Raw genomic sequence first — 144,179 nt, 5'->3', positions numbered from 1 at the left:
GTGTGAAAGGGTCCTTGGGAGAGTGGCCTTATAGACTCAAAAGGTCATGCAAAATGTTTTGACACTCGGCTTCAAGTCCACCAATGGTTAGCAGAGGTTGCCCATGTGAGAAAGGGTCTATGGACCCAAAAATCCCATCAAGAATAATTGACCACTAGTTTTAAGTCTTTCCATCAAGCTCTTTGTAAAATAGATCGTGCCGAGTGAATACGTGGACTCCCCTCCAATAATAGTCACCCAAGCTAACCACCACATCAACTCCACATAGAACTCTGTTAAACTATCTGCATTAGAAACTTGAGAGCTTCATAGAATGCTCAGTGCATCCAATTGAAGATTTGATGGAAAGGCCAAGTCAAGGAATTTATGTGGACATAGACGAGTGCAGGTTTAGAGTGAGGTTTGTGTTAGGTTTCCAAGCCCGTGAGAACAAGTCCCAAGGCATGCATATAAGACTCAGTTACCTTTTCTAGTTTTGCATGGCAAGTCTGCCTTATATGTAAAAGGCTTTAACCAATTAGAATAGCGTGTGATTTTTGCTATTGAGTATCGAGTCTCTCTCTCTCTCTCTCTCTTCTCTCACTCTCGTTTCTCTGCACACCTCCCTTCTCCTTGCCATGGCACCTCTCAGGCGACATCCCCCATAGCTTTGTAGCCCAACATATGGTATCAGAGCCCAGGCCGTAGGTGTGGCGAGCTGGCATCTCAAGATGCTCGCAATTTGACAGGCATTCATTGCAGTGGACATGCAAGGCGTAGACATAGCATTTCCAAACGTGGTCTCTACCACAACCCTAGGCTCTCCAAGTTAGCATTCTAAAACGCAATCAAGCAAACGTAGGCGGCGCTCCAGGCAGCATATCAAAATGCCGTTGAGATCCCCAGGTAGTGTTGTTGAACCCAGATGAATATCAAAACGCTTATGGCACAAAGGGTTGGCGACACAACAGAAGAAAGCATCTCAAAATGTTGCCTATATACAAGGCTTGTTGGCAACGTTGTATGAGCATTTTGAAACGCCTGCTGCTACACAGTTTTGGATGCATATCAAAACACCCATCAAAGAAAAAAAACGTTGCCATCTCATCTTGAGATGCTCAAAGTCCTTCCTTGACTTGGAAAAGTATATTAAAATGCACGCAAGAAAAGAGGCACTAAGACTACCAGGTTCAAAGGCGATCTCAAAATCTGTCGATAGCTTCATCAAGTCAAAGCGAGATGGTGGATATTTTGTCCAAGCTCATCAAGGCTTATAGCATGATGGAAAGAAATTCAACCCAATCAAAAATTTGCTACAACCCGGTAAATCAACACAAATTCAAAGAGTTTTTTGTTTATTGTCCAATGTCATAGATTTGTTATTTTTTATCTATTGTCACCACAATCATATACTTTCTGTCAAAAGCCTTATCTTCTCACATGATATGTCAAATACTGCCATGATAGACCAATTGTACGGGCTATAGACACTGCCACACATAAGTGGTAAGAACTCCCAAATTATCAGTTTTTGTTCTCAAATCCTATTTTGTTCCGGCTTCTCATGCGGTTCCTGTACACCTTAAACCCAAGGTTTGGCAGTGAACCAAAAACTCCTTTTTGGTAGCTAAATTTTTGGCCTACACCCTATCTGTTCAAGGGGGGTTTACTGACCTAGCACCAGGTTATGGATACACCAGAGATCCTTGGTTGTGAGAGAACCTAAAACTAACGGTTGACGAGTACACCAAAAACTCGAGGTATCATGCGAGTGGCCTGTCTAGTTCGGGCTTGAGGGGGGATGGTTAGGTTTCCAATCCCGTGAGAACAAGTCCCAAGGCATGAAGATAAGACTCGGTTACCTTTTTTAGTTTTGCATGGCAAGTCTGCCTTATATGTAAAAGGCTTTAATCAATTAGAATACCGTGTGATTTTTGCTACTGAGTATCGAGTCTCTCTCTCTCTCTCTCTCTTCTTTCGCTCTCGTTTCTCTGCACACCTCCCTTCTCCTTGCCATGGCACCTCTTAGGCAACATCCCCCATAGCTTTGCAGCCCAACAATTTGCGAGTGAGCTGTGGAGCGAGCTTTTAAGTTTTCTAGTTTCACGTGGTTGGCTCATCCCTAGAAAAGCTCATTCAAAAAACTCGCTTCCAACCAAAAAAGCTCACTCAAAAAGATTACTCCCAATCAAAAAAGTTCACTCAAAAAATATTGCTTGCAATGCTTCTTGGAAAGATCACTCCCAAGTACGATATGTCGTGAAGGAAAGTACGTCCTCCCTTGATCTCATCCTCATGTCTTCATCTCCCTGAAGTGCATCTTTTGATATTCCTCTATTTGACATGTCAAGAGGAAGATTTTCTGTTTGTATGAGTATGTCTCTATTGACTTAGACCTTTATTTATGCGTGTAGAGAGAGAGAGAGAGAGAGAGAGAGAGAGAGAGAGAGAACTAAACTAACTAAACTACCACGGCTCTCATGGCATAGATGAGACTACCAATAGCTAAAGAATATGGAACCTTGGCTATTTATTCTTTCTTAGCATTAGACTTGGGAGTATCATTCTTGCTAAGTTTTTCATATGCTCTTGTGAATATAGTTTCTTGAGACAACTCCAGTATTCAACATTATCTATCCCTCTTGATACGCATACTAAGAAAGTGATTTGCATCTCCCAAATCCTTCTTAGCAAATCGCATGCTAAGTCCCTTCTTCAAGATGGCAATCCTCTCTTTGGACTTTCTAGCAATGAATATATCAAGATGATAAGTGAATCATTGTTTGATTTGGGTATACAAGTAATGATTTTCCTAGTTGCTTTCATACCCTTGGGTCTGCATGTACTTGTCAAACTTGGTATGTACCAACCCTTTGAGCCTTCTTTTAGGCCACACAATGCCTTATGCAATTTACACACCAATTTTGTCATTGTAGGCATCTCAGGTTTGACTTCAAAGCCCTGTGGTTCTTTTATGTAGACATCCTCATTAAGATCCCCATCCCAGGGGATTCACTTAATAATTATGTGACTATCACGTGAGTGCAGTTGAAGGGATTTTTAAATTTTATTTTTCTCACATTTTCACATATAGAAGGGTACCATAAAATGGAATTGGAAAAAAAAATTACAGATTGAATAGGAAAGGGTGTATTTTATTTGTTAAAAATTCACAGATAAGGAGTTTTACAAATAGTCCTTGAATGTCCGTGAGCGATATACACAATTTATACATAGTGACCCTCTCGAGATCATTGTAAAGGAAAGCCATCTTCACGTGCATCTGGACAAGTTCCATGTCCTCAGTGGCCAACTAGTCCAAGCACAAGACAAAATGTGGTCATCTTAATTAGTGGAGAAACAATCTCATCAAAATAACACCTAACATTTTGAAATAGAGAGAGAGAGAGAGAGAGAGAGAGAGAGAGAGAAAACCTCACATATTCTTGCATCCGTGGATTTCACCCTCTCTCACAAGGAGGATTGTATTAGTAAAAATCTCTCTCTCTCTCTCTCTCTCTCTCTCTCTCTCTCTCTCTCTCTCTATCTATCTATCTATCTATCTATCTATATATATATATATATATGTGTGTGTGTGTGTGTGTGTGTGTGTGTGGTGTGTATATATATATATATATATATATATATATATATGTATATATATATATAAGTATGTAAACAAGGATTAAAAAATCTGTGAAACTTGTTTGTATCGTAGTTGGAATGTGAGAAGCTCTCAAAATTATTTTGTCATCCCAAGAAAAAAACAATTACACTCTCGGGGAGTTCACCCGTTCAGTACAACCTATATAACGTGCATTCGTGGGGTATTAAAGAAACCCCTCTTTTAACATGTCTAAATGAATAAAATGACCCCTTATTTTAGGATTTTTTTCTAAAATCAAATATAAAACCCCTTTATTTTAATGTATCTCTGTTAAATTGCCTAAATTTTTTGCATTTTAAAACCCCTCTTGCTCTTTCGATTGTCCTGCCCTAAGAGCTATGCGTATATTATCTAATCAATAATTGTGCAACTTCAAATAATTTTGCTCAATCTGTAATATTTGTGCTTAGCTAAAAGAATGCATTGCAAAGTGATTTCCGTAATCAATGGAATTGGGTGTAGTACCCACAAAACCCTCCATGCTGTGACTTGTGACATGGCTCCCAAAGCTAGTCATTTAGTATTTTTTTTCTGCAATTCTCACTAAGAATCTCATACTCAGAGGATGGGAGCATTGGTTTTTCATCAAGCTCATCCAAAGGACTTGATGAAATATTGATAACATGCTTTTTTTCTCGTTGTGAAACATGCCAGGTGTCATCTGACTTGAGGATCCTTCATTTTGAATGATCAAGAGTTTCTTTGCAAAAGTCGGATCTAACACGAAGTGGAAATCCTTGCCTATCATGACACCTTCCCTCACACGAATTTGAATATCACCCTCTGGAGTAGGAACAAGTGCAAACACCTCATAGTTGCTTGACCCTCCATGATATTTTGGGTTGATAAAAGCATATCTCTATGGACAATCAATAGCAATAGGTTGTGATGCCATATAGCCCAAAAATAAAATCACTTTCTTAGAAGAATCCATGAGTTATGACTTGATGATAAACTAATTTGGTTCAATAAATGCTATATTTATAGATGAATAAGTTTCCTATTCCCATACTACACAAGGCCTAGCAACCACCTAAATATGGTTTCAACACACCTCATATGCTATGTATCCTATTCCATATTTACAAATGAAAGGCTTGGACCAAGATTACTCAATTGAAGGACATGATTATAACAACATGGAAAAACTCCTGCCATAGAGAGAGAGAGAGAGAGAGAGAGAGAGAGAGAGATTTTCCAGGATAAAATTTGTAATCTTGGTATATTTTGGCTTAGTGAAATTGGGGGAAAGTAATTTGACCCAAGTGTATTCCACCAGAGAGAAAAATCAATACAATAGATAGAGAGAGAGAGAGAGAGAGAGAGAGAGAGAGAGAGAGAGAGAGAGAGAGAGAATGTGTATGTTAGAATCTTCAAATTGTGGTTTCAAAGTACTGACTTAGTAATAGAGCCGAAGCTGGAGTGTATTATACTTGAATATATACTAGAAGAATCATCAAACCTAGGCTTGGAAGGCAATTCGTATAAATCACGTAGGCACAATAATAACGTTAGTCGCTAATAATGTCAGCAAGTTCTAAGTTCTATGACTAATAATGATAAGGGGGGAATAGGTGATTCGAGCAAGCATCAAAGGTTTTATTTAGGGGAAACCCTTTGCATCCAAAGGCACCCTAGATTATTGCAATTGAACAACAACAATCTCTCAGCATGTTGGGGTACTAGGCACCATAGAAGCATTAGAAATTGCAAGATAGACAAATTATTCAAAATTTTATTAATATACAATCCAAATTAAATCGTGTCTGGGTATGGTATCTAATCAACATGATTACAATTGAAACATGTGTCTCCTTTTGTAGAGGAAGAAGTCAGAGGCCTTAATTTGCTAGGTATGCCCACGTTGCCTAGCACCCCACATTGCAAAGGCAATGCTCTAACAGGCTGCCTAGACCCATCTTGCCTTGAGATTCCAATCTTACTTTGGTGGGAGTTATGACTTGGAGCATGGTGGTTCCAAAATTATTAGCAAGGATTTGTATACCTTTTCCAAAATTTATATGGGAAAGGAGAGAGAGGGAGGTGGGAAGGGGCTTAATTAAGTTCTTAAAGTGAACTTAGTGTGGGTTAACTTCTGAAGTTCCTAAAGTGGTGTTGAGCATGAAGGGTAAGTAGGTTTTCAAAAAGAAAGACCTATGTAGTGGAAGGCATAAACATAAAGAAATCTTCCTTTGAAGTATTGTGATGTAGACAAAAGACTGGACCAAACTCTGCTTGCTTTCCACTAGTGAGGCATCCCATTATATTGATAACCACAAGGACAACAACAACCTATCATTATCTTGGCATCTACTTGAGGGTTCACACCAAAGCCGTCCAGCCACACACCACACCTCCCCCCTAAGGGAAAAAAAGATGGACATCTTTTTAAAATTTTGGGCTAGGAATGGATTCGGCATGAAGGGATCAACTCCAACGCTTCATCTGGGGGAGTGATCATGCAACGACTTAGGGGCTACGGGGCTAAGCTTGGGGGACTAGACTCATCATCATCCCGATCATCATCAAGGCATGGAACTCATACATCTCGCTTATGCAAACATTAGGTCTCTATCCCAATGTAAGGGACAAGACGAGGAACAACCGGGGGCAAACAAAGAGATAAAATTTTTGCGAGATACATCCATCTCCATAAGGGTATTGGTATGATCCAATAAGACAAAGACTAAGAAAAAAAAAGTACATAAAAGGAGACCTAAAATCTTAAACTGAATCATGGAGCTTGATTTCCACTTTCAAAAATGAAAAGACTAGGCACCTCAACACCAAAGATGAAGCAACTCCTATCTTTTCCTATCTTGGAAAGCTTCATATTGTTTGATATGCTGTGTGACTGTCAGTTTATTCCCATTTTTGGATAAATGTAGTTTCTTGGAGCCTACCGCGGTGAGCTATTTCCTGGAGCCTATTGCGACGATGTGTTCTTTGGATCTATCCTTCAAGAACATGGCCATGCTGATGTTTTCTTTGTAGGCATGCAAAGAAATATTCGGAGAATTAGGGGCAGGATTATAAGGGCGCAAGTAGCTGGGACTAGTTGAGTAAGAATTGAGGGGGGTTGCAAGCGACTTGGATTGATGACGTACAAAACCACTAACTTGCGCAAGCTAGGATAGATGATGAATAACACGAGGCCTACAAGGGAGATGAGAGTAGTTTTTTGAATCTTGTTGAAGCTGGACGTTGCAATATAGAAGTAGCAAAGGACAGTTAAAATGACCGCGAGGAACAAAAGGTCCCACCCATGTTGTGGCTCTTGTGTGGAAGCAACCCCGACAGATTGATTGTATCCACCAATGTGATGTATACGGAAGACTCGGCTTGCTCTCCACCAGTGATGTAGCCCATTATATTGATAATCGGAAGGAGTACAACAACCTATCATTACCTTGTCATCTACTTGAGGGTTCACACCAAGGCCGTCCGGCTACACATCCCACTATGAACAAATAGAAAAAGTTGAAATAAAAAATGTTATCAACTGCATGGTTATCACCTCACCACGCGTGGCACCGCCAAGGCCCACGACTTCCTCTGACCCTTCATCCATCAGTTGACTGCAGGACCTCACCACGCCCACTCCCGTCAAAGCATCGCCGCCATCTCCACCAATGTTGGCAACCTCGAGGATTACCGCCAGGTCGAGTTAGCTGTTGCAACTGCTGAAGAAAAGCAGGACCTTAGTCAGGTGGATAGCACCTTGCAACTTATAACTCATGAGAGCTAGGAAGCAGGCGCTGAAGGAGAGCAGGAGCTAATTACATGGACAGCTCCCTGCAATAGGATGATGGCCGCCAGGAAGCAGCTAAAGAGGAGTGGGGCCACTTAATGTGGACATCTCCTTGCAGGACCTAGAGCAACAATAGGATCAGCCTGCAAGACCTATTAGCCCCTCCCGATGTGTGCCAGAAACCCTTGTATCCTGGGGCGCTAGGCGTCCTGATCTTTGATCCGGCGCTAGGCTATTAAAAAAAACAAACGAACCTCCATCCTAAGGCGCTAGGCGCCCTGAGCATCTTGAGGTGCTAAGCGCGCGCCATGTTGGCCTGGTCGATGTCCACAGTTTGATTGTCTGTGTGCATTCTGAAGGGCTAACCGCTCTGTAGGGGATATGTTTGTCCTTTGTTTGGCATTGCATCACCCTTTCCGATTACTTGCGATGAAGTAAGTTGAAGCAACTTTGACTGACCGTGTGCATTTTGAGGTGCTAAGCGCCCTGCAAGTAGTGTTCGGGAAAGGTGTGCCTCAACTTAGCCTTGAGCCGACTGAAAATGAAGATTAGCTGGTTAGGAGCTGGTTACAAGCAATCGTGAAGGGAAGAAAACTGATAGAATATACCAAAAAATAGTTCAAAACTCCTATAAATATGGAAATTTCTACTACCTTTTCCAATTGGCATCTTCACAAGGAGGAAACCCCACCACTTAAGAGAAAAAAAGACTTTCTCAAACAGGGCCTATAGGCGATATCTTTGACATTGTATCTTTGGCCTAACAACTTTCTTGAACTTTAATGATTGGATCTAGGGCGCCTAGCGACCCATAATCACCTCACAATTCGGGATCCATAATCCATACTCCAAGGGCCTTGTGCCCTAGATAGAGAGGTTTTGAATGGTCAAAAATACATTGGAAGTATATTCAACTACAACTGAGAGAGTATGTTGAACTACGTCTCAGAGTGAGCATTCAAGAACCGCCCCATAGTGTAGTGGAAATGTGACCAACGTGATCTTCCTTGCATCTTGGGATGCTAGACGCGAGTGACCTAGAGCCTTCAAAAAAACAGTATGTACAAGTCTCCTTGCATCCTGGGCGCTAGGCGCCCTAGAGTCTCCAAAAAACAATGTACCTACAAAATCATTCTAAAGCTCCCCTTGTATCTTGGGGCGCTAGGCGCTTCAGATACAAGGGGAGAAGCTATGCAAGGTTCTATAAGTCCTAATGGAAATGATGAAGCATTCCACATCAAAGTTGTTGAGTGATAGGGACATCGCTCTTGTTTTCAACTCTTGCTTTCGGGCGATACAACAATCGACCACAAAAGGAGAGATTCTCCATAGGACAAACCGACATAGTATGCATGAGATTGTGAGGGTTCTTTTTGTGCATTTGTCTCATATTTGCCTGAGTCCCACAAAGACTTTTTCATGTATGACTCTGCATTGAGTCAGCATCTAGATGTATGACGCCCTCTTCTGTTTCATGTAATCAACATGCATGATCTAGCTTTTGTCCATTCCTGTAGTCAAGTATTTCATGGTTTTTGCTAGATGACACATGAGAGAGATTTCCATTTCATTGATGTGCAGGTAGATTTTGGTGCAGAACCACGTGGGGAAGGATCTAATCATTCCAATGGTTTGTCCATTCATGGCATAGTTGTTCCTCTAGATTCATTGACAGGTAAGCCAACTGATTCTTTAGCATGTGAGGCATAATGGAGAGGATGGTGGAAGTGAACCTCCATCATATATAAGCCTTATGGGATTGCTGGATTTCTTGAGATTTTTCTCTCCTTGTGTTCTCTTCTAGATTGTGGTGTAGTTGCAGGTGTAGAGACCTTTGTGCCATTGATGAACATGTACCTTTGTTTGCGTTGGCCTTAATCAATTTCGCAGTGATTTTGGGAGGGCCATCTCTTGGTCTTCATGATGAGCTACTAGCCATTTTCCACGATGATCTCTTTCGATCTCTCATGCATTTGGCATTATGCATCAAAAATCCTCTCATCTTGTCCATAATATGTATTGTTGTCCTTAACTTATTCCATCACCAGTGCCATCATTTGAAGCTACAATTAGAGTCCTTTTTTTCCTCTGTCAAGTTAGCATAGGGAAAACATGATGGTACCTGTCAACAACAAGAAGTATCCATGGAGTCTTAGTGAGCTTCTATAGGCAATCCACTTTTATGTCTAAATTGTATGTGAACTTTGATTGTAACATTCTTTGTAGCAACTTATATGAGGAGCTAGGAATACTCTCTAAGAGTGCTTTCCCTGTCAATTGTTTTGGTAAGTGTTGGGATGTTCGACTTTCATGGTATGAGCTTCGACATCGCAATGCACATTTTTTTGGAGACCTTTTGCTTACCTAGAGAGGCACAAAAGATTCAAAGAGGCTTTTGCAACAAGGTATCATGAACAATGTCCTCAAGTTCTAGCAGACAAGGATGCAGCTTTTGTATTGGAATATTTAGTCATCTTGCTCAGTACTAACCAACACAACTCTCAGGTGAAGAGGAAGATGAGTGAAGAAGACTTTATAAGGAACAATCGAAGTATCGATGGTGGCGGATCTTGGCAAGTGGTGTTGGATCCTATCTACCCATGTCATGAGCAGCACACACCATTGATCTAGCTCCGTTTGGATTGTCATAGCTCCAAAGAGTCAGCGCCGATGAAAAATGTAGCCGATTTCAAAGAAAATGTGCATTCCTCTCATTGTTGGTGATGAGCGACGAGTGGTTCCCTTGGATAAAGAAGAACATAAATTGTATGTTTCTTGAGTGTTGAGTAGGTATGTTTAGTGTCAAGTTGGTCGGATGCCTAGAACCCTCAAATGTTGGTCAAAGAGGGACACTTGCAGTGCGTTTGAGAGGGAGTCGAGTAAGGTTGTGTAGGCCTATAAGGAAGACAATCTTGGCAAGTGGAGTTGGATCCCATCTACTCATGCCATGAGCAGCACACACCATTGATCTATGTCTGTTTGGATCTCTATAGATCCATGAGTGAGCGGCAACGGAAAAATGCGGCGTATTTCAGAGAAAATGTGCATTCTTCTCATTGGTGAGCCACGAGTGGTTCCCTTGGAAAAGGAAGCACATGAATTGCATACTTCCAAAGTGTTAAGTAGGCATGTTTAGTGCCAAGTTGGTCAGACGTCTAGAACCCTCAGATGCTGGTCAAAGAGGGACACTTGTAGTGCATTTCAGAGGGAGTAAAGTGAGGTTGCGTCGGCCTTTAAGGAAATCCGATCTTGGCAAGTGGTTTTGGATCCCATCTACCCATGCCATGAGCAGCACACACTCTTGATCTGACTCTGTTAGGATCGTCGTAGCTGCAAGAGTCAGCGACGACAGAAAAAGGCAGCGGAATTCAGAGAAAATGTGCATTCCTCTCATTCATGAGCGACGAGGGGTTCCCTTAGCAAAAAAAGAACATGAATTTCATGTTTCTAGAGTGCTGAGTAGGCATGCTTAGTGTCAAGTTGGTCGAACGCCCAGAACCCTCAGATGTTGGTCAAAGAGGGACACTTGCAGTGCGTTTTGGAGGGAGTAGAGTGAGGTTGTGTCGCCCTATAAGGGTCGATCCTAGAAAGTGGTGTTGGATACCGTCTACCAATATCATGAGCAACAACACCATTGATTTGGCTGAGTTTGGATCACTGTAGCTCCAAGAGTCGACGATGTTTAAAAAAAACGCTACAGATTTTAGAGAAAATGTGCATTCCTCCCATTGGCGAGCGACAAGTGGTTTCCTTGGCGAACATGACTTGCATGTTTCCAGAGTTTTCAGTAGGCATGAGCATCATACACTATTGATCTCACTTCGTTTGGATCGACGTAGCTCCAAGTGTTGGCAACAATGAAAAAACGCAGCAAATTTCGGAGAAAATGTGTATTCCTCTCACCATAGAGCGACGAGTGGTTCTCTTGGAAAATGAAGCACATGAATTGCATGTTTTCAGGGTGTTGATTATGCATGTTTGGTGCCAAGGTGGTCGGTCGCCTAGAGCACTCAGATGTTGGGCAAAGATGAAAAGATACATTGCATCTTAGAGGGAGTAGAGTGAGGTTGAGCCAACCTATAAGGAAAGGCAATCTTAGCAAGTGGTTTTGGATCCTATCTACCCATGGCGTGGGTAACACGCACCACTGATCTGGCGCCGTGTGGATTCTCATAGCTCCAAGAGTCGGCGGTAATAGAAAAACGCTGCAGATTTCAGAGACAATGGACATTCCTCTCATTGGCGAGCGATGAGTGGTTCCCTTGGTGAACGGAGCACATGAAGTGTACATGTTTCCAAAGTGTTTATTAGGCATGTTTGGTGTCAAGGACACCTAAAACACTGAGATGTTGGACAAAGAGGAAAAGATGCAGTGTGTTTTAGAGGGAGTAGAGTGAGGTTCCGTGGGCCTATAAGGAAAGTCGATCTTGGCAAGTGGGTTGGATCATGTCTGCCCATGCCATGAGTAGCACACACCGTTGATCTAGATTCATTTGGATTTCCATAGCTCTAAGAGACGGCGGCAACGGAAAACACAACGGGTTTTAGGAAAATGGACATTGTTCTCATTGGCAAGCAATGAGTGATTCCATTGGTAAACATGGCACATAGTTTGCATGTTTCTAGAGTGTTGAGGGGCATGTTCAGTGTCAAGGTGATGGGATTCGTGGAACCCTAAAATGTTGGGAAAAGAGGGAAAAAATGCAATGCGTTTCAGAGGGAGTAGAGTGATGTTGCGTCTACCCATAAGGAAAGTAATCTTGAAAAGTGGTGTTTGATCCTGTCTACCCATGGCATGATTAGTACACACCATTGATCTGGTTCCAAGAGTCGACGGTGACGAGTCTGATTGGCGAGCGACGAGTGGTTTCCTTGGAGAATGAAGCACAAGACTTGCATGTTTCTAGAGTTTTGAGTAGGCATGAGCAGCATCCACCATTGATCTAGCTTTGTTTGGATTGCCGTAGCTCCAGGAGTCGAGGACAACAAAACAACGCAGTGAATTTCAAAGAAAATTCACATTCCTCTTGCCATAGAGCGATGAGTGGTTCCCTTGGCAAATGAAGCACATGAATTGCATGTTAAGCATGTTTCGTGCTTAGGTGGTCGGACACCTAGAACCCTCTGATGTTGGGAAAAGAGGGAAAGATACAGTGCATCTTAAAGGGAGTAGAGTGAGGTTGAGTCAACCTATAAGGAAAGGTGATCTTAGCAACTGGTGTTGGATCTTGTCTACCCATGGCGTGAGCAACACACACCGTTGATTTGACTCCGTTTGGATTGTCGTAGCTCCAAGAGTCAGCGAATAGAAAAACGCAATGGATTTTAGAGAAAATGGGCATTCCACTAATTGGCAAGCAACAACTGGTTCCCTTTGCAAATGAAGCACATGGATTGCATGTTTCCAAAGTGTTGATTAGGCATGTTTGGTGTCAAGGACGCCTAGAACCCTCAAATGTTGGGCAAAGAGGAAAAGATGTAGTGCGTTTTAGAGGGAGTAGAGTGAGGTTACGTTAGCCTATAAGAAAAGCTGATCTTGGCAAGTGGGTTGGATCCTATCCAACCATGCGCCATGAGTAGCACACACCATTGATCTTGCTCTGTTTGGATGGCCATAGCTCCAAGAGATGGCGGCAATAAAAAACACAGTGGAAAAATTGACATTACTCTCATTGAAAAGCAATGAGCTATTCCATTGGCAAACAAGACACATGAATTGCATGTTTCTAGAGTGTTGAGGAGGCATGTTCAGTGTCAAGGTGATCGGATGCGTGGAACCCTAAGATGTTAAGAAAAGAGGAAAAAATGCAGCGCGTTTCAAAGGGAGTAGAGTGATGTTGCATCGGCTCATAACGAAAGGTGATCTTGAAAAGTGGTGTTTGATCCCGTCTACCCATGGAATGAGCAGCACACATCATTGATCTGGCTCCAAGAGTCGACGGTGACGAGTCTCAATGGCGAGCGACGAGTGGTTTCCTTGAAGAATGAAGCACATGACTTGCATGTTTCTAGAGTTTTGAGTAGGCATGAACAACATCCACCATTGATCTGGCTTTGTTTGGATCGCCGTAGCTTCAAGGGTCGAGGACAGCAAAACAACGCAGCGAATTTTAGAGAAAATGTGCATTCCTCTCACCGTAGAGCAACAAGTGGTTCCCTTGGCAAATGAAGCACATGAATTGCATGTGTCCAGAGTGTTATTAAGCATGTTTGGTGCTTAGGTGGTTCGACACCTAGAACCCTCTGATGTTGGGAAAAGAAGGAAAGATACAGTGCATCTCAGAGGGAGTAGAGTGAGGTTGAGTCAGCCTATAAGGAAAGGTGATCTTAGCAAGTGGTGTTGGGTCTTGTCTACCCATGGCGTGAGCAACACACACCATTGATTTGGCTCCGTTTGGATTGCCGTAGCTCCAAGAGTCGCCGACAATAGGAAAATGCAACAGAAAATGGGCATTCCTTTGATTGGCAAGCAACAACCAGTTCCCTTGGCGAACGAAGCACATGTATTGCATGTTTCCAAAGTGTTGATTAGGCATGTTTGGTGTCAAGGACGCCTAGAACCCTCAGATGTTGGGCAAAGAGGAAAAGATGCAGTGCGTTTTAGAGGGAGTAGAGTGAGGTTGCATCGGCCTATAAGAAAAGCCGATCTTGGCGAATGGGTTGGATTCTGTCCACCCATGCGCCATGAGTAGCACACACCATTGATCTGGCTCTGTTTGGATGGCCATAGCTCCAAGAGACGGCGGCAATAAAGAACACATTGGCAAAATTGAATTGCTCTCATTGGCGAGCAATGAGCGATTCCATTTGCAAGCAAGGCACATGAATTGCATGTTTCTAGAGTGTTGAGGAGGCATGTTCAGTGTCAAGGTGATCAGATGCCTAGAACCCTAAGATGCTGGCCAAAGAGGGAAAAATGTAGTGCATTTTAGAGGGATTAGAGTGAGGTTGCATCGGCCTATAAGGAGAGGGATTAGAGTGAGGTTGCATCGGCCTATAAGGAGAGCCGATCTTGACAAGTGGTGTGTGATCCCATCTACCATGGTGTGAGCAGCACACACCATTGATCTAGCTCCGTTTGGATCTTTGTAGCTTAAAGAGTCAACCACAACAGGAAAACGTAGCGGACTTCAGAGAAAATGGGCTTGGCGAGCAATGATTGGCTCCCTTGGTGATCGTGCATTGCATCCTCTCTCTCTCTCTCTCTCTCTCTCTCTCTCTCTCTCTCTCTCTCTCTCTCTCTCTCTCTCTCTCTCTCTCTCTCTCTCTCTCTCTCAACAAGCTTTCTTAGCGATCTCTTTTGGTGAATACATAGAAAAAAGCTCGCTCCGTGGACAAAAAACTCACTCAAAAATCTCGTTAAGGGAGCTATTTTTGTGAATCCATAGAAAGAAGCTCGCTCCATGGACAAAAAGCACACTCAAGAAGCTTGCTCCGTACCCTTCCCCCACATAGACAATGCAATAAAATGCAAAGTGCAAGGCTCAATTCTTTGACATGTTCATTGTGGGAAGTTGAAGCAAACTTAAAGCTTAGAGAGAGAAGTTATCACTTCTTATGCATAAAACCTATGTGCAATGCAAAGGGACGCTTGAATAGCAATCAAGCTAAGCAAGGAGATATGCTTAGCTAACCTAGCAAGGGGGTTAATACAACTACACACTCACAAAATACAAGGCCTAGTGGAGCTAGGATATATTAGACCTTATCAGGCTCTAAAATCACATGATAAGTAAGGGGATTATGGAGGGTAAAATTAGGCTTGCATTCATGATAATAGGGAGAGCATCATGTGCAAACAAGCAAAGAAAAATCAGAAGACTTGATACATAATGGGGATGATCACAAATTGGGTGTATGTATGGCTATATGTATCATGAGAAGTCAATGCAAGCAAGTCTAGTGGGCAAATATAATGTATCTTGTCAAGTGTGCTAAGAGGAGAGCTGCATGGTGTGAGCTTAGGTACAAAACCTAGCAGTACATATGTCTTTGTATTATAGGGAATATTTTAAGAAAAATTGTATCAAGGATAATGGTTGGGATTCTGAATTAGCTTTGTAGCATCCATGATCACAAATAAATACCTCATCAACGTGCAAGCTAGAATCTGCCAAATATATGTGCACTATTGGCTTTTTCTCATATGGGGGCCTACAAACTATGCAACATACATGATGGTGGGCAAAGCTGACGGGTGAGCATTGCAGGTATACTAACACCCCCACCCTTAATGAACACCCAAAGATGCTTTACGTTGGTTGTGTGCTAACTCTAAATTGATGAAAGTGTCTATGTAGTTGGTCTTTTTCAAGAGCTTTGGTGAAGATATCTCACAATCATCTTCAACAGGACAATACTTTAGCTCCACAATCTCATCCTTAATAAGCTCTCAAACATGATAATATTAAGCCTCAATATGCTTTGTGTGTGCCTGGAAGAGAGGGCTCTATCCTCATGTAACTCTAGTTGTCACATTGAAGTGTTGTTGCTGAATCAATAGGAACACCTAAGTCCATGAGAAATCTCCCGATCCAAATTGCTTCACAAGCTGCAAAACAACCAGTTTTATACTCCACTTCTATATTTGAAAAAAGAGAAATGATTGACTGCTTCTTGCTAATCCAGAAAAACACTCCAGAACCAAGTGAGAAACAATATCAAGAAACTGACATTTTAGAATCACAATCTCCTATCCAATCAAAGTCACAATACCCACTTAGGTATTTGTGCAAATGCCATAGAAAATTACATGGCCCAAAGTACCTTTAATATACTTTAGAACACACATGCCCCACCTTTCAATAAGATTCCCTAGCTTGATTGGAAAACCTGCTCAAAACACTAACTGCAAAACAAGTGTGTGGTCTATTATTACACAAGAGAATCAAACTTATCACAACCTTCCTATACTTCTTGATGTCAACTAAGGGAGAAGAATCCTCCATGGAGAGTTTCATATTCACCTCCATTGGAGTGCTCACAGGTTTACAATTTATCATTCCAAATTCTTTTAGAATTTTTGTTGCATACTTTTGTTGAGAGATGAATATGCCCTTTGTGAATTACCAAACCTCAATCCCCAAGAAATAATGTAAAATCCCCAAGTCTATCATTTCCAATGTGGAGCTCAAAATCTTTCTAGTTTATTGAATGCGCTCTACATGATCAGTTCAAAATTAAATCATTTACATACAAGATAGCCATGACTTGATTTCCATTCTCTCTTAGTATATACTGTACATACAAATTTGCATAAGAAGCACTCCTTTTAAAGCCAAGATTTTTGAAAAACCTATCTATCCCGACATACCATGCACTTGATAACTACTTTAGGCCATATAAATCCTTTTAACCTACAAGCCTTTGTTTTAAAATGGGATGACTCAAACCATGATGATTGCTTGACATAAACCTCCTCCTTGAGAAGTCCATTTGAAAGAGTTGATACTACATCCATTTGAAAAACAACCCAGAAAAAGATAGCAATAATAATAAATAAGGTAGATAGTGGTCATTCAAGCTACGGGAGCAAAGGTTTCACTCACATGAGACCCTTCAATTTGTGAAAAAACTTGTGTTACTAACCTTGCTTTGTAGTTTTCCAATGAGCCACCTTGTGTTTGACTTTGTCAACCCATTTGGTGTCGACGACCTTCTTCTTTGGTGACCAATCTTTCCATGTGTTGTTCTTCATACTCTGATTGCATTGCTTCTGTTCACTTTGGATTAATCATGGCCTCTTCGACGGAGGTTGGGTACTTTACATAGCCCATAATTTTAGTCATTTGAACAATGTTAAGGATGTGTTCAGAGGCACTTTTTGCTCCTCTATTCTCTTTGATATTTGCAAATCATCCTCTTCTTCATGAGGACAGTAAACATGAGGGCTTTGATCATTTAAAGAAATGTTGAGCCCACTTTGCTACCGGCTTCTCCGCCTGTGTGCAACTATCCTAGATCTTTGCATCTCTTTTAGCACAAAATACTTAGGTGACCAAATCTCTCATTTCATAACTAAGTTATACCTTTTTCTATAGTTATCGTAAGTTTAGAAAGCTCATCAAGATTGGTGCTCTTTACTCCATTTCCCAATGTATTGCCGTGAGAATCCAAGAATTTGACTCCAGTTTTCTTGAAACAAATTTCAAGGCCACGATTAGTGATTGTAGCAATCGAGAGAAAATTATTCTTGATTTTTGGCTTGTATAACACATCGGAGAGTTGCTTAGTTTCACCTTTAGCTGCTACAAAGAAATTGTTTCAGACCCTTTTGCTAGAAATTTTGCATTATTCCCAACAATTACACTAATGGGTATTTGTAGAGTCTTTCAAGAACTATACCAATCTTTCTTATTAGTTATGGGTTGAAACGATCCACTATCCAGAATCAAACAATTACACTAATGGGTTTCTATAGAGGCTTCCAAAAACTATATCAATCTTTATTACTAGTCATGTGTTGGGATGGTAGTATTTGTTGGAATATCTATTGATCAAGACATCTCCTAAAATAATGAGTAAATTTAGGCAAAGATCAATTGACATCGAGGCTCATAATTTTCTCCTTATTGAAGATGAGTTGTATAGGTCAGATAAAGACCAAAAACTTGGCTTATGTGCTCGTGAAAATGAATACATTCCTATATTAGAGCAAGCACATGCAAGAGATTAGTGGGAGGATATTTTCCAGCTGGCATATAAGAGCGATGCTCAATATTCATTGTAGCCATGAATTGCTTAACCAAGTGGTTTAAAGCAAAAACCACTAGGAAGAATGATGCAAGGACACATGGCTTAATTCTTGTATAACTATGTTTACAAGATATGGTATACTTATCAAGATAGTGAGTGATAGGGATACACACTTCTTGAATGAATTGATCAAACACCTAGACATATAGTGTTACCATATACATGTGGTAGTGATGTGTGTGAACACACTTAGGACCGTCAAGGCATTTTTTGCCTCTTTAGGAGGTTTTCCTCCCTGTGCATTGTATATACGCCCATCATTCTAGGGCTATCATGGGTATATTTGCTTAAGCAAAAGTCCAAAGTATTTATGTGCTTCAAACAATTTCTAGCTATGGATGAAAATGTCTCAAAATGTACTATGGGAACCCTCCGTTCCGATCGAGGGGGGGGGGGGGGGGGGGGGGGGTATATGTCTCATGAATCTAATGCATTTCTGGCTAGTCGTGGGATAAAACACCAATGTACAGTGCCTTATACGCCTCAACAAAATGGTGTTGCTAAGAGGAAAAATAGGTCACTTACGGAAATGGCATGATGTATGGTCAAAAGTCAAGCTTTGCCGCATTCATTCGGCTTGAGGCCATCGTGTGTGCCACTTATGTACTAAACAAGTGTCTGATAAAAGCTTTGCAGCCTATTACTCCATATGAAACATGGAATGACAGAAAGCCTTCTATTGAGCGCATGCGTGTTTTTGACTGTTTGGCATATGCTTTGGTGCTTAACGTAGAAAATTGGATGATAAGGATGTCAAATATATTTTTGTTGGTTATAGTGCTAAAAGCAAAGGTTACAGGTTGTATCATCTGCAAACAAAGCGTATTTTTGTTTCACGGGGTATAATGTTTGTGGAAGATTTTGTTCATCCCTTGCTATTATGTACTAGAGACAATAATGTAAGCTCAGAGGACATTTATGACACTTTGTTGAGTGGTAGAAATTCAAATGTAAATTCCAATGAGGCGAATGTATAGCCTATGGGGGTTTCTGAAAATGTTATAGATTAGCCTATTATTGAAGCAGATGTACATGATGTACTTGATGAGGAAAGGGCTGCAAATGAGCAGGCTAAGGTATGCCAAAATGGATGGTGTATATATTACGTGATAGTAAATTGGATGCACCTTTGTCTAGTCACACTCGTTTAGGCTCTTGCCATGCATCTTATGCATCGGATTGTTATGCTTTGGCTGTGTCTAGCTTACATGATGTTGAGGAACCTCTGTCTTTTGATGAAGCACATAATTCAAAAAATTGGATGGCTGCCATGCAATTAGAGTATGATACATTTATAAAAATGACACATGGACTTTATGTGGTTTTCCTCCTGGAAAAAAAGGCGGTACAAAGTGGGTTTACAAGTTGAAACGCAAGCCGGATGGTGAGATTGATCGCTATAAGGCTCAACTTGTTGCAAAGGGTTATGCACAACAAAAAGGCATAGATTATGAAGAGAATTTTCCTCCCACTTGTTGTTTGACTACTGTGCGTTTTATATGTGCATTGGCAACTAATTTTGGTTGGGATGTACATAAATTAGACATTGTTACTGCTTTCTTGAATGATGACATATTTGAGGAAGTTTATGTAACGCAGCCTCGCGGTTTTGTCTTTAAAGGACAAGAGGATAAGATGTGCAAATGTAACAAAGCTTTGTATGGGTTGAAACAATCTCCTCGTGCTTGGTATGAGAAGGCTGACACTCATTTGGTCAAACAAGGCTTTCAAAACAGTCCAACAGAAAACACATTGTATGTCAAGCATGAGGGTGATGTACTTTCTCGTTGTGGTTTTTTATGTTGACGATTTGCTAATCACTAGACCAAATGAGATACATATTGCTGAATGTAAGGCTGATTTGAATGCTACTTTCAAGATGAAAGATTTGGGGTTGTTACATCATTACTTGGGTATACAATTTAAGCAGTGTGATGGTGGTATTGCCTTGTGGCAAAAAAGTTACATAGAGACATTGCTATGTAAGTTTGGACTTGAGGATTGCAAACCTATTGCCACTCCCATGGAAACATGTTTGAAATTGAGTCTTCATGATGCTGGTGATCCTGCAGATGTCACTCTTTACCAAAATGCTATTGGATGCCTCATTTATGTATGCAACACGAGGCCGGGTATTCAGTTTGCAGTCTCACAGGTCAGCAGATTTATGCATAGCCCAGGGTCTAAGCATTGGCAGGCTGTCAAGAGGATTTTCCACTACTCTCAATGAGTGGCACTTTACATCTTGGCTTGTTTTATCCCAAGGGGGGATCATTGCCACCAGACTTACATGCTTTTTTGGACTCAGATTGGCCTAGTTGTTTTGACACATGAGTGTCTATAAGTGGTTTTTTTTTCATGCTTGGCAGTTCATGTATATCATGGTTGAGCAAGAAGCAACCTATTATGGCCATTTCTAGTTGTGAGGCTGAGTACAGGGTAGTCTTCAGAGCTATGGTTGATTGTGTATGGCTCAGACTCCTTATGGATGAATTGGGTGTTGAACAGGACATTGCCAACACTATCTACATTGGCAGTCATAGTGCGTTGGTAGTTGCAAAGAACCCAGTTTTTCATGCTCGCATAAAGCACATTGAGGTGCATTACCACTATGTCAAGGAGAGGCTCTCAGCAGGAGAGATCAGCTTGTCTTATGTGCCAACACAGGACAACCTTGCATATCTTTTCACAAAGGCATTGTCTCGTGAGAAGCTCAAATCTTTTCGCAAACCTTTGGGCTTACTCCCCTTTGTGGACTGATCATGTTCGTAGGGCATGGCACTTCCCTTTACTCATGTGCTAGCTCTGGTTCACCGCATCACTCCAGGGGGGATTTGTTACCATATACATGTGGTAGTGATGTGTGTGAGAACACTTAGGACCACGGTGGCATTTTATCCCTCTTTAGGAGGGTTTTCCCCCCGTGCATTGTAAATACGTCCATCATTCTAGGGCTATCTATCTTTCCATTGCACATTAAGTAATACACTCTTTGTTGTGTGCCTTGATCTTCTCCAAGCTGTGTGTTTCGTGCAACCCTAATTCCAACATATAAAATTGATTATAAAACTAATTTGACATATAGAATTGATTATAGAACTACTTTGAACACTACTCCATTCAATTTAGTTTACATGCTAAATGTCACATGTCATTAAATCTAATATCTAACTTTACCAAATGATTTTCTCATATTAAACTGATCATTTTTTATGGAAAGATAAAAGAGGAACAAGAGTTAGGATATAGATATGTGCTTCTAGATCTATCTTAGCACGTGACCAAAATGAGATATGGTTGCATCTCAATAGGGATCCAAAAGGAGATGGTCTACCAAAGAGAAATGTGCAATAAGTGCTTCTAAACTTATCTCAGTAGGGGACCAAGAGGAGAGATGGCTACATCGCAAGAGGGGTCCAAAAGGAGATAGTCTATCAAAGATCAACATGCATCTAACGGATCTTAAAAGACCTTAGGGATAGCTTCATTAAAGATCTCCATAGGTTAGTGTTAAAAGTCCTTAGACCTAGGACCTTTAGGTACTTTAGACCTTAGGCAAGCTAGGCATGTGCTTAAGGTGCTTGTCGTACTTAATGACTAAGGTGCTTGAGGTGCTTGTCGGTGAGATTTTTTGAGATTTTCAAGGGAAGCTCTACTCGATTTTTTCCAAATTCTTGTCATACTTTTTACGCATCTGTATCTTACTCTCTGATGCTATAGTGGTCGATTTACTCCCACTTTGTTAGTGATTGAGTTTGACTCTCACTTTGATAGGTTTTTTTGTCACTTTTGGACATGGATTTGTGTTCTTGCTCTATGCTCATTTGGTTACATCTTATAGGTAGTCATAGGCTTTTGCACCATTGTCCGATCATGTAGGGTAGACACATATGTGCTATTTATTGGTATGACATCTATCATGTGTGATAATTCAAAGTCTAGAGTGACGATTTGTGAGAGATGGTATTCTCGTAGCTGCCAATATATGAAATGTTGCATTGTGGTCACACAAGGAACATTAGGCACTTCTATTTCAAAGGTATGAGGAAGCAACAGAGATACAAGTGTGATGCATGTGAGGTTTTGACACAGGCTAAAGAGGTGGATTCATATGCTAGTGATGGTAATGTGATGTTGACCTCTAGCATCCCTCTTACTTACATGTCTAGTGCAAGTGACACTTCTTCCCAATGGTTACTAGATGATTGTGAAATCTTCCATCATATCACACCATGTTGTGACTAGTTTAGCACTTTCTCTAGTGGGAGGCTTGGCTATTGCACTTGGTTGATGGATCAACATATGACATCAAGGGAGTAGGAGATATATGTTTTTCATTACCCAATGGTGCATCATATGCACTACAACATGTGTGATATGATCCTCAATGGAGACAAATTTTGGTTTCAATGAGACAACAAATTATGGGTGTCACATACTGCTTAGAGAGAAATCATTAAAAATGAATTACAGATCACTAGTGATTGCAAGGGGAGCCCTGAAGTGACTCAGTATATGCTATGCGCATATCTGAGGTATGAGACGACATAGTCTCAATATTGTTGTTGGCATGCGATGAGCAAGAGAAGAAACGCACTTCCTTGGTGAGTGGGCTCCACCATGCTCAATGAGATAGAGATTTAGCAATGCAGGGCATGTCAATAGACTCTATAGAGACAGAGATGGAGTGGCAGTGCTTTAGTGGACACGAGAGGTGTCATTGAAGTCTATGCAGATAGAGGTACATAAGATTTTCTCCCTAGAGACAAAGACACACATGGATGACATGTAGTTCTTTGATATATTGCTCATGCTAGAGGCCGGTGATTTGCTCCCTAGAGACAAAGACAAAGATGGATGAATGACACTAGCATGATGCATTATGGAGCTATGTAGACCATATAGAGATGTCTGTAGGATTTGCATGCAGACTCTAGCATGGGATACACACGCTCACCTATCACTAGAGACAATATGATTGTATGTAGATCAAGTGAGGGGACCAATGGGCATAGGTTAAGAGAGTCTCTCCCCTATTTTCTTATACATGCTAGTATAGTTTAGCTAGTAGGATCCACTTATCAACACATTTGCCCTTAAGTGGGAGGTTAAAGATGGATGTGTGTTTGCCTCGAACTGTGCATTGGTGTCCAATTTCCCACTGGCTGCACTAACTTACCTTATTCCTTTATATACAAAGAATAAGGAGATAGAGACTTCTACTCTTTTCTCCACCCACATACAGTCTTCTTGCTCTTTTGCCCACACATGCTCACCACACACACATGTATTTACACATGGCTCTTTACAATTTTGTAGACATAGCCAAACACTCCCAAATATCTCCTAAAATGTAGCTCTATGATCTGACCATGGAGCCAGAAGAGTAACTTCATTTTCTTGTGAATTGAATGACGAGTATTTGCACCCAACTGGCATACGTAAAGTGTCCAGTGGTTAATGAATACCAAGTAGCTGTTTTGCTTAAAGCCGTACTTGATGTAGACTATGATCAAATTATCGCCATAATAAAAGATAAGGATCATGTATCCAACATTGAGGACATCATCAATTCACTCCACGATCACAAGAAGAAGATGAAAGACACAAGGACCTGAGGAGGAGCTTTTGTTGATGCATCATCAAGGAACCCAACAATTAAGAGATGCAAGCACTGCAACCGCAACAACCATTCATGTTACAAAATTAATCCTTGTGTGCATTGTGTTAAAAATAACCATGGCTCTAATTGTTGTTTGTACAAAGATAAAACCATAGATAAATACAAAGGAAAAGTCAACATAGATGAAGAATCAAGTGATGAAGAGAATGAAGCAGTATACTTCATAGATGTACTCCGAAACACACACTCTACTTTGTTTGCTCCTACACCCTTGTTGCCTACTACTCTCAAGGGGATAAGTCTTTGGCCTACACCCTACTGTCACATTTCTCTAGGGAAGGTAGTTATATTGGTCTAGACCCTACTGTCACAACTCTCTAGGGGAGGCAGTCATTTTGTATACCCCACTGGAAGAATTTTGACCTCCTTTGGTGTTCTCAGACACAAAAAGTGAAGGATTGTCAGGTTTTGTGCCTAAGCTCACACCATGGAGCTCTCCTCTTAGCACATGACAAGATACATGGTATTTTCCCACTAGACTTGCCTACCACCTATAGTAGATGCTTGCATTGACTTTTTATCACACACACACACACACACACACACACACACACACACACACACACACATCATTTTCATCGGTGGCATATTGTTTTGAGAATGGATATTGCTGATATTTAACAATGCATGGATGGTAGGTATAAGCTAAAAAGGTTTTAAGTAGGATATGGATAACAACTGATAAGTTCATGTAATACGTATTCAAGGCTAATGAATCCGTTGCCTTGTTTATATGGATGCAGGTGAGGACTCTATCTTTACTTAGGATCTTTTTGGATTAACTATTGTTCATCATTGTTGAATCTGGCCTCTTTCACTTCATAATATGTTGTTCTTGACTATCTTATATACTAAACACTAAAATGATACCTCATTTTCACTATGATGTTAAAAAATGAATCAAAAACTGAGTTATTTTTGTGCTAATCATTGTCCTTTGTTTAAAGCCAACTGTCTTTTGAACTGTTATGTTCTTTTGTGTATAAGTAAAAGTCTAAAAACAACAACACACATGCCCTAAAAACAAGGTTCTCCTAGAAAGCTGAGAAACCAGGACATTGGCGTTGGAGAGTTTTGTCTATAGGCTTTGATGGACCCATTGTCTATAATTCCTTGTTAGGTGGACATGTGTTAGGTGGTCTTTTCCTATTTATAGATCAGATTTCTGCTCACAACTATGGCAGTCTTTGACTTTGCTGGTTTTAGGTTGCTAGTGAATCCAAACTTACTTACCCTTGTGTATTTATTTTGCTTCTTATGTTTGTAGGAGCATTTTACCTATAAACAAGCTACTCTTGGATGGACGGTTTATTTGAGGACTATCCATAGAAACTGGTTAAAGCACGGAAAACTTCTATGACTGACTATGCACGGAAAGCCTTAAAACTCTGGTCGGAGTATAATCCTCTTTGTTAGTGTTGTCACTTATAGCTCCAATGAGACTCATGGATTTTTTGATATGATACAGCTCTTTGGCTTCAGACTTGATTATTCTATTTCGATCTCATCAACTTGATGAAGGCAGTAGGCCCATACTCAATGGACCTACTGCTTACTCATTGAGTATGGTGCGTGGGTCAGGGCGGACGCGTGCGCGCATGCGCGCACACACACATGTCACTTTCATATGTGGCTTATTGTTCTGAGAATGAATACTTGCTGATATTTAACACTGCATGGATGGTAGGTACAAGTTAAAAAGGTTTTAAGTAGGACATGGAGAACAACTAATAGATTTGTTGACACCCATATTACGTATTCAAGGCTAACGAATCTGTTGTCTTGTTTATATGTAGGTGATGACTCTATCTTTACTTACGATCTTTTTGGCTTAGTTCATGTCCATCACTATCAAATCTGGCCTCTTTCACTTCAAAATGAGTTGTTCTTGACTATCTTATATACAAAACACTAGAATGATACCTCATTCTCACTGTGATGTACAAAAAGAATGAAAGATTGAGTTGTTTTTGTGCTATCATTGTCCTTTGTCTAAAGCCAGCTATCTTTTGAACCATTATGTTCTGTTGTGTATAAGTCTCAAAACAGCAACACATACATACGCACACACACACACACACCCACACCCACCTACTCACCCATGGTGGAGTATGGACAACCAAAATGCTCTTTGGGTTGATCCCCTCTCATTCGACCATCCATGATGTCACATGTAGTCTCCTCTACATGGGCCTATATAATGGCTCACTATGTACTAGCTTGTTGGTTTAATAATCAATTCACTTTGTGTTCATCTCCATTGTGTATTGAGTCTGCTAATTGTGCTTAGCTTGGTTGCACATGATGCTCTCCCTATCAAGTCACTTCTCCAAAGCTCACATCTCACGCATAATATCACTTTAATATGAAGTATATTCCTAATTGGAAATAGGAAATCAAGCTTCCTAATCCAAATAAGCTCACAATTCGGCCTAGAAAGTGAGCTACTAGAACGAATAATATATTTTAGTAAGGAGAGTAGAGAGACAATGATGCAAAGTAGATAAGTGAAAAATCAGAATTTAAATTAGAACTATTACAAAGTGATGGTATCATCCAACTCATAGAGCTTCAATGTCAATTTAAACAATTAGAGCTAGTAGACAACAAAAATACAAAAGGCTGGTTATCCTTTGATATATGATGCCATGATTGATGGAGATGGCCATATTACCCTATATTCCCCCCCCCCCCCCCAAAAAAATAAAATAAAATAAAATTGAAACAATAAGATGAGAGTTCACTATGGCCTATACAAGGTTAAGACCATGAAAAACATTTAACAATAAAAGTTTCTTAGTGAAAGAAAACAAAAAAGTGACGCTAACTTTTTAAAACATTTTTTATACCAATTAAATATTATATATTTTTAAAAAATATAATAATAAACTATTTAGATCATAATATATTTTGAAAACATCAAAAAAATTTTAGAAAAATCTTTTGAAAGCATTGTAACAAATTGAAGAAAAGAAAAGGTGGAAGAAAACAAGAAAGATTATGTGTGACCCATATATTCAATGGTACACAAATGTCAACAACTTTCGGAAAGACCTAGGAAAAATATTAAAAAAACAAGGATTTGCCATATGACATAAGTTATAGACAAGTTTTATCCAATGGTCCACAGTTGCACCAAAAAATCAACCCTTCTCTATGGACTCCTTAAGTAGTCCAAGAAGAAAGAAAAGTGGCTCATGAGGGAGGAATATGCTCCAACTTTGGGACCAAAGTCTTAGAATAACGTAGAAAATCACAGAGCTTAAAGGCAAAGCTTTGTGGGGCTCATGATTGGTGGTGAAGAGTCTCCACATGGGGCCGTTGGGCATACTGGTTGCAAGACCAAGACCTTAGGTAGACCAGGCAGGTGTGAACTTTGGAACTTTATAATAGACTCTAGAGTTTGAAGTTTGACAAAGAAAGCATTTTAGAGGTCAGGGGAGTGCAAGTTGTTATCACCCTCCTTTTTCCCAATGCACGTCGTCTCATGCAGACTCACAGCATGCTACGTCTCGGCCTTTTGGGCTTTCCCGTAGCCCCACAATCCTTAGAGAGAGTGTAGCCGGCCTCGTACCTGACTCAGCCGCAGGAGCAGCATAAATATTGAGAGAGAGAGAGAGAGAGAGAGAGAGCTTCAGCCTCTTCCACACCGGCCTGCTCCTCCTGTCTCTAGCCTATCTGCTTCACACACACACACAGAGAGAGAGAGAGAGAGAGAGAGAGAGAGAGATGAAACGCAGGCCCTTCTTCCTATTGGCCTGCATATTTCTGACGTGGAGCTTCCTGTGTGGTTGCCTGGCTGTAGCTCCGCCCACGCGCCTCCTGGTAGACTCTGACGTGGACTATGACGATGTTTTCGCCATCCTCTATCTGCTCAAGCAGGACCCCTCGCTATTCAGCCTGCAGGTGTTACACATTTCTCCTCCACACTCCTCTCCTTGCTTCAACTGTGGGGAATCGCAGTTCTTTAGCCACTTACGTTAATACTCTGTGTGTGTGTGTGTGTGTGTGTGTGAGAGAGAGAGAGAGAGAGAGAGAGAGAGAGAGAGAGAGAGAGGCTTGGTGTCAGTTTTTTGCGGACATGGCAATAATAATATAGAACCAATCCCCACTTCAATGGCTGTAAGGAATGTAGGGGACGCTTCAAGCACAATGGTCCCATCACAAGTACCTGGAGGCTGGAACAGGAGTCCCTTGGTAGGCAGCCTAGTATTCTATTCTCCACGCGGCAATTTGGTTTGGTATTTGGATCATGGGCATGGCAACAAGTTGTAGCGTCAGAATGCAAATCCATAACAAACCATTTACCACATGGAGGTTTTATGTAAACCACTTGGTCTCACATGAGACAAACCCTACAAACCACACAAGTTAGAGGCAAAACAGCAAATGCCAAAATGAGCCAGCCCAGATCAAAGATCTGAGGATACCAAGCTCCATGAGCTTCCAAAAGGTTTTGTCGCTCCGTGAACGCTTACAAGTATGACCTCAACAAGAGAAAGTGAGCCAAGTTGTTGCTTGTGATGTGGAGGCCTGCCTTGATACCAATTGTTCAGAATATAGTTGCATGAATGCATGCAAAGATGGAAGATGAAGGAGAAGCTCAAGAGCACAGAACATGGAATTTGTGTTGTCGAGTGTGCCAATACAAAGATAAGGCTTGCCCTAGAACGATGGGGGATATACATAAGCCAGGAGGAAAAACTTCCTACTGAGGAAAGAAAGTGCCCTAGCAGTCCTAAGTGTGTTTGCATGGAATTTCTACCTCAATATAGGAATAGTAAATGCTCCACAAAGTTGATAGAACACAAGCTTCAAGAGAGCTATTAAAATGGCTTCCAATAGTGAATTACGCCAATTAATGTTTAAAAAAAATTAAAAAAATTACAAAAGTTGTAACATCTTTTGATATACGTTGTGTTACAACTATACCTGCCAAAGCAGGTTTCATGGCCTTCTATGTCCAGAAATGTAGAATTGTATCAAGTTTCAGTCTAGTCGGTAAGACGTGCCGAGTCAACATTTGTCCGTAGAGTCTACCATGTGTCACAAAAGGGAGTGCACATGAACAATCAACGAGGTGAAAATAAATAGACTTTCAACCAAAAGAGACGAGAGAGAAGATCGACACAAGAATGGGGACCAGAAGATGGGTTGGTCCTCCCTCCCTCCCTCCCTCCCTCCCTCCCCCCCCCCCCCCCCTAAAGATTCTAGGGAGAATTTTTTTTTACAAGCACAAGAACCAGAGTAACCCCTCCGTTCACCACCAATTGGTTGCCGTCTCGTTGAGATACATCCCAACATGGCGCAACTTGGAGTTTTCAATGAAGTTTCCATTGGCAAAAGCAACTTCAAATTGTCTAATGAAAGGCAGTGCCTTGGAGATGTCTCTGTGTCTTTTGTAACTGTCAAGATTTGAAAATCCGCATCTTACGATGATGCTTGCGGTTATCCTTCTTGAACTTGGCTTCTCTTTAGTATTATGTAGGGAAATAGTAGGAGTTTTCTTCTTTTGAAGAAGGCTTAGATACGGTATGAGTCTTGAGAAGTAGTAGTAGTAGTATAATTAGGAGAGTATGATGGAGAAGAGATAGAGACATCATTGCTTTCGTTTAGCAGAGAGAGTTCTTTTTCCTGGCCCTTGCTCTTGGAAGGCCATTTGTTCCGATCTAGAGATCCCTCGTGTGCTTCAGTGTCTCTTTTCACGTTTTTCTCTTGCAGATTGTTTCCATCGGCAGGATTTTTCGGACACCCATCGGCATCTGTTCCTTGCGGCTTCTTGATGCCTTCCAAAACCTTTTGGGCAGCAGGCAGTGTGAGAAGCTGCTGCAATTTTGCGAGTTGAACTCGTACTTGCTGAAGTTCATCTTCAATGGTTCTTTCGTGGCTCGTCATGGTTCTTCCCGTTCCTTCTCGGAATCGTCCTCCTTTGCTTGAAAAGAGAGGAATCCGAGCTTTGATACCAACTGCCACAAACAGGAGCGCGCATAAATAATAAACAAGCTGAAAATAGATAGATTGCCAACCAAAAGAGACAAGGGAGAAGATCGACACAGTATTGGGACCAGAAAATGGACTGGTCCCCTCACCCCTTTAAAGAGAATCTTTATTAGGGAGAATCTTTTTGTACAAGCACAAGAACTGGAGTAACCCCTCCGTTCTAAATCTCAGTCTCGATGATCAATTTCTTTCCGTGCGGGAAATTCAAAGAGATGAGCTCTTAATTCCGTTTTTGTCTGTACTTGGAGCGTGAAGCTCCACAAATTATTCCTGATTCTGTTTCCGGAATCCGTGAGCGTAGGCTGAGCACTCCTTGCTCCTTCTCCATGACAGAGTACGTGTAAAAGCGCAAACACGAAACAACTCATAGAGCGTATTCACAATCGGTACCCGTTGCTTCAAGTGCAGAAAAGCAACCATCACATGCTGGCTTCACATGATCACTTGCAGATTCGCGACGGCAGAGTCTTCAAGAGCTAGGTAGCAAAACTGAAAGATAGAGGAAGAGAGCTAGCTGATTTTATAGGCATTGGGGACCGGCGGCAGGAAGTCCGCAATAATAGCTGCAGTGGGAGCGCCAGAGGAGAGAGAAGGCTAGCGGCAGTTTTGACTACGCAAGGGAGAGAGAGATTGCTTGTTTATTTTCAGCCTAGGAGTTAGTGTTGCCTTCTTCTTAAAAGAAGCCTTGCTTTATTTTAATCATTGGGCTGCTGTCACGTGACACATCCAAACTTATGTGTCTGTGGACAAGCTACAGCATGACCAGGGTTCAGTTCAGTCAAGTCAGTCTAGAATAGGAAGTGATCTGGCATTTTGTGAGTCTGTTTGCAGACCGTGCATGACCAGACATTTAGATTAGATGCATATCCTCCGGTTGCACACAGCATGACCATCAACGTTACCATCAAAATCCATTAGAATCTATCAAGGGAATTTTCTAGTGCATAAAACCTATTTTTCCTATTTTTGACATTTTTCACTTATTTATTAAGTGACTTTTGTTGGGCACTAGGTAGGGCAATTTTGCGAAGATAATATATAAGCAAACCAGAGTTAGCACTTTCTGGTAGAAGAGGCAGCAGGAGCATTCCTCAACAGACCAATTCTCAAGCAAGACCAACATTGGAAGCCTGGCGTTTTTCTCAAGCACTTAAGCGTTTCCAATTTAGCAAAGAACTCCATCGCCACCAGCCACCCAGTACCACTTGCAGATTCACGGCGACAGTAGACAGCAGATCAGCCCTAGCGTTAGGAGATTCCCTCACAACAGCAGATCAGCCCTAGCGTTAGCAGTTTCATCAGCAAGGACAGATTTCAGCCCCTAGCGTTTTTGGTTTGCAGATCAACCACAACGATTTTGCAGACCTTCATGACAAGGATATCAAGAACACCAACATTTTCAGTTTTCAGCAGTCAGTACCCGCAAAAGAAGTCCCGAATCTCGCAGATCTCACCTTCCTGTAGCAGATCCTCACTGCACGGTCAGATCCGCAAAGTTTGCAGTTTCAGCTAGAAAACACAGATTTCAGCATCTGCGTTGTCATAAAATCTAATATCTAACCAATCCAAATGATTTTCTCATATTAAATTGATCACTTAATGTTGGAGAATGAACGGGAACAAGTGTTAAGATATAGATATGTGCTTATAGATCTATCTCAACACGGGGCCAATGTTAAAGGGGCCCAAATGAGAGATGGTCTATCAAAGAGCAAGGCTAACCAATTGAGCATAAGATCTTAGGGTTAGCTTCATTGAAGACCTCCAATAATGTGTGTAAAAGTCCTTTGACCTTAGGTAAGCTAGGTCTGAGCTTGAGGTGGGAACTCGGCCCAAGCTCGTGCTTGAGGTGCTTGATTAAGGTGCTTGAGGTACTCAACCTGCTGCATGATTAAGGTGCTTGAGGTGCTTTGACATGCTTGCCTGAGATGCTTGTGGGAACACCCCTAGTCCAAGTGCTTAGTCATGCTTGATGACTAAGGTGCTCGAGCACCAAAGGTCAAAAAGATCTCTACAAAGAGGGGGGCGAGCCCTTTTCTTAGGGGCTAGAGAGAGAACACACACTCTCAAGGAAATCCCAAGCTTAAAGAGGCAACAGGGCCACATGTCAAGCCCCTACCCATGTTACCTCCATGAGGTGCTTGAACTCTATTGGCTAGGATTAAAAGGGGTCCAATGATAATTTACAACAATTATCTAATTGTTTTTGCATTTATCAAGTCCTCTCTCTCAAAGGGGAAAGGGGGACACTTGTCCCAAGACTACACCTATTGCTAGAAATGGCTCAAGCTTGTGATTGGCTAGGCTTGGCATGAGCCAATGAGCTTCAATGATGAGCTAGAAGAGGGGGTCGACCTAGCAAGGAGGGGGGTTGCTTAGGGGGTATACTCACCCACACACACTCACAAACACTCATTGTGTGCTATGCAAAGTGCAAGAGCTCCCTCTCCTTCTCCAAGCAAGTAGAGGTTGAGAGCCTACACCAACACTCTTGGATATGGAGTGCAAATCCAACCAAGAGCCATGCTTCAATGCTTAAGCTTGCCATCTCCTTCTTCTTCATTACTATGCTATTATGTATGCTAGCAACAAGAGTTATGATAAGTGAGGAATTATTTCTTTCTTCTACGAAATGTTTCTTCTTCCTCTTCCCTACCCTCATTCCCTGCTAGCTCTCTCCACCTTCGAAGGTGTTTGAGGTCTTGGGACTGAGGCTTGGGATAGTTAAAGCTTTCTTCAAGTTTATGTTATGTTTGTGATGCATGAAGCCTTCCATCTTCATTGCATCACCTAGGTCACAAGGAACACAAAGATTGTATTGTAACAAGTCTCTCTTAATGGGAGAAATCATAATACAAATGCCTATTGGAGGGGGGACCGGCTCCACATAAATCCGGTCCTCAACTGTTGTCATGTTCTCTAAATTCTCTCTCTTGCAAAAGTATTGTTCATGCCAAGGTAACTAATTGCTATGATTATGTTGCTATCTTCAATTATGTTCACCTGCTATGCTCACAAAGTCATTTCTCAAAAGTACTCTCATTAATTTCCGCTACTCTCAAATTAAGTAGGCCAATTCCATTACATGCGTTTTCAGCGCGTCGTCGTCGTACCGTCGTCATCGACATCGTCACCGACATGGAGTTAGAATTCAGTAGATAAAGATTTGCAGATTTCAGCCATAAGCATTTTTAGATTTCAGCCCGTCTCGTCGTCGTCCTCATCTTCGTCGACATCGTCGACAAGTCCAAGCATTGTAGAGATGTGTGCAATCATAAGTAGACCGCTCTCACCATAGAGAGTGGGGCCTTCGGAGGAGGGTTTGACAACATTCTGGCGTCGTATTCTCTTCTCTCTCTATCTCTTAGTCTCATGCACCTTCATTCACAGTGTTCATCACTTTGTTTGTGTCCATTGCACTCTCTCACTAAAGGAACGGAAGGCTCTCCCTTCCGTAAGTTAAAGGAACCCTTGAGCACAGTTCGAAGCACTCATCTTGAGCAAAGTTCCACATTCACTTTCGGTGCACCTTACATTGGTATCAGAGCTTTGGTAGTGCTCTGTATCACTCAAGGAAAGAACCACAAGAATTTTTTTTTGCTTGTTGCGGTCGTACGTAACCCAAGTCCTCTTGGGCGTGTCGATTCCTAATCGTGTTTTTGAAGAGTGACAGGAAACCCAAGAAAGAAGGGCTTGTCCAGCCTCCCCTTGTTTTTCTTTTCACTCATTGAGAGCGGACCATGCACTTAGCGGCCGGCCAATCGACGTGAGGCGGGAAAAAGCAACCTTGGTGTGAGCGCAAGGCCGCCAAGCGGTGCGCCCGCGGAAAAGAGCAGAACTCAGGTGAAGAGATCCTTCTCTAACACAGATTGCAAAAGAAGAACCTCAAGACCCTCAAGAACTCAAGAACCTTAAGAACCCAAGACCACAAGAACCCACAAGGACCCTCGACTTCAGTGGATGGTCATCACTCGAAGCGGAATGGATACTTCGCTTGGAGGTGATGAGCATGAGAGAGGCGAAGAAGAATTTTCCCCACCAGGAGCTTTTTTGCTTTTTCTGACCCTCCCCGTTCCCCATCTACACCAAGGATTGCACTAACTCCTATGGAGGCTTTTGACAAGATGATGATGGACAGGAAGGAAGAACGCGAAGCACGAAAAGCAGAAAGAAGGGACGACTTTGAGCGTGAGTGCGAGCAAGCACGCTTGGAGGCCGCAAAAAGAAAAGCAGAAATAAAACGTGAACACGAAGAAAGAATGGCAGCCATAGAGCATGAGTACAACGAAAGGAAAGCCGCCTTGTTCCGATTCTTTTCTGAAGTGCAGGCACAGATGCAAGAGATTCGACTCTCTCAGTCTCTACTTCTCCAAAGCAAGACACACATGATTTGCATGATGATTTGAATGATAACGACAAGCATGAAGAATGGCATGACAATGACAAGCATGATGATTTGGATGACAATGACAAGCATGATGACAAGCATGATGACAAGCAAGATGATTTACATGATCAAGATGTGATTTCTCACGAGCATGATGATTTGTATGACCACGATGTGAATGTTCACAAGAATGATGGGTTAGTTGATACTGTTTCTAGTGAAGCTAATCTCATTGCAGATTTGATCAATCACGAAGAACCGATCTTGGTTCTCGAGTCAAGGTCCAAAGAACCCGCTCAGGAAGAACCGATCTTGGCTCTCGCGCCTAGGTCCAAAGAACCCTCACAGGAAGTTGTAACAGACTTGGACACTCCAAGTCAAGAATCAACCGCGACAGCACCAAATAACCACTTCAAAACAATTCACAGATCACAATAGATTTGCATTGGCCCGGCGGAGTTCCGTGCCTAGAGATATTGGCCCCAAAGACTGGCGCCCCTTTCGGTATTTCTTTTTGTATTAATCAATCATCAAAGTACAAGAGAGCGGTTAGGGTTTCACCCTCAAACTCTGCGTCCAGATGCTCTGAGAAGTGAGGCCCTCACCACTAATTTAAAGGTTACAAGGGATGCCCAAAAGCAGAGCCCCAAAAGCTTGAAAGCAAAAGCAGATTCTCTCTCTCTCTCTCAATGAGAGTCAGTAAAAAGCAAGTTCTCTTTTTCTCTTTCTTTCTCCCAAATCAAAGCGAAAAGCTGAGATTTGCGTTTTTTTTTCTTTTTTTTAATATTCCGTCTCCGCGATTTCCGGAAATTAGGGTTTCTGGCAGAAATTAGGGTTTCTGCTGTCCGCCACGTCATCACTTTGTGACATACCCCCCTCTTGAAAACATTGTAATCGACCACGATTACGCCTGCAAAACCGACAAAAGCCATAAATCGTCTTAGCAGACACTGACTGTTAGTACCTACGTACTAGGAACACACATCTAGCACATGTACAAAATCGACAGTCACATCACACGACATCACAGGACATCACCAGACATCACAGGACATCACACGACATTCAACATTCATTCGGATCTTAGACCATGATTTATTGGCAACGTAGCTAGCAATCACATCTAGGTCCAATCGGGACCTCAACGATGTCCATTTGTCTAACCCCTATTGCAACCATGTCTATTCGAGATCAATCAGACCAAAATGCTGCAGTCATTTCGGCTATCAGTTCCTGCACTCACAAGAAGTCAAGAACAAATCAATATCATAATCAGGAATTCCATTTCATAAAGTCATCCAGCAGAATATTGTCAGCTCTCAGTATCCCTGAAGCTCAAAGAGACATCAGTGACTTTAGTATCAAAATCGAGGCATCTGTTGACAAAGGAGTGGAGTAACTCCCATCTTGTGCATCCCACTGCACCAGATCTCCGGCCAAGTTGAATTCTGGGTTCCGTTTGGAGTAGACTATGCTAAACCAAAGCATCGAGGTAAAGTTTCACAATCCGAGGAGTATGTGCTAGGTCCTCCTCCTCCTCCTCCATCCACTTCGCATCAGATGCAGGAAAGTTCTTGAACTAAACCAAGAACCGCCTTCGGACTTTACCTTTCTTCGTATCATTATGTACCAAAATCTGTTCAGGAACAAGGATCTCCTCGTTTTCTTCCACTGCGGGTTGCTCATCAGGCTCCCCATCATCAGGCACATCACCCTTAACAGGGTTCAAGAGACTCACATGCAATGCATTATGAATCCTCGAAGTATCTGGCAGTTCCAATCGGAAGGAGACATCATTTATCTTGTCAGTGATCTGGAAAGGTCCGTAGTATCACATACTAAGCTTTGGAAAAAGCCTCTCCTTTCCCTTTTTCTTTCGCAGGCGTGCCTTCTCAAAAGTAAGAGCACCCAATCATCCTCCTTCAATTTCAAGTCGCGACGATGGCGATCCGCTGCCTTTTTCTGTCGTTCTTGAGACTCCTGTAAAGTCTCGCGAACCTTGGCAAAAGCCGTATCCAAATCTCGCGAATATTCATCCGCTTCCAATATCTAATCTTTCGTGCTCAGGAAGGATGGAACCTTCGCAGCACTTTCAACAATCTCACATGGCGTCTTCCCCGTCGAAGAGTGTATCGTGTTATTGTAGGCAAATTCCACCAAAGGTAAGTTCTTTTCCCATTGAGTCTTCTGATCCGAGATACAAGACTTCAATAAATCTAAAATCACTGAATTGGCAATCTCACATTGCCCGTCAGTCTGCAAGTGGAACGATGACGAGAACTGCAACTACGTGCCAATGTTCTCCCAAATTGCCTTCCAAAACAAACTCATAAATCTGGGGTCTCTGTCGGAGACAATCGTCTTAGACGTGCCATGTAATCGAGAAATCATCGTGATCTTTCTGTGTTCTCGGGAGATCACAAATGAAATCCATTGCAATACTTTCCCAGGGGTGGGTGGGTACGGGTAAAGGCTGTAACAATCCCTGTGCCTTATGCCTGTCAAACTTGACCTTCTGGCATACCAAGCAACTGCGCACAAACTCTTCCACATCCTTTTTGAGTCTCGGCCCAAAGAAGTATCTCTCTACCCCCTTCATGGTGGTAGCAATGCCGCGGTGACCCGTAAAAGGTGGACAGTGGCATTCAGTCATAACCTTATCCCTCAACGGCTGTGTAACGCACAACACACTCTTTTTCATCAAGTAGCCTTCCCGAAGGGAGTATCCCGCTACTGTCTCCCCATCCCGTATCCGTGTGAAAATATCTGCAAAATCTGTATCTGTGGCATACTGATCGACCATATCCTTAGAGCTCCTATGATGTATCGCGGAAATAGCCAGAACCAACGGTTTTCGAGACAAAGCATCTGCCACCACATTCTTCTGTGCGTGCACATGGACAATCTGGAAGTGGAACTATGACAAGATGTTCGTCCACCGCATCTGCTTTTCCGAAAGCTGCTTCTGTGACAAGAAGTAGCGCAAAATCTGATGGTCTGTAAAGACAGTAAAATCCGCTCCGAGTAGGTAATGCCGCCACTGAGTAAGAGCATGGATAACCGCCAAAAGATCTTTCTCATAAATCTGTGCTGTCATCTCCGGCCTAGAGAACAAACGGCTCTCATAAGCTATGACATGGCCTTGTTGCAGCAAGACCGCACCTAGACTACAACCACAAGCATCACAATATACTTCAAATGACTTTTGCAAGTCGAGCAAAGTCAAAATAGGTCCCGTAGTCAATTTCTCTTTCAATGTCCGAAAGGCAGTCACCTCTGTGGGTCCCCACGAAAAAGGTACTCCTTTCTGTGTCAAGGTATGCAAAGGGGAAGCAACCTCTGCAAACTTTCGTATGAACCGCCTGTAGTACGAACACAGTCCCAAGAAGCTTCTAGCTTCATGGACATTCCTCAAATCGGGCCAATCACGGATAGTCTCTATCTTGGCCGGGTCCATTTGCACTCCTGCTGCTGACACAATGTGTCCCAAAAAGTGTATCTCTGGTAGGAAAAATTCACTTTTCTTTGCATTAATCACTAGCGTGTGATCTCGTAATGCTTGAAAGACTTGAAGCAGATGATCTCTGTGTTCTGCCTCATTCTTCGAGAAAACAATGATGTCGTCAAAGAAAGTGCCAACAAATAGCCTGTACTCTCGAAAAATCCTGTCCATCATCCGGTTAAATGTCGCAAGAGCATTGGTTAAGCCAAAAGGCATCACCAAAAACTCAAATAACCCAAAAGTCGTCCGAAAAGCTGTCTTGTAGACATCTCCTGGCGCTATCCTGATCTGATGATATCCACTCTTCAAGTCAATCCTGCTAAAACACGAGGATCCCTGTAACTTGTCGAGTATATCATCGATCCTAGGAATCGGAAATCTGTTCTTGATGGTGATTTCGTTGAGAGTGCTATAATCGATGCACATTCTCCAAGATCCGTCTTTCTTCAAAAACCAACAACTCTGGAGAGCAATACGGTGAAGTACTAGGCTGGACAAGAACCTTTTCCAAGAGGTCTTTCACGGGGTTCATAATCTTTTCATTCTGTACTCGGCTCACACGAAAAGGTGGCCGACTCGGTGGCGTGCTTCCAGATATCAGATCAATGGTATGATCTTCAGGCCCTCTCAAAAGCAATCGGCATGAGCGTGGAGAAAAAATCTTGGCGTTCTTTTCTTCAAGTCAAAACATATTCAACCTTTATCCATCGTTCAGTTCTCCCAAAAGAATGAGTAAGAAAACTGAAGTTCATCAAGTACAATCTCTAAGCCCTTCATTTATCAAAGTCGCTTTCTTGGCCCGGTAGTCAACCACGGCGTAGTTCTTGTGGTACCAAGGGATCCCGAGTAGAACGTCACTCGCGTGCCCTGAACCACCCTGTCATTGCAAACAAAGTTTGCCAATGCTCAGTGTAATGGCAACATCCCATCCGGGTGCCAGTCGAACTACCTCCGCCTGTAGCGTCAGTCTGTCGGGCGTAGTTCCAAATCGAGCTGCCAATTCCAAGTGAAAAGAAGTTGGCCTTGGCTCCTTCAAAAGAGCTTCCTGATCCTTCACTTTGCCCCGAAAGCGGCAAAGTTTGTATTTTCATTCATTAGATTCGGTGCAGGTCCCACGCCATGTGGTACTAGTTCTGCTTTTCTATCTGCCTTTTCTGCCACATTCCTCAGCTGCTCTCGAACTCTCAGACCTGTCGTCGTCTTTATCATTCTGTTCTTTCTGTGCCTTATCAGAGCACTTCGCGGAGATATGTCCATGTTCCCCGCATCCAAAGAACTTCCCCTCTCTGATGAAGCGAGCTCTCTCCTCAGGAGTAAGCTTGGGTCGTGCATCCTTTTTTTTTCTCTGGGTTGCTCTTTTTCATTCTACTTTCATTCCCAGAAGTCTGTTCGGCTCGTTGTGTCATGGCCTCATCTGTGGGGTAGGTCAGACTGCCAGAGTGAATGGCAAAGCCCCGCTTCGCATGACTCATCAACTCCTGAATAGAAGCTGACTTCTATTCCAAGCAGTGATATCGGATCTCTGTAGGTAGACCCAAGGTAAACCGCTCAATCTGTTCTCTGAATGAGATCTTCTTGAATGAAGAGGCGGGTAGAAGAGTTCCAGAATCTTTCACAATAAGCATTGATTGTATCTTTCTTGGTCATCCGAAGATGGTTCCAAGCAGCTCGTACATCTCGTTCATATTCTTGAGTCAACCAAGAAGAAATAAAAAGCCTCTTAAATTTCAGCCATTTAACTGGCGCAGTCTTGTTTAAAAGAAGCGTGGACCACCAAGTACGAGCATTCCCCTTAAAGTAAGAGGCAGTTCTCCGAATCTTGGAGTGCTCTGAATAGCGTCCTCCCGCGAAAGCGATGTCAAACTGCTGTATAAAAGACAAAGCCTTCGAAGCATCTAAGTATCCTGAAAAAGTATCAAACTTGATCGAGTGGCCACCTTCCTTAAACTCTCGGACTTTCTTGCTTTCATCTTCGAGAAAGTCATACTGGTTGGCTTTGTAAAAATTCTTCTTGTTCGCATAAAACTTTCCGTCATCGGAATCTGAGCTGTCTGTAGACGAGTCCTCAATAGGACTGTCAGTCTCTGGGCGAGATGTAGCCTTCTTTGCCTTTTTCTTGCCCTTTCCGAAGCTTTGTTTCTTGCTTCGCTTTTTGCTTTTTTTGTCTTCTTCGCTCGAGTCTGAAGAGCTAGAAAAATTGTCAGAAGAAGAAGAAGAACTGGGTAGGCCTTCAAACTTGACGCGCTTCTTCAGTTTCTTTGCCTTGTCGAATGTCGACCGACGACCCAAATATCCCGGGAAGTCAGTGCCTTTCTTATGCTTTTTGCCGTGCTTTTTGTCCTTCTTTTGCACGTCGAAAAGCTGAGCAATCCGTGCATCAACCACGTTCTCTAGTTCCTTCTCCGTATATTTCTTGGAGGCAGGAGATTTCTTGAGAGCGGGTTTCGGTAGTGGTGTTGTGGTTCTCTGCCACTCTGTCTGTACCTCTTCCAAAGAGGTCTGGTTCATATATTTTGCCATCTTCGGGTCCTTGGCAAAATTGAGCACCATCTTTGTTGCATCGCCGATCAACTGGCGACGCTCTATCTCTCGCCGCTCCGCCTAAGTAGGCCAAGGCGGGCCATACTCTCTGCCTGAATCTTCGTTGTGATCCCAGCCCGCATCTCCAGATGCAGAGGGAGTCGACTGATCATTGCCTGAAGCCATAGGTGCCGCGGAAAAAAAATTATCGGGGATCGGATTTCCCGTAGAAGAGAAATCGGCCGTGCTCTGATACCACTGTAACAGACTTGGACACTCCAAGTCAAGAATCAACCGCGACAGCACCAAATCACCACTTCAAAACAATTCACAGATCACAATAGATTTGCACTGGCCCGGCGGAGTTCCGTGCCTAGAGATATTGGCCCCAAAGACTGGCGCCCCTTTCGGTATTTCTTTTTGTATTAATCAATCATCAAAGTACAAGAGAGCGGTTAGGGTTTCACTCTCAGACTCTGCGTCCAGATGCTCTGAGAAGTGAGGCCCTCACCACTAATTTAAAGGTTACAAGGGATGCCCAAAAGCAGAGCCCCAAAAGCTTGAAAGCAAAAGCAGATTCTCTCTCTCTCTCAATGAGAGTCAGTAAAAAGCAAGTTCTCTTTTTCTCTTTCTTTCTCCCAAATCAAAGCGAAAAGCTGAGATTTGCGTCTTTTTTTTTTTTTTTAATATTCCGCCTCCGCGATTTCCGGAAATTAAGGTTTCTGGCATAAATTAGGGTTTGCAGGAATTTTAGGGTTTCTGGCAGAAATTACGGTTTCTGCTGTCCGCCACGTCATCACTTTGTGACAGAAGTACTATGTGTTCGCATGATTAGTTAGTACGCATTGTACGAGAGTTTCATTCGTGATCGTTTCCTGTATTTTAGTCGGCGTTTTTATGTGATCCCCTTTCCTAGTCATGACATATTGTACGTTGAGCACGTTTCGCTCATGAATGAGCACGGATGTATGCAGATTGTTCATGACAAGCTGAAAAGTATGCATTCAAGGAAGTCACATTCCATGTCTCTTCCTTGGCATGACATGTTTGTAGAAAGAGCACAAGAAAGTATGAGCACCAAGCATGGGCATTTTCATTGTGAATTTCCACAGTTGATTGCTTTAGATCAGAAGAGAACGATTCGATCTCATTATTTGCGTGTGTGTGGTGAACGGTTTGGCACTCCGTCTCTTTGTTCATCTACATTGCATGCACAGTCTTTGAGAAAGACAAGATTTTTTCCAAGTCACTTTACATGGAATAGGTATGTTCATGTTTTTGTGTTGGGAGTGGTTTCAAGAATTTTCAACCATGGAGATTCTTGAAGAAGAATGAAGCATGACTCTAGACGAAGTTGAAGCATGAAGGAGCCACAGAAGACTTTGTGTCGCTTTTGGCGCGGCCCCAAGAAGCAAGCGTTGCAGACCTTTATGAAGTTCAAGTACCGCACGACCCATACATCAGAGTGGGCCGGCGAAGAGTCCCTTTTAGGATTCCGGATGCTATTGGTAATCTCCCTCGACGCCATATAGTCCGGTACCAGTACCTCATTTTGAAAAGGAGGGGATGTCACGTGACACATCCAACCCTATGTGTCCGTGGACAAGCTACAACATGACCAATGTTCAGTTCAGTCAAGTCAGTCTAGAATAGAAAGTGATCTGGCATTTTGTGAGTCTGTTCGCAAATCGTGCATGAATAGACACTTAGATTAGATGCATATCCTCTGGTTGCACATAGCATGATCATCAGCATTACCATCAAAATCCATCAAGGAAATTTTCGAGTGCATAAAACCTATTTTTGACATTTTTCATTTATTTATTAAGTGACTTTTGTTGGGAACTAGGTAGGGCAATTTTGCTAAGATAATATATAAGAAAACCAGAGTTAGCACTTTCTGGCAGAAGAGGCAGCAGGAGCATTGCTCAACAGGCCAAATGTCAAGCAAGACCAACATTGGAAGCCTGGCATTTTCCTCAAGCACTTCAGCGTTTCCAATTTAGCAAAGAACTCCATCGCCACCAGCCACCCAGTATCACTTGCAGATTCACGACAGTAGACATCAGATCAGCCCTAGTGTTAGCAGATTCCCTCACAACAGCAGATCAGCCCTAGCGTTAGCAGTTTCATCAGCAAGGATAGATTTCAGCCCCTAGTGTTTTTGGTTTGCAGATCAACCACAGTGATTTTGCAAACCTTCGCGACAAGGACATCAAGAACACCAGCATTTTCAGTTTTCAGCAGTCAGTACCCGTAGAAGAAGTCCCGAACCTCGCAGATCTCACCTTCCCGCTGCAGATCCTCACCGCACGGTCAGATCCTGCGAAGTTTGCAGTTTCAGCCAGAAAACGCAGATTTCAGCATCTGCGTTTTCAGCGCGTCGTCATCGTACCGTTGTCATCGACATCGTCACCCACATAGAGTCAGAATTCAGCAGATAAAGATTTGCAGATTTCAGCCATTAGCATTTTCAGCTTTCAGCCCGTCTCGTCGTCATCCTCATCGTCGTTGACATCGTCGGCAAGTCCAAGCATTGTAGAGATTTGTGCAATCATAAGTAGACCGCTCTCACCATAGAGAGTGGGGCCTTCGGAGGAGGGTTTGACAACATTCTGGTGTTGTATTCTCTTCTCTCTCTATCTCTCAGTCTCATGCACCTTCATTCACAGTGTTCATCACTTTGTTTGTGTCCATTGCACTCTCTCACTAAAGGAACGGAAGGCTCTCCCTTCCGTAAGTAAAAGGAACCCTTGAGCACAGTTCGGAGCACTCATCTTGAGCAAAGTTCAACATTCACTTCAGCTGCACCTTACAGCTGCGGGGCCGGTCAATTTTGTGAACTTGTTAAAAAACTCAATAAAACTCAGTGAGCTGAAAACTAATGCCACACAACACTTCCCAGGCGCCCGTGATTGTAATTCTCAACCACAGATGCAATGCAAACATAGATTCCTCGTGGGAAAGCATCTGCTTTTCTTGAAAAATACTCCGCTTTTCAGAAGAAGCTTTTCAGAACCCATCTTTACTCTAGTGTCTATGTCTTTTTATGCGTATTCCTTTTTCGAGTTCAGATTTCCTGCCAGACCACTGGAATATTCTCTTATCAATGCTCCCATCACCCATCACGCGACGCATCGGGAATGCACAGATGCAATGCAAACATAGATTCCTCGTGGGAATGGAAAATACAAAAAAATATTCTGCTTTTTAGAAGAAGCTTTTCAGAACCCATCTTTATTCTTGTGCCTACGTCTTTTTATGCATATTCCTTTTTCCAGTTCAGATTTCCTGTGAGACCAATGGAATATTCTCTGATCGATGCTCCCATCACCCATCACGCGACGCATCGAGAATATCAACTTCCCGGTCTCTTCCATTGAACTAACGGTACAACTCCTTCGCAATCCACCCATCATATGATACAACAGAGTTGTTTGTTCCTGATGGCTTTATCAATTCTTGTAGATCTACAGTTCCTAACCTTTACAGTTCAAGTGTACACATTTAATTATCCTAATTTCAATAAATAGAAGTTACTTTAAAAAAAAAAAAAATCCATTTAGCAACACCATGTTTACTGTATAGTTATTGGAAATAGGGAAGGATGTTGCAAGTTAATTGTAAACGAGTTGGTACAAAGTAGAGATGCACTAGAATCAGATTCACTTAGCCATCACGTCTAGATCTTGCTGATTCCTAACAGATGTCTAGATGCACTAAGTTTATCAGATCACCATCAGCAGACAAATTGCTATAGACATTTCATCTTTCTTTACACTACTCTATCAATACACATGAAAGAGCACATGTAATAAGTCAATCGAGGAAATTCCCAACTCAATCTACATACTTTCATAAAGTCGTTCCGCAAAATACTAACAGACTATCAGTATCCCTAAAATCTCAAGGAGAAATTAGTGACTTTATTCAATCTATGTAACTTGTGACAAGGAAGTGGAGTGGCTCCCCTCTTGTGCAACACACACTGCACCAGATTCAATCCATTGAGTCGATGTGCACTTAAGGAATAGTGTCACAAAGTGATGATGTGGCATGGCAGAACCCAGCTGAAAAGTCTAAACCCTTCTGGAAAGAAGAAGAAGTTGTACCAACTTACAGGTTCGTATCGTGTGGCCCAAGGCTTAAAAACCCTTCCAACTTGTAGAACTTGGCTGAGGGGCCTAAAACCCTTAAAAATAAAGCACAAGACCCAAACTGCGTATAGATGATGAGATGACAGACTGTACGAATTGGCCCGCAATTTGTTGCGGAATTACAAAAGCCATGCTGACGTGGCAGTGTGTATGAACGGCCCTATGGGCGCTTGTTTTTGGAGCGAGAAGCTTTTAGAAGCTTAGATTAGCCTAGGAGCACTGAGAGGAGGAGGACCTTCGGACATTGTTGTCACGTGCACATGGCTCTGTGTGCCATGTGGACATACTTCATCGACTTCCAGAGCCAGTTTTCCTCTTCTTCCTAGATAGAGATGTCTAGAATCTTGGGAGGATTAGTACCGGCAATTTTGTGAGCCTGTTTGCAGGACCTCCATGTCCGACAAGTCCATTAGGTTAGGTTTTCCAATTTGGAACCCTTTTGCATAAATGGTTTGTATACGCGTTTTGATAGATGTTACTATACTATGGTGGGCATCTGGCATGACAAGCATGTAGTTCTAGGTTAGAGGAATCTGACGTGCCAAACCGTGCGTCGATTGGATTCCCGGTTGGGCGGATGTGCGACAGTTGCACCCAGATTTGGACCCCCTCTGGTCTTATTTTTAATGAATCATTTTGATGATTTATTTGTTGGAATTGGTGGACGGTTTTCCCGAACCAGACAATAACCAATATTTAAGCAAACCTGAGCCTGGCTTTTGGAGACAAGTGAAGAGCACAAGTGGAGAACAAAGGGCAGCGTTTTCTGGACTTCCCATCAGCTAGCGTTTTCAGCAGCCACTTCAGTCAGCCAGCGTTTTCCAGTTTTCAGCCCTGGCGTTTTTTGGACAGTAGCAAGACAGCCATCGTTTATCGCTCCTGGCCCAAGCGCTGCAGCAGTAGCAGATCAGCCCTGCATTTTTCAGTCAGATCAGCCCTACGTTTTCAGTTTTCAGCCCATCCCTTGCCGGGTGTGCGAGAGATCCGCAGCGGTTCTCATTGACGGATGCGGTCTGGTACTTAAGTGGCAAATCGAGCCCTCCCCTCGGCAATTCCCTCACCGAAATTGAGTGCTCCATCGCTGTCCATCATTGACCTTGTTAAGTATGGAGCTTGATTTACCCTTGTAATTTTCTGTGGTAAAAGCGCACATTTGTAAGGCCCCCATTATGAGGAGAAGCCATCGTGCGTGAAGGAAAATCACTCACCGGAAACCAAAATTTTCAGGGACAAGAATCAGGAATATTCCTTTTCGCTGGAATATTATGGCCGGACGGCGGCTGAAAAGTGGTCGAAAAACAACCGGTCGGTTGGGGCCGGTGGTCGGTAGTCAATGGCCGGTGGTCGGTGGTCGGAAGTCAATGGCCGGTGGCCGGTGGCCGAATTCAATGGCCGGTGGCCGAATTCAAAAGCGGACTTGTCTTCTCAAGGGCGGTCACACATGGGCGGATTGGAAGGTCCGATTTGGACTTATTCACACAAGGGCGGCTACACATGGCTGCCTCTCATAAGAGAGGGCAGCCCTTTTGGCCTGTAAAAGGAGGCCATTTTTACACACATTTCATAGTGTGAAGTTGATGCAACAAGGTGAGTGTGAGGTGGTGAGAGTGAAGCAAGGCGGGAGCTCTATTAAGGGTTTAATCCCTTTGTAAACTACTTCTTCTTTTGAAGTGCTAAAGCCATTGAGTGGCTGCTTTCCCGTGGACGTAGCCCACATTGGGTGAACCACGTATATCGTGTGTACTCTCTCTCTCTCTCTCTACTCCATAATCTCTTGTGTGTAAAATCTATCTCTCTCCATTAAGTTATCTACTCAATTATGTATTTAGCTACGTCTTATTTCCTAACAACTGGTATGAGAGCAAGGTTTGCTCGTAGCTACATTATCTCAAGGAAAGGATTCCTTGAATTGAGTGGGAGTTATGGCGGAGGAAGGAAAGCTCAAGATTGAGAAGTTCAACGGCAAAAACTACCAACATTGGAAGATGAAGATTGAAGACTCTCTCTACCAGAAGGACCTCTATTTGCCACTAGGCGGTCTTGCAAAGAAGCCCGCAACAATGGCAGATGAAGCATGGATTGTCCTTGATCGAAAGGCACTGGGAACAATCCGGTTAAGTTTGGCGTCAACGGTGGCCTTCAATGTTTCGGAGATGAAGACCACGGAGAACTTGATGAAGTCACTTGACGACTTTTACGAGAAACCATCGGCATCCAATAAGGTATTTCTTATGAAGCGCTTGTTCAATCTAAAGATGACAGAGAATGGTTCAGTTGCAGAACACTTAAATGACTTTAACACAAACATAAGTCAACTTCGATCGGTGAAAATCAATTTCGATGACAAAGTGCAAGCTCTCCTTATACTATCATCTCTATCGGATAGTTGGGACAGCCTTGTGATGGCTGTAAGTAATTCTATTTCTGGCACAAATACTCTTAAGTTTGATGATGTTGTGGGTGTTCTCCTAAGCGAGGAAATACGAAGGAGAAGCACAGGAGAATCATCAAGTGCTGCATTGTCAGTGGAAACAAGAGGAAGGCCTAAGGAGAGGTTCAAAAACCAAAAAGGTCGTGATCGCTCAAGGCGGAGCAAGTCACGCACAAAGTCAGTTCTTGAATGTTGGAATTGCGGCAAGAAGGGCCACGTCAAGAAGGATTGTTGGTCCAAGAAGAAGAATGAGACTGAGTCTCAAGACAAGAAGCCAACATCGGAGGCCAATGTGGCAGGTAAAGTAGAGCAAGATGCTCTAATTCTCTCATTAGACAATGTGTCTAATTCCTGGATAGTAGATTCCGGGGCTTCATTCCATGCGACACCATACAAGCAACATTTCCAAGATTACACCCAAGGTAATTTTGGGTATGTATACTTGGGAGATGATGAAGCTTGTGAGATTGTCGGCAAAGGTACAGTTTCTGTCAAAACTGCTAACGGAAATGAATGGAAGCTTAAAGATGTTAGGCATGTTCCTTCTCTTCGCAAAAATTTGATCTCTACAGGGCAATTGGACGATGAAGGTCACAACATTGCATTCGGAAACAAACGGTGGAAGATCTCAAAGGGATCTTTGGTGGTTGCCAAGGGAGAAAAGGTCGGTACACTTTACTTGTGTACTGTTAGCACGCAACCTTCAGCTTGTGCAACAACTACAGAAGTTGACAGTGCAGTGTGGCACTACCGACTTGGGCATATGAGTGCCAAAGGAATGCAAATCTTTCAAACAAAGAAGCTTCTACTAGGTTTGAAAGAAGTGGACTTAGAGTTCTGTGAAGATTGTGTTTATGGTAAACAAAAGAGGGTAAAATTTCAAAAATCAGGAAATGAAAGAAAAAATAAAAAACTTGAGTTGGTTTATTCTGATGTTTGGGGTCCTGCAAGTACACCATCACTTGGTGGCTCATTATACTATGTAACATTCATAGACGATGCGACTAGAAAAACATGGGTTTATGTCATGAAGAATAAATCCGATGTATTTTCCATATTTCAAAGGTGGAAAGTCTTTGTGGAGAATGAAACAGGTACCAAGGTTAAATGCCTCAGATCCGACAATGGAGGTGAATATTGTAGCCAAGCTTTTGAAAGCTTTTGTGCTAGCAATGGCATTCGGAGGCAAAGGACAACCCCAAGGACACCTCAACAAAATGGGATTTCAGAAAAAATTAACGGGACAATCATGGAGCGAGCACGAAGCATGCGGCTACATGCATGCCTATTGCTTGAGCTTTGGGCAGAAGCTGTAAGTACGTCTGTGTACTTAATCAACCGGTCACCCTCAACAGCATTGGATGGGGGAGTTCCAGAAGAGGCATGGACAGGTAAACCGGTGAATTATGCATTTCTCAAAGTGTTTGGGTGTGAGGCTTTCATGCACATAGATAGAAGCCTAAGATCAAAGCTAGATGCAAAGTCCAAAAAGTGTTTCTTTATTGGCTATGGAGAAGGTGACTTTGGGTATCGCCTATGGAATCCTGAAGATGGTAAAATCTTAAGGAGTAGGGATGTAATTTTTAACGAACAAAATATGTACAAGATTACTTGGAAAGAAAACAAACAAAAGAAACAGGTGATGAGTACATGGAGCTTGAGGACGATGAAGACTCAAGGACTGCAAACGGTGACAATGTGCAACAACGTCAACCAAATGAGGAGCCTCAACCTATTCCCCGAAGATCTACAAGAGCAAGTAGATCTCCAGAAAGGTTTGTTCCTTCCTTTAACCATCTCTTGATCTCAGATTCTGGAGAGCCGGAATCATACGAAGAAGCTATGCAACATGAATCCAAAGAAGAATGGACGAAGAGCATGCAAGTGGAGATGGACTCACTACATCGCAACCAAACATGGGAGTTGGTTGAGTTGCTTAAAGGTAAGCGGGCACTTCAAAACAAATGGGTGTACAAGCTGAAGGAAGAAGAAGGTGGGAAGAAAAGGTACAAGTCTAGGCTTGTGGTAAAAGGGTTTTCTCAAAAGAAAGGTATTGACTTCAATGAAATATTTTCTCCTGTTGTAAAAATGAACTCAATTAGGCTTGTCTTAAGCCTTGTGGCTACTCATGATTTAAATCTTGAGCAAATGGATGTAAATACGGCATTCCCTCACGGTGACTTAGAGGAGGAAATCTACATGCTTCAACCAAAGGGGTATGAAGTAAAAGGTAAGGAGAAAATGGTTTGCAGATTAAAGAAAAGCTTGTATGGTTTAAAGCAAGCATCAAGACAATGGTACTTGAAGTTTGATCGATGGATGTTGGATCATGGATTCACAAGATGCAACTCGGATCACTGCGTCTACACAAAGAATTTGGGAGATGGGAAGTTCATCATCCTAATGTTGTATGTTGATGACATGCTGATTGCAAGTGCTAACATGCAGGACATCAAAGACCTAAAAGAGGAGCTGTCTAAATCTTTTTTAATGAAAGATTTAGGTGTTGCAAAGAGGATACTTGGTATGAAAATATCAAGGGACAGGACGAAGAAGACAATAAAGTTATCTCAAGAAGATTACATCAAGAAGGTACTAGAAAGGTTTGCTATGCAAAATGCAAAACTAGTTTCTACACCTTTGGTTGGTCATTTTAAACTAACGAAGGATATGTGTCCAAAGACACAAGAGGAGATAGCCTATATGTCTAAAGTTCCATATGCTGCAGCGGTAGGTTCTCTAATGTATGCTATAGTATTCCTTTTCGCCGGAATATTATGGCCGGACGGCGGCCGAAAAGTGGTCGAAAAACAACCGATCGGTTGGGGCCGGTGGCCGGTAGTCAATGGCCGGTGGTCGGTGGTCGGAAGTCAATGGCCGGTGGCCGGTGGCCGAATTCAAAAGCGGACTTGTCTTTTCAAGGGCGGTCACACATGGGCGGATTGGAAGGTCCGATTTGGACTTATTCGCACAAGGGCGGCTACACATGGCTGCCTCTCATAAGAGAGGGCAGCCCTTTTGGCCTATAAAAGGAGGCCATTTCTACACACATTTCATAGTGTGAAGTTGATGCAACAAGGTGAGTGTGAGGTGGTGAGAGTGAAGCAAGGCGGGAGCTCTATTAAGGGTTTAATCCCTTTGTAAACTACTTCTTCTTTTGAAGTGCTAAAGCCATTGAGTGGCTGCTTTCCCGTGGACGTAGCCCACATTGGGTGAACCACGTATATCGTGTGTACTCTCTCTCTCTCTCTCTCTCTCTCTCTCTCTCTCTCTACTCTATAATCTCGTGTGTGAAATCTATCTCTCTCCATTAAGTTATCTACTCAATTATCTATTTAGCTATGTCTTATTTCCTAACAGACCTCGTCGAGATCTGCATTTTCAGCCCATCATACTGCTCACATCGGGAGTGCAAATCAGCCCGTGGTGGTCATCTGCAATTCCCACATCAAGAAGGATCCAAGGTGCATCAAATCAGCCCCGGAGGTGCCTCATCTTGAGGAGTTACCGCACCGACATTCCCTAATCGAGTCGGTAGAGTCTGCATTGAGATATTGCATTGTGTATACATTCCATTTACGCAATCTAAAGCAAATACCACGTCGGCAACGGTGTGGGGGGGCTTGGAGAGGGTTGGTTGGGACCCCATTGTGTGTCGCTCTTCTTCTCTCTTTTTCTCTCTCCCTCTACACATCTCTGCTGCATTCTCTCAACCCCTCTCTTCACGGGAAAGTAAAAGGAATATTCAGTCAAGTACAAGGCATTCACCTACGCAAGGAAAGAAGGAAAGGATTTGTGGAAGTGTAAAACTAGATCTTCACCATATTCAATTCCGCTGCACCTGACATTGGTATCAAAGCTTTGAAGATTTTGCACTAATCCGCTAATCCCCAAAAAGTTTTCTTTTCTCTCTTGTGTTTTTGGTTGTGTTGGCAGCCCTTCGGTGTATACTCCTCCCACTCTTGGAACAACAGGCCTGCCATTGCGCGTAGTCGTGCGCCTTGAGCGTCGAAAAATAGTAGCCAATTGTATACCGGGTGTTGCATGCGGGGTGCGTCGACGAGGGAGTAGATAGTCTCCGGAAGATTAGTCTGCAACCTTCCTTGAACCAAGAGGAGAAGCCCTTGCATGGTCAAGACTCGTAGCGGTATGGAGACCTCCACCAATGAAGAAGGCGAGCAAGTTCCCCCAATGGATCCTCCCATGAGCCCTCCCCTTACTTCTCCCTCTTTGCCATTAAATCCCATGGATGCTATGATGCGCATGATGATGCGGCAAGACGAAGCTCGACGACAAGAGCGTATGGAAGCGGAGGAGGCACGTCGATTAGAGCGTGCGGAAGCGGCGGAGTGAGAGGAGCGTCGATTAGTGGCCGAAGCCGAGGCTCGTAGGCTGGAAAGGGATTCCATGTGTGATCTCATCATCACCTTGGCGGTGCAATCCGATCCACCATCTTCGGAGCCCGATTATGACAAGCTTGCCAAGATCATCGCGGAGGGGACCAAGGCTACATGATCAACCAATGACCCAATTCCCGAGAAGATCACGTTTAGTAAGTATGACGATAAGATGGATGCTATTGTCATTTACTCTTGGTTGCATCAATTTACATCCTATTTTGCGGTTGTTAAAAAGTCCGATAATAACAAGGCTCTCTTGGCTTCCATGCATCTCACGGGTGATGCCATCACTTGGAAGGATGAATCGATGGAGAAGCAAGAGGCGGCCCATACGACTGCTCATGCTGTGCCCTACCTCGTTCCCCCTCTCGAGCTTAGTTGGAGGAGTTCGCGGAGGATCTCAAGACTCGCTTCCTCCCTCCACAGTACTTGAAGTGATTGAAGGAGGATATTCGAGCTTTGTTTCAACAAGGTAAACCGGTGATGTCGTATGCTAACCGTGTGTCACAGCTAGGTGGACAATTGCGGAAATCGGATGATGAGAGGTTAAGAGGCTTTTCTCTTTGGATTGAACCACTTGATCAAGTTTGATGTGAAGGCCGGTGATCCAAAGACATTGCAAGAAGCGATACACTTGGCTCAACTCCAAGAGATGAAGCACAACAAAGGTAAGCTTAAGATGGCCTCGGGTAATGGTAATTCTCTCTCATGACTCGTCTAAGGAAAAGGACAAGAATTCTAATGGAAATGGCAACAATAAAAAGAACTCTCCAAATTCTTCTCAATCTACTTCTACCTCTCAATCTCAATCTAAGGGCGATAAATTTAAGGATAAGGGTAAGGGAAAATCTGATAAGCCTCAACTCACACCTAATGAAAATATTGCCCAAGGAGTTTTAGGTGGTTCATTAAGTAGAGAGGAAAAAGCATTGTATGCAAAAGAACGTAGGTGCTTCCATTGTTCGGTTTAGAGCAAGAAGAGCAGAAGGGGACTTTCGAAGAGGATGAACTCTTAAAATGTTATGGACATGCTAATGGCCAAAGGGTCATTGTGTTGTTTGATTCTAAAAGTTCTCACGATGTAATAAGTGAATCTCTTGTGAAACGTGCACGTCTTTAGACAGATCCGATCCCCACCATCTCGGTGCAAGGATTTTCTGAAGGCATGGACGCTTCTCTCTCACGAAGTTAATGATGTCAATTTGATTGTTCAATAGACTCAATTTACTCGTCAATTTGTAGTCTCTAAACTTCCAGGATGTGATATCATTTTGGACATTTATTGGTTTCGCATGTTTAAGCCCATTGTTGATTGGGAGAAGTACACACTTTTCATCAATCACAATGTGTCGCAGCCAGTCCTCATTCGAGGCGAGAGCGGCATTACCTCTCTCCCTCTCATTTCTCATGTCCAAGCTAAAAGAGAGCTATGTCGAGGAGCCCAAGTGGCGGTCATCTATGTCAACCCTACATCCTGGAACTTGGGTATTCCTGACAGGTATGGTGAGTTATTTGAAAAGGTTGAGAATTTGTTTCTCGAGGATGATCTCCCTCCTACACTCCCTCCCGAGCGACCCGAAGATCATGTCATCGACCTAGTGGACGGAGCACAACCTGTAAATAAGTTCCATATCGTATGAACAAGGCTAATGAAGAGGAGCTAGAGCGCCAACTAGGTGAATTGTTGGATAGGGGTTTAATACGTCCCACTGTAAGTCGTTTTGCTGCTCCTATTCTTTTTGTTCGTAAGAAAGATGGCTCATCGCGGTTATGTGTGGATTACAAGACCCTCAACAAGATGACGGTCAAGAACAAATTTCCTATGCCTCGCAATCGAGTACATTTTGGAGCGTCTCAATGGGGCGGTGGTGTTTTTGAAAATTGATTAGAAGAGTGGCTATTACCAGGTAAGAGTCGCAAAGCGAGACATCTACAAGACCGCTTTTTGGACCGAACGCGGACACTACGAGTTCATTGTTATGCCGTTTGGTCTAACGGCGCACTGGGTACGTGTAATCGCATGATGATGCGTATCTTCATTGATTTGGTCACGGTAAGTTCGTGTTTATCTTTTTGGATGACATTCTCATTTTCTCTCCTTCTTGGGAGCAACATGCTATTGATGTGGAGAAAGTTTTCGCCCCGCTTGGATGCTAACTGTCTTTATTTGCACCAAAGAAGTCGGAATTTTCTGACTACTGTGTGCTATTTGGGCTACATTATCTCTCTTGAGGGTATTCGACTTGATCCTGCGTAAGTAAGTGAGGTAAGAGAGTGGCCTATGCTTGAGACAACATATGATGTTTGCTCATTTTTGGGTTTGTGTCAAGCATACAATTCTCACATTAGGCACTTTGCACATATTGCAGCACCATTATCCGACTTGTTAAAGGGTGTCAAGACACGTCGTCAGTGCGTCGTCATGACGGATGCTGCTAAGAGTGCTTTTGAAGCGCTCAAAGTAGCGGGATGAGCCTTTTGAGGTGTGGATTGACGCTAGTAACATTGCCCTTGGCGTAGTGTTACAACAAAACAACCTCTTGCAAACTCAATAGTGCTGAGAAGAATTACTCTGTTCATGATAAGGAACTTCTCTCTGTCATTCATGCATTAAAGCATTGGAAGCATTTCATTTATAGGCGTGAGTTTGTTGTCCGCACAGATCACTAGGCACTTAAGTGGCTTCAATCTATGCCTAGTGTACATTGGAGTGATAGGCAAGCACGATGGTCTCAGTTTTTTGGTGGTATGATTGAGTATGTTCTTGGAAAAGCTAACCCTGTTGCAGATGCACTTAGTAGGAAAGGTCAAGTTCTCTCTGTCTCTCTCGTCTCATTCTTTTCTTTCTATTCAAGGTGTTAGCTTTGATGATCTAAAAGACAATTACACGGGTTCTGAGTTTGAAAAGCATCAAGCATTGAATGCACAAGGTTTGTGCAATTATCTCATTCGTGATGGGTGGCTTTTCTTTAGGAACCGCTTGTGTGTGCTGTCTTCTCACCGAGCACCCATTTTGCATGATGCACATGATGCTTTGACGGGTGGGCATAGGGGTATTAATGCTACATTAAAAAAGGTTGAACATTTTTTCTAGTGGCCAAAGATGCCTAATGATGTGCATGATTATGTTACTAAGTGTGCTGTGTGTCAAAAGGTTCAAGTCTCTCATGGTAAGCAAGCAACAAGGGCTACTCATGCCGTTGCCTATCCCTGGCGGACCATTTGAGGACATAAGTATGGATTCTGTAACTAATTTGCCTCCTTCCATATCTGCACGGAACACGCAATGTCTAACCGTTGTTGATCGGTTTAACAAATTTTACATGTTAATCCCTTGTAAGGCTAATGTTACTGCACAAGATGTTGCACGATTGTTCATCAAGCATTGGTATCCATTGTGTGGTCTACCCAAGTCTATCGTGTTGGATTGTGATACTAAGTTCACATCCCATTTTTGGCGTGCTTTGTTTGAAAATTTTGGCACTAAGTCATTCACAGTCTGTGAAACCGGCCCGTGGGGCGGTAGGCATTGGCTTTCACCTGAAATTCTTTACTTTAGGCATTGGCTTTCACACAGAGCACTTTGCAAAGGGAACCTGCAACGGGAATTAACACTTAAGTACACACACGGCTCGGAAGCTAGAATGCCTTGAGCAGAAGCCGACAACCTATAGGCCCCAAAATTGGCGTCCCTTTCGGTATTTCTTTATTCTTTAGGAGGGTAAATTACAAAGAAGAGTCCTAGGAATCCTTTATTTGTATCAAGCTAGATACCACTTGTTTTGGCCAAATTTCGGTAGCATAACAACCCCAAAACTTGCGCGAAACCAATTCCCTTGCTAGAACTCTCTTCCAATGGCAAAAACCCTCTGAATCCTGCCCAAAAACAGTAAATTCAGCACGCTCTATTTACTGGTTTTTGCCCTGTTTTCAGCCCCAAACAGTCCTCTGCTAGTGGGGCACTATTCCCAATGGTTCTGGCGTCCGTATGGCTGAAAAACAGTCAATTTACAGCGCATACACAGCGTTGAAAACGCACCTATACGGTGAGGTTATAACCCTCACCGGTGCTTGCTTTGGAGTAGCAGTTAGCTACCCCTGTTCCTGCTCAAGGAGGCTCTTGCCTCAGTGCAAAAGCATGAACCCACACAGCTGTACATCAATCAAATGAAGAGCCCTCTTGTGGGGCATCACATAACTGCACGTAGGGGAGGGAGAGAGCAGTGTGTAGCGTGCAGGGCATCACTCCTAGCACCACACTGTACATGGGAGGGAAAGAAAGCACTCCATCGCTCTTAACCTATGACAAAAACCCAAATGAAGCCTCTCCCAGCTTAAAAATCAGCGCCCTTTTTTCTGCATGAGGCAAGTTCATGAAAAATTGCCACTTGGCACATTTACAAGCTTTTGCCCGTTTCGGGGTTGCTGCTTAAAAATCTCCCGACTGGTTGCCCAGTTGACTTTGCGGCAGAGTGCAGAGTTGTAAAGTGTTCCCCTGGTCATACCGGAGGTAATGATGCGAACACATTTCACGGCCCAAAATAGCAGTTCCATAAATTTTAGGAAATGATTCCGTTGGGCTCCCAGTGGTCATCTGACCATCTATCCTCATTGGGACCGCATCCAAAAGTGAAATGTGGCCCAACTGTCGGATATTTTCTATTGGTAGTCCCACCTTGACTTTATGCCTTTATTGAGTTCACTTCCTAGTATCCACCAACTTGCTAAGTGCGACGGGGGGACCTATATAATCTTGCTCTGAGGCTAGACATCCTCTTACTATACGATTTCCAGTGCCGACCACTTCCCGTCTGCGGGTGAAACTACCGTTCACATTGGCCATACAATGTCCTACCGTTTGCTACTTCAAAAAGAGGGTCTCAAAAATAAAACAAAACCCATTGGAAAGAAACCAACAACTAAAGTTAGCAGTTGCCATGTCCTTGTGACATAGTTAACAGTTGCCACGTTCCCATGACATACCCCTCTCTGAAATCGCAAACGTCCTCGATTTCATACCATAAATACACGCCACTGATGATCTTGTGCTATTAACACTCTTTTATCATCGCATGTATCCGCAGTAAAGGTCGTAACACATAGATACAAATGACTTAATGAGACCTTCATACTTTTGTCATTTCCATCTATTACACTGAATTCATATGTACATTTCATGTACTAGCTCCATCATTACCCCTCCTTTGCACACGTTGGGTTGGGGCATAAGTAGGTTGTAACCTAAAGGCTTCAAGGTAAAGCTGCAATACATTTGGTGACTCTGACAGTTAATGCTCTTCCATCCACTTTGCATCCATAGACTGGTAGTTCTTGAACTTCACCAAGTAGCGTCTTGCAACTTGTCCTTTAACTTTTTTGTCCTTGTGTGCCAAAACTTGCTCAGGTACGAGGATCTCATCAAGTTCTTCAACTTCTGGTTGATCCTCATCTGGCATATCTTTTGGCACATCACCCACGAAGGGTCTTAGAAGACTCATGTGAAACGCATTATGAATCTTCCATGCATCAGGCAATTTCAGCCTGTAAGCCACATCGCTGATCTTGTCAAGCACTTGAAAAGGCCCATAGTAATGTATACTGAGCTTAGGAAACAGCCATTCCTTGCCCTTCATCTTCTTTAACCTTGCCTTTTCGAATTTTAACAGAATCCAATCACCAGGTGATAACAGCAATTCACGATGGTGACGATCAACAGCCTTTTTCTGTTTTGCCCGAGTCTTCTCCAAGGCAACTTTAATTTTCTTGTACATTTCATCCATGTTCTCAACATATCGATCTGCCTCAAAGATCTTGTCCTTTGTATGCAAAATAGGAGGAACCTTTTTGCCGCCTTCAACAATCTCAAATGGTGCTTTGCTAGTAGACGAATGCATCGTATTATTGTACGCATATTCAAGCATAGGCAAATACTGTTCCCACTTGTCCTTATTATCTGACACATACCATTTCAGCAGATCTAAGACAGTAGAATTAGCCTCTTCTCACTATCCATCAGTTTGTGGATGAAATGAAGACGAGAACTTGAGTGTAATGCCCATGTTCTCAAACAATCCTCTCCAGAACAAACTCGTCATGCGAGGATCACGATCACTGATAATTGATTGTGGCATACCATGGTACTTAAACACATTGTACATGAGCAAGCGTGCCATCTGATCAGATTTTATCTTCTTCCTGACAGGGATAAAATGGGCCTGCTTACTGAACCTGCAGATAATGGTCCATATACCATCATTCCCTGTTGGCGTTCTTGGAAGATCAAAGATAAAGTCCATAGCAATGCTTTCCCATGGCTTATCCGGAATTGGAAGTGGTTGTAACAACCCTGGTGCCTTTTGCCTGTCAAACTTGACCTTTTGGCAAACTATGCATGATCGCGCAAAGGCATCCACATCTCTCCTCAAGGTAGGCCAATAGAAGAATGTCTCTACCGCTTTAACTGTCGCATCAATGCCACGATGCCTTGCATACGGTGGGACATGACTCTCTTCCATGACCTTATGTCGCAGTGGCCTAGTGACACAAAGTCTACCATGCATCATCATAAAACCATCTCTGAGGAGGTAGTGCTCGTGATGTTGCCCCTCTTGTAATTGTTCAAAGATCCTTGCAAAATCTTCATCAGCAGTATATTGTTCCTTCATGTCATCTAGCTCATGATGATAAGGAATTGACACAGCTTAAATTTGTGGCTTTCTTGATAACGCATTAGCCACAACATTCTTCTTACCTTCCACATGCATAATCCGAAAGTGGAACATGGAAAGAATGTTTGCTCATCGCATATGCTTTTCGGATAACTTTGACTATGTCAAGAAGTATCGCAAGGTCTGATGGTCTGTTTGGACAATAAAATCAGCACCTAAGAGGTAGTGCTTCTAGCTAGAAAGCGCATGGATCACGGCCAAGAGCTCTTTCTCATAGACTTGCATAGTCCTCTCTGGCCCTTGCAAAATTCGGCTTTCATAAGCTACTACCCGTCCATCTTGCATTAGCACTACTCCGATGCTACTGCCACACGTGTCACATTGGACCACAAATGACTTCCTGAGATCTGGCAAAACAATTACTGGATCTGAAGTCAACTTTTCCTTTAAGAGACTAAAAGCTGAAATCTCTTTTTGGGTCCATCTGAAAGTGACCTCTTTCTTTTGCAATGTGTGAAGAAGCGATGCTATCTCTGCAAAATTTCTGATAAACCTTCTACAGTAGGAACACAATCCCAAGAAGCTTCTGACATCGTGCACAGTCTTCAAGTCTGTGGCCATGTCTTGATAGCTTCGACCTTTGCGGGATCCATGCTAACACCATCCTTTGAGACTATGTGGCCAAGAAAGTGGATCTCTTCGAGGAAGAATTCACTTTTCTTAGGATTGACAAGTAACCTGCGCAGCTCTTCGAACACAATGGTCAAGTGACGCCTATGCTCCTCTTCATTCTTTGAATAAACTATCATGTCATCGAAGAACGTCCCAACAAACTCTTGATGCGAGCGGAAAATCTGGTCCATCATTCTGTTGAACGTGGTAGGAGCATTTGTTAGCCCACGGCATCACTAGAAACTCATAAAGACCAAATGTCGTTCTAAACCCAGTCTTGTGCACATCCTCTGGCCTTATACGAATTGATGGTACCCACTCTTAAGGTCTATCCTGCTGAAAATTGCAGCACCCTCTAAACGATCGAGAATATCATCAATTCTAGGAATAGGAAACCTATTCTTGATGGTATTCTTATTCAACACACGGTAATCAATACACATGCGCCGTGAGCCATCCTTCTTCTGCACTAGGAGCAGTGGGAAGCAAAAGGGTGAAGAACTAGGCTGAATCAGCCCCTTCTCTAATAACTCCTGAACCTGGCCCATAATCTCTTTCTGCTGCGCCGCGCTAACCCTGTAGGGAGGTCTATTTGGTGGACTACACCTTGGCACCAAATCTATCCGATGGTCCTCATGTCTCTCTGGCGGCAATTGCGACGGTAATGAATCAGAAAAACACTCAACTTTTGCAAAAATGCTGACCTTTCTTTATCTACCACAGATAAATTTGACTGATCACTATCTGAGACATCACGTGCAAAAATCAAGTACACAGAAAGGTGATTCTTTATCACAGAAGTGATAGCAGAAGCAGATACAATAGGGACTGACTCTCCTTTAAGCTTTACATCCAAGATGTGAGTTTTGCCCCTATGCTGTACATTGATCTTTTTGTTGTAGGCATCCAAGATTCCATGCACTCGGAACATCCACGGGATCCCCAACAAGGCGTCACATCCTTCCAACGGCATGATGTAGAACTCTTCTGTGTCCACATACGACTGAATATGCAGATGCAGCTTTCCAATGATGGGAGTAACACACTCTGAGTGGCCAGGACATGCCAACCCTGCCTTTGTTGTGTACCCCATCTTTTCAGCTTTGATGCCCAACTTCATAGCTAACTCTGGTGAGATAAAGTTGGCTTTGGCACCTGGATCAAAGAAGATGAGTGCCGTCTGATCCCTAACTTTACCCCATGCCCTGCATAACTCATTGGCATGTGTATTGGGCCTGTCACCCACCATGTCTGGCACCAAACCTGCCGTGGGTTTAGGCTTCTTGCCTTTCTGGTCTTCTTTATCATCTGAGTCAGTTGGTCTTTTCCTTTGTGAACAATGGTACCAAAGTGACGAGGCTGCTCGCATATAAAGCATTTATTTTCAGCCATTAGGACCTTCTTTTCCTCGAGCGACTTGTGCACAAAAGGCTTCCTTTTCTGTTTCTTTGCCTGCGCTCCAGAAGTCACAGCTGAATCCTTGTTTTTGGTGGCCTTTTCTGACCCCTGTGACGCATGAGGAGCCGTTTTCACAAGGGTTTCTTCGCTGAATTTTTCTTTTGTTGCCCTCCTTTGTCGTTGCTCGGAAACCCACTGTCCTCTCCTTTCAACAAGGCAAGACCAGTGTTCGCAACTTCCATAAGCTGATTGAGGGTAGCCACTCTGTTCTGTGTACAGTAATCGCGAAGCCCTTTAGGCAGCCCACAACAGTACTTGTCTATCTGCTTTGTCAATGGCACAAATCTGTAGGAGGTCACTGAGAGTAATGCTTTACAAAACCTCCTATTGTACTCCAACAAGCTCTTGCACGAAGCTGAAGTAAGCTGGTGCCAATCTGTCATGACATCGGCTTCAAATTCATTTGATAGCCAAGCAGATGCAAACATTTGCTTGAAGTAAACCCAAGTGGCGGGTGCCTTTCCTTGCATTAACAATGTCGTCCACCAAGTAAGCGCATTGTTCTTTAAGAAAGTGGCAGCTTTCCTGACCTTCGAGGCCTCTGTAAAATTCCCTCTTGCATAAGCTGTATCAAACTGTTGGAGGAAAGTGAGAGCCTTTGTCTTATCCTCGAAACCACTGAAGGTACTGAACTTTATAGCTGCACCACCTTCTTTGTAAGCTTTTGGCTTCTCCAGTGCCCCCAAGTTATCATAAGGAGCGGTCTGCAACATGGGCAACGTAGTAGGCATGATCGGCACATCTTGGACATTCACATTTTGCGTCAGAGGTGCGATATCTGGTTGCTGTCCATAAAAACCAGCCATGCCAAAATGACCCTGTGGCACCCCAAACTGGCCGTGGTTGCTTTGAAAACCCTGCTGCATGCCGATACTACCATACATGGGGTTTGGCATGATGCCTTGCATACCCCCAAACACTGTTCCTGGCATGTACGGGTGATTGCTAGGCGCATAACCAGCCATACTTTGGAACATTGATACACCCCCGAAATACCCAAGATGTACCGTGGGTGGTGGAAAAACTGGGTGCATAGCTTGGTATCCAGTTCCCTGTCCATTCAAGACAGCATGCTGACTTTGAAAGGTGGCGGGCTGAACTGGCATAACCTGTGGAATAGGCGCTCTAGCCACCTCTTCAAGCACAGGAGGAACGTGTTTTGGAGCCCTTGACTCCGCAACATGCGAGTGTTCCCTTTCCTGCTTAGTCGCATTAAGTACTTGGGCTTGAGCCTCAACAAGCTCCGTACGCGGCGTAGGTTGCGTATTTTGCTGTTGCACTGGTGGCGCTTGCAAGAACTCCATAAACTTTGGGTTCCGCACCAGCTGCGAATAGACATTCACCGCGGCAACTAACCGAGTCCTGAATGCATCATCCTCAAGTTGCCCAGTCATAAAGCCCTGTACTACTGGAGGGACATTCACATTGACAGGAGGTACAGACTGACGTGGCCGTGAGCTCTCGCCAATCTGGAAAACCATAGGGATCTCCGACCTGTCCTTCGAAGAGGAACCCTCTTCCATAATGCCCTTCCCTTTGCCGGCCATAGTGTAAGCCCGCGTTCCTGCACCCTGTGTCTTTACCCAAAACAACCGAGGCTCACTTTTTGAGGAAAAAGTGATTGATGTCCCGGCAACGGAACCATGAAACTGGCCTGTGGGGCGGTAGGCGTTGCCGAAATTCTTTACTTTAGACACACACAGAGCACTTTGCAAAGGGAATCTGCGACGGGAATTAACACTTAAGTACACACACTGCTCGGAAGCTAAAATGCCCCGAGCAAATGCCGACAACCTATAGGCCCCAAAATTGGCGCCCCTTTCGGTATGTCTTTATTCTTTAGGAGGGTAAATTACAAAGAAGAGTCGTGGGAATCCTTTATCTGTATCAAGCTAGATACCACTTCTTCTGGCCAAATTTCGGCACCATAACAATCCCAAATCTTGCGTGAAACCAATTCCCTTGTTGGAACTCTCTTCCACTGGCATAAACCCTCTGAATCCTGTCCAAAAACCCAAAAACAGTAAATTCAGCACGTTGTATTTACTGGTTTTTGCCCTGTTTTCAGCCCCAAACAGTCCCCTAACTGTCCTTTGCCAGCGGGGCACTATTCCCAATGGTTCTGGCTTCCATATGGCTGAAAAACAATCAATTTACAGTGCATACAGAGCGCTGAAAACGCATCTGTACCGTGAGGTTAAAACCCTCACCGGTGCCTGCTTTGGAGTAGTAGCTACCCCTGTTCCTGCTCAAGGAGGCTCTTGCCTCAGCACAAAAGCATGAATCCACACAGCTGTACATCAATCAAATGAAGAGCCCTCTTGTGGGGCATCACATAACTGCACGTAGGGGAGGGAGAGAGCAGTGTGTAGCGTGCAGAGCATCACTCCTAGCACCACATTGGACGTGGGAGGGAAAGAAAGCACTCCATAGCTCTTAACCTGTGACAAAAACCCAAATGAAGCCTCTCCCAGCTTAAAAATCAGCGCCCTTTTTTCTGCAAGAGGCAAGTTCATGAAAAATTGCCACTTGGCGCACTTACAAGCTTTTGCCCGTTTCGGGGTTGCCGCTTAAAAATCTCCCGACTGTTTGCCCAGTTGACTTCGCGGCAGAGGTGTAAAGTGTTCCCCTAGTCATACCGAAGGTAATGACGCGAACACATTTCATGGCCCAAAATAGCAGTTCCCTAAATTATAGGAAATGATTCCGTTGGGCTCCCAGTGGTCATCTGACCATCTATCCTCATTGGGACCGCATCCAAAAGAGCAATGTGGCCCAACTGTCGGATATTTTCTGTTGGTAGTCCCACCTTGACTTTATGACTTTATTGAGTTCACTTCCTAGTATCCACCAACTTGCTAAGTGCGACGGGGGGACCTATATAATCTTGCTCTGAGCCTAGATATCCTCTTACTATACGAATTCCAGTGCCGACCATTTCCCGTTTGCGGGTGAAACTACCGTTCACATTGGCCATACAATGTCTGACCGTTTGCTACTTCAAAAAGAGGGGTCTCAAAAATAAAACAAAACCCATTGGAAAGAAACCAACAACTAAAGTTAGCAGTTGCCACGTCCTCGTGACATAGTTAACAGCTGCCACGTCCCCGTGACAGTCTGATGGACAAACTGATATTTACAATCAATTGGCATTTGATGTTCTCAAATCATATGTGCATGATAAGCAATCTAAGTGGGAGCAATATTTGCCATTAGTTCAGGCTGTCCTCAATGATTCTTTTTCTAGTGCTATTGGTCGCACTCCATATGAGGTTGCATTTGGCCGACCTTTTCAATTGTTGTTGACTAGGTCAATTTCCAAGTTGAATGATGCTAATTGTGTTAGTCAAACCTACGCAAAGGTACTCGAGATTGTTAAGCTTCGGCTTAGCAAGGCTCAAGAGTCCTATTCTAGGCATGCTAATAAGCATTGACAGGATGTCTCATTTAAGGAAGGTGAATGGGTGTATATTATGATCATGAAGCAACGTCTCAAGCAAGTTGGTGAGGTTTCCTAAGCTCTCTTTTCGTATGTATGGTCCGTTTCCAATCGTCAAAAAGGGTGAACCTCCAAGGAGCGTTCCTGACGAGGAGCAACCGGAGATTGTTGATGAAGCCGAAGTGATGGAACCCAAGCAGATCCTTTTGCATCGATTCAAGCATGGAACGAAGAAGCAAGCATGACAATATTTTCTCAAATTCGAGGATCGAGGGACACAAGAGGCGGTGTGGGTGGACGAGGAGTCCTTCACCGATGACCCGGGTTTGCTAGCCTCATGCAAGGAGGCCATGCAGATCAATACCCGTACCTCACCTTAAGCAGGAGGGGATGTCACGTGCGCCATGGCTCTGTGTGCCACATGGACATACTTCATTGACTTCCAGAGCCAATTTTCCTCTTCTTCCTAGATAGAGATGTCTAGAATCTTGGGAGGATTAGTACCGGCAATTTTGTGAGCTTGTTCGCAGGACCAGCATGTCCGGACAAGTCCATTAGATTAGGTTTTCCAATTTGGAACCCTCTTGCATAAATGGTTTGTATACGCGCTTTGACAGATGTTATTACACTACGGTGGGCATCTGGCATGACGAGCATGTAGTTCTAGGTTAGAGGAATCCGACGTGCCAGACCGCGTGTCGATCGAATTCCCGGTTGGGCGGATGTGCGATAGTTGCACCCAGATTTGAACCCCCTGGACCTATTTTTAATAAATCATTTTTATGATTTATTTGTTGGAATTGGTGGACGGTTTGCCCGACCAAGACAATAACCAATATTTAAGCAACCTGAGCCTAACTTTTGGAGACAAGTGAACGTTGAAGAGCACAAGTGGAGAACAAAGGGTACCGTTTCCTGGACTTCCCATTACCTAGCTTTTTCAGCAGCCAGTTCAGCCAGCCAGCATTTTCCAGTTTTCAGCCTTGGTGTTTTCTGAACAGCAGCAAGACAGCCAGCGTTTATCGCTCCCCTCCCAAGCGCTGCAGTAGTAGCAGATCAGCCCTGCGTTTTTCAGTTTTCAGCCCATCCCTCACCGGGTATGCGAGAGATCCGCAGCAGTTCCCATCGACGGATGCGGTCCGGTACTTCGGCGGCAAATTGAGCCCTCCCCTCGGCAATTCCCTTGCCGAAATTGAGTGCTCCATTGTTGTCCATCATTGACCTCGTCGAGATCTGCGTTTTCAGCCCATTGTACTTCTTACATCGGGAGTGCAAATCAGCCCGTGGTGGTCATCCGCAATTCCCACATCGAGAAGGATCCAAGGTGCATCAAATCAGCCCCGGAGGTGCCTCATCTTGAGGAGTTACCGTAGCGACATTCCCTAATCGAGTCGGTAGAGTCTGCATTGAGGTATTGCATTGTGTATACATTCCATTCAGGATCGATGATATATTGGACAGATTACAGGGTTCTACATGCTTTAATAAAATCGATCTTAAAAGTGGTTGTCATCAGATTAGGATCGCTATTGGAGATATATACAACACCAGGTTTAGGACGTCCTTTGGATTGTACGAGTATTTGGTGATGCTTTTTGGTCGCACAAATGCTCCTACAACGTTCAATAGGATGATGGAATGGGACCTTTTTTTACGACATCGTCGTATTCTTGAAGAGTGAAGCAAACCACAAATACCATCTCTTATAGGTTTTTCGTCACAGAATTGGGCACCCCAAGTCGTCAATTTGACACGTCAGAACAGAGAATCACTTAAAATACTTCACAACTTTATCACACTTTAAAATTAGAGTCGTCATAGTTCTGTGCCTTGAGGTGTTGGCCCCAAAATCTGGCGCCCGTTTTGGTATTTATTTTTATATTAATTCTTGAGCAAAGTACAATGCCCGCGGGAACTCTGCTCTCAGACTCTGCGTTCAGATGCTCTACAACATAAGGCCCCAAGGGTCTTATTTATTCTTACAACATGAGGCCCCAAGGGTCTTATTTATTCTTACAAGGGATGCCCCAAAACTAGAGCCCCAAATGCAGTAAACTCAAAAGCAGTCAACTCCCAAAAGCATCCGGCCTAAAAACTACCAAAAAGTAGCCAACGCAATTGACAGAAATCCGTATAGCCTGCCACGTCATCATGTCAGCGCTTTTTACGGAAAACTAGTACGGCAGCTACTTAGCAACAGTGAGCACAAATTCCGGGGTTTCCGTACAATTGTCCACGTCAGGAATTCATACAGTGCTACCACGTCATCAATTTTTGACATTTTTCAGGTATTACGACAACATAGATTGGTGGTTAATGGAAAGAAGAGCGAGCTTCACTGATCTACTAGAGGAATTATCCGGCTTTTGATGTCAAGCGGATGGAGGAGGAGGACTTAGCAGATACTCCTCGGATATTTGAGCTTTACCTTGAGGCTTTTGGTTTAGCACCGACTATTCTAAGAGTTACCGATGAATCAATTGAATCTGGTGCGTTGCGAATTGTGCAAGAGGGGACTTACTGTCACAAAGTGATGACGTGGCTGCCCAGAACTGAAACCCTAACTGCTGGTGGAAGCCCTAACCCTAAAACCTGCAACCCCCAAAAACTACCAAAAACCCTAACCTTAACCCTAAAACTTGCAAACCTTAAAACCTACCAGAAAATCCTAACCCTAAATTCTACCCTGACCTAACCCTAACCCTAAAAGGGAGCAAGGGTTGAATCCCAGAAAATGTGCACACCTGGTGACGTGGCACCGTACAGCTGAACCCGCTTTTTTGGCACAATTCACGGCAGCCAGCGGCCAGCTTTTCTCTACGCAATTGGAGATAGAGAGAGAGAGAGAGAATACTTTTGCTTTATTTTAAAACTCAAGAGAGCTTGAGAGAGGAAAGAGCCTTTGCTTTTATTTTTAGGCTTTTGATTTGGAGCTTTTGGGGCTGTGCTTTTGGCATCCCTTGTAATCAATAAATATGTGGTTTGGGCTCACACTCTGCAAAGCATCTGGACGTAGAGCTTGAGAGTGAGACCCAACCACTCTTGTACTTTGAACTGATTAATACAAAAAGAAATACCGAAAGGGGCGCCAGTCTTTGGGGCCAATATCTCTAGGCATGGAACTCCGCCGGCGGGCCAATGCAAATCTATTGTGAACTGTGAACTGTTTTGAAGTGGTTATTTGGTGCTGTCGTGATTGATTCTTGACTTGGAGTGTCCAAGTCCGTTACAGTGGTATCAGAGCACGGCCGATTTCTCTTCTACAGGAAATCCGATCCCAATTTTTTTTCAACGGATCTATGGCTTCAGGCAAGGATCAGTCGACTCCCTCTGCATCCGGAGATGCGGGAAGGGACCACAACGAAGATTCACGAGAGGAGTATGGCCCGCCTCGGCCTACTCACGCGGAGCATCGAGAGATGGAGCGCCGACAATTGATCAACGATGCAACAAAGATGATGCTCAATTTTGCCATGGACCCGAAGATGGCAAAATATATGAGCAAGACCTCTTTGGAGGAGGTGCATATGGAGTGGCAGAAAACCACAACACCACCCCCGAGACCCGCTCTCAAGAAACCTCCTGTTCCCAAGAAGTATACAGAGAAGGAATCAGAAGAGGTGGTTGATGCACGTATTGCTCCGCTTTTTGACGCGCAAAACAAAGCTAAAAAGCACGGCAAAAAGCAAAAGAAAGGCATTGATTTCCCGGGTTATTTGGGTCGTCAGTTGACATTTGATAAGGCAAAGAAACAGAAGAAGCATGTTCGATTTGAAGGAGTACCTAGTTCTTCTTCTTCTTCTGACAGTTCTTCTAGCTCTTCGGATTCGAGCGAAGAAGACAGAAAAGGCAAAAAGCGAAGTAAGAAACAACGCTTCCGAAAGGGCAAGAAAAAGGCAAAGAAGTCTAAATCTCGCCCAGTGAGTGACAGTTCTACAAAGGACTCGTCTACAGACAGTTTAGACTCTGACGACGGCAACTTTTATGCGAACAAGAAGAATTTTTATAAGGCTAACCAGTATGACTTTCTGGAAGACAAAAGCAAGAAAGTCCGAGAGTTTAAGGAAGGTGGACAGTCGATCAAATTTGACACTTTTTGAGGATATGAAGATGCTTTGAAGGCTTTATCTTTTATACAGCAGTTTGACATCACTTTTGCGGGAGGACGCTACTCAGAACACTCCAAGATTCGGAGAGCTGCCTCTTATTTTAAGGGGAATGCTCGAACTTGGTGGTTTTTTAAACAAGACTGCACCAGTTAAATGGCTGAAATTTAAGAATCTTTTTATTTCTTCTTGGCTAACTCAAGAGTATGAATGCGATATACGAGCTGCTTGGAACCATCTTCGGATGACCGAGAGAGATACAGTGGATGCTTATTGCGAGAGACTTTGGAGCTCTTTTCTACCCGCCTCTTCATTCAAGAAGATCTCGTTCAGAGAACAGATTGAGCGGTTTACCTTGGGTCTACCTACAGAGATCCGAGATCACTGCTTGGAATAGAGTCAGCTTCTATTCAGGAGTTGATGAGTCATGCGAAACGGGGTTTTGCCATTCACTCTTGCAGTCTGACCTACCCCACCGATGAGGTCATGACACAACGAGCCGAACAGACTTCAGCGAATGAAAGTAGAAAGAGAAAGAGCAACCCAGAAAAGAAGGATGGACAACCCAAGCTTACTCCTCAGGAGAGAGCTCGCTTTATCAGGGAAGGGAAGTGCTTTGGATGCGGGGAATTTGGACATATCTACGCGAAGTGCCCTATAAAGGCACAGAAAGAATGGAACGACAAGGACGACGAAAGGCCTAAGAGTTCGAGAGCAGCTGAGGAACGTGTAAGAAAAGGCAAGATGAAAACAGGACTGGTTCTAGATTGTGTGGTTACGGATCCCAACACCATGGACGAGAGTACAAAACTTTACCGAGCTTGGGACAAAGTGAAAGACCAAGAGGCCCTGATCTTCTTTGATGTAGGAGCCAAGGCCAACTTCATTTCACCGGAATTGACGGCGCGGCTCGACATCTCCCGATCGGATGGGACCACTTGTAGAGGCTGTTCTAGCGGCACCCGACAGGGACGTAGCCATTACACCTGTCATTGGTAAACTTCGGTTGCATTGTTAGGGGTATTTGGGACATGAGGAATTTTACATAATGCCTTTGGAAGGTTGTGATGTTCTCTTGGGAATTCCCTGGGACCACAAGAACAACGCCATGGTCGATTATCAGGTGAGGAAAGCGACATTGACTACAGGGAAGGGCAGAACCATTGTACTTGATATTAAACCAAAGGGCGAGTCTGTCCCTATTGTATCGGCTTCGGCCATTTCTAAATTAATGAAATCCAATCTGTTTGTTTACTCGATCTTTATGAAAGAGTTGGGTGATGAGAATAGGACAAATATGTCTACACTTGATAAAGAACGCCAAGATTTTCTACACTCTCATGCCGATTGCTTCTTAGAGGGCCTGCCAGGTGAGTTACCACTTGCTCGTCTTGAAGATCATACCATTGATCTGATACCTGGAAGCACACCACGGAACCGGCCACCTTACCGTGTGAGCCGAGCATAGAATGAAGAGATTATGAACCAAGTGAAAGACCTCTTGGAAAAAGGTCTTGTCCAGCCTAGTACTTCACCGTATTGCTCTCCAGTGTTGTTGGTTTTGAAGAAAGACGGATCTTGGAGAATGTGCATCGATTATAGAGCTCTCAATAAAATCACCATCACGAACAGATTTCCGATTCCTAGGATCGATGATATACTCGACAGATGACAGGGATCCTCGTGCTTTAGCAAGATTTATTTGAAGAGTGGATATCATCATATCAGAATCGCACCGGGAGACATCTACAAGACAGCTTTTCGGACGACTTTTGGGTTATTTGAGTTTTTGGTCATGCCTTTTGGCTTAACCAATGCTCCTGCGACATTTAACCGGATGATGGACAGGATTTTTCGAGAGTACAGGCTATTTGTTGGCACTTTCTTTGACAATATCATTGTTTTCTCCAAGAATGAGGCAGAACACAGAGATCATCTGCTTCAGGTCTTTCAAGCATTACGAGATCACAAGTTAATGATTAATGCAAAGAAAAATGAATTTTTCCTACCAGAGATACACTTTTTGGGACACATTGTCTCAGCAGCAGGAGTGCAAATGGATCCGGCCAAGATAGAGACTATCCGTGATTGGCCCGATTTGAAGAATGTCCATGAAATTAGAAGCTTCTTGGGACTGTGTTCGTACTATAGGCGGTTCATTTGAAAGTTGCTTCCCCTTTGCATATCTTGACACAGAAAGGAGTCCCTTTCTCGTGGGGACCCACAGAGGTGACTGCCTTTCAAACATTGAAAGAGAAATTGACTACAGGACCAGTTTTGACTTTGCTGGACTTGGAGAATTCATTCGAAGTATATTGTGATGCTTGTGGTCGTAGTCTGGGTGCGGTCTTAATGCAAGGACATGTCATTGCTTACGAGAGCCGATTGTTCTCAAGGCCGGAAATGACAGCACAGATTTATGAGAAAGAGTTTTTGGCGGTTATCCATGCTCTTACTCAGTGGCGGCATTACCTACTCGGAGCGGATTTTACTGTCTTTACAGACCATTAGAGTTTGCGCTACTTCTTGTCACAGAAGCAGCTTTCGGAAAAGCAGATGCGATGGGCGAACATCTTGTCACAGTTTCACTTCGAGATTGTCCATGTGCAGGGACAAAAGAATGTGGTGGCAGATGCTTTGTCTCGGAAGCCGTTGGTTCTGGCTATTTCCGCGATACATCATAAGAGCTTCAAGGATATGGTCGATCAGTATGCCACAGATACAGATTTTGCAGACGTTTTCACACGGATATGAGATGGGGAGACAGTAGCAAAATACTCCATTCGAGATGGCTACTTCATGAGAAAAACCATGTTATGCATTACACCGCCGTTGAGGGAAAAGGTTATGACTGAATGCCAGTGTCCACCTTTTATGGGTCACCGGGGCATTGCTACCACCATGAAAGGGGTAGAGAAATACTTCTTTTGGCCGAGACTCAAGAAGGATGTGTAAGAGTTTGTGCGCAGTTGCTTGGTATGCCAGAAGGTCAAGTTTGACAGGCATAAAGCACAGGGATTGTTACAGCCTTTACCCATACCCACCCGCCCCTGGGAAAGTATTGTAATGGATTTCATTTTTGATCTCCCGAGAACACAGAGTGGTCACTATGGTTCCTTGACTGTTATTGGCAGATTTAGCAAGCAGGCTCATTTCATTCCAGTGAAGAAAACAGTCAAGCCGGATCACTTAGTGAGACTGTTTGTGGTCGAGATTTTGATATTACATGGCATGCCTGAGACGATTGTCTTCAACAGAGACCCCAGATTTACGAGTTTGTTTTGGAAGGCAATTTGGGAGAACATTGGCACGTAGTTGCAGTTCTCGTCATTGTTCCACCCGCAGACTGACGAGCAATCTGAGATTGCCAATTCAGTGATTCTAGATTTAATGAAGTCTTATATCTCGGATCAGAAGACTCAATGGGAAAAGTACTTACCTTTGGTGGAATTTGCCTATAATAACACCATACACTCTTCGACAGGTAAGGTGCCATTTGAGATTGTTGAAGGTGCTGCGAAGGTTCCACCCTTCCTAAGTGTTACCATAAACATGTGGTAGTGATGTGTGTGAACACACTAGGACCGCCGGGGCATTTTTTCCCTCTTTAGGAGGTTTTTTTCCCCGAGCATTGTATATGCGCCCATCATTCTAGGGCTATCTATCTATCCATTGCACACCAAGCTGTGTGTATTTCTCTGCAACCCTAATTCCAACAATTGGTATCAGAGCAAGTTGCGTCCTCTCGGGCTTAGTCGCCAGCTGCTCTAGTACACGCCTGCTCATTTTCTCCGATTTCAGTGAGCTTTGGCGAGCGTTCGCAGGTCGACAAATACTTCGGGTAAGCTCGTAGAGCTTGGTCTGCTCAGATTTTTGATTTGGGCTCATTTCGGCCTCCGTTTCCACTACATGCAGTACTGCACAGGCTATTTCATCATTTTGTGCAGAATTTCTGTCAGTGCCGTTTTCTGCATAACAGGTGCCTTATAGTCTTCTACGGTTTGTGCTATATAGCACATGTTGTTCCCGCTCCATTTCTCCTATTTTCGAGCAGTTTTCACATCAAGTGCAACATTTACCATGGCTGACAACAACAACACAGATGTGTTCAAGATGTTTGCTGCTGAGGACAGGTTGGATGGGGACAACTACCCTATGTGGGCTTATATGATGCAACATGTTCTTGTGTCAAAGGGCGTCTGGAACATTCTGCAAGGCATTGATGTACGTCCTGGTTCTGAGGATATAAACGATGTTGAGGATGTTGCAGGTCTTGCTGTAAGGATTGCTGCTGTTAGAGTTGTTTTGCCTACGGTAGAACAAGCTCTTTGGGATGTTAAGGATACGCAGGCTCATGCATTGATTGCGTTGTCTGTGAAGCGCACCATTGTTCCTCACATCCGTTCAGCAAAATCTGCAAAACAGGCTTGGGATATTCTAGCAGGTCTTTATGCAAGCCGCAATGAGGCTAAAATTGCTTTGCTGCGTAAAGAGCTGGAGTCGAAGATTATGCATGAGGAAGATGATATAGACACTTTCCTTCCTAGTGTCAAGGATATCAATGAGCAACTTATTGCTTCAGGTGAAGTCATTTCAGACAGTTCCCTTGTGCAGACTGTTCTTGATGCCTTACCAGATTCCTACCAGACTTTTGCTAGTACTTGGAGACTTATGACCCAAGGAAATCCAGAAGTTGTCAAGTTTGATGCATTATGCACATTGCTGTTGCAAGAGTCACTTTCCAGAAAAAACAGGACTAGGCAACGTGCAGTTGAACAGGCTTTTATTGCTTCTCAAAGAAAGGTTGGTAACAACAATGCAGCCACTTCTTATGGTTCTGTTGCGAGTGGCAAAAATTCTATTCCTAATGCTTCTGCTAGCAGCACTTCGTCTGGCAATTCTGGTGATAAGGGCAAAAAGAAGATGCGTTGCCATTATTGTAAAGCTAATGATCACTTGATCAAGCAGTGTCCTAAGTTGAAGGAAAAAGAGGCTAAGAAGAAAGAGGGTGGTTCCACTGCAAATGTTGGCTCCACTACAAATGCAGCCATTGTTGAGTCTTTTGTAAAAGGAGACTGTAATGCTGATGTTGATGCAGAATGGGCTTTTAGTGAAGAGTGCACTTACAATCCTGCTGTCCATGATGCATGCTTGTCAATTGCTGCAGATTCACATGTGTGGTATTTCGACAGTGGTGCTACAAAGCACATTACCTGACATCGTGAATTGTTTACCTCTCTCTAGTCTGTCCCTCATGGGAATTCAGTCACTTGTGCCAACAATGCCTCTTATTCAGTTCAGGGAGTTAGAAAGATTGTGCTTACTGCTGCTAATGGCAGTTCTTTCACACTTGTTGATGCACTTTATGTACCTGGGATCAAAAAGAATCTCTTGTCTGTATCCGCACTTGCTAGACTTGGACTTGTAGTCAAATTTGTGGATGACAGATGTACAGTTTATGATCTCAGTTTTGGTGATGAAATTGTTGCATCTGGTCTTTTGTGCCGTGAGCTGTATAAGCTCACTTTGTATGACAAGTGTGGATAAAATTTTAGATTCAAGGGCTATTTCGGATGCAAAACTTTGGCATGCACATTTTGGTCGGATGAATTTTACCAGTTTGCTGCGTTTGCAGAAATGTGATATGGTTGCTTCTTTACCGCCTCTTGAAGCACTTGTCAAACATGTTTGTGAAGGCTGTATTTTGGGTAAGATGCAGCGTTCTAAGTTTCCAACGGATGGTTCAATTCGGGCCACATGCAGGTTGCAGCTTCTGCATAGTGATGTTTGTGGGCCCATGCAAACTCCGTCCTTGGGCAATTATCTGTACTTCGTGACTTTCATTGATGATTACTCCAGGCATGCATGGGTATTTCCGCTTAAAGCGAAGCCCGAAGTTTTTATGTGCTTCAAACAATTTCTGGCTATGGCTGAAAATGTCTCAAAATGTACTATGGGCACCCTCCGTTCCGATCGAGGGGGGGAGTATATGTCTCATGAATTTAATGCATTTCTGGCTAGTCGTGGGATAAAACACCAATGTACAGTGCCTTATACACCTCAGCAAAATGGTGTTGCTGAGAGGAAAAATAGGTCACTGACGGAAATGGCACGATGTATGGTCAAAAGTCAAGCTTTGCCGCATTCTTTTTGGCTTGAGGCCATCATGTGTGCCACTTATGTACTTAACAGGTGTCCTACGAAAGCTTTGCAGTCTATTACTCCATATGAAGCATGGCATGATAGAAAGCCTTCTATTGAGCACATGCGTGTTTTTGGCTGTTTGGCATATGCTTTGGTGCCACAAGTGCAATGCAGGAAATTGGATGATAAGGCTGTCAAATGTATTTTTGTTGGTTATAGTGCTGAAAGCAAAGGTTACAGGTTGTATCATCCGCAAACAAAACGTATTCTGGTTTCACGGGATCTAGTGTTTGTGGAAGATTTTGTTCAGCCCTTGCTGTCATGTACTAGATACAGTAATGTAAGCTCATAGGACATTTATGACACTTTGTTGCCTCTTTTCAATGGTGGAAATACGAATGTAAGTTCCAATGAGGCAAATGTACTGTCACGTGACACATCCCAACCCTATGTGTCCGTGGTCAAGCTACACCACGGCAAGGTTTAGTCAGTTCAGTCAAGTCTAGATTAGCAGTGATCTGGCACTTTTTTGAGTCTATTCGTAGACCGTGCATGCCCAGTCACTTAGCATAGATGCATATCCTCCGGTTGCACACAGCATGATCATCGGAATTCCCATCAGAATCCATTAGCATCAGTTGGGGGGATTTTCCAGTGCATTTAGCCTATTTTCCTATTTTTGGTTATTTTCACTTATTAGTTTTAAGTGACTTTCCAACAAAAGTAGGTAGGGCAATTTTGCTAAGTGAATATATAAGCAAACCCAAGTTAGCACTTTCTGGCAGAAGAGGCAGCAGGAGCTTCCCGCTCAACAGGCAACTTCTCAGCAGTACCCCCCCTCAGCATCAGATCCATCACCATCACCACCCTCCCTTGGCGTTTTTCTCCCTACAGCCAGCCATCGCCATAAGCCTCCAGTTCTTGGCACTTTTTCCCGCGACAGGCTCAGCCCAGCCATTAGCGTTTTCACTAACGCTAGGCAGCCAGCATTGATCAGCGTTTTGTAGCAGATTATCATCCCATGCATCAAAGACTTCAGCATTTTTGCTTGCAACACCAAACCAGCAGTAGCGTTTTTGGCAAGATGCAGATTCAGCCAACGTTTTGAATTTCAGCCCCTTGCCGCAGCAGATACACACAGTTTTCAGCCCTAGACACAGTAGCATATCAGCCCCAGATCGGTTGCAGATGTTCCCCCATTTTCAGCCATAAAAACGCAGCCAAAACAGTCATTTTCAGCCACCGAAACAGTCCCGAAGTTCAGCGATTAGAAGATCACAGATTTCAGCCACCAAGTCGTCGTCGTCATCACCGTCGTCGTCATCGGCATAGTCCAAGTGCATGAGTCCATTGCATACGCATTGTACACCTTTGTGCAATCAAAGTAGACCACTCTCGCCGACGAGAGTGGGGCCTTCGGAGGAGGGTTTTACAACCTCTCGGGTGTCGTATCTCTTCTCTCTCCTTCTCTCAGTCTCATTCACTTGCACGCACAATCCATTCACTTTGTTCGTGATCATAGCACTCTCCACAAGACGGAAAGTTCTCTCTTTCCCTAAGAACTAAAAGGAACCTTGAGCAATAAAGATCACTAATCTTGAGAAAATACAACATTCATTCCCCTGCACCTAACATTGGTATCAGAGCTTTGGAAGTGTTCTACATTACTCAAGGAAAGAACCACAAGAAATTTTTTTGCTTGTTGCGATCGCACGAACCCAAGTTTACTTGGGCGTGGCGATTCCTAATCATGTTTTGTTGAAGAGTGACAGGAATCCCAAGAAAGAAGGGCTTGTCCAGCCTCCCCTTGTGTCTCTTTTCACTCACTGAGAGCGGACCGCGCACTTAGCGGCCGGCCAATCGACGTGAGGTGGGAAAAAGCAACCTTGGTGTGAGCGCAAGGCCGCCAAGGGGTGCGCCCGCAGAAAAGAGTAGAACTCGGGTGAAGAGAAGATCCTTCTCAACACGATTTGCAAGCGAAAGAAAATCTCAAGAACCCCAAGAACCCAAGACCCTCAAGACTCAAGAACCTCAAGACCCTCAAGAACCAAGTTCCTCGTGAACTTAAGAACCAAAGATCCTAGTGCATGGTCGTCACCCGAAGCGGCATGGATACTTCGCATTCAGGTGATGAGCATGAGAGAGGCGACGAAGGATTCTCCCCACCAAGAGATTTTCCAACCCTCCCCCTTCGCCATCTACGCCACGAGTTGTCCTCACTCCTATGGAGATGATAGTCAAGTTGATGTTGGACATGATGGCACAACAACAAGAAACGAATCGAGTTGCATTGGCACAACTTGCAAGCAAAGCAGAAGAACAAGCAACAAAGGACCCTGCACAAGAAGCCAAGGATCGCGAGCGAGACGAAAGAAACGCCACACTTTCCGCAAAACAAGAAGAAAATCGCCTTGCTCAGGACCGTGAGCGCCTTGCTCAGGAACATGAGCGCCTTGCTCTTGCCGCAAAACAAGAAGAAAATCGACTTGCTTTCGAACGCGAGCGTGATGAAGGAGAGGCTCAAAGGGAGATTCGTCATCAAGAATTTATTTCCCACATCCTAGCCTCGAAGACCGAACCACCCAAAGATCGTGGAAGTTCGTCAAGTGGCGCAAGCCACGTCGCGGATTCCAACCATCCAGTCACATAAAAGTTGACTTTCAGTAAGTATGACGGTAAGATGGATGCTACAGTTATTCATTCTTGGTTGCATCAATTTAATGCTTATTTTGTGACAACTAAGAAGACAGGAAATAACAAAGTTTTGACGGCAGCTATGTACGTTGCCGGTGATGCCATCAATTGGTACCACGCATGGCAAGAGGCATAGCTAGCCGCGCACCTAGAGGCAGTCGACGATTTCACGTCCCTCTTTTAGTTGGGCTGCTTTCCAAGACAGCTCAAGGCGCAGTTTATGCCACCTCAGTACCTTGCACGATTGAAGGACGATTGGCGAGCTCTCAAGCAAAATGGTATGCCAGTTATGTCTTTTTCTAATCGTGTTTTGCAGCTAGGTACCCAACTACTCATGCCGGATGAAGAGCGCAAAGAGGTTGTTCTCTTTGGATTGGACGAGTATATCAAGTACGATGTCGAGGTACTCGATCCAATCGATCTCAACAAGGCGGTAGCGATTTCTCTCGCACAGGAGATGAAGCACAACAAGGGAAAGCCTAAGGAGAATAAGACTTCCACAAGTACCTCGCAGACTTCTTAGAACCCTCAGAACGGTAAGAATGATAACTCTTCTAACCAATCTACCAACAGTCTCTCATCAAAGAATTCTTCCAATGAATCTAAGGGTAAGGCTAACACAATTGCTAAACCTAAGCTTACTTTAGATGAAAAGGTAGCACAAGGAATTGTAGGAGGTTACATCACTTCGGAAGAACAAAGCACTTATTCTAAGGAAGGTCGTTGTTTTCATTGTCACATTAAGGGTCACATAAAACGAACATGTCCTAAGCTTGAATCGAATGAATCTAAAGAACCCACAGCACCCACTACATCTGTCAATGCAATGAATGATAACACGGGTGTGCCCAAACTTTCGCAGGACCCTCCAATTGATGATTCTCTCATTAAATGTTATGGTCGTACGTCGGGGCACCGTTTTGTCATATTGTTTGACCCAGGTAGTATGCATGATGTGATCAGTCCCTCTCTTGTTGAGAGAGCCCCCCTCGAAGTAAGTCCGAGATCTCCATCGAGGTCTTTGGCTTTCGTCCTGGTATGGATGCTCTCATCACGAAGGAGTGCCTTGATGTGTTGTTTGCAATTCAAGAGACTGCCTTCACTAGAAGATTTGTTGTTTCTCCTCTCTCAGGATGTGATATGATTTTAGGCATGAAATGGTTTCGTGAAATAAACCCTCTCGTTGATTGGGAGGCTAACACTTGAACTCTCAATGCCAAAAGTGATTTTCCTACTGTCTTTCATGGAGAGGACATTGCTCCTTCTTCATCTCTCATTGCAACTATGCAGGATAGGGTTGAAAGGATACGGGATAAGGAGATTCTCTCAATCTCTTTTTCTCCACAGCATGACACACAGGATTTGCATGATTATGAGAAGCATGATGATTTGAATGATAATGATTTGCATGATGATTGGGATGACAATGACAAGCATGATGATTTGCATGATCAAGATGTGATTTCTCACAAGCATGATGAGTTACATGAAGATGATGTGAATGTTCACCAGGATGATGTGTTAGTGGATGCTTTTTCTAGCGAAGCTAACCTCGTTGTAGATTCAATCAATCACCAAGAATCGATCTTGGCTTTCGAGTCGAGGTCCACAGATCCCCTATAAGAAGATTCGATAGATCCTGAAGAAGCGATCTTGGCTCTCGAGCCTTGGTCCAAAGAACCATCACAGGAAGTATTATGTGTTCGCATGATTGATACGCGCGCATTGTTCGAGTGTTTCATTCGTGAAGGTTTCCTGTATTTTAATCAGCATCGTTATGTGATTCCTTTTCCTAGGCATGACATACTGTATGTTGAGCACGTTTCTCTCATGTATGAGCACGAATGTATGCGGATTGTTCATGAAAAGCTGAAAAGTTTGTATGTTAGAAAGTCATATTCCATGTCTCTTCCTTGGCATGACACAGTTTCCGAAAGAGCACATGATTGTATGAGCACCAAGCATGGGCATTTCCATTGTGATTTTCCACAGTTGATTGATTTCGATCAAATAGAAAAGATTCATTGTTTGCATGTGTTTGATGAACGGGTTGTCACTCCATCTCTATGTTCATTTACATTGCATACATAGTCTTTAGAGAAGACAAGATTTTTTTCCTTCACTTTACATGGAATGGGTATGTTCATGGTTTTGTGTTGGAGATGGTTTCAGGAATTTTCAGCCATGGAGATTCTTGAAGACGGAAGAAGCACGACTCTCGACGAAGTTGAAGCAAGAAAGGAGATTCAGAAGACTTTGAGTCGCTTTCGGCGCGGCCCAAAGAAGCAAGCGTTGCAGACCTTTATGAAGTTCAAGTATCGCTCGACCCACACAGCAGAGTGGGCTGGTGAAGAGTCCCTTCCAGGATTCCGGATGCTGTTGGCGATCTCCCTCGACGCCATACAGTTCGGTACCAGTACCTCACTTTGAAAAGGAGGGGATGTCACGTGACACATTCCAACCCTATGTGTCCGTGGACAAGCTACACCACAGCACTGTTTAGTCAGTTCAGTCAAGTCTAGATTAGCAGTGATCTGGCACTTTTGTGAGTCTATTCGTAGACCGTGCATGCCCAGTCACTTAGCATAGATGCATATCCTCCGGTTGCACACAACATGATCATCGGAATTCCCATCAGAATCCATTAGCATCAGTTGGGGGAATTTTCCAGTGCATTTAGCCTATTTTCCTATTTTTGGTTATTTTTACTTATTAGTTTTAACTGACTTTCCAACAAAAGTAGGTAGGGCAATTTTGCTAAGTTAATATATAAGCAAACCCAAGTTAGCACTTTCTGGCAGAAGAGGCAGCAGGAGCTTCCTGCTCAACAGGCAACTTCTCAGCAGTACCCCCCCTCAGCATCAGATCCATCACCATACCATCACCACCCTCCCTTGGCGTTTTTCTCGCTACAGCCAGCCATCGCCATAAGCCTCCAGTTCTTGGCACTTTTTCCCGCGACAGGCTCAACCCAGCCGTTAGCGTTTTCACTAACGCTAGGCAGCCAACATTGATCAGCGTTTTGTAGCAGATTATCATCCCATGCATCAAAGAGTTCAGCGTTTTTGCTTGCAACACCAAACCAGCAGTAGCGTTTTTGGCAAGATGCAGATTCAGCCAGCGTTTTGACTTTCAGCCCCTTGCCGCAGCAGTTACACACAGTTTTCAGCCCTAGACACAGTAGCAGATCAGCCCCAGATCGGTTGCAGACGTTCCCCCATTTTCAGCCATAAAAACGCAGCCAAAATAGTCATTTTTAGCCACCGAAAGAGTCCCAAAGTTTAGCGATTAGAAGATCACAGATTTCAGCCACCAAGTCGTCGTCGTCATCACCGTCGTCGTCATCGGCATTGTCCAAGTGCATCAGTCCATTGCATACGCATTGTACACCTTTGTGCAATCAAAGTAGACCACTCTCGCAGATGAGAGTGGGGCCTTCGGAGGAGGGTTTTACAACCTCTTGGGTGTCGTATCTCTTCTCTCTCCTTTTCTCAGTCTCATTCACTTGCACGCACAATCCATTCACTTTGTTCGTAATCATAGCACTCTCCATAAGACGGAAAGCTCTCTCTTTCCCTAAGAACTAAAAGGAACCTTGAGCAATAAAGATCGCTAATCTTGAGAAAATACAACATTCATTCCGCTGCACCTTACATGTACAGCCTATGGGGGTTTCTGAAAATGTTATAGATCAGCCTATTACTGATGCAGATGTATATGATGTACTTGATGAAGAAAGGGCTGAAAATGAGTAGGCTAGAGGTATGCCAAAATGGCTGGTACACACTTTGCGTGACAGTAAATTGGATGCACCTTTGTCTAGTCGTACTCGTTCAGTCTCTCGCCATGCATCTTATGCATCAGATTGTTATGCTTTGGCTGTTTCTAGCTTACATGATGTTGAGGAGCCTTTGTCTTTTGATGAAGCACAGAATTTAGAAAATTGGATGGCTGTCATGCAATCAAAATATGATGCACTCATAGAAAATGACACATGGACTTTATGTGATTTGCCTCCTGGCAAAAAGGCCATTGGTACGAAGTGGGTTTACAAGTTGAAACGCAAGCCGGATGGTGAGATGGATCGCCATAAGGCTCGACTTGTTGCAAAGCAATGCACAGCAAAAAGGCATAGATTATGAAGAGACTTTTGCTCCCACTTGTCGTATGACTACTGTGCGTTTTCTATGTGCATTGGCAGCTCATTTTGGTTGGGATGTACATCAATCAGACATTGTTACTGCTTTCTTGAAGGGTGACATATTTGAGGGAGTTTATGTAACGCAGCCTCGCGGTTTTGTCATAAAAGGACAAGAGGACAAAGTGTGCAAATGTAACAAGGCTTTGTATGGGTTGAAGCAATCTCCTCGTGCTTGGTATGAGAAAGCTGATACTCATTTGGTCAAACAAGGCTTTCGTAATAGTCCAACAGAAAGCACATTGTATGTAAAGCGTGAGGGTGATGTACTTCTCATTGTGGTTCTTTATGTTGATGATTTGCTGATCACTGGACCAAATGAGAGACATATTACTGGGTTTAAGGCTGATTTGAATGCTACTTTCAAGATGAAAGATTTGGGGCTGTTGCATCATTACTTGGGTATATAATTTAAGCAGTGTGATGGTGGTATTGCCTTGTGTCAGAAAAGTTACATAGAGACATTGCTATGTAAGTTTGGACTTGAGGATTTCAAACCTATTGCCACTCCCATGGAAACAGGTTTGAAGTTGAGTCTACATGATGCTGACGATCCTGCTGATGTCACTCTTTATCAAACTGCTGTTGGCTGCCTCATTTATGTATGCAACACGAGGCCGGATATTCAGTTTGCAGTCTCACATGTCAGCAGATTTATGCATAGCCCAGGGTCTAAGCATTGGCAGGCTGTCAAGAGGATTTTCCGCTACCTTAGTGACACTTTACATCTTGGCTTGTTTTATCCCAATCATGGTTGAGCAAGAAGCAACCTAGTGTGGCCTCTTCGAGTTGTGAGGCTGAGTATAGGGCAGTCTTTACGGCTACGGTTGAGTGTGTATGGCTCGGACGCCTTATGGCTGATTTGGGTGTTGGACAGGACACCGCCAACACTATCTACACTGACAGTCAAAGCGCATTGGCAGTTGCGAGGAACCCAGTTTTTCATGCTCGCACAAAGCACATTGAGGTGCATTACCACTATGTCAGGGAGAGGCTCTCAGCGGGAGAGATCAGCTTGGCTTATGTGCCAACACAGGACACCCTTGCAGATCTTTTCACAAAGGCATTGTCTCGTGAGAAGCTTGAAGCTCTCCGCAAAGCTTTGGGCTTACTCCCCTTTGTGGACTGATCATGTCCTTAGGGCATGACACTTCGCTTTACTCATGTGTCAGCTCTCGTTCACCGCATCACTCCAGGGGGGATTTGTTACCATATACATGTGGTAGTGATGTGCGTGAACACACTAGGACCGCCGGGGCATTTTTTCCCTCTTTAGGAGGTTTTTTCCCCCGAGCATTGTATTTACGCCCATCACTCTACGGCTATCTATCTTTCCATTGCACACTAAGTAATACACTCTCTATTGTGTGCCTTGAGCTTCCTTCGTCTTCTCCAAGCTGTGTGTGTTTCTTTGCAACCCTAATTCCAACACTAAGCACGAAAGATAAGATTTTTGAAGCGGATGAGTAATCACGTGACTTAGACATGGCTTTTGCCAGGTCCGCGAGGCTTAGCAGAAATCTCAAGAACGACAGAAAAAGAAGCAGATCCCCATCGTCGCGACTTGAAATTGAAGGAGGATGATTGGGTGCTCTTACGTTTTGAGAAGGCACACCTGAGAAAGAAAAAGGAAAAGGAGAGGCTTTTTTCCAAAGCTTAGTATCCGATACTACGGACCTTTCCAGATCTTTGAAAAGATAAATGATGTCTCCTTCCGACTGAAACTGCCTGATACTTGGAGGATTCACAATGCATTTCATGTGAGTCTCTTGAAACCTTTTAAAGATGATGTGCCTGATGATGGGGAGCTTGATGAGCAACCCGAAGTGGAAGAAAACGAGGAGATCCTTGTTCCTGAACGGATTTTGACACATAAGGATACGAAGAATAAAGGTAAAGTCCGAAGGCAATTCTTGGTTAAGTTTGAAAACTATCCTGCATTGGATGCGAAGTGGATGGAGAAGGAGGACCTAGCAGATACTCCTCAAATTTTGAAACTTTACCTCGATGCTTTTGGTTTAGCATAGTCTACTCCAAATGGAACCCAGAATTCAGCTCGGCCGAAGATCTGGTGCAGTGGGATGCACAAGAGGGGAGTCACTCCGCTTCTTTGTCAACAGATGCCTTGATTTTGATACTAGAGTCACTGATCTCTCTTTAAGCTTCAGGGATACTGAAAGCTGACAGTATTCTGTTGTATGACTTTATGAAATGGAATTCCTGAATATGATACTGATTTGTTCTTGACTTCTTTTAAGTGCAGAAACTGATAGACGAAATGACTCCAGCATTTTGGTCTACTGGATCTCGAATAGACATGTTTGCAATAGGGGTTAGTCAATCGGACATCGATGAGGTCCCAATTGGATCTAGATGCGATTGCTAGCTACATTGCTGATAAATCATGGTCTAAGATCTGAATGAATGTTGAATGTCATGTGATGTCCTGTCGATTGGTACATGTGCTAGATGTGTGTTCCTAGTACGTAGGTACTAACAGTCAGTGTTTGCAAAGACGGTTTATGGCCTTTGTCTGTTTTGCAAGCGTAATCGAGGGCGATTACAATGCTTTCAAGAGGGGGGTATGTCACAAAGTGATGACGTGGCTGCCCAAAACTGAAACCCTAACTGCTGCTGGAAACCCTAACCCTAAAACTTGCAAACCTTAAAATCTGCCAAAACCCTAACCTTTACCCTAACCCTAACCCTAAAACCTGCAAACGCTAAAACTTGCCAAAAAACCCTAACCCTAAATTCTGCCCTGACCTAACCCTAACCCTAACCCTAACCCTAAAAGGCAGCAGGGATTGAATCTTGGAAAATGTGCAAACCTGCTGACGTGGCATCGTACGGCTGAACCTGCTTTTTGCAGCGCGATTCACGGCAGCCAGCGCGGCCAGCTTTTCTCTACGCAATTGGAGATAGAGAGAGAGAGAATACTTTTGCTTTATTTTAAAACTCAAGAGAGCTTGAGAGAGGAAAGAGCCTTTCCTTTTATTTTTAGGCTTTTGATTTGGAGCTTTTGGGGCTCTGCTTTTGGCATCCCTTGTAATCAATAAATATGTGGTTTGGGCTCACACTCTGCAGAGCATCTAGACGCAGAGTCTGAGAGTGAGACCCCACCACTCTTGTACTTTGAACTGATTAATACAAAAAGAAATACTGAAAGGGGCACCAGTCTTTGAGGCCAATATCTCTAGGCACGGAACTTCACCGGGCCAGTGCAAATCTATTGTGAACTGTTTTGAAGTGGTTATTTGGTGCTGTCGCGATTGATTTTTGACTTGGAGTGTCCAAGTCCGTTACAGTTACTCCGCTCCTTTGTCACAAGTTATCTCGACTGGAATAAAGTCACTGATTTCTTTTGAGATTTGAGGGTTCCTGATAGGCTGATAGTATTTGCTAAATAACTTTATGTAAAGAAGTACTTTGAAATGGGATTTCCTAAAATAAATTTGTCACATTGCTCTCTCATGTGTGTATTGTTTGAGTACATGTCTGATGTGTCGTGCTCTCATGCTCCTCAGTGCAGGGCCAGAGTAGCCTGGCAAGTCATCACTCTACCTTGTTCTCAGGGGGGGTTGGGGATCATAGACTTAGCACATCAGAGAAAAGCCCTTCTTGGGAAGTTTGTTGTCAGAGAACTGCTTCCAGGGGAGGAGCTCTGAAAGGAGTTTTTGTTTTAGCGGCTTAGAGCTCGAGTGCCTCAGTAGGAGGCCCTTGGAGACCTTCTATCAGATGGATCTTTACAGAGATGCGCAGAGTTGGTCTGAGCAAGAGACTGGAGGATCGTTTTGCTATGAGCCTGCTTCTCTCTTGGGAGTAGCTACGGAGAGGCCTCGAGCAGCACCAACCCACTTGCACGGAGGAGCGCTCGAGGCAGCCCCTTGTTTGGAACCTCATGGTCAGCACTCAGAGAGGCCACTTGGTTGGTAGTAGGCCTCATGTTTCTTAGGGTCCCATGGTAGAGGGTCCAGCACGCACTCTAGGCGACTGGCTTCATTTCTCAGGTTTGCCAGAGGAGTTACAAAGCATCCAGCTACAGGGCACGAGAGGGGTGCAAAGCATGTGTCCGGACATCACAGAGGCAACACCAACTGAGTGGCTCACACCTCTCAACTGGAGGTCCTCATCGCAGTTTGAGCTTGCTTAGAGACTGTACCCTCCATGTTCTTTGAGATCCAAGGTGAGGGTCGACTACATAGAGTCTCAGTAGAGGCTCCACAGGTCGCAGAGTGTTGTCTTCAGAGGATCCGAGTAGTAGGCATCTGTGGGAGGACTTGTGTCATCGATCTTGACCCAGTAGGTCTTGAGATAGGCCATTGGATGCTTTGGGCTTGGGAGAGCTGCCCACTGGCACAAGTGCAGTGGGATCTTGGAGAGTGGTTTTGGAGGGACCCTTTCTCTTCAGCTGACCATCCAGGGGTCCCTATCTTTCAGTACACTGTTCGAGTGGGACGTCACATACTGGCAGCACACAGGAGGAGGGTCTCATAGCTGAGTGCTTGTCAGCTTTTTGGGCGAGGTTGTGGGACGCCAGACAGCCTCGGCGAGTCACTTTGTTCCAGTGGCTAGTTGCACATAGAGCTACAGCAGTGGGGAGCTGGCTAGTACATAGTGGCCTTGCTGCAGCATGCGCAACTTGTAACCATCCTTTGGAGAGTCAGCGTCACTGTCTGTGGGACTGCCCTATGGAACAACAGGTTTGGCTTCGGGTCCATCGGCTGATGCCAACTCTTTCCACAGCGCGACAATACACTTAGGGGGCGGCTGCTTGCTCCACCCTCACGAGCCCTGCACTACAGTTTGAGCTATCCTCCACCAGCAAGATGATAGTGATACAAGGGGGTCGACCTACACTCCAGCCTGCTACAGAGCTTACCCCACAGGAGTGGTGCAGTGAGAGAGAGGTGTGCTAGGAGCCCGTCTGTGGCCTGACACTGGGTCATTTGGCGGGCCCGTTGCTTCCGCATCTTCGAGGCTCGCCTTGTGCCACCAACGGAGACTGTTCAAAAATTTTGGCTGTAATTGATCCATTCTCTCAGGGGACAATTCGAGAGACTTCAGGGCAGCTCCGACCGCCTTCGACTCTGGCGCCCTGGGCCTTTCTTCACCATGATCCGGGGTGAGCCCAGATGGCACTACCGTCCACCTACGTGGCTTTTCCCTCCTCCCATCTCGTGATTTAGCCCTCATTGTACATATGCTGTTTTTTCGTTGGGAGAGTCTCCCCTTATGGTTGATGTAGCCCTCTCTAGTGGAGGTGGTTGTAGCCCTATGGGCAGTTTTATTAACTAATAGAAGGATCTTTTTCTTGGGGTCTACAAATTGAAGAGCACACCCAATGATGGGAGGTCTACGTACAAGGGTAGATTGGGTGCCCAAGGTTTCAAGCAAAAGCAGGGAATAGATTTGATGAGGTCTTTTCACCAATTGTCAAAATGACTACTCGGCAAACAGTACTTGCGAGATTGATTATTGCTTCTACACGAAAAAAGCTACAAAATGTAGTCTTTTGACTTCGATAGTTTATCTGGGTATCAGAAGCTTTGTGGAAATCCATAAAGCATGAATAGATTCGATGTCCATGTTCTTGATCGACCTCAATGATAGCTGGGAGTGTGAGTACATGATCGAGCATAGAGAAACCTCTCCTGAATCCAGCCTGTCCCCATGCTCTGACACCTCTCTCTGCCCAACGACTGAGCTCATGCTCAAGCAGAGAAGCACGAAGCTTGGCAATGTTTCTTTTTTAAGCACAAAAGTTTTCATTACAATCTATTTTCTTATATGTTTGGTTTTACCCTACTGCATTTAATCACAGTCAGATCTGTATCAAGTTAAAGGTGTAGCAACTAGCATGTTTACGGATTTAATTGCTAGTTAAAATCATACTTAAATGTGTGCAGAAATTGTGTTGGATCACTGCACTTATGGGTTTTCTATTCCAGGGTATAACCATCAGTGCAAATGCCTGGGCTGATGCTGGCCATGCTGTCAATCTTGTGTATGACTTGCTTTATATGATGGGTCGAGATGATGTCCTGGTTGGTGTAGGCGGTGAAGGTGGTATATCTTATGAAGGCAATCTCTCTCAGGATGTTGGAGGATATCTGCCTTTGATTGAGCAGGTATGCAATTAGGTTACAATTTCGATGACTGGTTACTATCTCATGAATTTTTTATTTCTTCTCAGGGTACATCGACATGGGGAGGATGTAGATACAGGCAAGCCATTCCTCCAGGACAAGGTGGGCTGCTAGATATTGATACTATGCTCGGAATACGGAAGCAATTTTTACCACAGGTAAGCTCACCATCTTGTTGAGCTTACTTGAAGGTAGTTGGGATTTACCGATGCTTTTTAAACAGGAACTTAATAACTGGTCTGGTATTTAATTGAAGTTCTACTTGAAAATAAAAGAGAGAAAGCAAGGAAGAATAATATTTTACCGTGCACAACTAACAAAATAATCTATTGGACAAATTGAAGTACAAAAGTCACTGTCATCTGTTATATTACTCACAATGATACAAATGCGAAAGTTAAGCTGGCCTGAGAGCCCACCCCCATTCTAAGTATAAAAGGGGGGTGTAGGATGATGCACATGAGCTTATGGTTACTTCATCTCAATTGCTACTGAAAAGTGATGATAGTTTGCCAACATCTCCTTACGATGCTCGCTGGGTTAAGCCAATTTCCTTAATCCATCCGTATGTGGGAAAGGGCGACAATTTGCAGATATCTCCTTATGATGCTGGCTCGGCCACGATCTCCTTAATCTACCTCTATACGTGATGGTGCTTGATGGCATGGTCATTGCCTTTCTTTGGCCCTTGTTGCTTTCTCTATGGTAAAGATGCCAGGGCATCAAATGAAAGCTTTTGCTCTAGTAGGCCTGAGGACAGTTTGTTATCCTCTCCTATTTTAGCTTCACTGTACAAACCTTCATTTTCCATTGGATACCATCCATGCATACATATATTTATAAATGTATGTATATATAAATATTTATAATAATTTACATGCATATATAGAAATGATATCGCGCGCGCGCGCACACACACACACAGCGCCACATAGCAAACTGTAGAAAACTGACAGCCAGGTAAAAAACCTCTCCTAATGAGAGTAAAAAATGCCTTGGCAAGCTAAGTGGAGAGAGGATGACATCAACCTCTGAAAGATAGGCACTTCCACCAAAAGCATACTTTGCTATTGTATATCAAAAACTGGAGCCACTGTCACAAACGGGAGCGCATAACAATATAAAATATACTCGGATAAATAGAATTTATCACTTAATACTGAAGCCAATGGTTATATATATATATATGTATGTTTATACAAAGCTCAAGCAGTCCAATTGTTATTGGGCTACTGTGGCTTGAATTACATAATCCTAACGTCGATTGGAGGGCTCGGAGAATTGAACCACGGAAAGTCCAAAAGAAGAAGAGAATGCCTAATAGGCCTATATATCTTGGAGCCAAGGTATTCATGCGTGCGGCCAAAAAGTATCCAACTTTCTTGATATTCGCAACACCGATCGACACGTCAATAGAAAAAAGCATGGAGGCATTGCCACGTCAATATCAAGATTACAATGATGTTTTTGAGAAGAAGAATGCAGACTTCTTACCGGAGCATCGACCCTATGATTGTGCTATAGAGCTTTAGGAGGGAACCCAATCCCCTTTTGGCCCAATATACAAGCTATCTCAAGATGAATTGGCAGAATTACGAAAAAATATTGATGAGAACCTTGCTAAGGGGTTCATACGGCATTCAAAGTCCCCAGCAGGAGCTCCAATACTCTTTATAAAAAGGAACGGAACCCTCCGGATGTGCGTGGATTATAGGGGCCTAAACAAGATCACCGTCAAGAATCGCTATCCCCTTCCCTTGATCCCAGAGCTTCTTGAGCGCCTCGGCAAGGCAAGAATATTCACAAAAATAGACCTTCTTGGTAGTCAAAATCAAAGAAGGTGATGAATGGAGGACAGCCTTTCGTACAAGGTATGGCCACTTTGAATATACCGTCATGCCATTTGGTCTCACAAATGCCCCAGTAGTTTTACAATATCTTTCGGGAGTATTTGGATTATTTTGTGGTAATATACTTGGATGATATCTTGATATTTTCCAAGGATCAAGAAGAGCATGAGCACCATGTACGGTTAGTGCTTGAAAAGCTTTGTGCATCACAAAGTTGGAGAAGTGTTCTTTTCATCAATCTAAGGTGGAATTTCTTGGTTACGTTATCTCTGAAAAGGGAATCTCGATGAATCCAAAGAAGGTTCAAACCATCCTTGATTGGGAGACAGCCACCTCGGTAAGAGATGTCCAATGTTTTCTCGGATTTGCAAATTTCTATCGTATCTTTATCCAAGGACACTCCAAGGTGGTTACAACACTCACAAGGTTGACAAGCCATAATAAGTTTGTTTGGGACTCAGAGGCCGCGGAAGCTTTTTAGACTCTCAAGCAAGCTTTTACAACCGCACCCATTCTAATTCATGAAGATCCTACAAGCCTTTCATCTTAGAAACAGACGCTTCAGATTTTTTCCTTGGCGCTATTCTATCCCAAGTAGGTGAGGATGGTCGAGTACATCCAGTGGCTTTTCATTTCCGCAAGTTCTTAGCTGCAGAAATCAATTATGAAATCCATGACAAAGAGCTCTTAGCAATCATTGACACCTTCGAAATCTGGCGTCACCTACTTGAAGGAGCTCCTCATAAGATCACTGTCTATACAGATCACAAGAATTTGGAATACTTCATGGCATCCCATGTCTTGAATCGTCGCCAAGCCAGGTGAAGTGGTATCCTATCAAGGTTTGCTTTCCTTATTTCTTATAGGCTTGGCCGTCAACAAGGTAAGCTTGATGCCTTATCAAGAAGATCCTACCTTGTACCTAGAGAAGGCGACACATCATTTGATCAACAAGAGTCAGTGATTTTGAAACATGAGCAGCTTAAGCTAAACGCCACATAAGCCAAGCTCCTGAAGATTTCACTTTTCTTTCTAAGGTGAAGAAGCAAATTGCCAAGGACCCACTTACCCATAATATTAGACAACAACTACAAGGACAAAGGGGTTAATGAGGACTTTCAAGAAATTGATGGACTAATTTACTATAAGGGTCTTCTCTATATTCCGCCAGGACCAAGATGCTTGGAGGTACTTTAGCAGAGGCACGATCTTCCATGAGCAAGGCATTTTAGGGTTAATAAGACAATTGAGCTTCTAGCGTGTGACTTTTGGTGGCCTCAAATGTGGAAGCTTGTCAAGGAGTATATAGGCACTTGTGACACTTGCAATAGATCAAAGGTCCCTCGTCATCGGCCTCATGGGTTACTCCATCCCTTGCCCATTCCAAGTAAGCCATGGTCATCCATCTCCATGGATTTCATTGTAGAGATACCCTTGTCACAAGGATTTGACTCCATTTTAGTGGTCGTGGATCGGTTTTCAAAGATGGCACACTTCATTCCAACCACTAAAACCATCACCGGAGAAGGTACGGCCAAACTCTTTCTATAACAAACTGTTGACGTGTCAAAGCCTTGAAGAATGGAGTCGACTTGCAGATGTCGGCCGAGGGGTCTAAACCCTAAGAAGAGCAAGTAACTGAAGAAGAAGTCCTACCAACTTATGGGGACCCCGTCCGATGGGGCCCCAAGTGGCATAAAGAATTCAAATAAAGCAGGACTCAGACACACACAAGAATTGCGAAGCTGGCTGATGACGTGGCAGATTTTTGAAAATCACGTTGGTTGATTACGTGGCATGCTGTACCGATTTTCGCGTTTTGCGCCGACTGCTGACGTGGCAGGTTGTACGGGTTTCCGTGATTTACGTTGGCAGCTTTTTGGCTTTGCTTTTGGACTATATGCTTTTGAGTTTGAAGGCTTTTTACTATAAACTGCTTTTGGGGCCTAGGACCTTTAAATATGAGGTTAGGGCTCATTCTCTGGCATGCTTCTCAGAGAAGGTGCAGAGTTTGGAGTACCGGCTTGTACTGTGTTGATGCAATATAAAGAAATACTGAAAGGGGCGCTAAGGTTTGGGGCCAATACTCTCTGGGGTGGAATTCCGCCACTCCGTATCGCGTGTTGTCTCTCTCTCTCTCTCTCTCTCTCTCTCAATTCAGTTGTTATTGAAGTGCTAAGAGTTTGTTCAGTCTGTTCTTTTCTATTGGCACGTGGTGTCCGTCTTGTGACAGTGGTATCAGAGCATCAGGCGTGTGCTTTTCTGAAAGCATACCAGTTCGACATCTCTCAGTAGATGTCTCTTCACGAGCAGATGACCTTGGAGGTCCAGTGCGATTGCTATCTTGGGACTATCATTGCCGCCAACAAAAACACTCTCTATCCAAGAGCTGATGGACCATGCTGTGCTCGGCTATGACCTCATGGAAGGAACCTAACCCTAATTTTTGGTGCAGGTTTCAGGATGAAAAGTCAGTCGACTTTTTGAGCTTGGCTGATGTCGAGATTGCTTTTTAAGTTTGAAATCTGTTTGAGAACTTGTTTGGTGATATTGCATCATGTTGGACGCTACATGAGGGAGTTATGGTGCAGCTAAGGCGATTGATTCAGAACTTCCTTTTTGGGGGATCGGACGGCACTCATGACACTCGGGCTAGAGTTCGATGGTCACAATGATTCTCCCCCGCGCAGAGGGTGGTTTGGGTATCAATGATCCTAAGTTGTAGAGCCGTGCACTTCTTACCAAGTTCCTTGCTAGAGGATTTTTCCCAAGGCAATGAACCTTGGAAGATGCTACTTTAGTCCACCTTGGCTACAGTCACACCCACCCATGGTGTTAGAGACATGCACACATGGATTGCGGGGATACTATTTTTGTTTACGGATGCGCCTGTGTATCATCTCCTTTCGTGCGCTCATTGTTATAGATTTGGAGCTTCATTAAGAGTGCTTGGTCAGATGTTCTCCTAGCTCGAGAGAGGTGTGTCAAGCCACTAAAGAATGGAGCCAACCTGCAAATCTCGGCAGAGGGGCTTGAACCCTAAGAAGAAGCAGCAAAAGAAGTCTTTACCAACTTATGGGACCCCGTCCGATGGGGGCCCAAGTCACTAGAGGTAAAGCTGGACCCACACACACACACAAAAGATAGCGTAAAAAGTGATGACGTGGCACGGTTGTACGGAACTCCCGTAAAACGCGTTGACATGCTGACGTAGAAGGCTATACGAATAGTCTCGCAATTCGCGTTGAGAGTGCCACTTCGCAATTGTACGGATTTTTGTAAACGCGCTTTGAATTTATAGCTTTTCATGTAAGCTGATTTTTATAAGCCAAGGGCCTTCAAATATGAGCCAAGGGCTCATTCTCTGGCATGCTCCGCATGAGGTGCAGAGGATGGAGTACCGGCGATGTACTGAGTTCAAGCAATATAAAGAAATACCGAAAGGGGTGTCAAGGTTTGGGGCTCTCTGGGTGGACCTCTGCTACTCCCTGTCTCGTGCGTTGTTCATCTCTTTCAGTTCAGTTGTTATTTGAAATGCCTAAAGTTGTTCAGTCTGTTCTTTTTTGTTGGCACGTGGTGCCCGTCTCGTGACACTGATATCAAAGCTTCAGGCGTGTGCTTTTCTGAAACCATACTGAAGTTTGAATCTGTTTGGGAACTTGTTTGGTGATCTTGTTTGAACTTTGTTTGAAATGGACGGTATCTGTTTTAAACCTGTCTTGGTGCTGATTTGAACTGTTTGACTTTGTTTTAATACTGGCTTCAATGCTTAGTGATTTACTCCCGAGTGGAGTAGTGAGAAATGCTGTTTTGATATTGTTTGAACCTCGGAACGACGTAGACGGGATGTCTAGGGAGCCTTTTGTTGTATGCTTGAAAACCTCGGAACGACGCAGATTGAATGTCTCGGGAACGTTTCGTTGTACATTTGAAACCTCCAAATGACGCAGGTTGCGGTTTGGGGGGGGCATTTGGTTGTAAAAGGCCTCTATATCTCCCGGCCCGGACCTTTTTAGGCTATGTGGGAGTAGTGATGAGGGAGTCGTTGAACAGCTCATGGCCCAAACCTGATGGTTATTTGCGGGGGGAGTGTTCATCGGCAACTTTATGTTTCTATGTCTTGTAACATGCATATGTGAGCATTTGTGTTGCATTGTGATGCGCCAACCACTGAATATTCCTTATTGGATGAGATACTTTTGGGAAGTTAACGACCTAGGATATCAAGAGTTCCGATCTGGAATGAAACTCCTTATTGGATGAGATACTTCTCGGAACCAACCCAAGATATCAAGAGTTCCAATCTAGAATGAAACTCCTTATTGGATGAGATTCTGGGAAGCCAACGACCCAGGAAATCAAGAGCTCTGATTTGGAATGAGAAAACTAATTGTCCCTCGGATTGTACCTTGGAATGACCCTCGGAAATTTTTGAGCTAACTTGAGTTGTTTGCAGACATACGGTAATGGTGGACGATTTCTTTCAAGAAGGGGGGGTGTCACAAACTGCTGACGTGTCAAGCCACTAAAGAATGGAGCCAACCTGCAGATCTCATCTGAGGGGCTTGAACCCTAAAAAGAAGCAGCAAAAGAAGTCTTTACCAACTTATGGGACCCCGTGTGATGGGGGCCCTAGTCACTAGAAGTAAAGCTGGACCCACACACACATACACACAAAAGATAGCGTAAAAAGTGACAATGTGGCACTATTGTACGGAACTCCCGCAAAACGCGATGACATGCTGACGTTGAGACTGTACAAATTGTCCCGCAATTCGTGATGTGACAGTGCCACGTGGCAGCTATATGGATTTTCGCAAAATGCGCTAATAGCTTTTGGCCACCTCCTTTTGGACCAGATGCTTTTGAGTTCATAGCTTTTCATGTAAACTGCTTTTCATAGGCCGAGGGCCTTTAAATACGAGCCAAGGGCTCATTCTCGGGCATGCTCTGCATGAGGTGTAGATGATGGAGTACCGGCGATGTACCGAGTTTAAGCAATATAAAGAAATACCGAAAGGGGCACCAAGGTTTGGGGCCAATGCTCTCTGGGGTGGAACTCTGCCACTCCTCGTCTCGTGTGTCGTGCATCTCTTTCAGTTCAATTGTTATTTGAAGTACTTAAAGTTGTTCAGTCTGTTCTTTTCCATTGGCACGTGGTGCCCGTCTCGTGACAATACGTTGCACATTACTTGTGAGTCATAAGTCTCGGATGCCCAAATGACGGAAAGAGTGATTACATGTAGATTTATCACATGCTTTAATATTTCAGTTTTGGTCTGTGTTGTGGGCTTTCACAGTGGCACGGAGGATTCTATACTTCCATTGGATGTTTGGTCTTCAAGTTGGCTTTTGGTGTGCTCGGCTGGGCTTCAAAGGTATTTGCTTTAGATTGCACAAATGCTGATACAATGGTCTTAGATGCTGAGGTGCTAATAAGATCTTGGTGTAAGTACTTGGATCTGTGAGGCTAATGGTTGAAATGCAAAAACGCTAGTGGAATTGATGGGATCTGCAACCGACGACGAGGCTATGGCTGATGTTGAGAGTGCTAATGTAATAGGATGGCACCACGTGCCAATGGAAAAGAACTGTTAGGTGCAGCGGAATGAATGTTTGCGCTTTGCTCAAGATGAGTGCTCCGAACTGTGCTCAAGGGTTCCTTTTAGTTCTTATGGAAGGGAGAGCCTTCCGTTCTTAATGGAAAGTGCTATGATCACGAACAAAGTGAATGGACACTGTGCGTGCAAGTGTATGAGATTGAGAGATAGAGAGAAGAGAGATACGACACCAGAGACGTTGTAAACCCTCCTCCGTAGGCCCCACTCTCGTCGGCGAGAGTGGTCTACTTATGATTGCACAAAGTGGTACAATGCGTATGCAATGGACTGATGCAACTTGGGACTATGCCGATGACGACGACATTGATGACGACGACGACTTTAGGGCTGAAATCTGTGGTCTTCTAACTGCTGAATTTCGGGGCTGTTTCGATGGCTGAAAATGACTGTTTTGGCTGCGTTTTTATGACTGAAAATGGGGGTTCTTCTGCAACCAATTAGGGCTGAATGGTCTGCTGTCCAAGAAGGCTGAAAATGCTGCTGTTCTGCTGTCACTGAGGCTGAAAACCAAAAAACGGGGAGGATGCAAGGGCTAAAAAACGCCCAGTGCTGGAAATGCCCGGGGATGAAGGAAATCCAAAACGTTGGGGGTACTGCTGGGGTTCTGCTGAGAAGGTGCCTGTTGAGCATGTGCTCCTGCTGCCTCTTCTACGAGAAAGTTAGCTTGGGTTTGCTTATATATTAACTTAGCAAAATTGCCCTACCTACTTTTGTTGGAAAGTCACTTAAAAATAATAAGTGAAAAATACCAAAAATAGGAAAATAGGCTAAATACACTGGAAAATTTTCTTGACTGATTCTGATGGATCCTGAAGTGAATACTGATGATCATGCTGTGTGCAACCAAAGGATATGCATCTATGCTAAGTGACTGGGCATGCACGGTCTATGAATAGACTCACAAAAAGTGCCAGATCGCTTCTAATCTAGACTGACTGGACTGACTGAACCCTTGTCGTTGTAGCTTGTCCACGGACACATAGGGTTGGATGTGTCACGTTACATCCCCTCCTTTTCAAAGTGAGGTAATGGTACCGAACTATATGGCGTCAAGGGAGATCGCCAATAGCATCCGGAATCCTGGAAGGGACTCTTCATCGGCCCACTCTGATGTGTGGGTCATGCGGTACTTGAACTTCATAAAGGTCTGCAACGCTTGCTTCTTTGGGCCGTGCTGAAAGCGACACAAAGTGTTTTGTGGCTCCTTCCTTGCTTCAACTTCTTCTAGAGACCTGCTTCTTTCGTCTTCAAGAATCTCCATGGTTGAAAATTCTTGAAACCATTTCCAACACAAAAACATGAACATACCCATTCCATGTAAAGTGAGTGGAAAAAATCTTGTCTTCGCGAAAGACTGTGTATGCACTATAGATGAACATAGAGACGGAGTGACAACCCGTTCATCAAACACATGCAAACAATGAGATCGAATCTTTCTCTTATGATCTAGAGCAATCAACTGTGGCAATTCACAATGGAAACGCCCACGCTTGGTGCTCATACTTTCATGTGTTCGTTCTACGAATGTGTCATGCCAAGGAAGAGACATGGAATGTGAATTCCTTGAATGCATACTTTTCAGCTTTTCATGAAAAATCCGCATACATTCGTGCTCATCCATGAGAGAAACGTGCTCAACATACAATATGTCATGCCTAGGAAAAGGGATCACATAACGATGCTGACTAAAATACAGGAAACGGTCAGGAATGAAACATTCGAACAATGCGTGCGGATCAATCATGCGAACACATAATACTTCGTGTGAGGGTTCTTTGGACCTAGGCTCAAGAGCCAAGATCGGTTCTTTGTGATTGATTGAATCTGCAACGAGGTTAGCTTCGCTAGACAAAGCATCCACTAACACATCATCCTGGTGAACAATCACATCTTCTTCATGCAACTCATCATGCTTGTGAGAAATCACATCTTGATCATGCAAATTGTGTGTGTCATGCTGTGGAGAAAAAGAGACTGAGAGAGTCTCCTTCTCTTGAATCCTTTCAATCTTGTCCTGCATATTAGCAATGAGAGATGGAGAATGAGCAATGTCCTCTCCATGAATGACGATAGGAGAACCACTTGTGGCATTGAGAGTTATAGTGTTAGTCATAAAATCCATGAGAGCGTCATTATCACGAAACCATCGAATGCCCAAAATCATATCACATCTTGAGAGAGAAGAAACAACAAATCTTCTAGTGAAGGCAGTCTGTTGAATGCAAACAACACATCAAGGCACTCCTCCGTGATGAGAGCGTCCATACCGGGACGAAAGCCAGAGACCTCGATAGGAGATCTCGGACTAACTTCGAGGCGGGCTCTCTCAACAAGAGAGGAACTGATCACATCATGCATACTACCTGGGTCAAACAATATGACAAAACGGTGCCCCGATGTACGACCATAACATTTAATGAAAGAATCATCAATGAGGGTCATGAGAAACTTGGGGCACACTCGTTTTATCATTAACTGCATTGACAGAGGAAGTGGGTTCTGTGGATTCTTTAGATTCATTCGATTCAAGCTTAGGACATGTTCTTTTTATGTGACCCTTAATGTGACAATGAAAACAACGACCTTCCTTAGAATAAGTGCTTTGTTCTTCCACGTGATGTATCCTCCTATAATTCCTTGTGCTACCTTTTCATCTGGAGTAAGCTTAGGTTTAGCAATTGTGTTAGCCTTACCCTTACATTCATTGGAAGAATTCTTTGTTGAGAGAGTGTTGGAAGATTGGTTAGAAGAGTTATCATTCTTACCGTTCTTACGGTTCTGAGAGTTCTGAGAAGTCTGCGAGGTACTTGTGGAAGTCTTGTTCTCCTTAGGCTTTCCCTTGTTGTGCTTCATTTCTTGTGCGAGAGCAATCGCTACCGCCTTGTTGAGATCGATTGGATCGAGCACCTCGACATCGTACTTGATATACTCGTCCAATCCATAGAGAAAAGCCTCTTTGCGCTCATCATCCGATTTCCGTAATTGAGTACCGAGTTGCAAAATACGATTAGTAAAAGACATAACCGGCATACCATTTTGCTTAAGAGAGCGCCAAGCGTCCTTCAATCGTGCAAGGTACTGAGGTGGCATAAACCACGCCTTGAGCTTGTCTTGGAAATCAACCCAATTGAAGAAAAGGGGCGTGAATCCGTCGGCTTCCTCTAGGTGTGCGGCTAGCTGTGCCTCTTGCCATGCGTGGTACCAATTGATGGCATCACCGGCAAGGTACATAGCTGCCGTCAAAACTTTGCTATTTCATGTCTTCTTAGTTGTCGCAAAATAAGTATTAAATTGATGCAACCAAGAATGAATAACCGTAGCATCCATCTTACCATCATACTTACTGAAAGTCAACTTCTCTATGACTGGATGGTTGGAATCCGCGTCGTGGCTTGCGCCACTTGATGAACTCCCACGATCTTTGGGTGGTTCGGTTTTCGAGGCAAGTACCTGTCGAACCAATTCTTGAGTTCGTAGTTCTCTTTGAGCCTCTCACTCGATCTCCAAGACCGCGCTTCGTGCTGTCGCTTCCTCCTTTCTTAGTTCTTTTCTTTCTTTTCGTGCGTCGCGTTCGCGTTCTAAAGCAAGGCGATTGTCTTCTTGTTGTGCGGCAAGTCTTGCGTTTCTTTCGCGGCGCTCGTGGTTCTTAGCTGCTTGCTCACGGTCCTTAGCTGCTTGTTCTACGGCAAGTCTTGCAATTCTTTCGTCGCGCTCACAGTCCTTAGCTTCTTGTTGTTTTGCTTTGGTTGCGAGTTGTGCCAACGCAACTCGATTCGTTTCTTGTTGTTGTGCCATCATGTCCAACATCGACTTGACCATCATCTCCATAGGAGTTAGTACAACTCGTGGCGTAGATGGCGAAGGGGGAGGGTCGAAAAAATCTCCTGGTGGGGAAAAATCTTCGCCGCCTCTCTCATGCTCATCACCTGTATGCGAAGTATCCATTCCGCTTCGGGTGACGACCATGCACTATGATCTTTGGTTCTTAAGTTCACGAGGAACTTGGGTTCTCGAGGGTCTTGAGTTCTTGGGGTCTTGAGGATCTTGAGGTTCTTGAGGTTTTCTTTCGCTTGCAAATCGCGTTTGAGAAGGATCTTCTCTTCACCCGAGTTCTACTCTTTTCCGCGGGCGCACCCCTTGGCGGCCGTGCGCTCACACCAAGGTTGCTTTTTTCCACCTCACGTCGATTGGCCGGCCGCTAAGTGCACGGTCCGCTCTCAATGAGTGAAAAGAGACACAAGGGGAGGCTGGACAAGACCTTCTTTCTTGGGATTCCTGTCACTCTTGAACAAAACACGATTAGGAATCGACACGCCCAAGCGAACTTGGGTTCGTGCGACCTCAACAAGCAAAAAAAATTCTTGTGGTTCTTGTGGTTCTTTCCTTGAGTGATACAGAACACTGCCAAAGCTCTGATACCAATGTTAGGTGCATCGGAATGAATGCTTGCGCTTTGCTCAAGATGAGTGCTCCGAACTGTGCTCAAGGGTTCCTTTTAGTTCTTATGGAAGGGAGAGTCTTCCGTTCTTAATGGAAAGTGCTATGATCACGAACAAAGTGTATGGACACTGTGCGTGCAAGTGTATGAGACTGAGAGATAGAGAGAAGAGAGATACGACACCAGAGACGTTGTAAACCCTCCTCCGAAGGCCCCACTCTCGTCGGCGAGAGTGGTCTACTTATGATTGCACAAAGTGGTACAATGTGTATGCAATGGACTGATGCAACTTGGGACTATGCCGATGACGACGACGACTTTAGGGCTGAAATCTGTGGTCTTCTAACTGCTGAATTTCGGGGCTGTTTCGATGGCTGAAAATGACTGTTTTGGCTGCGTTTTTATGACTGAAAATGGGGGTTCTTCTGCAACCAATTAGGGCTGAATTGTCTGCTGTCCAAGAAGGCTGAAAACGCCGCTATTCTGCTGTCGCTAAGGCTGAAAACCAAAAACGCTGCTGCTTCTCTAGAGTTAGTAGAAAACGCTGCCCTGTCTGGTACTGCTGGCGATCATGGGAAAAACGCCACGGCTGAGTATGGCGATGCCAAGCAGGAAACGCTAGGCTTGACTGTGGATGGCGAGGATGCAAGGGCTGAAAAACGCCAAGTGCTAGAAATCCAAAACGCTGGGGGGTCTTGTTGGGGTTCTGTTGAGATGGTGCCTGTTGAGCATGCGCTCCTGCTGCCTCTTCTGCCAGAAAGTGCTAACTTGGGTTTGCATATATACTAACTTAGCAAAATTGCCCTACCTACTTTTGTTGGAAAGTCACCCAAAAATAATAAGTGAAAAATACCAAAAATAGGGAAAATAGGCTAAATACACTGGAAAATTCCCCTGATTGAATCTGATGGATCCTGAAGGGAATACTGATGATCATGTTGTGTGCAACCAGAGTATATGCATCTATGCTAAGTGACTCGGCATGCACGGTCTACGAATAGACTCACAAAAAGTGCCAGATCACTTCCAATCTAGATCGACTGGATTGATTGAACCCTTGTCGTGTTGTAGCTTTTCCACGGACACATAGGGTTGGATGTGTCACGTGACAAGAACAAACTGAATAGACTTTAGATGAACTAAAGAGAGGCAGTTCACATGAGACACAGAATGGTGGAGTTCCACCCCGAGTATGCACTAGCCCCAAACTGTGGCACCTCTTTCTGTATTTCTCTATATTGCTTCAACATGGTACAACACTAGCGGCACTGCTCTGCATCTCCCACGAGTACAATGCCAGAGAGTGAGCCCTTAGTACATATTTGAAGGCCCTCATCCAAAAGCAGTTTACATGAAAAGCATCTGGGTCCCAAAACATCCGGTCCCAAAATCTAGCGCCAGGGGCAACCATCGCGATTTGCAGAAATCCGTACAACTGCCACGGCAGCATGTCAACGAAAATTGCTGGCGTCCGTATAGCCTGCCACATCATTAGCCTTTACGTAAACTATTGTGTGCGTGTCTGGCTTTACTTTTAGGCCCCATCAGCGAGGTCCCATAAGTTGTTGGGGGTTAGGATTTTAATCCTAACCCTAGTTTAATAATAGGCCACTCAACGAGAATCTGTAAGTTGGCGAGGACTTCATCTTCTTTTGCTTCTGCTAGGGTTTAGGCCCCTCCATCGGGATCTACAGGTTGGCTAGGGTTAGGGCTAGGGAGTCTTGGAACTTTGTACGGTGGTGGTTTTTGCCTCTATGGTTTGTTGTAATTGTTATGTTTCAGGGGTTTTCCCTCTACGAGTTCCGTCTATTCTGTTTTGCCTTCAGGTTGATGGAGGTCTGTCACTTGGTTAGGTAAATACAAAAAGGTCAAGCCCTCCTATTTTAGCACAGAGAGAGAGAGAGAGAGAGAGAGAGAGAGAGAGAGAGAGAGAGAGAGAGAGAGAGAGAGAGAGAGAGAGAGAGAGAGAGAGAGAGTCACAAAGTGATGACGTGGTATGATTGCTCAGGCAGATTTGATGCAAAGAGCTGTATGGAGAGGCTGGCTTGCTGGCAGCCAGTAGGTCGGAAGCCCACCAAACGTGCTGGCAAGCTGATGTGACAGATTGTACGGATTTTTGCGTTTACGCTGGCTGCTGACGTGGCAAGGTTGTACGAAACTCTGTAAATTGCGCTAGTGCTTTTTATGGCAGCCTTTGGAGCTAGCTACTTTTGGGACTCATTGCTTTTGAGTTTAACTGCCTTTGGGGCTCTGCTTTTGGCATCCTTTGTAAGAATAAAAGGAACCCAAGGCCTCACTCTTCAGGGCATTAGGACGTAGAGTTTGAGAGCCAAGGGAGTTGTACTTTGATCAAGCATTAATATAAAAGAAATACCGAAAGGGGCGCCAGTTTTTGAGGCCAATCTCTCTGGGCACGGAACTATGTTGGGCCGTGTTGACCAAAATTGAACTGTGTAAGTTTTGAAGTATTTTAAGTGATTCTTTTGTGTGTCGTGTTCGATTCCCAACTTGTAGGTGACTAAGCCTGTGACAGTGGTATTAGAGCATTAGGTGTGTGCTTTTCTCAAAGCATACCGGTCCTATCAAAGAGCAGATAGGGCACTTTGAAGATTGTTATTGAAGAATCTTCGTGTACGGACCCAGACTTATTAGCCACTCCCACCCTTACTTCATTGCGCATCGGGCGCGCTCCCATCTGCATCTCTCTGTCTTATAGGGCATAAGCCAAAAAGAATCCTAGATTACACATGGGTTCTCGTGGAGAATCTGACAGAGATAACACCTCTTAGCGGAAAGGCAAAGAAGAGTTGAAATCCGGCACGGGAACTGAAGATTTTGGGCAAATTTTTTGGACGGAGAAGTTTGCCAGAGCGAAGTACAAGCGTTAATTGCAGGTTGACACATGTGTGAAAAGATTGATCAAATGACCCAAAAACCCGAGATTGGCGAAACACCTGAATAATTACCCGATTGATGAGATTCACTCGAGATGGCGAGAGATCGTCGAGTCTCCTCTGAGGACTGGATGAAAGCTAAAAGGACAGACGAGTAGAGAAAAGCGGAAGCTTTACTCGCAGGAAGAGCTGGAACAAAATTGTTGACCAGATACTAGAAAGGACACTGAAAGGGATAATGCTGTACTGATAATATGGTTGTTTGTGACAGATAACCAAAAATAGGAGCGAGGAACTCGCATCTGTATTGATTGGGAAGCATGGAGCTAGACATCCACTCTTTTGCAACGAGGTGAGCCATTCCCTTGCGTGTTTTGCAGGTGAAATCGAGGATGAGATGGTGAGATCGAGAGCAACGGATGCTCAAGAATGGATCCGTCGATTCAAGATAATAATGATAAATTTGAATGATGGATGATGACGCATGTTTAATGATTCTAGTACATCAAGATTCCCATATGAATGAGATGACTGGATACTGTGGTGAGCACATCAAGAGTTCTTGCGGGATGAGATGTCTACATAGGGATCTAGGTGCATCAAGACTTCTGGACAGATGAGATGATTAGATGATTGAAACACTGTGTTTCGTATGAACCAAGTGTGTGAATGAAGAACTTTGAAATAGAAATTTTCGAAGATGAATCTGATTTATGTATGATATTAATGTTCTCTGGAAGAACTTGCTAGATGTGTGCAGATAAAAGGTGAAATCGATGATAATGGATGATGAATTGGGAGCAATGACCGCTTCAGAATGAACCTGATAAGTATCTTGAATTTAGAATGAAACTAATGGAAGAACTTGCTATTTGTGAACAGGTAACATGATTAAGAATGAGATGATGATGATTTTGGAGCAGTGATAGCCTTCGAATGAGCTTGATAATTGAATCACGACCGATTCAATGAAACTGTCATGTGCACATCAAGAGTCCCTGCGGGATGAGATGGCCACACAGCTGAAAGTGAATGATTGGACCACTCTGTTCAGTATGAACTTAGTGATGGATTGGGATCCCCGGAAATGATTATTGGCACATGACAATGCTTGAGGAGAATGATTACTCGCACACGATAGTGCTTGAGTGGAAAATCTCTATAGACATGATCGCAATAAGGATTAGTTAATTCGACATCGGTGAGGTCCGGGATGGATCTAGATGCGATTACTAAATACGTTGCTGATAGTCATGGTCTGAGATTTAGAACGAATTTTTCTGTGATTGATTTGATATGTGATGTGACGTGACTGTCGTCTTTGTGCAAGTGCTAGATTTGTGTCATCTAGTGTGTCGGTACTTAGAGTCGGTGTTTATTGAACTGTTTTATGGCTTATGTCTGATTTTGCAGGCATAATCGAGGGCAATTACAATTCTTTCAAGAGGGGGGTATGTCACAAAGTGATGACGTGGCATAACCTCTTGGGCAGACTTGATGATGTGGCAGAGAGCTATACGGACAAGCTGGTTGGCAACAGTACGGAATCCCACAAAATGCGTTGGTAGGCTAACGGGGCAGATTGTACGGATTTTCATGTTTCACGCTTGCTGTTGACATGGCAGGGTTGTACCGAATTCCATAAATTGCGCTAGTGTTTTATGGCAGCTTTTGGAGCTAGTTGCTTTTGGATTTATTGCTTTTGGGACTCATTGGTTTTGAGTTTAACTGCTTTTGGGGCTCTGATTTTGGCATCCTTTGTAAGAATAAAAGGAACCCAAGGGCCTCACTCTTTAGGGAATCTGGACGTAGACTCTGAGAGCCGAGGACCCGTAGGAGTTGTACTCTGATCAAGCATTAATATAAAAGAAATACCGAAAGGGGGGCCAATCTTTCGGCACGGAACTATGTTAGGCAGTGTCGACCAAAATTGAACTATGATTTTAAGTTTGAAGTATTTTAAGTGATTCTTTTGTGTGTCATGTCCAATTCCCGACTTGGAGGTGACCAAGCCTGTGACAGAGAGAGAATGAATGAAATGCTATATTAACGTCTTCAAAAGGACAAAACGACCTATCAGACGAAAAATTTACCAGTGGTGAATCTGATACAATGTTTGAGTACAAAATAAGAGTACAAAGAACTGAAATGGCGGGGGGGGGGGGGGGGGGGGGGGGGGGGGGGGGAAGAGCTGATGCAAATGGGTGATACAAATCAACAGAGATAGGTGGATCAAACTCAGAGGAGATCCTCATCGGTTGCTGTCGAAACTAATCAATATCCTCCATGGTCAGCACTCTAACTGGGTGTCTCTCATGTCGAGCTAGAGTGATCCGGATCCTCTGTTGCAACCTCTGTGGATGTTGTGAGGCCCCCCCACCCCTGGATCTGCCTAGCTCAATTGTTCGATCAATCAACATACCTCTGGTGTGGGTGGGATTTGAAATCTGCTGTGACGGCGCCTCCTCTAGGTGTCCACTGGCTGGTGTAAAAAAATTTGTGATCTGCCTGTGTGAGAGAGAGAGAGAGAGAGAGAGAGAGAGAGAGAGAGAGAGAGAGAGAGAGAGAGAGAAGAAAGAAAGAGAGATTTTTAAAGTCTATGCGAGGCCGAAGTTGGCCTATGAGACAAATTAAATGTACATGTGTGTATGTCCTCCATCTATAGGGAAAGACAAAACAATCCGAACTGGTACAAAATAAGTATAAGGATTAAAAAAACCTTGGTTTGTGATGGGATCTATGGGGGGGAATGGAGCTCTTGTACTAGGGGTATGTGCATGTCTATATGCTCAGTTAGTGCAACCATACAAATGCATCAAGCTAGCTAGCTTCATCCTGTGCTAATAGGAGGGTGTAAAATGTGGTATATGGGAGGATCGTCTGCTGGGATGAACGCAGCTGGTGAGCCATCATCTGGGCTCGTTTCTCCTCATTAGCTCAACGCGCTTGGGTCCGGATCTCCTCAATCTGTCTACGGTGGCGTCGTCTGGCTCGGCTCGAGTCAGCCTGCTAGAGAGTCACTCCCCTCGGTGGATCTAGGAGTGGAGGGGGTGTGGTCAAATCTATAAGTTGTGACCATTTCCCCCCCCCCCCCCCCCCCCCCCCCCCCCGCGTCTCTATAGGTGGCTGTAGCAGTGTGTCTTTGTACCTCTGTATCTCCAGCAGGTAGTGCCCGAACTCTCTCTGATCTTGAGAGTGCATGATCTTGTAACAAAGTGGTGATGTGGCATGGCCCTGGATACACTTACAAAGTGGGGCAGCAGAGCGTGCGCGCGCACACACACACACACACTTATTGGCTGGCAGCACTGAAAAATGCGGAAACAGTGCTAACGTGGCATACCGTATGGACTTCCGTGATTTGCGGTGCAAAAAGCGACTGATTTGCTGACCTGGCAAAGCGTACAGAAATCTGTTTTTGCGCTGCTGAAAAGCTACGCTGGCTGATTTGAGAAGCTTTTGCTCAGTTGCTTTATTTTGGAAGCTTTTAAAAGATAATGCTTTTGGGACTCTGCTTTTGGGCATCCCTTGTAACTTATAATCAAGTAGGTAGGGCCCTCACTTCTCAGAGCATCTGGATGCAGAGTCTGAGAGTGAGAACCCTCCCACTCTCTTGTACTTTGAACACAGCTTGATATAAAAAGATATACCGAAAGGGTCGCCAGTCTTTGAGGCCAATATCTCTAGGCACGGAACTCTGCCGGGCCGTGTCGAATCAATTGTGAATTGTGAACTGTTTTGAAGTGAATCTCTGCTGTGTCGCAATAGAATCTTGACTTGGAGTGTTATAGTGGTATCAGAGTGCGGCCGATTTCTCTTCTACCGGGAAATCCGATCCTTTTCTCGCGACACTTATGGATTCCAACAACGAACAGTCGACTTCCTCTGCATTTGGGGATGCGGGAAGAGATCACGAAGAAGATTCTCACGAAGAGTATGGCCCACCTCGGCCTACTCAGACGGAGATTGAAGAGATGGAACGTCGACAATTGGTTGAGGGCATGACAAAGATGATGATCAACCTTACGAAGGATCCGAAATTTGCAAAACTTTTGACTCAGATGTCCTTCGACGAGGTGCACGCCCAGTGGCAGAAGGCCACAGAGCCACCTCTCAAACCGGCACTCAAGAAACCTCCTACTCCGAGGATGTTTACAGAGCAAGAATGGGAAGAGGTGGTTGATACATGGATTACGCAGCTTTTTGACGCGAATAATAAAGCTAAAAAGCAGAAGAAAGGAACTGACTTCCCAGGTTATCTGGGTTGTCAATCTACTTTTGCCTCGGCAAGAAAGCAAAAGAAGCGTGTGCGATTTGAAGGAGTATCCAGTTCTTCTTCTTTTTCTTCTTGTGACAGTTCTTCTAGCTCTTCTGACTTGAGCGAAGAAGACAGGAAAGGGAAAAAGCGAAGTAAAAAGCAAAGCTTCGGAAAGGGCAAGAAAAAGGCAAACAAGCCTGAGTTTCGCCCAGTTTCTGACAGCTCTACAGAGGACTCATCCTCAGATAGTTTGGACTCCGACGATCACAGATTTTACGCAAAGAAGAAGCATTTCTATAAAGCCAACTAGTATGACTTCCTCGAAGATAAAAGCAAGAAAGTTCGAGAAGTTAAAGGTGGATAGTCAATTAAGTTTGACACTTTTTCTGGATTCCGAGATGCTTCGAGGGCTTTGGCCTTCATACAGCAATTTGATATAGCTTTTTTTGGAGGGAATTACTGAGAGCACTCCAAGATTTGGAGGGCTACCTCTTTCTTCAAGGGAAATGCTCGAACATGGTGGTCATCCTTCTATTGAACAAGAAAGTGCCAGTTAAATGGCTGAAATTTAAAAGGATTTTTATTTCTTCTTGGCTGACTCGAGAGTACGAACCGCTTGGAATCATCTTCGGATGACTAAGAGAGATTCTTTGGACGCATATTGCGAGAGATTTTGGAGCTCGTTTCTACCGGCCTCTTCATTTAGGAAGATCTTGTTTAAAGAACAGATTGAGCGGTTTTGCTGCGGACTTCCTACGGAGATCCGAGATCACTGCTTTAAACAAAAGTCGGATTCTATTCAAGAACTGATGGGTCATGCGAAATGGGGTTTTGCCATACATTCAGGCAGTCTGACTTATCCCACAGATGAGATCATGACTCAGAGAACCGAACAGACTTATAATAATTAAAGTAGAAAGAAGAAGAGCCCCCAAGAAAAGAAGATAAGGATGCACGAGCCCAACTCAGTCTTGGAGAGAGGGCCAACTACATCAAAGAGGGGAAGTGTTTTGGATGCGGGGAACATGGGCACATCTCCGTGAAGTGCCATTAAAAGGCACAGAAAGAACAAGATGAAGAAAGACCAGAGAGTTTGAAAGCAGCTGAGGAACGTGGACGAAAAGGCAAGATGAAAGCAGGACTGGTTCCAGATTGTATGGGTACTGTCCCAAGCATGATTGATGAAAGTACAGAACTTTGCCAAAAGATCAAGAAGCCCTAATTTTCTTTGACGGAGGAGCCAAGGCCTACTTCATTTCACCTGAAATGGCGGCGTGGCTCGAGATTACACCCGATTGGATGGGACCACAAGCGGAGGTAGTTCTAGCGACACCCGGTAGGGACGTGGCCATTACACCTGTCATTGGAAAACTTCGGTTGCATTGTCAGGGGTATTTGGGACATGAGGACTTCTACATAATGCCCATGGAAGGTTGTGACCTGGGAATCCCTTGGTACCATAAGAACAACGCCGTGGCCGATTATCGAGCGAAGAAAGCGACATTGACTACTGAAAAGGGCCGAACCATTGTATTTGATGTGAAACTTAAGGGCGAGTCTATTGTATTGGCTTTGGCCGTTTCAAAAATTAATGAAATCTAGTCTGTTTGTTTACCCGATCTTCTTGAAAGAGTTGAATGATGATCACAGGACAATATGTCTGAACTTGATAAAGTACGCCAAGATTTTCTCCACACTCATGCCAATTGCTTTTCTGAGGGCCTGCTAGGCGAGCTGCCACCAGCTCATCCTGAGGATCATACCATTGATCTGATACCTAAAAGCACACCACCGAACAAGCCACCTTATCGTGTGAGCCGAGCCCAGAATAAAGAGATTATGAACCAAGTGAAAGACCTCTTGCAAAAAGGTCTTATCCAGCCGAGTACTTCACCTTACTGCTCTCCAGTACAGGTTTTGAAGAAAGACGGATCTTGGAGAATGTGCATTGATTATAGAGCTCTCAACAAAATCACCATCAAGAACAAATTTCCGATTCCTAGGATCGATGATATTCTTGACCAACTACATGGATCCTCTTGTTTCAGCAAGATCGATTTGAAGAGTGGATATCATCAGATCCGGATCGCGTCGGGAGATATCTACAAGACATCTTTTCGGACGACCTTCTGTTTATTCCAATTTCTGGTGATGCCTTTTGGCCTTACCAATGCTCCAGCGACCTTTAACCGAATGATGGACATGATTTTTAAGGAGTACAGATCTTTTGTTGGCACTTTCTTTGATGGCATTATTGTCTTCTCCAAGGATGAGGCAGAACATAGAGAACATCTGCTATAGGTCTTTCAGGCATTACGAGATCACAAGTTGGTGATTAATGCAAAGAAGAGTGATTTTTTCCTACCAGAGATGCACTTTTTGGGACACATCGTCTCAGCAACAGGAGTGCAGATAGACCCGGCCAAGATTGAGACTATACGTGATTGGCCCGATTTGAAGAATGTCCATGAAGTTAGAAGCTTCTTGGGTATATGTTCTTACTACCGGTGGTTCATTAGAAAGTTTGCAGAGGTTGCTTCCCCTTTGCATATCTTGACACAGAAAGGAGTCCCTTTCTCGTGGAGACCCACGGAGGTGACTGCCTTTCAGACTTTAAAGCAAAATTGACTACAGGACCAGTTTTGACTTTGCCGGATTTACAAAAGTCATTCGAAGTATATTGTGATGCTTGTGGTCGTAGTTTGGGTGTGGTCTTAATGCAAGGCCATGTCATTGCCTATGAGAGCCTATTGTTTTCAAGGCCAGAATTGACAGCACAGATATATGAGAAAGAGCTTTTGCCGGTTATCCATGCTCTTACTCAGTGGCGACATTACCTACTCGGAGCCGATTTTATGGTCTTTACAGATCATCAGAGTTTACGCTACTTCTTGTCACAGAAGCAGCTATTGGAAAAGCAGATGTGGTGGGCAAACATCTTGTCACAATTTGCAGATGCGCTGGGCAAACATCTTGTCACAATTTCACTTCCAGATTGTCCATGTACATAAGAATTTGGTGGCAGATGCTTTGTCCAGGAAGCCGTTGGTTCTTGCTATTTCCGTGGTACACCATAGAAGCTTCGAGGATATGGTCGATCAGTATGCCACAAATCCAGATTTTGCAGATGTATTCGGTCGAGTACAGAATGGGGAGGTAGTAGCGGGATATTCCATTCGAGATGGCTACTTGATGAAGAAAACGATGCTATGCATTACACAACCGTTGAGGGAAAAGGTTCTAACCGAATGCCACTGTCCACCATTTAAGGGTCACTGCAACATTGATACCACCTTGAAAGGTGTGGAGAGATACTTCTTTTGGCCGAGACTCAAGAAGGACATGGATGATTTTGTACGCAGTTGCTTGGTATGCCAGAAGGTCAAGTTTGACATGCATAAACCACATGGATTGTTACAGCCTTTACCAATTCCCACCCGCCCTTGGGAAAGTATTGCTATGGATTTCATTTTTGATCTCCCGAAGACAGAGTGGGCACAGTATCTGGACTGTTATTGACAGATTTAGCAAGCAAGCTCATTTCATTCTAGTGAAGAAAACAGTCAAGCCGGATCACTTAGCAAGACTATTCATTGCCCAGATATTCAGATTACATGGCATGCCTTAGACAATAGTCTCTGACAGAGATCCCCGATTCACGAGTTTGTTTTGGAAGGCTAGTTGGGAGAACATTGGCACGCGGTTGCAGTTCTCGTCATCTTTTTACCCGCAGACAGATGGGCAATCCGAGATTGGAAATTCAGTCGTACGGGATTTATTGAAGTCTTACATCTTGGATTAGAAGACTCAATGGGAAAAGTATTTGCCCTTGGTGGAATTTTCCTACAATAACACGATTCACTCTTCGACGGGGAAGGCGCCATTTGAGATTATTGAAGGTGCTCTGAAGGTACCACCCTTCTTAAGCACGAAAGATAATATTTTTGAAGCCGATAGTACACGAGGGAGTTGGACACTGCTTTTGCCAAGGTGCGGGAGGCTTTAGAGAAATCTCCGGAAAGACACAGAAAGGCAGCAGATCGACATCGTCGCGATTTGAAATCAAAGGAGAACGATTGGGTGCTCTTACGTTTCGAGAAGGCACGCCTGAGAAAGAGAAAGGGAAAGGAGTGTCTTTTTCCAAAGCTTAGCATGAGATACTAGGGACCTTTCCAGATAAAAGAAAAGATAAATTATGTCTCCTTTAGACTGAAGCTGCCCGATACTGGGAGAATTCACAATGCTTTTCATTTGAGTCTCTTGAAGCCTTTTAAAGGCAATGTGCATGATGATAGGGAGCCAGATGAGCAACCCGAAGTGGAGGAAAGTGAGGAGATACTCATTCCAGAAGAGATATGGGTACATAGAGATAGAAAGATAAAAGGTAAAGCGGTAAGACGGTTCTTGGTTAAATTCAAGAACTATCCCGCATTGGATGCGAAGTGGATGGAGGAGGAGGACCTGGCAGATACTCCTCAGATTGTGAATCCTTACCTTGAAGCATGCGATTTAGCATAGTCTACTCTGATAGAACCCCGATTTCAACTTGGGTGGAATTTGGTGCAGCGGGCTTGCACAAGAGGGGAGTCACTTTGCTCCTTTGTCAACAGATTGCCCCGATTGTTTGATAATAGAGTCACTGATAACCCTATTGGGTTTTAGGGGGATATTGTGGACTAACAGTATTCTGTTGTAATGACTTTAAGATTTGGATTTCCCAATAATATGATACTGATTTGTACTTGACTTGTTTAAATGCAGGAACTGATAGATGAAATGACTGCAGCTTTTTGGTCTGATAAATCTCTATAGACATGATTGCAATAAGGATTAGTTAATCGGGCATTTGAGAGGTCCCGGCAAGATCTAGATACGACTGCTAAATACATTGCCGATTAATCATGGTCTGAGATTGGAATGATTTTTGAATGTGATTTGTCATGTGATGTCAAGTGATGTCCTGTGATGTGACTGTCGATTGGCACATGTGCTAGATGTGTTGTTCCTAGTGCGTCGGTACTAACAGTCTGTGTCTGCTAAGACAGTTTATGGCCTCTGTCTATTTTGCAGGCGTAATCGAGGGCGATTACAATGCTTTCAAGAGGGGGGTATGTCACAAACTGGTGACATGGCATGGCCCTGGACACACTTACAAAGTGGGGCAGCAGAGCACACACACACACCCCGGCTGACAGACAGTCTCGGGAAACCGTTTACATGCTGACGTGCCATACCGTACGGACTTCCGTGTTGTGGCCCAAAAAGCGGCTGATCTGCTGACGTGGCAAAGCGTATGGAAACCTGTTTTTGTGCTGCTGAAAAGCTACACTGGCTGATTTGAGAAGCTTTTGCTCAGTTGCTTTATTTTGGAAGCTTTTAAAAGATGAATGCTGTTGGGGCTCTGCTTTTGGGCATCCCTTGTAACTTATAAACAAGTGGGCAGGGCCCTCACTTCTCAGAGTATCTGGACGCAGAGTCTGAGAGTGAGAACCCTCCCACTCTCTTGTACTTTGAACACAGATTAATACAAAAAGAAATATCGAAAGGGACACCAGTCTTGGGGCCAATATCTCTAGGCACGGAACTCCGCTGGGCCGTGTCGAATCAATTGTGAATTGTGAACTGTTTTGAAGTGAATCTCTGCTGTGTCGCGGTAGAATCTTGACTTGGAGTGTCCAAGTTTGTTACAGATCTTGTGAAGGGTAGACTACCCCCTGAAAAGTGACTCGTACCTGCCTCTAATTTCATCATAACCTCTACATCCGCAAACAAAGTGCTCCTCACTCTCCACCTCCTCTCTTCATACTCGGCAGACCCTCTCCTCCATGGGAATGTCATGAGCGCGCCCCACCTCTATCTCTAGCCTATGTGATGATATTCTGAGCTGACCAATCGCTACTCGTGAGCTGTGTGGTATGTAAGTGTCCATATAGCGTGGTCGTTGTATGAACCGTCCTCTAGTATGGTCAGGAAATGATCTCTGTAGAGTGACATCTTCCGATGAAGGGGAGATATGATCCATGTTTGTTTGATGTGTAGCTGCCAGAGATCCTGTCTGAGCACTATGTTGCTCTCACTACGTGAGAGATGAACCTGGGGTGAGTCGGGGTCATATTGGAAAGGTGGCAGGTTCTCAAAATCAAGGCCATGTGCTCCGAACCATGCTCTGACCTGTGTGTACCAAGCTCTGTCATATCCAGATTCTTCTATCTGTATGGCTAACTCAAATGCTCGCCGTATGAGTCTGTCAGTCGGGAGCTCTCTCACTCACTGGATAAAGGAGATCGTCTGAAAGAGTGTCTCCGCTGCCATGGGGGGGGGGGGGGGAGGCAAGCTCTGCTTTGATGATGTCCTGTGGTACTATGTGTTGCCTCGAAATAAGCGGGAGATCATATATACCTGTGGTCTCTCGATCCAAGCCCATTGGCTATCTGTCAATCCGGGTGCCCACACTGTTGCTGCGTTCATCAAGGCTGGTGTGACTAATGTATCAAATAGCTAGCCCTTCGTGCGTGGCTCCTGAAAGTGTGCGTAATGACATCTCTGCTCTAACATGGCCAAAGCTGCATATCCTCGAGTGAGTCTGTTAGTGGAGGCCTGTGCCATGGAGAAGGGTCCTTGTCTGTTAGAGACGTAGGAGGTGACCACCTCAACTGGGCCTCTTGCTGCTGTGAAAGTGGCTCGCCGGACTGATCACAAATGATCACAAACAAAGTGGGTAAACACAGTGAATGAAGGTGCTGAGATTGAGAGAAAGAGAGGGAAGAATACGACACTAGTATGTTGTCAAACCCTCGTCCAAGGGCCCCACTCTCTATGGCGAGAGAGGTCTATGCTATTGATTCCACAATCCTCGTACAATAGTCTAAATGCAATGGACTTGCCGACGATGTCGACGACAATGACGACGACGACGAGACGGGCTGAAAACTGAAAATGCTAGGGACTGAAATCTGCAAATCTTGTATTTGCTGAATTCTGACTCTATGTTGGTGACGACGGTGATGACGACGACGCGACGACGATGCGCTGAAAACGCAGATATTGAAATCTGCGAATAGCGGACTGAATCTGTAAACGTTGGCTGATCTGACTATGCGGCGAGGATTTGCTGCAGGAAGGTGAGATCTGCGAGGTTTGGGGGCTGCGGTGCGGAGTCGGACTGCTGAAAACTGAAAACACTGGCTGTTCTGACTGTGCGGCGAGGATTTGCTGCGGGAAGGTGAGATCTGCGAGGTTTGGGGGCTGCAGTGCGGAGTCTGATTGTTGAAAACTGAAAACGCTGATGCAAATGGGGGATCTGTCGCAAAGAAACTGCAAACGCTAGAGGCAATCTGCTGTCCCAAAAACACTAGGACTGATGAAGTATCTGCTGCAAAAACGCTAAGGAATCTGCTACAAAGTGTTAACCCTAGGCTGATCTGCAATCTGCAAAACGTTGGGGCTGATCTGCAATTGCTGCAAATGCTAGGCTTCTTGATGGCTGAAAACGCTTGGGATTTGGCCGGTCTTGCTGAGAAGGTGCCTGTGAGTTGGACTCTTGCTGCCTCTTCTACCAGAAAGTGCTAGCGCTAGCTTTTCTTATGTAGTCACTTGCAAAATTGCCCTACCCAGTTTCCCAACAAAGTCACTTATTAATAATAAGTGAAAAATGGCTAAAATAGGAAAAATGGATTCTATGCACTGTAAAATGCTCCTGGTGGGTACTGACTGTAATCTGATGATCATGCTGTGTGCAACCAGAGGAAATGCAACTACTCTAAAGTGTCTGGACATGCACGGTCTGCGAACAGACTCACAAAGGTGCCAAAACACTTTCTAAGCTAACTGAACCCTTGTCATGAAGTAGCTTGTCCACATGCGCATAGGGTTAGATGTGCACGTGACACCCCCTCCTTTTTAAGGTGAGGTACTGGTACGAAACTGTATGGCATCGAGGGAGAGCGCCAACAGTGTCTGGATGAATCCTAGTGAGGCAAGCTTTTCCATGCATGGGAACCCCCCCATATATTTTTGCCCTTTTACCAAAATATTTCCCATTATATAAGTTACTTTTGATTTTTTCTTCTTTTTTCACAAACGTTTTAGCCTTTATTAAATAAATAAGACTTATGCTAATCAATCACGATGTAGCATAAATAAGTAAGCTTTCTTTGTTGATCTTTCTTTTGACTTTAAATATTAAATATATATAAATTACATTATATATTTTAGTATTTTCTAATATATTTTTCATGTATATATATTATTCCACCCTACCAAATATTTTATTCACTAGTTTTCATTTTCAAACCTCAACCCCACTTTCAAATTTCAATAATACCTCCATCTAAATGATTGCCAATCTTTTCAAAACTCTAGGTCATGTTTTCATACACATGAAGGAGCTTACACTTGGAGGCAAGAGAGAAGTCCACTCAAAGGGGACCACCAAAAGACTTTTGTAGCCACAAATAATACATTATTTGGCTGAATTTTTTAAGTAAAGAAGAACCCTGAATCTGAAGGAGCGTTCAACATGAAAGATGTAGCTCGTGATCTCAACTTTTAGCTCAAATTTTTTCAGAATTTTTGGAGTTATGAAAGTGGAGCTATGATTTTTGTAGTGGACCCCAGTTTTCTCATGTAATGGTGACACAGGCCATTCCTAGTTTTCTTCCCTCTAGAATGGCTATGGTTCTACAAGTCTTCAAGCATGATTACAAGAGACAAGGCTCTTTTAATGAGGTCTTGGCAAGTCTAGAGTGATTCTATCACCATTTTTGGAAGATCCATCCTCATCAACAAATATCCACCTTCGACAACCTCTCTTATAATTTTCTTACCTCTCTCTTCTCTCCCTAATAAGCTTATGTCTAGCCAAAGCTAGACTATTGTAAATATCTCCTATCCTCTACATCCTACCCACATTCTCTCTTCTTCTCTCTCTATTGACTCTGGTATTTTAAATAATGAGGAGACAAGATGGGAGCCACAGTCACATGCACCCCATTTTCCTAGTCACCAGAGTGGGACACTCACCTCAATTAGAAATATTGCTAAAACCTTCCCTCTTTCCCTATATAAAGAGGCCATGAGAGCTCACCATGACACAAAAACACACACAACATCACCAAAGAATACACTATGCATTGTGTGTGCCTAGTGCGCACACACACACCCACACCATCACCATCACCGCAATCACCATGCTCGTCTTCAACATGACCTCTACACCCTTGGGCTATGGAAGATGAAGGGCAGCTAAATGAAGGATGATGGCCATAACCCTCGTGCGAGTCTTCGTTATCAACTCCCACCTATCCGCCATATGCTCTACCACTCTCTCCCTTCTCATTCCCCTACCTTATGCTCCCCATTTCATCGCCTTATTCTCTAAATAAAGCTTGAGGTTTTGTGAGTATGTTTTCCTGCAATGTTTTGCCCATGTGAGGTGTCCGGAATCGCCACCTAGTCTTGTGTTTGGAGTGAGCTTGTGTATGTGTGAAGGGTGTGCGGATTCGCCATCCTTTTGTGGTGCCAAGTACTAAGCCGCAATACCCGCTCCCTCTCTCTCTCTCTCTCTCTCTCTCTCTCTCTCTCTCTCACTTGATCTCATTTCCCTTCCTCTTCATCATTACTCCCAAGCATCCATCTCTCTTGGATAAAAACTTTATTATGGTGGTGTGTTGTTTGCGTCCTAGCCGCTGAAGCTAGGTGGTGCCCCCTGTTTGCTTTACCATGACAGGCTCGAGGCGCTCCATTCGGTCCCCGGTGTTTTAGAGGCCGTCGGGGGTTCGGGGTTCGCTTTGCTCCCTTCACTAGGAAGGACTCTTTGCCCGCCCACTCTGATGTGTGGGTCGTGTGATACTTGAACTTCATAAAGGTCTGCAATGCTTGCTTCTTTGGGCCGCGCGGAAAGCGATAAAGTCATGTGTGGCTACTTCAATGGTCCAACTACGTCTATGGACATAGGTCCACCTTCATCGAGAATCTTCGAGGAGGAAAATTCCTGAAACCACTTCCAACACAAAAACATGAACATACCCATTCCATGTAGAGTGACTGGAAAATGACTATTCTTTCTAAATGACTATGCATGCAATGGAGATGAACAAAGTGGCGGAGTGTCAAACCGTTCACCAAATACACGCAAAAAATGGAATCAAAACTTGTCTTTTTGATCTAAATCTATCAATCGTGGCAAATCACAACGAAAATGCCGATGCTTGATGCTCAATCTTTCTTGTGCTCTTTCTGAGACTGTGTCATGCCAAGGAAGAGACATGGAACGTGGATACCTTGAATGCAAATATTTCTTCCTTTGAAGAGAATCCCGCATACATCCGTGCTCATCCATGAGTGAATCATGTGCATCGTATAATACGGCATACTTGTAGAAAGGGTACATGTAAAGACGGTGACAAAAATACAAGAAACCGTCATGAATGAAACACTCGAATAATGCGTGCTGACTAATACTTCCTGAGAGGGTTCTTTGGACCTTGACGCGAGAGCCAAGATCGGTTCTGCGTGATTGATTGAATCTGCAACAATGAAGTTAGCTTCACTAGAAAAAGCATCAACTAAACCATCATCCTTTTGAACAATCATATCTTTATCATGCAAATCTCATGCTTATGAATAATCACATCTATATCATGCAAATCATGTGTGTCGTGCTTTGGAGAAGACAAGACTGAGAGAGTCTCCTCCTTTTTCTTTTCATGCTTCGCCTGCACATTAGAAATAAGAGATGAAGAATGGAAAACTTCCTGCCCACGAATGAAAATGGGAGAGTGACTTTTGGCATTGAAAGTGAAAGTATTGGGTGCCCAATCAATGAGAGGGTTTATGCTCACGAAACCATCGAATGCCTAAAAGCATATCACATCTTGAAAGAGGAGATACTACAAATTTTTGCGGAAGGATACTTGCTGAACCGTGAATAACACATCAAGGCACTCTCGTGTAATGAGAGAGTCCATACCGGGAGCAAAGCCCGACACCTCGAAAGGAGATGTCTTGCTAACCTCCAAGCGAGCTCTTTCGACAAGAGATTCACTAATCACATCATGCACGTTCCTTAAAAAAAAAAAAGACAAGACGCTGACCCTTCACATGACCATAACAATTAATGAGAGACTCATCAATGGGAGGATCATGAGAAACTTGGGACACACGAGTGTGCTCATTTATGGTATTGAGAAAGGATGTGGATTCTATGGGTTCTTTAGATTCGCTAGAGTCAATCTTAGGACATGTTTTCTTTATAAGACCCTTGATGTGACAATGATAACATCGACCTTCCTTAGAATAAATGACTTGTTCTTCTGACGTGATGTATCCTCCTAAAATTCCTTGTGCCGAGTTTTCATCTGGAGTGAGCTTAGGTTTAGAAATTGTGTTAGCTTTACCCTTAAATTCATTGTGTGAGTTCTTTTCTGAGAGACTAGAGGAAGATTGGTTAGAAGAGGTACCATTCTTACCGTTCTGAGGGTTCTGGGGAGTTTGAGAGGTACTTTGAGAAGTCTTGTTCTCCTTTAGCTTTCCCTTATTGTGCTTTATCTCCTACGTGAGAGCAATCGCTACCACCTTGTTGAGATCTACGGGGTCAAGGACTTCAACATCAAACCTGATATAGTCGTCCAACCCAAAAATGAAAGTCTCCTTGCGCTCATCAATCGATTTGCGTAATTGGGTGTTGAGGTGTAAAACACGATTAGAGAAAAAAATAATTGGCAAACCATTTTGCTTGAGACTGTGCCAATCGTCCTTCAACCGTGCGAGGTACTGAGGTTTCATAAACCGTGCCTTGAGCTCGTCTTGGAAGTCGGTCCAATTGAAGAAAAGGGACGTGCCTTCGTCGGCTTCCTCTAGGTGCGCAGCCAACTGTGTCTCTTGCTATGCATGGTACCAATTAATGGCATCATCGACAAGGTACATGGCTGCCGTCAAGACCTTGCTATTCCATGTCTTCTTAGTTGTCGCAAAATAAGAATTAAATTGATGCAACCAAGAATGAATAACACTAACATCCATCTTACCGTCATACTTACTAAACGCGATCTTCTTTGTGACGGGGTTGTTGGAGTTCAAGTCTCTACTACTTGATGAACTACCAACATCTTTGACCGGATCGGATTTCGAGGTGAGTACCTGTAGGACCAACTCTTGCATGCGTTGGTCTCTCTACGCCTCACGCTCTAACTCCAAGGCCGCTCGTCTATCTTCGGCCGCCAAGCGCTCACCCTCCAAGGCTAACCGTCTTTCTTCGTACTCGCAATCCAATTCTGCCTTTCTTTCTTCGGCCGCCAAGCGCGCTTGCTCACGCTCACGCTCTAAGGCTGCCGTTTTTTCTTCGCACTCGTGATCCAAGGTGGCGCGTTGCACTTCTTGTCGTATCATCATGTCCATCATCGTCTTGACCAAAGCCTCCATAGGATTTCGTGCAATCCTTGGCATAGATGGGGAAGGGGGAGGGTCGGAAAAACCTCTTGGTGAGGAAAATTCTTCTTCGCCACCTCCATGCTCATCACCTCCATGCGAAGTATCCATTTCCCTTCAGATGATGACCATACACTGAAGTCTTGAGTTCTTAAGTTCACGAGGAACTTGGGTTCTTGTGGTTCTTGGGTTCTTGTGTTCTTGAGGGTCTTGAGTTCTTTAGGCTCGTGAGGTTCTTCTCTAGCTTGCAATCCGTGTTAGAGAAGGATCTTCTCTTACCCAAGCTCTACTCTTCCCTGCGGGCGCACCCCTTGGCGGCCTTCCACTCACACCAAGGTTTCTTTTTCCCACCTCACGCCGATTGGCCAGCCGCTAAGTGCACGGTCCGCTCTCAATGAGTGAAAAGAGGAACAAGGGGAGGCCGGACAAGCCCTTCTTTCTTGGGTCTCCTATCGCTCTTCAAAAACACAATTAGGAATCGACACGCCCAAGTGGAATTGGGTTACGTGCGACTGCAACAAGCAAAAAAACATTTCTTGTGGTTCTTTCCTTGAGTGATACAGAACACTGCCAAAGCTCTGATACCAATGTAAGGTGCAGCAGAAGTGAATGTTGAACTTTGCTCAAGATGAGTGCTCCAAACTGTGCTCAAGGGTTCCTTTTACTTACGGAAGGGAGAGCCTTCCATTCCTTCAGTGAGAGAGTGCAAATGATCACAAACAAAGTGGGTAAACACTGTGAATGAAGGTGCTGAGACTAAGAGAAAGAGAGAGAAGAATACGAGACCAGAATGTTGTCAAACCCTCCTCCAAGGGCCCCACTCTCTATGGCGAGAGGTCTATGCTATTGATTGCACAATGCTCGTACAATTGTCTAAATGCAATGGACTTGCCGACGATGTCGACGACGATGATGACGGGTTGAAAACTAAAATGCTAGGGGCTGAAATCTGCAAATCTTGTATCTGCTGAATTCTGACTCTATGTCGGTGACAATAGCGATGACGACGACATGACAACGATGCGCTGAAAACGCAGATGCTGAAATCTGTGAATAGCGGGCTGAATCTGCAAAAGCTGGCTGATTTGACCGTGCGGCGAGGATCTGCTGCGGGAACATGAGATCTGCAAAGTTTGGGGGCTGCGGTGCGGACTCAGCCTATTCCGCCAAGAAACTGCAAACGCTAGAGGCAATTTGCTGTCCCAAAAACGCTAGGGCTGATGAGGTATCTGCTGCAAAAACGCTAGGGAATCTGCTGCAAATTGCTAACGCTAGGCTGATCTGCAATTTGCAAAACGTTGGGGCTGATCTGCAATTGCTGAAAACGCTCGGCTTCTTGATGGCTGAAAACGCTAGGGATTCGGCCGGTCTTGCTGAGAAGGTGCCTGTGAGTTGGACTCTTGCTGCCTCTTCTGCCAGAAAGTGCTAGCGCTAGCTTTTCTTATATAGTCACTTGCAAAATTGCCCTACCCAGTTTCCCAACAAAGTCGGTTATTAATAATAAGTGAAAATGGCTAAAATAGGGAAAATGGGTTCTATGCACTGTAAAATACTCCTTATGGGTACTAAGTGTAACTTGATGATCATGCTGTGTGCAACCAGAGGAAATGAAACTACTCTTAAGTGTCTGGACATGCAGGGTTTGTGAACAGACTCACAAAGGTGCCAGAACACTTCCTAAGCTAACTGAACCCTTGTCATGAAGTAGCTTGTCCACATGTACATAGGGTTAGATGTGCACATGACACGAGGCCCGGGTGGTTGTGGGATCAGAGGCTGGTTTGGTACCTCATAGAGTCTCTCTTCATAATCGTGCCATACTTGTGGATCCTCAATAGGGGTATCTGGTCGTGGCTCGCGAAGGGTGCGCCATGATGTGGCATTGTCCATGCTCATGAATAAGCGGTATAGCTCTAGCTCCTGTGGCTCCTCAAAGGCTCGTCGCGTGAGTATCTTCATCTGTTGCTTGGCCTCTCGATCAGTGATCTTCCCAAGGGTCCATTGTGCGTGCGGTACAGGTCTTTGCACTCATCATCATACCAGCTGTTTTGTGGCATAGTCCCCTGGGCGGGGGATGTGGCCTGTGTGGGTGGTGAACGGGAAAGAGCTAGTAGCTGATGTGTGAAGGAGGATGTGATGTGGGAGGTGAGCACGGGTAGTGGTGTAGAGGAGTGGAGTAAAAGGAGTCCCTTCTTGACCTCTGCCGTCATGGGTGTGGAGGGTGTGGTGTTTCCAATGAGGGAAAGTGCAAGATAGGTGTGCAATGTGATCGACTCTAATAGGAATGGGCAGGATGGTGAAAGAGCTAAGTAGGTGGGTGGCCTTTCTAGATCCCATGATGTAATTCAGGATACTCCCTCCTCCCGAGTTGTAACTCCGTGTGGTATACATGTCAACCCTTCTGAAGTTGGCCATCCCATTATTTAATCTAAGCAGATGGTGCTAAGAGCTTAATCTAAGCGATGGTGGCCGTACTTTGTGATACGGGCCGTGTCTGCTGAATTTCTCATGGTAGTTTCGTCCTTTGTGGCGTGCAATGCCACCGGGTCCTCTATGTCGTATGTCTCATGTTGGTCACAACATTCCTGGCGTTGAAGTCTCCCATAAGGAAAACTTCCCCCAATATAGAGTACTCCATAATCTCATCTGATAGGCATTCCTATGGGGATGGTCTATCCTCCCCATGCCTCTCCATCTCTGTAGTAGCAAATCTGGAGCCTGAGGGGGGAAAGTAGCAGAGGGCAATGTAAATGATCCTGTCCCGTGATAGTTCAAAGTGAATCCAAAGGTAGCGGGCCTGCAGGTCCCATGCAACAATCTATATCCTGCTCTCAAGTCCTTGTCTGAAGAGTATAGCTACCCTAGTGTGCTAGCGAGTACTCCCACTGAAAGCCATGGATCCTCGGTAGACTCCACTCTAGGCTCTCATGTGTCTCTGTCAGGAGAATGAGGTCCCATCCTCTCACCACTTCCTCAAGTCTCTCTGGGTGTGTCCATAGATCCCCGTTGCAATTCCAAACTTCAATGTGGATCTCCTCATGTGCCTCATAGGTAGTGAGTCCCTATGCAATGGTCTTGCCATCGATGATGACCCTACCATCTCGGTATACCGCCTTCTTCCCTTCTTTGCGATCTTTTTTGACTCTAGGCATGCATGCACGACGGTGGTCTTGTTGCATCTTTGTGAGGTCGTCGTCAAAGTATATAGGTGGGCCCTCTCGCCCTCTCAAGATGGCCCTCTTTCGGATGAATGAGGTTCGAGACTTCTCAGAAGGGAATTGGAGGATGAGGGCTCTTTTCTGTAGGTCTTTGCCGGCTCTCCAAGCTTTGGAGAAGGGTAGCTCCTTGTCTTCCTTGTACCTGAGCTTCATGCATAGGGCTTTCCCATCGCTCTTGGGTGTGGACCCCTCCTCTTCTTTGATGCCAGTCACTCGTATGTTGAGACGACGGGCTTGTTGCATCTTCTCTTCCTCAATGATTGTGTGTATGATGAGCGCCTCATCTATTTAGGCTTCCACTCGTCTCTTTTTTGATATTCTTCTTGACTACTTTGAGCCATCGCTCTTGGGTGTGGACCCCTCCTCTTCTTTGATGCCACTCACTCGTATGTTGAGACGGCGGGCTTGTCGCATCTTCTCTTCCTCAATGATTGTGTGTATGATGAGCACCTCATCTATTTAGGCTTCTGCTCTCGCCTCTTTTTTGATATTCTTCTTGACTACTTCGACTCATCCTTCCTTGGTGGCCTCCAATTTGTCGGCGATGCTTGCCGTGAGAGCTTTGGTGATCTCCTCCTTGAGGGCTTCCTTGGCTTCCAATTGATCTCTCCTTCTTCGGGGGGAGGGACGCGATAGAGGCCCGGAGGAGTTTGATTTGCTCCTTTAGCTCCTCCTTTCTTTCTTCCATTCCTCTTTCTCCTTTTCTCTCTTCTCCTCCCACTTCTCCTTTTCCTTCTTCCATGCTTCCTTCTCCTTGGTCAAGCCTTCAACCTCTTTCTCAAGCTTGTATAGTCGGTTGCACGCGCGCGAGAAGAAGAAGAAGAAGAAAAAGAGAGTTTTAACGTCGTAGGAAACTATCCCAAGAGACCTTAAAGATCTAGCCGACGAGGAGAGTTGAACTCGAGACTTGTTATTCGTGTCTGTGTGTGTGTGTGTGTGTGAGAGAGAGAGAGAGAGAGAGAGAGAGAGAGAGAGAGAGAGAGAGAGAGAGAGAGAGAGAGAGAGAGAGAGAGAGAGAGAAAGAAATGAAATGAAATGAAATGATATATTAATGTCTTCAAAAGGCCAAAATAACCTATGAGACCATCAGATACAAAGTGGTGAATCTAATACAATGTCTGAAGTACAAGTACAAAAAGTATTGAATGTAAAAAATGAAAACTAAAAATGAAGTGTGACATGTGAAATGTGAAAATGGAGAGTAAGCCCTCAATGACACTCTGAGTGTCGTGCTAGAATGCCTTTGATCCTCTGCTGGGGTCTCCGTCGATGGAGTGTGCTCCTGTGTCTCGGTCGTGGTTGTCTCGATCTCCCGAGCTCAGTCGCCTTGTCAATGAGGGTGCCTCTGGTATGAATGTGGGTACAACCTTGTGCTGGTTGTTGGTCTCCTGGCTCCCTCGATCCAAAGAAGTCTGTGATCTGTCTCTGTGAGACTGTCGTACTCCATGTCTCCTCAGTAGACTATCTCTATGTCGGTGTAGCTCAAGTAGATATAAGCCAAGGCATCTGTGATCTTGATACCTCATGACTCTATCTAGGGTCCAAAACCCTCCCTGAATAAGCAATGGAAGCGCCCTCGTATCTTATAATACACAGTGCAGTGGCATATGTAGTGTAATTCTGTCTCTGGCTCTCTATCGCATAGCTGGCATATCCTAGACTCCGGTGGTATCCCTCTGAATCTACCCGTCTCAATCTCCAGCTGGTGTGAGGATGTGCGAATTTGACCAATAGCACATCGCAGACCATGAGACAAATGAGTGTCCATGTAGCTCGGACGAATCACAAACCCATCTCCCGAAAGTTGGAGAAGATGCTCTTTGTAGAAAGCCATCTTCGTGCCCAACTCCTGCATCGGCTCTACCCATGTCCTCCTGGTGTCCAATTGTATAAGATCCTGACAAATGAGTCTAATGATCTCCGTCCGTGTGACTGGCAGGGAGGGTGCATCCAGGGAATACTGAAAAGGAGGCAATCTATCCATGTTGAAACCATGCCTCTGAAACCATGAGGTCATCTGCGCATACCAACATGATGCGTCTCCTTGCATTGCTAACTGTCTAGAGGACTCAAGAGCCAATCTAGTATATCTGCCTCTATGTGTATCCCATAGATTGTGCATAAAGGACACTGATCTGGTAAGAGCCTCAATCTCTATAGGAGGGGCGGCTACCTCCGCTCGAATAATCGCATGCGGTACGGAGGCCTTGGCTCTAATCATCCGGGATATCATAACTACCAAGGGTCTCTCCATGCTCCTCCAACTGTCATGATTCACCGATGGTCCCCAAACCTGGACCCCATAAAGCATAACTGAAGCAACCAAAGTATCAAAGAGCCATAGCTTTGTTCGTGGTTCTTGAAACTGAACCTGCGAACACATACTTTCTAGCCCTCCCAATGCCGGATAGGCTCTGGACAGTCTAGTCTCTACTGCTCTCCTCAGAGTAAACCTCAGTCCTGTGAATACCACCCCGAGGTATGTATATTCATCTGTGTACTCCACAGTATCCTGACCATATACGAGTGTAGGTGCCGATCTCTTGACCCACTGTGGTGTGGTGTTAAACACCATAACCTTGGTTTTACCAAGGTTCACAGACAATCCACTATCCTCTGCAAAGCTATGCAATGCATCCAGCTGTCTTTGCATGCCCTCTGGTGACTCTGATATCAACACAATATCATCAGCATATAATAATAAAGGGATCCATGTCCCTGCTAGCTGAGCGCCTCTGTCGCCCTCTCTGTCAATGTAGTCAGAGACCTCATCTACATACATACCAAAAAGTGTAGGGGACAAAGGACACCCCTGTTTCACTCCAATAGTGGAATGAACAATGTCAGAAATCCCCTCAAGAGTGCGTACCTGGCCAGTCACTAAGCCGTATAAAGCCATGATCCCCCATATGATCTGTGTGGGTACTCCCAACTTCAGTAGCCTATGCATCAATCTGGCCCTCGGCACTGTGTCAAATGATTTGCGGAAGTCCACAAAGCAACAATACATCCGTCTCATATCAAAATAGAATTTAGTGATTGTGTATAGACCCAACGACTAGGTTACTGAGCTCGCTACTGCTGTTCCCCCTACGCTGTACCATCGCCTCCCCCCCTTTGCCCCCCCCCCCCCCCCCGCGCTGCCCGCCTGCCCTCTCTGCCCCCCTTGCTGCCCTTCTTGTCCGCGCGTTGCCCCACCCCTGCTGTAGCAGCTCGCGACAGTGCCGCTGCTGCCGCCACTGCCGCCCCTGCCGCCGCTGCCATCCTCTGCCGACCCCCTGTTGCATCCGCTCCCACCATTGCCCCCGCCCGTTGCTGCTAGCGCTCCTGCATTAGCCGTCCCCACCCGTTGCCACCCCCCCCCGGGCCCGCCGCCTGCTCTTTTTTCCTCACAGTTGCATCCTGCATATCGGTACATACAGCATTAACTCCGTTTTGGGGCAATGCCTTGCGTGCCCAGTTGCAGATTCCGCCCGCCATCTTCTTCTTACACCTCAGCAGTAGACACAGATGGAGGCTCCAGCTTCGCCACAGAGGGACTCGTCTGAAGCCCCCTCGCCTGACCCCGCTGAGCCCACCATTCGACTTGCTCTTTTGCCGACAGAGCAAGCGAGCCTTGCCGCAGAGGTAGAGCGCTTGCAGGCGACTTCGGTCATCTGCAAGGTTCTCGGCACTCAACCTAGCAGAGGAGAGCTGCGAGACCTTCTCCAGGCCCGCCTTCTCGCAGAGGTGGGCAAGATCTTGGATGTCCAGATTCTCGGACGGGGTTACTACCAGATTGAGTTCGAGACTTCCGAGATGGCCTCCAAGGTCATTGCTATGAGTCCACTGGCCATCCGAGCATCACGTGCCCACTTTCGACAGTGGCGACATGGTTTTGACCCGACTTCGGATGTGCTAGTAGAGGAGGCAGAAATCCCCATCTCAGTCTGCTTTCCGGGTTTACGGAGGGAGTACCTTCCACTTCTCTCCAGGATTGGCTCCGCCATCGGGACAGTCCTGGAGACACCTCGTACGGCAGCATCAGTAGCTGCCAAGGCGGCTGGCATCCCTTCAGTTCGAGTTTTGGTCAGAGATACCCACACGCTCCCGAAGGTCATCCTTCTGCCTCGGGTGAGTGGGGGTTGGTTTTGACAGAGTGTGGAGTACTCGGGTCTCCCGAACCAGTGCTTCATTTGCAGACAGATGGGCCACCTAGCGAAGGCCTGTCCTCGGAGGAGACCACGACCCGCACCCCAGCCTCAGCCTCAACCTGCCAAGGCTGGGCGGCAGCCACAGCCAGCGACACAGAGCACAGATTCAGCGCCACCCTCCGAGCCTGGGGCTCCAGCGGAGGAGGGGTGGCAGCAGGCCCGTGGCCGTCGACGCCAGGGGCCACAGCGACAGCCTGGCACTCAGAGTGGCCCCCAGGTGCCTACTCAGCAGCAGTGGGTTCCCACGGGGAACCGCTTTGGGCCTCTTGAGCAGGAGGAGCCTCCTTCGCCAGCCTCCACCTACGCTTCACCCTCGCCAGCCGCTCCGCCTTCCGATCTCCCATCCTCCTCCTCATGCCCTCCCCCGTCCTCTGCTACCGCTCACCCCCCACCTCGCCCCCCACATGTCTCTGCCGCCCCACTCCGCTTCTCCTCTCCCCCGTCCCCCCCAGCCCCTTCTCCCCCTCCTCCTGCTTCAGTACCTCGGTCGGCTCAGGAGGCTGTACCCTTGCCGGCGGCTAGGAGATCTCTTGGCAGCGCCTTTGCCACGAGTCGCCTAGCGAGAGAGGGTCAGCCCTCCATGCGGCCCCCTCTGCAGATTCAGACATCTTCTCTTGCAGCTATCCCGCGTGGTTTGACGAGCATTGACCTCCGACGCCGCTGGGATTTCTTCGATTACGGGTTTACTCGTTTTCTTGGCGACTCCGCAGCAGACCACGAGGCAGCCTGCTTCAGAGTCCACGCTTTGTTCCTCGCCGCTAGGGGGACAGAGGCCTTGGACTCAGCAGTTGGTTTCTCCTTCCCCCTCTGTGGCAGGACTGAGACAGAGTGGTCCCTCGACTCAGTGGTGGGATGGTTGCATACATAGGTTCTCGAGTTCTCTCACCATATGGGAGAACTTGGCGTTACAGATTTGCTGCAGACGTTGTGGCCACTGGCCAAGTTTGAGGTGACACCCCCAGACTCAGCAGGATGTAGACACATTGTGGTGTACTTTTTTGCTGATACGCAGTGTTTGCCTTGCCATGTATTCATTCATGAGGACTCTTGGACAGAGGAGGTTGCTTTACGCACGGCTCGCTCTGCTTGGGCTTGGACCAGGCACTCACTGCAGTCTCGCCTATCTAGAGGACGCTCGGATGCGGATTACTCCCCATCCAAGCCTGCTTCGAAGATAGCTCGTCTTGCTGCTGCGGCAGCATCTGTTCTCTCTCGCTCCCCATGAGGATCGTCTCGTGGAACGTGCAGGGACTAGGTGGGCCCCAGTTTCAGCGACACCGGGGCCGATTGCGTCAGGAGCTTCAGCGTTGCCTTGTGGGAGGAGAGATTGATCTCCTTATGCTTCAGGAGCACCATTTGTCTGAGAGCCGCATTCGGCGATGTGGTCAGATTTTGCGTGGACGCTATGATACCTTTTGGTCAGCTGCTTTTGGGCCTGGAGGCATCCAGGGTGGGGTATGTATGACTATTGCGGACTCACTACAGCAAGCCATTGTGGGCAGAGGGATTATTGTACCAGGCAGGGCTCAGTGGATTACTATGCAGGTTCAGAGTAGCCTTGTGGGTTTCCTGAACATCTATGCGCCCAATGTGGCGAGTGCTCGTGCAGAGTTTTGGTCACAGATTGTTGAGTCTCTGCCACAGGTTGACCAGTGGTGTGTAGGAGGAGACTTCAACATGTTGGAGGACCCTTCTGACAGGATCGGAGGCAGCCATGCTACTGTGCATGGAGTTGAGTTAGCAGCTTGGGAGAGGTTTTGTATGACGCTGAGGGTCTCGGATACATGGCAGCATTCTGGCTTTGTGAGGCCTCCAGAGAGTCTTGCCTTCTCTAGATCGGACCGCAGAGTGGGAGGAGTGAATCTATCGCGCATAGATCGCTTCTACACTAGTGACCACTTCAGTGACTTGGGGGGATCAGTGGGCATCCTGGCAGGGACATCCTTCTCGGACCATGCACCAGTGATTCTCACAGTGGCAGATAGGCAGAGGAGTGGGAGCACGATGCTTCGCATCCCAGAGCAGGTCTTGTTGGACTCAGCACTCAGAGAGAGGGTCGAGGCTCTATGGACAGAAGGCATGGACAGCCAGGCTCCACCTGCAGACAGAGTGGCCTCAGGCCTAGCTCAGCTTAGCCACTTCTTTCTCCAGGAGTCTCTGGCTCGACGGGCTGCAGCGAGAGAGGAGGAGCAGCGTCTCAGACAAGGCATTGCTTCACTACAGAGGATGCAGGAGCAGCATCCAGACAGTCCATGGTTGGAGGAGCAGTTACAGCAGGCTCGACAGGAGCTTGCTTGCACAGAGGAGAGGCGCCATGAGTTTGCCTTTCATCGACAGGCATCTCAGTGGACTCAGGTGGGTGACAGGGTGACAGGTGGTTTTTTTGAGACAGTGGGACCTCGGCACTCGCATGCCAAGGTCAATCAGTTGAGGAGACCCGATGAGTCAGTTGTTTGTGAGCCTGAGGATATGCGTGCAGTCGCTACTGACTTTTACCGTGAGCTACTGTCGGCTGAGCCCGAGTCAGAGAGACAGGATGCATGCAGGGAGCAGGTTTGGGCACAGATGCCCTGTCTTGTGACTAAGGAGATGCGGCAGAGGCTAGAGTTACCTCTTCAGCTTGAGGAGCTGCACACGGCTCTTAGGGCCCTCCCTCGTGGTAGCTGTCCAGGTGAGGATGGGCTGACTCCCAGCTTCTTCTTGGAGTATTGGGACCTGCTTGGCCCAGATCTTTGTAGTGCCTTTCAGTACATTCTGCACACAGGAGTGATGCCGGATAGCATGAGTGAGGGCCTGATTTACCTCATTCCAAAGGAGGGTGGCTCCTTGGATGAGATTCGACAGTGGCGCCCCATCACCATTCTCAACTCAGCCTACAAAATTCTTGCCAAGGCTCTGAGTTTGAGGATTCAGCCACTTTTGGAGAGCCTTATACATGGGACTCAGACAGGTTTTGTCAAGGAACGCAGTATCCTTGACAACATCTTCACTTTTTGGGAGGCTTCTGCCCTTGCACGGCTCCGTGGGGAGGACCTTGTGATTCTTCTTCTCGATTTTGAGAAGGCATACGATAGAGTCGATTAGGACTTTCTAGAGGGCACGCTACGCAGGATGGGCTTCTCAGAGGCTTGGATCAGAGGGGTGTCAGCTTTGTACAGACAGGCTCACAGTCAGGTGCTTTTGGCAGGAGGTAGAGGTGAGCGCTTCATGCTCACACGATCGGTCAGACAGGGTTGTCCTCTTGCCCCCTTTCTCTTTCTGTTCTATGCGGAGGCGATGAGCAGATTTTTGGTGTCACAGCAGGTTGGTTTGAGGGGCTTAGCACTCCCTCTACGGGGAGATGAGCTTCTGGACGCTGAGTTTGCCGACGACTCAGCCTTGTACTTAGAGAGCCAGGAGGCCAATTTACACAGATGTGGGCAGGCTTTGGAGACCTTCTGCTGTGCATCGGGCGCACTGATCAACTGGAGAAAGACAATGGCTTTCTCGGTTGGTAGTGCTCCTGTGCCAGATTGAATGCCAGGAGAGGGTTTGAGGTGGATTCCTCCAGGGACTGCAGTTCGGTACTTGGGTTGTCAGGTTGGTTTGGATTTGTCCCCCGAGCAGCAGATTGCTCCTCTTCTCCTGTCCATCAGGAGAAAGCTGCTACATTGGAGCTCAGCCCGACTTTCGCTGGCTGGTAGAGTAGTAGTTGCCAACCAGGTGTTGTTGGCGACTATGTGGTACATCACTTCTTGCTGGATCTTCTCGAGTTCTTGCATCAGCCAGGTACAGAGGCTGATCAGGAACTTCCTTTGGTCAGGTCGCGACACTCAGATTGCCCGAGCCAAGGTGGCTTGGTCGGTCATCACACTTCCTTGTTCTCAGGGAGGGCTTGGGATCATTGATCCAGCACAGCAGAGCAGAGCCCTTCTTGGGAAGTTCGTCGTCAGAGGACTTCTTCCCGGCGAGGAGCCCTGGAAGGAGTTCTTGTTGCAGAGGCTTCGTGCCAGGGTGCCTCAGTCAGGAGGCCCTTGGCAACCTTCGACCAGATGGATCTTTACAGAGTTGCGTTGAGTTGGTTTGAGCAGGAGACTGGAGGACCGATTTGCTGTGAGTCTGCTTCGTTCTTGGGAGCTATTACGTCGTGGCCTAGAGCAGAGACAGCCGACGTGCACGGAGGAGCGCCTACGGCAGCCCCTCGTCTGGAACCCCATGGTTAGCACTCAGCGAGGCCACTTGGTTGGGAGTAGGCCTCATGTTTCTTGGGGTCCCATGGCAGCAGGTCCAGCGCGCTCTCTAGGTGACTGGCTAGAGTTCACAGGTTTGTCAGAGGAGGTGCAGGTTGTCCAGCTACAGGGCATGAGAGGGGTTCAGAGCATGTGTCAGGACATCTCAGAGTCAGTTCCAGCTGACTGGCTCACGCCTCTCGATCCAATAGCACCCCGGTGGATGGGAGCCTTCACACGACTGGAGGTTCTCATTTCAGTCAGGACTTGCTCAGAGACTGTCCCAGCCCTGTTCTTCGAGCTTCAGGGTGGGGGACGACTACAGAGAGTTGCAGTAGAGGCCCCGCAGGTAGCAGAGTGTTGTTTCCAGAGGATCCGAGTTGTGGGCATCTGTGGGAGGACTTGCGTCATAGACCCTGACCCAGCAGCTCTTGAGACAGGACACTGGAGGCCATGGGCTTGGGAGTGTTGTCCACTGGCACGAGTACAGTGGGATCCTGGTGAGTGGCTATGGAGGGACCCATTCTCTTCTGCAGACCGCCCAGGAGTCCCTTTCTTTCAGTACACCGTTCGGCTTGGACGTCATATACTTGCAGCACAGAGTGAGGCCCGCCCCGCTGCAGCACGTCATTGGCAGGAGGAGGGTCTCACAGTTGAGTTCTTGGCAGCTTTTTGGCAGAGGCTGTGGGAATCCAGATAGCCGAGGCGTGTCACCTTGTTCCAATGGTTGGTTGCACACAGAGCCACAGCAGTAGGGAGCTGGCTTGTACATAGTGGTCTCTCGGCCGCATGTACAGCCTGTGACCAGTTGGTGGAGAGTCAGCGTCACTGTCTTTGGGACTGTCCCCCGGCCCAGCAGGTGTGGCTACGAGTTCTTCGGCTGATGCCTGCCCTCTCCACGGCTCGACAGTACACTTGGGGGGCAGCGGCTTGGTCCACCCTCACGGGCCCGGCACTTCAGTTTGAGCTATCTTCCACCAGCAAGATGATAGTGATACAGGGGGGTCGACCTACACTCCAGCCTGCTACAGACCTTACTCCACAGGAGTGGAGCAGTGAGAGAGCGGAGTGTTGGGAGCTCATCAGCGGCCTAGCTCTCTGGTTCATCTGGCGGGCCCGTTGTTTCCGCATCTTTGAGGCTCGCCTTGTACCACCAGCAGAGACTGTTCGTGACTTTTGGCTAGAGCTGATCCATACTCTCAGAGGACAGCTTGAGGGACTACAGGGCAGCTCCGACCGCATGCGGGAGCGCCGCGAGGCTTTCCTTCGACTCTGGCGCCTTGGGCCGTTCTACTCCATGGTCCAGGGGGTGCTCAGATGGCACTACTGTCCACCTGTGTGGCTTTTCCCTCCTCCCATCTCTTGATTTAGCCCCATTGTACATATGCTGTTTTTTCATTGGGAGAGTCTCCCCACCATGCTTGTTGTAGCCCTCTCTTGCAGAGGTGGATGTAGCCCTATGGGCAGTTTTCATTAACTAATAGAAGGATCTTTTTCTCAAAACAATACATCCGTCTTCCATGTGCCCGACCCTCCTCAATAATGGCTCTGAGTGTAAGAATATGGTCCAAAGTGGAGAAACCCCTCCTAAATCTAGCCTGTCCTGCAGCTCGTATGCCCTCATTTTCTGCCCATTTACTCAGTTGCTGTTCAAGAATGGATGCATACAACGGTGCCAATGTGTGCCCTATCATAATAGTACGGTAGTTCCTTGGCACCGTGGGGTCCCTTGCCTTGAAGAGAGGTACAATAGTAGATAATCTCCAAGACTCGGGTAGTCCCTCACACATGACACGGTTAAACAACCGCGCAAGAACCTCTGACAGTAAATCTCTAGCATGTATCAAGTGCTCTGCCACCAAACCCTCATGATCATATGCTCTCCTAGTCCTCATCCTATCAATGGCGTTCTTCACCATCTCAGTGGCAAAGAAGGTACTAGTGGCTGGGCATGGCTCTACAGGGTCTGGTAATGGTGGTTGCCCAGGTACTGTATATAATGATGCTGCATACTGACCCCAAATCTCGAGAGAAGTAATCACTGGAGGAGGTGAGTGTTCATGGAAGAGACGCCGGGCCTCACCTGAATCTCGACTCAAAAAGAGCTGATACAAATCACGTTCCATCTGGGCTAAAAAGGCCCGCTTCTTCCGTCGCACTAAACGTCGAAGGGCAATCTGAGACTGTCTATATGTAATGTCTCCAAGTATAAGCTTGCTCTGAATCTGAACTCTCATCTCTCTGCACTCCTCATCATACCAACTATTCTGAGGCATGTTCCCAGAACGTTCGTCTTCTCTGATCTGGTTGAGTGTGTGGGTATGCCTCTGCTGCTGCCCCATGCAAGATCTCCGTCAATAGAGTGGTGATGTCCTCCACTGTATATACAGGCTCGGCTGTCCACATCCGCCTGTAAATCTCCTCCACATAGACTGAGTCCGTCTCTGGTGTAAAAGTATATCGTGTGTGTGCAATCCTCCGTGTTGTCTGAAAGGCGCTATACTAGAAAGAGACCGAAAAAGTCAGGAGAGCATGGTCCACTGCTACTCCAACAGGTCTAGGTCCCACACTGAGATCCTGAATACTAGAGATGAAGCTCGGTGAAGTCATGACATAGTCCACTGTATTGGCCCCATGTCTGTGTGGAAAGCATGTGAATCCCCTAGACAAAGGAAAAATCTCTATGCCATTAAGTATGGCCAAACCATGCGTAGTCGTCATCTCCATGAGATATCTCCCATACTCTGTGTGCTCTTTGTCCTGTGAGTGTCTGTCAAGCTCCATCTCCGATATATCCATCTCTCTAAGCATCTCCTCCGAGGTATCATAAAATACCGTTTGGGAGTTGGCCGTCCTGGCATTAAAGTCTCCCAAGAGAATGATATCTCCATCTCTAGAAAACTCCCATATGCCATCATCAAGTATAGAGAAAGGGGATTGCCCTCTAGGTGAGGTATAGACTGATGTGTTAGGGGGAAAGTAGCACACAACAATGTATAAGAATCTGCCCGTCTCAGCTCTCAGTCTCACCCACATGTATCTCGCCTGGTCATCTCTCCGGACAATCTGTAATAGCAGCTACAACTCCTCCCTGAATAAGACTGCTACCCCTCCTGAACCTTGACTCCCATGCTGGGATCTAGTGTCTAGCCGACAAGCCGTCTCCCATGAATAACCAGCATCAACTGTCGATATTTCTGATGTGTCTCTGAGTAAAAGACAATGTCTCTATCTCTGAAGCTATCCTCAAAGGCACCCACATCCAGCCTATATGATCCATTACAATTCCATGCCGCCATCCGGAGTGTGGTCCCATACGTCTCGCACCGTCATGTTGTGCGTATTTCCAAAACCACTACTTTCCCTCCTCTATAAAAGGCAATTTTTCCCTTCTCCCTTGCTGCTTTGATCTCTGGCATCAACTCTTGCATATGTGCTATTTGTGCTAAAGTAAGGTCATCCCCCATAAATATCCCAGTTTTCTTAAGTACTGGTCTCTTCTTCAGGAATTCCTTCCTTGTTTCCAAAGTCAGGAAAAGCAATAAGTGCTTTCTCTTTGACGTTTCCCTTCTCATCTACTCCCTTCTTTCCTACTCTCCAAGCACTTGTGTGTATAGGTTCCGGGATGCCCATTCGTTTCAAGAGTTCCTTCACTTCTTCTACATTTTCGGTGTCTTTGATACCAGTAATATGCACATGGAGGGCTCTATTCCTCCTCTTCTGTTCCTCCTCAATGGTCATATTGATGATGGTAGAAGTCTGTGCGGCTTCTGGCATCCGGGCCTTCCCTTTCTTTGCACCTTCAATCCATTTTTCTGCTTCGTCAACCTTCTCCTGCGTTTTAAAAAGGCGCTCCGCCCATGAGGAAGCCTCTTTCGAGTTTTGTTCCTCCCCTTCGCGCAGAGTTTTCACCTGCTCCTTAATTTCTTCGAGATCCTTTAGCGTCGAGGGCTGATTTCCCCCCTCCATTTTGGGCATAATTTTGCAAGCTGCAAGTCCCCCTTTAAGCTCTTCAATCACTGCATCCTTTTCCTTCATGCACTTTTCCACATTGGTTCTCCAAGATTCAAAGCTTGCAATTGCCTCATCCAACTTTTTCTGCATAATACATTCCATTACATTCACTTCTGCCCGCATTAGAGCTTGCATCTCCCCTTTCACAGATAGATACATCTCATCATGCTTACCAAGCATCGCTTTATCCAATTCTTTTCTCATATCTGCACACATAGAATTCTTATAACTCTCTGCGTTTGCGTACATCTCTTTCCTGATGTCATCTCTCATAAAGCTGAGCTCCGATTTAATCATCACTTGAACCCTCTCCATCATTGAAACATCTTGGACTCTGACGGTTTACCTTGCCTGTAGAGAGCTTGGCGAGAGTATACTATCTCTGTTCCTCCGCTTGAATGTCGCTTTCATTTTTTGTGGGGTGGTGAAGCCACTTGCATCACCATCCTTGACTGGTTGGTCCATCCGAGAGAGAAGAACAGAGCAAGCATTGAGTCAAGGCCCTCACCAGCTGCCACCACTGGTGTTGATATGACAGAGCAATGTAAGTTGCTGCAGTCTCGCCCTCGTCACCAAGCCCTCGTCCTCGCCCTGGCTGGCTGCCCTCATCCTCGCCTTCGCCCTGGCTGGCTCGCCCTCGCCCTTGGCTGGCTCTTCTCGCCCTCGCCCTGACTGGATCGCCTTCGCCCTTGGCTGGCTCTACTCGCCCTCACCCTTGCTGGCTCGCCCTCGCCCCTCGCCCTGGCTAGCTCGCCCTCTCGCGCTTGGCTGGCTCTTCTCCCCCTCGCCCCTCGCCCTGGCTAGCTCGCCCTCTCGCGCTTGGCTGGCTCTTCTCCCCCTCGCCCTTGCTGGCTCGCCCTAGCCCTAGAGAGAGAGAGAGAGAGAGAGAGAGAGAGAGAGAGAGAGAGAGAGAGAGAGAGAGAGAGAGAGAGAGAGAAATGAAATGAAATATTTTTATTTACGTCTGCAAAAGGCATAAGACCTATGAGACCAAAATACATCATCTTCAAATGATCCAAATTTCCAGTACAGAAAACACAAATGGCTAAGAAATAGGTGGTGTTGTTCTCTGTAGGGAAAAAGACACTACGAGCCCCTAAAGCAGCCAACAGCACAGGCAGTCATGTTGGAAGTACTTTCACGGGGCCGCACAACGGTCATCCTCATTGGATCCCATACAAATTTCGCGACCTTGTTAATGACACATCCAGAAGTCAAAAAAATTGTGGACAGAATATTTATCATGGGTGGCGGTGTTAAATCGAGGAACCCCACAGGCTGCTGCCCAGATGGGCCTCCCAGCACATGTGTACCCACACAGTGTGGAAACCGTGGAAATCTGTTTGATGCATATGACACTAATCCCTGGGCAGAGTTCAACATCTTTACAGATCCCTTTGCAGCTTATCAGGTCGTTCATTCAGGACTTCCCATAACCCTTGTTCCTCTTGATGCAACAAATACAATTCCCCTAACTGCAGAATTTTTCAATAAGTTGAAGGATAACCAAATCACATATGAAGCCCAGTTCGTCTACCAAGTGGTAGACATGACTAAAGAAACATGGTTCAATGATAATTTCAACAAAGTAAGTACCTTCTTCACGCACTTGCAACCTGAAAGCTGAGAACAGACAGATGCTAACTGATTGTTGTAAGCTTCTCAGGAATATTTTCTTTGGGACTCCTTCACATCTGGTGTGGCAGTCTCGAGCATTCTTACCAACTATAGCATTACAAAAAATAAGTACTGTGTGTTGGGATACAGGAAGGTTACTGTGGTAACGTCTAATGCACCCTATGGAGTTCAAGATGGCAGCAACCCAAGTTTTGATGACAGAGCTGTACCAAGATTCCGCTTGCAAAATGGTAGTGTACATAGTGGGCATGTCCAGACCGGGCTACAGGACTCATTTTGCTTGAACCCCAGCAGAAAGGAAAAATGTCAGGTTTGCTTTCTGGGCTCACATCAAAAACGGATATTATGAAGTGCATTTACTTAAAACAATTGATTATGGATAACAGGATGGTTACACTAAGGAGAGCTCTGAAGGTGTAAGGATACAAGTTGGTACCAGCGCAAAATTTCCCAGCCCAAGCTCAAATGAAAGTTTGTTCTTCTTTCAAACCAGTTTCATTGAAGTGAGTGAGCGGTTTTTCTCGCTATAAGGTTTTGTGTGGGGTTATTTTGTATTCATGTGTTTTTAATGGTGATCCAGAGTTTAAATGATCCAAAACACACAGGACTTTACAACTTTGAGACACAATATCCATGTTATAAAGAAGTTCTTTACAAAGCCAAAGAGCTTGACAATAATGCTGGGACTCCAATCATTTTTGATATGGATATAAGTCCGGGGGATATCATTACCCTGTTGTACCTACTGAAGCTGCCAAGGAACATTTTGGATTTAAAGGTTAGACTCTTTGAAAATTTCCATTATCAAAATTGCCACCCCTGATTGTTTCCCTGAAAGTGTAATTTACCATTACCAGGGTATCACCGTATCTGCAACTGGATGGTCAAGTGCTGCTACAATTGATCTTGTCTACGACATCCTTCATATGATGGGGCGCGATGAAATCCCTGTGGGATTAGGGGAGCTTTTTTCCATTGGACAAGCCTATCCTCCATTGAATACCACAGGAAATTGCAAATACAGGCAGTGGATTCCCAATGGCGCTGGTGGATTTATTGATTCTGATACCTTATTTGGTTTGGCAAGGGAACTCCCTCGCAGTCCAAGAAGGTGAAAGAGCATGCAACGGGGGAGAGGAATATCCCTCTTCTCATTAGCAAACATGTTATAACTGTCCTACATAGTCAGCAATCTTGGTGAAAGTGTTTGTGTATCCAGTAATTGGTTGTCAAGTTCAGAACTTTCAAGCCTGCAAAGGTTTATATAGAATTTGGTTTGAACCTACCAGCATCTCTTCCAGGTACACAGCTGAAAATTCTGCAGTATTTGGGGCACCAAGAGACACCAACCATCCGGAGCGTCGGCAGCCAAAAGCACAAGAGGTGATTGAGCAAACATTACAGCAACATAGCAGGGTGTCTTTTCTTACGGGTGGACCGCTTACAAACATAGCAACGTTTCTTGCTTCGAAGTCGAGCCTTCAAAGCATGGTCAAGGTGAAACTTAGCTTTAGCTTTTGTGAGGTGATTGTCATGAAAGGGTCTCCCAGCACTTTTTTTAACTCCTCTCCATGATTTCTACAGGAGATTTTCATTGCAGGTGGCTCTATCAATCACTCAAACAAGTCCATTGATATGGGGAATGTTTATACTCTATCTACAAACAAAAGATCTGAATTCAATTTCTTCTTGGACCCACAGGCAGCTAAGAAAACTTTGGAGTCGCATTTTGAGATTTTCCTATTCCCCTTGGATGCTCTTGGCTGCAGTAGCCTTGTTAAGAGCATCATAAACCTCCTGGACATCCAAAAAGAGACCCCAGAAGCACGGTTTGTGCACAAATTACTGCTTGTGGTGCAAGACCTTGAGAAGCAAAATAACAGATACTCCCACACGGTATGCCCCCTGTGCTACATATTGCTATAGTTATCTGTTGTGTAAATGGCACAATCATCGCAGCATTTGTTGGCACCCCCCTCTATCATTGAGCTGGGAGAAGTGCATGCAATTGCGTTTGCTTTTGAGACACAGAAAACTATGCCTTGGGTTCAATTTTATACCTGTGGAAATTGGTTGGATAATGTAGGTCTTTCTTGGTATGTGTAGGCCAAGCTCATGGAGGAGGTGGTGGCTGCGGTAGCGCTGGCTGAGGCATCCAAGTTCAGAGGGAACCTGAAGCAAGCGCAGATAGTGGTGGAGGCAACAGGCAATTTGGCCATAGATGGATGGACCAGGGTTGTGGACAAAGGCGGCAAGAAAGTGCATTATATGAGCAACATGGCCACTGAGCCCCTGGCCTCCAGCATTGCCCATGCTCTCAATAGCCCCTTTAACACTGCTGTGCTTGCCAGTTTTGATGAGCAAGTCAATTCTTGGACTTCCGGTTGTTAACATGCACTACCCCTAATGTTGCACAGCCAAATGTGCATGCATAGCCCCATGCATGCCCATACGATCTCCCACACGCGATATGGATTTCTTCTGCAAGAGCTGAAGACTTCCATTCTTTTCACTCTTAATTGGCCTTGAAGCCCATGCAATTCTATACAATCATCATCTGATAGGTTCTATTTGAGAAACAAAGTTATATTCTCATGGGGCCAGTGGGAAACCCACATGTGATATTCTCATGCTAAGATGACCAAAGATTTTTAGAAACTTAAAGACAAAATGAACAGGTAAAGAAAAAAAATGGAAAGCCCCATAAAAGTCCCACTTCCTCCTAGCAACACAAAACATTTCAGGAAGATAAAATCCATTATAATCCTACAGCATTGGAGAATGAATGTAAGACGGCCATTTATGAGCTTTTTTTAGACTTTGGCGAAATGGATGACGATATTGCAGCTCCAAATGCCTTTAGCAACGACACCTGACCATGGCAATAAGACAGTTTTAAGCAAAGCAACCACAGTTCTTTCCAAGCTCCCTCTTGTAAGGGTGTTACCATATACATGTGGTAGTGATGTGTCTGAACACACTCTGACCGCTGGGGCATTTTTCCCCTCTTTAGGAGGTTTTTTCCCCGTACATTGTATATACGCCCATCACTCTAGGGCTATCTATCTTTCCATTGCACACTAAGTAACACACTCTCTATTGTGTGCCTTGAGCTTCCTTCGTCTTCTCCAAGCTGTGTGTTTCTCTGCAACCCTAATTCCAACAATTGGTATCAAAGCAAGTCACGTCCTCCCGGGCTTAGTCGTCAGCTGCTCCAGCACACGCCTGCTCACTTTCTCCGATTTCAGTGAGCTTTGGCGAGCATTCGCAGGTCGACAAAAAATTTGGGTAAGCTCGAAGAGCTTGGTTTGCTCAGAATTTTGATTTGGGCTCAATTCGGCCTCCGTTTCCACTACAGGCAGTACTGCACAAGCTATTTCGTCATTTTGTGCAGAATTTTTGTCAGTGTCGTTTTTTGCATAACAATGCTTTATAGTCTTCTACGGTTTGTGCTATATAGCACAGGTTGTTCCCGCTCCGTTTCTCCTATTTTTGTACAATTTTCACATCAGGTGCAGCATTTACCATGGCTAACAACAACAACACAGATGTGTTCAATATGTTTGCTGCTGAGGACAGGTTGGATGGGGACAACTACCCTATGTAGGTTTATATGATGCAATATGTTCTTGTGTCAAAGGGTGTATGGAACATTGTGCAGGGCATTGATGTACGTCCTGGTTCTGAGGATGTAGGCGATGTTGAGGATGTTGCAAGTCTTGCTGCAAGGATTGCAGTTGTTAGAGTTGTTTTGCTTACGGCAAAACAAGCTCGTTGGCATGTTAAGGATGCGCAGACTCATGCATTGATTGCGTTGTTTGTGAAGCACACCATTGTTCCTCACATCCGTTCAGCAAAATCTGCAAAACAGGCTTGGGATATTCTAGCAGGTCTTTATGCAATCCGCAATGAGGCTAAAATTGCTTTGTTGCGTAAAGAGCTGGAGTTGAAGATTATGCATGAGGAAGATGATATGGACACTTTCCTTGCTAGTGTCAAGGATATCAATGAGCAACTTATTTCTGTAGGTGAAGTCATTTCAGACAGTTCCCTTGTGCAGACTGTTCTTGATGCCTTACCAGATTCCTACCAGACTTTTGCTAGTACTTGGAGACTTATGACCCAAGGAAATCTTGAAGTTGTCAAGTTTGATGCATTATGCACATTGTTGTTGCAAGAGTCACTTTCCAGAAAAAACGGGACTATGCAGCGTGCAGTTGAACAGGTTTTTATTGCTTCTCAAAGAAAGGGTGGTAACAGTAATGTAGCCACTTCTTATGGTTCTGCTGCGAGTGGCAAAAATTCTGTTCCTAATGCTTCTGCTGGCAGCACTTCGTCTGGCAATTCTGGTGATAAGGGCAAAAAGAAGATGTGTTGCCATTATTGTAAAGCCAATGATCACTTGATCAAGTCGTGTCCTAAGTTGAAGGCCAAAGAGGCTAAGAAGAAAGAGGGTGGTCCCACTACAAATGCTGGTTCCACTACAAATGCATCCATTGTTGGGTCTTCTGTGAAAGGAGACTGTAATGCTGATGTTGATGCAGAATGGGCTTTTAGCGCAGAGTGTACTTACAATCCTCCTGTCCATGATGTATGCTTGTCAGTTGCTACAGATTCACATGTGTGGTATTTTGACAGTGGTGCTACAAAGCACATTACCTCACATCGTGAATTGTTTATCTCTCTCGAGTCAGTCCCTCATGGGAATTCAGTCACTTGTGTCAACAACGCCTCTTATTCAGTTCAAAGAGTTGGAAAGATTGTGCTCACTGCTGCTAATGGCAGTTCCTTCACACTTGTTGATGCACTTTATGTACCTGGCATCAAGAAGAATCTCTTGTCTGTATCCGCACTTGCTAGGCTTGGACTTGTAGTCAAATTTGTGGATGACAGATGTATAGTTCATGATCTCAGTTTTGGTGATGAAATTATTGCATCTGGGCTTTTGTGCCGTGGGTTGTATAAGCTCACTTTGTATGACAAGTGTGAACAAAATTTTGTAAATGCTGATGCAGATTCAAGGGCTATTTCAGATGCAAAACTTTGGCATGCACCTTTTGGTCATCTGAATTTTGCAAGTTTGCTACGTTTGCAGAAATCTGATATGGTTGTTTCTTTGCCACCTCTTGAAGCACCTGCCAAACATGTTTATGAAGGTTGTATTTTGGATAAGATGCAGCGTTTTAAATTTCCAAAGGATGGTTCAGTTCTGGTCACATGTAGGTTGCAGCTTGTACATAGTGATGTTTGTGGGTCCATGCAAACTCCGTCCTTGGGCAATTACCTATACTTCGTGACTTTCATTGATGATTACTCCAGGCATGCATTGGTATTGCCGCTTAAAGCGAAGTCCGAAGTTTTTATGTACTTCAAACAATTTTTGGCTATGGCTGAAAATGTCTCGAAATGTACTATGGGCACCCTCCGTTTTGATCGAGGGGGGAGTATATGTCTCATGAATTTAATGCATTTTTGGCTAGTCGTGGGATAAAACACCAATGTACAGGGCCTTATACACATCAGCAAAATGGTGTTGCTGAGAGGAAAAACAGGTCACTGACGAAAATGGCACGATGTATGGTCAAAAGTCAAGCTTTGCCGCATTCTTTTTGGCTTGAGGCCATTATGTGTGCCACTTATGTACTTAACAGGTGTCCTACGAAAGCTTTGCAGTCTATTACTCCATATGAAGCATGGCATGATAGAAAACCTTCTATTGAGCACATGCATGTTTTTGGCTGTTTGGCATATGCTTTGGTGCCACAAGTGCAGCGCAGAAAATTGGATGATAAGGCTGTCAAATGTATTTTTGTTGGTTATAGTGCTGAAAGCAAAGGTTACAGGTTGTATCATCCGCAAACAAAACGTATTCTGGTTTCTCAGGATGTAGTGTTTGTGGAAGATTCTGTTCAGCCCTTACTGTCATGTACTAGAGACAATAATGTAAGCTCACAGGACATTTATGACACTTTGTTGCCTCTTTTCAGTGGTGGAAATACGAATGTAAGTTCCAATGAGGCAAATGTACAGCCTATGGGGGTTTCTGAAAATGTTCTAGATCAGCCTATTACTGATGCAGATGTACATGATGTACTTGATGAAGAAAGGGCTGAAAATGAGTAGGCTAGAGGTATGCCAAAATGACGGGTCACAGTTTGCGTGACAGTAAGTTGGATACACCTTTGTCTAGTCGTACTCGTTCAGGCTCTCGCCATGCTTCTTATGCATCAGATTGTTATGCTTTGGCTGTGTCCAGCTTACATGATGTTGAGGAGCCTCTGACTTTTGATGAAGCACAAAATTCAAAAAATTGGATGACTGCCATGCAATCAGAATATGATGCACTTATAGAAAATGACACATGGACTTTATGTGATTTGCCTCCTGGCAAAAAGGCCATTGGTACGAAGTGGATTTACAAGTTGAAACGCAAGCCGGATGGTGAGATGGATCGCCATAAGGCTCGACTTGTTGCAAAGGGTTATGCACAACAAAAAGGCATAGATTATGAAGAGACTTTTGCTCCCACTTGTCGTATGACTACTGTGTGTTTTCTATGTGCATTGGCAGCTCATTTTGGTTGGGATGTACATCAATCATACATTGTTACTGCTTTCTTGAATGGTGTGATATTTGAGGAAGTTTATGTAATGCAGCCTCACGGTTTTGTCATAAAAGCACAAGAGGACAAAGTGTGCAAATGTAACAAGGCTTTGTATGGGTTGAAGCAATCTCCTCGTGCTTGGTATGAGAAAGCTGACACTCATTTGGTCAAACAAGTCTTTCGTAACAGTCCAACAGAAAGCACATTGTATGTAAAGCGTGAGGGTGATGTACTTCTCATTGTGGTTCTTTATGTTGATGATTTACTGATCACTGGACCAAATGAGAGACATATTGCTGAATTTAAGGCTGATTTGAATGCTACTTTCAAGATGAAAGATTTGGGGCTGTTGCATCATTATTTGGGTATATAGTATAAGCAGTGTGATGGTGGTATTGCCTTGTGTCAGAAAAGTTACATAGAGACATTGTTATGTAAGTTTGGACTTGAGGATTGCAAACCTATTGTCACTCCCATGGAAACAGGTTTGAAGTTGAGTCTACATGATGCTGGTGATCCTGCTGATGTCACTCTTTACCAAACTACTGCTGGCTGTCTCATTTATGTATGCAACACGAGGCCGGATATTCAGTTTGCAGTCTCACAGGTCAGCAGATTTATGCATAGCCCAGGGTCTAAGCATTGGCAGGCTGTCAAGAGGATTTTGCGCTACCTTAGTGGCACTTTAAATCTTGGCTTGTTTTATCCCAAGGGGGGATCATAGCCGCCAGACTTACATGCTTTTTCGGACTCAGATTGGGCTGGTTGTTTTGACACGTGAGTGTCCACAAGTGGTTTTTGTTTCATGCTTGGCAGTTCATGTATATCATGGTTGAGCAAGAAGCAACCTACTGTGGCCACTTCGAGTTGTGAGGCTGAGTATAGGGCAGTCTTCACAGCTATGGTTGAGTGTGTATGGCTCAGACGCCTTATGGCTGATTTGGGTGTTGGACAGGACACTGCCAACACTATCTACACTGACAGTCAGCGCATTTGCAGTTGCGAGGAACCCAGTTTTTCATGCTCGCACAAAGCACATTGAGGTGCATTACCACTACGTCAGGGAGAGGCTCTCAGCAGGAGAGATTAGCTTGGCTTATGTACCAACACAGGACAACCTTGCAGATCTTTTCACAAACTTGGCATTGTCTCGTGAGAAGCTTGAAGCTTTCCGCAAAGCTTTGGGCTTACTCCCCTTTGTGGACTGATCCTGTCCTCAGGGCATGGCACTTCCCTTTACTCATGTGCCAGCTCTCGTTCACCGCATCACTCCAGGGGGGATTTGTTACCATATACATGTGGTAGTGATGTGTGTGAACACACTAGGACCGCCGAGGCATTTTTTCCCTCTTTAGGAGGTTTTTTCCCCCGTGCATTGTATATACGCCCATCACTCTAGGGCTATCTATCTTTCCATTGCACACTAAGTAACACACTCTCTATTGTGTGCCTTGAGCTTCCTTCGTCTTCTCCAAGCTGTGTGTGTTTCTCTGCAACCCTAATTCCAACAAAGGGGTGCCCCAAAATTACATGTTTTCTGCATCTCTAAAGTTTCTATTTTTCTTTCTTTCCCATGCAAAGGATGCAAGAAATTGCGATTATCACATGAGGTGATAGCATTGAAACGATGCTTTTCTCTCCTTTTTTCTTTCTTTCTTTGTCTTTTCTAAAGGGATGCTTTATTGCCATCATTCCTATGTACATGTTTACTTGGCTACTTTGTCTAGTGGAGAGTTTGCATCCCCATTACAAGGTCCGGGGGGTTGCTTTGGTGGACTAAGACACTTCTTGGATTGCTCTTCCATGCCATCATTTATCTTTTAGCCATTTATCCTTGCTTGCTAGTTGCACCACATGGCATGTTGAAATTTGGATCTCCTTAATAGAGTAGAATAGATAATCTCGAAATGGACAATCATGTGCCGATGTCAAAAATAAAACGAAAGAGGTAGGTATAGTATTTGAACTTGTTTGCTAACAACAAAGAAGTATTTACTCTCTTAGAGAAATTACCAAATTACAAACTAGAGAGAAGGGAGAGAGGTAGAGGCATAGCA

The 144,179-nt window shown here is 44.7% G+C and overlaps 1 protein-coding gene across 1 annotated transcript; it reads left to right on the top strand.

Annotated features, from left to right (window-relative positions):
* The first annotated feature begins 27,342 nt into the window (after positions 1-27,342).
* NSH3 (inosine-uridine preferring nucleoside hydrolase family protein) lies at positions 27,343-138,179 on the top strand. The gene is made up of 11 exons (XM_086514368.1): positions 27,343-27,741; positions 86,563-86,742; positions 86,808-86,918; positions 134,956-135,468; positions 135,547-135,828; positions 135,905-136,021; positions 136,099-136,296; positions 136,376-136,629; positions 136,820-137,015; positions 137,103-137,414; positions 137,625-138,179. Exons 1-11 carry the CDS (start codon positions 27,565-27,567, stop codon positions 137,907-137,909), a joined length of 2,625 nt encoding a protein of 874 aa, XP_086370494.1. The 5' UTR covers positions 27,343-27,564; the 3' UTR covers positions 137,910-138,179.
* Positions 138,180-144,179: the final 6,000 nt, after the last annotated feature.

Source organism: Adiantum capillus-veneris, chromosome 1 (assembly GCF_014529385.1).
Source record: "Adiantum capillus-veneris isolate H3 chromosome 1, ASM1452938v2, whole genome shotgun sequence".
NCBI lineage: Eukaryota > Viridiplantae > Streptophyta > Polypodiopsida > Polypodiales > Pteridaceae > Adiantum > Adiantum capillus-veneris.
Note: the sequence above shows the minus strand (reverse complement) of the source record. Positions and strands in the feature narration are given on the sequence as shown.

Coding starts and splice junctions, on each gene's coding strand:
- NSH3 (XM_086514368.1), top strand. CDS start 27,565: ATGAAACGCAGGCCCTTCTTCCTATTGGCCTGCATATTTCTGACGTGG. Junction 86,919..134,955: donor GGAAGCAATTTTTACCACAG/GTAAGCTCACCA, acceptor TGTTCTCTGTAG/GGAAAAAGACACTACGAGCC. Junction 135,829..135,904: donor GCAGAAAGGAAAAATGTCAG/GTTTGCTTTCTG, acceptor TATGGATAACAG/GATGGTTACACTAAGGAGAG.